Below are 144,179 nucleotides of genomic sequence, written 5' to 3'. Positions count from 1 at the left end.
GGGATGCAGGTGATCCGCAATAATGTTCACGTAGTCCACTGCTGTCATTGCGCCGTCAGTTACAACCACAGGTGCCACGGAAACTCTGGCGAGTGCCCACCGTAGCATAATACTGCTCCCAACGGCCTGTGTCCGTATCGCGGTGCATGTTTCGAGAGCAATTGGCCTGGATGATGGCATGTCTGCTGACGACCATCGACTTGATGAGACGCAATACATCCGACCTAGCGACATTTTCACTGATCTGTGTCCAGTCACGAATATCTCGTGCCCACTGCAGTCGCAATTGACTGTGTGTTTGGGTTAAGATGGGTATACGTAGGGGTCGTTTGCTGCAGAAACCCATGTTCAATGATGCGCACCAAACTGTGTGCTCTGAAACACGTGTTCTAGCACCAGCAGAACTGAACTCTGTCGTCAGGTCTGCCACAGTTCCCCGCGTGTCCTGCTTTACAAAGCGGGCAAGCCAAGACCTCTGTGATGTGGCGTGAACGTGTAACACCTCGTCACCTGCTCGTGGGGTCATGATCCTCCAATAATTTTTGATAGATGATCACGACTTGACCATTTCAGAAATTCTCGTTCCAAAACGCAGGGCCATAATAATGGTCCAAATGGCTCTGAGCACTATGGGACTTAACATCTCAGGTCATCCGTCCCCTAGAACTTAGAACTACTTAAATCTAACTAACCTAAGGACATCACATACATCCATGCCCGAGGCAGAATTAGAACCTGCGACAGTAGCGGTCGCGCGGTTCCAGACTGGAGCGCCTAGAACCGCTCAGCCACCGCGGCCGGCCATAATAATCTGCCCTATGTCCATATAGCTCCGTAACACAGGAACACTGTGTCTAACATAAGAAATTTTTGGAGTACTGATTTTGTAATTTTGAGTAATGAAGTAATTTTTTATGTAATACACACTGAAGAGCCAAAGAAACTAGTACACCCGCGAGCACGCAGAAGTGCCGCAACACGACATGGCACGGACTCGACTAATGTCTGAAGTAGTGCTGGAGGGAACTGACGCCATGAATTCTGCAAGGCTACCCATAAATCCGTAAGAGTACGAGGGGGCGTCCATCTCTTCTGAACAGCATGTTCCAAAGCATCCCAGTGATGCTCAATAATGTTCATATCTGGGGAGTTTATTGGCCAACCCAAGTGTTTAAACTCAGAAGAGCGTTCCTGGAGCCACTCTGTAGCAATTATGGACGTGCGAGGTGTTGCATTGTCCTGCTGGAATTGCTCAAGTCCGCCGGAATGCACAATGGACGTGAATGGATGCAGGTGATCAGACAGGATGCCTACGTGCGTGTCACATGACAGAGTCGTATGTAGACGTATCAGGGGTCACACATCACTCCAACTGCATAAACCCCACATCACTACAGAGCCTCCACCAGCTTTAACAGTCTCGTCCTGACATGCAGGGTCCATGAATTCATGAGGTTGTCTCCATACCCGTACACATCCATCCGCTAGATACAATTTCAAACGAGACTCGTCCGACCAGGCAACATCTTCCCAGTCAACAGTCCAATGTCGGTGTTGACGGGACCAGGCCATGCAAAATCTTTGTCTCGTGCAGTCATCAAGTGTATATGAGCGGATCTTCGGCTCTGAAAGCCCATATCGATGCTGTTTTGTTGAATGTTTCGTACGCTGACACTTGTTGATTGCCCAGCATTGAAATCTGCAGCAATTCGCGGAAGGGTTGCACTTCTGTCACGTCAAACGATTCTCTACAGTCGTCGTTGGTCCCGTTCTTGCAGAATCTTTTTCCTGCGATGTCAGAGATTTGATGTTTCACCAGATTCCTGATATTCATGGTACACTCGTGAAATGGTCTTACAGGAAAATTCCACTTCATCGCTACCTTGCAGATGCTGTTCGCTCGTGCGCCGACTGACACCACCTTCAAACTGACTTAAATCTTGATAAACTTCCATTGTAGCAGCAGTAACCGATCTAGCAACTGCGCCAGACACTTGTTGTCTTATACAGGCGTTGCTGACCGCCGCGCCATATTCTTCCTGTTTACATATCTCTGTATTTGAATATGCATGACTATACCAGTTTCTTTGGCACTTCGTTGTATTTTGTCACTACTCTGTAAATATTTTCTTATGAATAATTATGATTACGTAATTGAATTGCGATATCTAAAACGTATTACGGAATTATATGGAGTAAGCACGCTATTGCGAACTAAGGGTATACTTGAAGCAGGGAACATTGTCACTGGGCGCTGTGTCGTGAGGTGGTGTGCGGCAGAATCTGACAGAAGTGCTCTGGCGTAGCGGTTGCTGGCGGCATTTAGAGCGGCGCATAGTAATGTACCAAACCGGAAGAATTGTATGTTACGGCCAGGCATAACTGCTGTTAACTGGGCACAGCGCAAAAAGTATCAAGTGCGATTCATTTTATAAGTGCATCAAGGATAGCCGGCGTAGTAGTTTCATCTTCTGCATTATTATCAACTTAATGTTAACGCTGTGTTTCAAGTGCTTAAACCTGAACAATTACCAAGTAAGATCCTATCCTGTCATTATTAATTAAAACCTAGTGTTATTGTTGATGATAAAAAGACTAAAATTGCTAAGGTAATCGTATTTTGATAATTTGTTTCAAAAAGTGAAAGTTATTAAAAGTAAAAAAAATATTTGAGATGGATAGTTAAAGATAATGGACTTCGCTGCTCAGCGAAATCTTCACTTGAAAAACGGTCTTACTATTCAGTGATTATGAAAAAGTAATTTCACCGTGTTTTTAAATATCTTTATACATCAAAATGTTGAGTGATCAATATTTTCTGGTCTCATTTTCACAATACGTAAAAGTGTTATGCAAAAGCTAACCATTAGTTATGTAACGAAAGTTACACGCTAATGAAAATATTTTGCTTAACAGAAAATATTTACTTACGGACAATTTCAATAGTAGAAATATTAATAGTAACATTATGTTTGGCTGTGCGAAGTGAGTGTCAAACAATTACCACTCAAGGGCATATGCCCAACGCAAATCCCTTTACTTATTTCATCATTAGATTTACTTCATTATACTAACAGTGACTTTGAATTTGAGGTCGAACCAGTGATATTGTGCCCGTTCCCGCCTGATTACCTTGGGTTAATTATTACATTACTTCTTTTACAAGTTAATTAAAAACTATACAATATTATTCGCTCACACAGTGAGATGGCGGCCGTTTTCTATAACCATTACAATCTAAACTAAAAAATGTTTAACTTCATTATCTGACATTTTACTAACTACTTTGCAGTTTTTGTCATTTGTCAAAATTCTTTTGATCGTTACAGCGTGGAAGTAGTCGCACACTAACGATTCTACAATTTTTTGGATTTAATTTGTTCTTCGGAGCTGACAACAGGAACATTAGGAACACATGGAGCACATAGACCTATACTAAATTATTTCAACTACCCGAAAGTGCAGTCAGTTACACCTTACGTCTGAAAGTTTCTCCATTTCTGACTCGTGTCGTCGCTGGAATGTATTCCCGATTCGTCTTTGCTCCGCTTGTACAGGGTGATCAAAAACGGTTTTGAAAGCTAGTAATGGTGTTGCAGTGTAGTCTGTGCTGAGAAATAACTGTTAAGGAAAAAATTTGATATTTTGCGCAGATTCAAGCGACCTACCAGATACAGTTAGTTGTTCTCATAGCATAGATGATAGCGCACGAGACCGTTCAGCCCTTGGCTCGAGTTTCTTGCTACCGTCCCGTGTCCACTTATTCGATTTTACGAAATAAAACGAAATGCACGTTTGGTGACAGCGTCGCTGCCAGGCCGTTTGAATTTCCGCCTGTTTGGCTAACTTCAATGCTAATTAACCTGGAAACGGCGCAGTGTATCGAATCTTTTGTTGACAATTATTTCTCAGCACAACCTACCGTGCAACAGCCTTACAAGCTTTTCAGATTGTTTCTTATCACGCTGTAGACTTAACTCGTCACATGCCCGCTACGCTAGCAGGCGGTATTCAATGTCGCGGTGGGCAGTGGTCATAATCTTTTGGTTCGTCAGGTAAGGTAGGACTTCCAAAGAGCGTTCCGCGGAACACTGGTGTTCCTCAAGAGGTGAAAAATGTTCCACGATCAACTGTTAATAAAATGATGGTTTATTTTTTAAATTTGTTCTTATTCTTCAAAAATTTGTGATGATTTCTGCGTTATTAGTTATACTAAAACTACTACCACGAATCGTTTACAGCAGAATGGAAAAACTGGTAGAAGCCGACCTAGGGGATGATCAGTTTGGATTTCGGAGAAATGTGGGAACACGCGAATTAATAATGACCCTAAGACGTTTCATAGGAGATAGATTAAGGAAAAGCAAACCTACGTTTATAGCATCTGTGGACATAGAGAGAGCTTTTGGCAGTGTTGAGTGGAACAATCTCTTTCAGATTCTAAAGATAGTAGGAGTAAAATACAGGGAGCGAAGGGGCTATTTACAGTTTTACAGAAACCACATGCCAGTTACAAGAGTCGAGGGTCACGAAAGGAAAGTAGTGGTTGAGAAGGGAGTGAGACAGGGTTATAGCCTAACCCCGATGTTATTCAATCTGTATATTGAGCAAGCAGTAAAGGAAACAAAAGAAAAATTTGGAGTAGGAGTTAAAATCCAGGGAGAAGAAATAAACTGACGATTGCCGATGACGTCGTAATTCTGTCAGAGACAGCAAAGGACTTGGAAGAGCAATTGAACGGAATGGACAGTATCTTGAAAGGAGGGTATAAGATGAACAACAACAAAAGCAAAACGAGGATAATGGAGTATAGTCTAATAAAATCAGGTGATGCTGAGGGAATTAGATTAGGAAATGAGACACTTACAGTAGTAGACAAGTTTTGCTATTTGGGAAGCAAAATAACTGATAATGGTCGAAGTAAGGAGGATGTAAAATGTAGATTGACAATGGCAAGAAAAGCGTTTCTGAAGAAGAGAAATTTGTTAACATCGAGTATAGATTTAAGTGTCAGGTAGTCATTTCTGAAAGTGTTTGTATGGAGTGTAGCCATGTATGGAAGTGAAACATGGACGTTAAGCAGTTTAGACAGGATGAGAATAGAAGCATTTGAAATGTGGTCCACAGAAGGGTGTTGAAGATTAGATGGGTAGATCACGTAACTAATGAGGAGGTACTGAATAGAATTGAGGAGAAGAGAAATTTGTGGTACAACCTGACTAAAACAAGGATCGGTTGGTAGGACACATTCTGAGGCATCAAGGGATCACCAATTTAGTACTGGAGGAAAGCGTGAGGGGTAAAAATCGTAGAGGGAGACCAAGGGATGAATACAGTAAGCAGATTCAGAGGGATGTAGGGTGCAGCAGTTACTCGCAGATGAAGAGGCTTGCACAGGATAGAGTAGCATGGAGAGCTGCATCGAACCAGTCTTTGGACTGAAGACCACAACAACAGCAGTTATGATTTAAAACCGAAGCAGTCACTGAATAAAATAAGTTTTTTGACATTTTTTATATCTTTCTTAGTTTTATTAACCTTCAAAATCGGTAAAGTGACCATCAAAGTACCAAGATTCTCAAAGCGTTCCGTCGGAGAAAGATTTTGGGGACCGCAGGTGTAAACAATAGCCGCCCTGTGTGGAGCCGGTAGCCTGCTACAGAGAACATGCTTCTACCTGCTCCGTTGCAGCCCGACCTGCCACGGCTGCGGTAATTTGCACGTTGTGCAACTCCGCGCACTAGCAGTCTCATTGTGTATCTGGGTGACCTGACTGCGACTGGTCCTTGTTCCCCGTAACTCAGCCGCTAGAGAACCACCACCAGTGCTCGTGTTCATCTGACATGGTATCTAGACTTCCACTGTACCTTCAGAGAGAATATTTCTCAATTTCTATGCTTTCAGTGCGAGAAAACATGACATCCATAGTTTCTGGCTTCCCATTAGACACTTCGAGTTCTTAGTAAAAACAGAACATGTATCGTTCTTAACAGGTATTCTTGTACTCTTTATTTTTACAGGCTACAATGATGTGTATTTTATCAGGTATTCGATAATCCTGTTCGGGATAATATAAATCGTTCTTAACATTCATAGCATAGAAATGGCTTAGGGAAAGGCCTTGCCCTAAGTGAATCAAAATAATCGATGAAGTCGGTCCTTTACTTAGATACCCCTTATTTACGGAATCTGAAACGGGGTCGACGTGATTTAGTTATTTTTACAATTTGCATAAATAATGATAAATGTTTGAAGATAACACAACCAATTCTCATTAATGTCTCCTAAAATAAGGTCCGCTGATGTTAATGCTTTATCTCGTTTCTTCTTGATAGCACCAGCTCCGAAACCTTCTTCTGCGGCCTTCCTCTTACTAGTTAAATTTCTTCTGATAGTGTGTTGATAATACATCGTCTTCGTGACATAAAATTCTTGTAGAAGAAATCTTAATAGACATAAGTTTTTCCTCCTACTAAATAAAACCCCAATTCAAATTTGTAATAAAGACTACTGAGATACAAGTCTACACTTTTTTTCTTCACACAAAAGACGGAGCGTCTCCTTAAAACATGCTACCATAGAGGCGTCCGAAAAAAGAGAAGTAATTAATAAAAGAAAACTGTTAAAAAATGAACATTAAACATCTGAAATTGCTGAGATAACGTTCATTCTATGCCACAACAATGAGAAAGAGAAAGACAAACAATTACAAAATGTAGGGTCTTTCAGGTATCCCAGTTTAGATACACTATAGATCGAAGATTTTCGTTCACCGTAACATCTTTCTTTATTCCTGTGTGTACTTATGGGAGTAAGCCAAGGAAGATCTGCAGAATATTTTTCTAATTTATTACAACAAAATCTTCAATAATATGATTTTTCATCATAGTCATCCTAGCTTTTTAACGCACTTGGCCCATAGCTATACCCTCAGATTGCTTTTACTTCTTCATCGAAGGTCAATTGGCACCTTCTCAAACCATATTTAAGTGGACGAAATAAAATGAAATCTGACTGGACGGTTTTAGGACAGTATGAAGGATGCTGCTTCTTGAAATGCAGATTCTGAATGGTGCGAGTGTTTGTGCAAATAAAGTACGAAGTTTGACAATGGACCTTGGCCTTTGTTTCGTATTAAAGGCTTCAATTCCTTGCGAAGCATATCACTGCAACGTTTGCCGCCTGGAGTGGACGTCTTTTACAATCCATGGTCTAGGATTGGCTCTTTTGCGTCTTAAAGCATCACTTTTCTTGTTGAAGGTTATCTGTCGAACTTCTCTGTCAGTGGAGGTATGGCGAATTTCCATTCCATGTCCTGGCGTTTTTTCACTGGTTCAGAGTGATTAGCCCATGTTTCACCTGCAGTGGTGATTCATTTCAAAACCGTATCTCCTTCATTAGCTTGAAGGTCCAGTATCTGCTGTTCAATTCTCTTACGATTCAAGTTGTGCTTTTCATTGAGTTGTCTCAGGACACAACTTGTTCATCTTTATGAAAATTAAGCGTCTGGTTTACTACTTCAACAGCAGTCAGTCCTCGGTTTTTCAAAATCAAAGCTGGTCACAGACTTTCTCAATTTTAGCGTTGCTAGGGAATATGGCTGGACGACCTGCACTTTCCTCGTCCTCTTCAACTTCTTGGATGCTTCTCCTGTTCTCAGTCGGCCGGTTTGACGTACTAACCCCTTTAAAAAAAACTCACAGTTAATACTGGGTAGGATTATTTGTGACCGGGAGAATAAGGACTCTTCAGAAACTTTTCACTCTTTATTGCCTATTAGCTAATAACTTTGTCTTTTGTGGGACATAAAATTGAATATAGGAAACAAAACAAGTAAAGAAAAGCAAGACAGTACACTTTTTTTCAATCCTTAGGTCCCAGCACATTTTTCTTTCTAATCTTGCTACAGCTTTACACGGCCTGCTTTCCTTTTTGCGAAAGAATCTGTTATCTGATCAAAGTTTGTCAAAAGTTTAAATGAAAATATCGTTGTCTAATACTGAAAAGCTGTACTACCCAAAACTGGTGTGGTTTCTCGATTTCCTTACGTCTATTTTCTCACTGTCTCCTAGATAAAGTGAAATAGCCCTTTCTAATATTGCAGCTGTTGTAATACACGCCAAATAAGCGAGAGTGTTTTGGCATAAATGGTCATTTTTATGTATCCCATTTACATAGATAACTCAACAGAACATAATTCACGAAGTACCAACACCAGATGCTTGTTAGGCCTACTACAAGCAAAAAGTTTTATGTTGGGAAACAGTTTCACGTTTCATTCATACACTCCAGTTTCTCAGGCATCAGGTCAAATAGTTGTAGTACGAAATTTTGATATAAATTTGAAATTATCATGTTTTTCCACATAATTTGAGTGATATTTCCGTTTCTTCTCCTTCCTAGTTCTAACAAACAATCTTGTCTCACTAATTTTGTAGCTGTTCCTGTCATTGTCAAAACTTATTCTCCGTTTAACTTTACTAACCCTACCAGAACCACAGGTACTGCTATCCCGTGTTTATTCTCCGGATAGCCATTATTACGTGTTCGTACAACGTGTTTTCCGCGCTATTCCGCGAATGGAACTTAAAGCGACTGCTAACCGGGGACTGTATAACTCTAGTGTAGCGATCTAGTGTAGCTGTCAAAATTTCATTTTCTTGCATACACCGAGAAGATAATGTGTAACCTTTCTTACCTGTTATTCCACTCTCGTAATCTGAATCTATGGATTTCGCTAATAATTATAACAACGCTGATCGTTCGCACACCCAATAAACCATGCAAACAAACAGCGATTGACATTCACACGTTCGCGTTTATCCGGCTCCTGATCAGCTCGCATAGCCCCGTCTCCTTTTGTTTCCGATATAATTTTTTTTTTATTTTTTATTTTTAGATACGACGAAGATTCCCATAGCAGAGGCATCACGTACGCTATGCACGCATTCAAAAATCAACTTATGATTCGTTCGGAAATCAGTTTAAATTTGTTTTTAAAATTGTTAAAAAATCAGTTGAGATGGGTTTCAAAATCATATGAATGATCAATAGACCAACATGCGCTGGATGCTAGGAGCTTTGTGAAACAAGGTTTTTTTCTTCAAGAATATAAATCCCCCTCCCCCCTGAAATTGCCTCCTGGGGGTGATACCCCGTTTTGCTCCTTCCCCCTCCCCTCCTATATCCAGGTCTGATGGCAAGGTATGGCATTGGGCGTCTGCAAGAACTACAGGACAACATAATGCCAAATAGTCCCGACAAGCAATCTTAAACCAGTATTACACGACACGGGTGCAAGTTAGATGTAGACGGCCTGCCATAGTAACAGAACAGGTGAAGATGCAACTTTAGCGGACAGTTTGTCCGCTGGAGAGATATAGTAACCGTTCTATTGTGTCGTGGATCTGCCAATGTGTAGTACAAGCGGTGTATGGGCTTCCGTGTAGAATGCAGCATTTCGAGTGGGCTCTCTGCTTGTTGTTGTTTTTACTTGCGGTCAACAGAAGCGAAATACATGGGCTGTTGAGGACGCTTTTGGGTATTGCGCGAGATATTCGACACATTTTTTAGTGAGCAATAAAACACATGAAAATTCTCCCTTTTATATTGCCGCCGAGAAAAGTATACATATAATGGCAGTTTCTTATTGCAGCGAGGAAATGTGTCTATATGATCCTCTACATATGTTGCTCCATAATAGGGTACGTCTACAAAGTTTAATTCAGAGTTTATATGTTTTACGCAAATGTGCATATAATTTTACTTTCGATACATCTACGTAACACCTTAAATGGTGAAAGTATCTCATGTGTTGGATTTGATTGCATGTTTTGCATTATTTCAGCATGCCGCACGGATAGTGTTGAGAGAACAGCTACAAGAGTCATAATAGTAGTGCGATTATAACCAGTGAGGGCAGTAAAAGCCGTTTTGCGTATTTTGCGGTCGCACTATTGTGAAATAACTTCTCTCATTACTGTCTCATTTGCACTAGTCCCGTCATGTACGATCGACAACAGCTTTTCAAGACAAGGCAAATCAATCTGACGAAGGTTTAAAGTACCTGTGGATCTTCGGGCGTCTACTCCCTTATTAACAGGGAGGATGCCTCCCTGCATTCACCCTTTGTTACCAGCAAGAGTCGAATATAATTCATACTCCTGGTATTACGTCGTCGTTTTACCTTCCTCCTAGCGACTAAGGCTGACACTATCACGGTAAATGCTACATAGATAGATAGTTGCGTCCACCATGTCTACAGTGCTGTTAACGTAAACATAGATAATCATTGGGCTTGTACTAGCATTAAATAAAACGAACACTTTCTACAAAATTCTGTGTAATCATAACGTAATTTCATTCTATCTGCACAAGATAACGAGAACTGCTTAGTAATTACAAACCTAGACCTCTCAGAAGACTAAATTAGACAAAAGAGCAGCTTTGTAAAAATATTAACTTTCACACTCAACGACTTTAACAAACCTGCAGTGCTGCATATGTACCCTTTGGGCGCTGATGCAGACTTACATGTTTGGTATATCGTGTAGTAGGACTAAAGAAAAAGTTGGCAGTTCCCACCTTGAACGCTTGGGGTGCTGATGCAGACTTCTATACGGTAGCCGTGTCGTATAATACCGGCTCTAGTTTAGATATTGTCCCGCCGATGAGTGCATCTTTCCGCAAGAAGAGCGCTGTGTCCCAGCGCTAGGACCAATTAGAAATGGCTTGCTGACCATCGCATTAAAGTGCTGACTTGGCCTGGCAACGGTCCCGATCTCAACTCCATTGAGAACTTGTGGTCAGCAAAGAAAGGTAAGGAATCCCAGCAACAATAGGGAGCTGCTAGAGACCGTCATCAGTTCAGTTTCAGAGTGATCACACCAGACGATCGCTGACCTTTCCTAGACTCGATAACATGCAGAATCAAGGCAGTGATTAAAATAAAAGGATATTCCACAATACTGACGAGCATTGTAAAAATTTTGTACCAAATAATTTATTACTTTTTTAAATTGTTAGTTTGTAGGTTTTTGCCTGATTTTAATTGGATTGAATTAAAATTTTATATTTTAAATTTTTAACTAGCTTACATTAATACATTTTTTCTGACAATTTGTAATAAATGATAATGTATATTTCAACAAAACTCCCGAAGGCAATATTTAGTTAATCACAAGAATTAATGCCATTGCTGTAGTGATTACAGAAATGGCGTCAGATGCCAGTGGAAAACACTGTCCTCAGCTGTTGCCATCTCGCCTACCCGACGTAAGAGCGTAAAGCGATAGAGACTCTGATTATTAGAAGGTTGCTACTAAACACGATTACAGCTCATTTTGTCACTTACCCTTCTAAAGTAATCGCTTTTGAAAGATCTTAATTTGAAGTAAACTTCCTTCGTTGTGCCACAGATAGGTTACGACGGGATGGTGGTGGCGATGAGCAGAGTGTGGAAATTTCGGCGGCCGCGGAGTGCGACGTCCTCAGGAGACCGCAGGCGGGGGCTGCGGTGTCGCGGAATGGAACACAGACCGCAGCGTGACTCGCCTTTCGCCAGCTCCGTGCCCACGGACGCCGTCTTTTACGCAACCCACCGCCATACGTGCCCCGACGAGGTTTCCGTATTCTGGAATCCGCTTCCTGTAGTAACCTGCCGCGATTTTTCTCAGAGCCAAGATGATCGTTCTCACGTCTAGATATGATTAGCACTTTGAATCTATCTAGTTATAGAACTAAAGGAAAGTAAAGTCGTATGGCTGTAAAACTCCGAAGGTAGGTTCAGCTTCCTAATTGGAAACATTTTCCCCACCCTTCGCGCCCACAGGCACGTTTACGTTGCGAAGTGTGCGCTGTGTATATGTAAGTGTAATTGTCAAGTGTAGGTGACTGAAATGGGTGTGTATGTGGTGTAGTGGCCTGTTCGTGTTGGAGATCATAAGAGAAGTGAGAGGGTGAATCCCTTTGCCGGCCCATAACCTACCTCTCGCGAATAGCACCAAGGGGGGCCCCGAGCTTAAAGTCCCCATCAGACGGACAGGTCACCATCAAAAGTGCAACATGCCTTCACTTCATGAGACACTACGGAGAGGTCTGTAATTTAATCCATTACTGATGATGAAGAACTTTACCCCACCGTCTGGCCTCCCCTTGAAGATTAGATATTGGCAGTGGAAATTTCATCCGCCACCAAACTGATGAACTCATCTCGGATAGCAAAACTGCTATTGGAATAAATATACCACAGCAAATAACATCGAGACGTTGCAACACCCGGAAACCATGACAAGGATGTACTCAAAAGTGAAGGATTCACAGAAGTAATATTCAGTGTTAGGCCAAGCTTGGGCAGTAAAAGCCCAGAGGAGACGGTAAGGTGTGTACCACTAGATTTTGTCAGTGTCAAGGACAAAATATTGGCTCGAATAAGGCATAATCATGCTTCCACAGTATTACTGTATTATACCATACATGTTGCTCCACTGCAATTGACGTGCACCTATTTGCGTCGACAGCACGACTTTGTTTACTGTGGTCTGGGCGTGTCAATCATATCTTTCGGTCAGCTTCCATTGTAGGGAAAGCACAAACTTTTAGACTCCTGTGAGCACGTCAACACCATCACTTGCTTGCTCATTGGCAAAACATGGATTTCAAAGACTGCAACCGCTACCACGATGTCTTCAAGTAGCTAGTGTATACTCTTCTACCCTGCAGTGGCTGAAACATGAAGTCTTGACTCTTACATGTTGCTGCCAATTTGGACAGTAAACACTACATCTGATATATTTTCGAACCCTCACTATTGTGTCTTTAGGTAACTGCACGCACCGTTTTTCACCATGACAGCGATCTGTCATATATAGTGAGGAGTGTGCAAGCGCTTCTTTGAAGAACGACGATATGCCCTTGCCTTCGTGCATTTCGTACTGACATTTCGTTTGTGGACGTACAATGATCAGCCAGAAGATTATGACCATCTGGCGAGGAATGACTACTAGTCTGACACATGCACGGTGCTTGCAATATTAGCAAGAGTGCTGTCCGTGTGTGAAATGCGGAAGGCTGGAGATCTATCTGAGTTTGACCGAGAGCAGATTGAGATGGCCCGGAGGCTCGGCACGAGCATATCGGGAACTGCACTACTTGTCGGGTGTTCGTGAAGTGCTGTGGTGAGTGTCTTTAACACGTGGCGAAACAAAGGTGAAACCACGTCCAGGCGTCGTGGGTTCGGGGGGCCACCCCTCATTACAGATATCGGAGGTCGTAGGCTGGGCAGACCGGTAAAACAAGAAAGTTGGTGAACTGTGGCGGAACTAACTTCAGATTTTAATTCTGGGTAGAACGCAAGTGTGTCTGAATGCACATCGGCAACTACGACTAAAATGGGCGCGTGAGCATTGGCACTGGACATTGGAGATGTGTCAGAGCGTTGCTTGGTGTGATGAATCCCGATACCTTCTTCATTACGCCGACAGGAGGACGCGAATCCGTCGTCTTCCAACTCCTTGACTCCTGTACTGCTGGACGGAGGCAAGCTGGCGGCGGAATCATTATGCTCTGGAAAACATTCACATGGGCATCCATGAGTCCAATGGAGCTTGTGCATGGCTGCAAGGCATCACTGACGGCCAAGGAGTATCGTACACTGGTTGGAGACTACATACACCTCTTCATGACGGTCATGTTTCACGGTGGCGCCGGCCGCTGTGACCGAGCAGTTCTAGGCGCTTCAGTCCGGAACCGATCTGCTGCTACGGTCGCAGGTTCGAATCCTGCTTCGGTCATGGATGTGTGTGATCTCCTTAGGTTAGTTAGGTTTAAGTCGTCCTAAGTCTGATCACATCAGATGATAAGTCCCATAGTGCTTAGAGCCATTTGAACCATTTGAACCCGCTGGCAGTGGCATTTTTCAACAAGATAATGCTCCGTATCATAAGGCCTGAAGTGTGCTGGGGTGGTTAGAGGAACACAGTGGAGAGTTGAAATTGACGTGCTGGCCTCCAACTGGCCAGATCTGAATCCGATCGAACACATCTGGAATATGGTTGAACGTGGCGTCAGGACTCCTCGTCCCCCTCCCTAGAATTTACAGGAATTAGGTGACTTGTGTGTGCAGATGTAGGGCCAGCTCCCTCTAGCGACCTACCAAGGCCTCACTGCTTCCTTTCCGCGACGCGTCGCCGCAGTTATCCGTGCCAAATGTGGATATACTGACTAGTAGGTAGTTGGTCACAATATTCTGGCTGATCAGTGTATTTGGTAGATGTAATATCGGCAACTTGTTCGTCACTGTCCTCCAGTTACCACTACTGTTTCTTTGCAGACTAACATCCATATCCGAAAAACGTGAAATGAGAATCTCCAGTAACAAATCCAGTCTCATTTGATTATGTGCTACAACACAATTAATGCTGCAATTCTGACATTCTGGAAACGTTTTTCTAGCGAAAATATTTGAACTGAAACAGGTGTTCAAAAGAGCAAACCGTCATTCACATTCACATTTCTCGGTGTTGTCCTTAGATACGTGTCATCAGTACCTCACGTCTTCCACATTTTGTGCTCCAGACCCAGGCAGAAGTTGAATCGAGTTTGGAAGTTCGAGATTAACTCATCATCGGAATATTCTAACTGTCCTAGCAAGATGTGACACCATTACACGTCAAAATTTTACCCAGTGAATGGACTCCCCGAAATAGGTGATGAGAACAATTAAAGCTACAGGGAAGTGGTAGTGTGTGCTATAAAGCTGCATGAGAAGTAACAATGTATTGTATGTAAATAGTACTCAGTATTCCCAGATGTGGGAGAATATTTTCTTTGAAAAATATCTTTTCAATCAAGAAAAGAGTATACAGAATGAGATTTTCACTCTGCAGCGGAGTGTTCGCTGATATGAAACTTCCTGGCAGATTAAAACTGTGTGCCGGACCGAGACTCAAACTCGGGACCTTACCTTTCGCGGGCAAGTGTTCTACCAAGTGAGTCACCCAAGCACTTGGGTAGCTCAGTTGGTAGAGCACTTGCCCGCGAAAGGCAAGGTCCCGAGTTCGAGTCTCGGTCCGGCACGCAGTTTTAATCTGCCAGGAAGTTTCAAGAAAAGAGTAAACCGCTGGTTGCTGATGAGGAGAGGCTATCTACTATTACTAACAAAACAATAATTTTGCTCGAATTGGCAGTTTTCTTTTTAATATACGTGATTAAATTTAGCTAGCATAAGCGTGAACAGAGTTAAGTAGTACAGTGATAGCTTATCATTAACGTGATAAACAGATTAAGATTGATGGTACTAGAGGTATGTATAGGGCGCTCAACAGCGATTTCATCAGCGCCCGAACTATACTAACTGGACACGAGTGAGTGCTTTATTTTTAAGTATGTGCCAGAAGGGAAAAAAATGAAACGTAATTCTCAGCCACCCTGCTACATTCTCTCACACTCACACTCACAGTTCCACACAGAAGACCGACAGGGGTATGCCTCAAATCATTTTACGGTTAAAAAACACAGACTCTTACTACATAACAGCTAGAATGATGTAACAGAGACCCGCGCCTAGTTAATCAATGGGAAAGTAAAAGATGAAGTAATCACCCGGGAGAAACATTGAAATTTTCTACCTAAGACATTTTTTAGAAAGTCGGACTTCACACATATGCAAATGATGCTTCTTTTAGTTGCTAGCCTATTGTTAATACATACTTTAACTCGCTCCACATCCATGGAGGTTTTCCCTCTTGATGAGATCTTTGAAAAGCAACAAACAAGTAAGTCACATACGAGAGCTGGAGAAAGATATGGAAAAACGTCAAGACATGCATGTTTGAACATAAATGAAGACGCTAGCCAAGCCTGCAGGTTGCGCTGCTGTATCTAATCACGAATGATATCTGTGTAGTGTCCTCAGTAAGTTATAAGTGTCAGTAGTGGTCAGAATAGTGTCTGTGTAGTTGTGACTGCTTTACATCGGAGCTGAGTGCAGACGAATGTGGGTAAATTGTTGGAGCTTGTTTGGTGTGTGCGTCCATAAGATGGTGGAAGAAGTGTTTGGCGTTTCAAAAGTCACCGTGTAGAAGATTTATATCACTTATAAGGAAAGCGGAAAAACACATGTTACAACACGGACGAACGTGTGTGTTGAGTGATTGTGACGGACGGCTTGAAAAAAGATTGTGGACGAAAAATATGGGGACGACAGCTACAAACGTCACTGCAGAACTGAATAACAACACGAAAGAAGTTCCACAAGTAGACAACTGCAGGGTGATTGGGGATTGCAAAATCACTTGTCAGTGATGCAAATTCCGGCAAGAAGAAAACGTAGTGACGAAGCCATAAAACCTAGACTACGGAGCAATGGAAGAATGTCATTTTGTCCGATGAGTCTTATTTCCTAATGTTCCCAACAAGTTTACGTCCCAGGAGTGAAACAAGGTAGGCTTTCGGTGATGATTTGGGCAATCATATCGTGGTATTCCAAGGTCCTCGTGTTCACTCCGCAAGGTGTCATTACTGTCAACATTTGGTCGATCAGGTCCATCTTATGGTACAGTGCACGTTTCTCAATGGCTGTTCACACAGCTCGATCGTCCAGGTTTACGAAGCACAAGGATGAACTGTCGCATCTCCCCTTGCCACCACAGTCCCCAGATCTCAGTATTACTGAGCCTTTGTGGTTTACTTTGGAGAGAAGGGTGAATGATCGCTATCTAACTCCATTACCATTACCTGGACTTGCCACTGCTTTTCAGTCAGAATGGTATAAAATTCACGTGGAAATCATACAGGACCTGTATTTATCCATTCAGACACAACTGAAAGCTGTTCTGAATGACTACTTGTTTCGTTCACCGAATTAGATGCGGTAATGTGTTGTGTTTTTGGTGTTTCCTTAGTTTGTCCAACCCCTGAAAGTGAACCTGAGTAGACGTTATATTTAGTCATAGTAATCAGTCAATATTTCGGAGGCGTATTGTGAACGATCAGCAGGAATGTGTTGCCACATATACACGACATGTTTCTACTGGCGGTGCTCGCTTGTTCAGAGGTTTAAATTGTCTTTAAGTTGGCAGTCGCTCTACGTTGTTCATTTGGAATCTGCTGTTCTAGTGGTTACATTCGCAGCGTTATGGATTTTCTGACAGTCCTACGCAACACTGTAGCTGGGGGTGAATAACATCCTGCCACCCATTTCATAGCGTGTCCTGGAAAATGTACTGTATTATATGTGGTGTTCCCTAGTAGCCAGTGATACAAATTTCTCCCTGCAATAGTTTGAACAGACAGCGGCAGTACCTAACCCCTTCCACAAAATCACATGGAGAGAGAATTGGTGGCCCACGTTAACTAGAGAGAGCGACGCTTGATGAGGTACGAAAATAATGTCAGTCCTCGGTAATAGAGAAATATTTCTTCAAGAGCAAGTTGGTTAATATGGGAATAAACTTTTAAGTGAGGCGATGTTCGTGAAGGCACAGAAACAGACACATTCTCAGAGATCAAGATCAGCTTTAACGACAGCTCGCCTAAGCTGCTGACAATGTAAAAGGTTCCCTGAACAGAGGTTCCAGCCACCACAAGCAACCAGCTGGTCCCGTTGTCACTCGAAGAGCGAGCGACCGTGAGACAATAGCTCGCATGGCACAGACGAGTGAGTAGAATGTCGAGGATATTTGCAAACGCGTTCACTGATTTCACACTTTCTCGAGAATCAAAACTGTGGGCCGAACCGGGATTCGAATCGACATTCTTGCCGATCGCAAGCAAATGCTCCATCGACTGGGCTACCCAAGGACGAATGACGAACTGCCCTCACGGCCTTACTTCCTCCAGTGCCACTTCTGCCGCTTTCAAACTACACCGCTGGGCAGGTGGTCATTCACTGAAATTGGAGTGCACGTGGTGATATTTGATATGAATAAAACTAGACCGGAAACAATGCATTTCCAGACATATCAGATCTTAATCGTTCTATAAGCTTTCAGCAATCGACACTGGTAGATTACCTCGATTGTCCAAAATCATCCTACCAATCAGTACCCTGCGAATCTACATATTCACAGATGACGCGAGCATTATTTTATGGGTTTCTACGAAAGCGATAAGCAAGATGGTCAGAAACAATCTGAAAAGCTAGTAAGGGTGTTGCAGGGTAGAGTGTACTGAGAAATAGCTATACAGAAAAAAGATCTAAATAATACAAAAAAAACAACGAAAAAACTTGTAACACCACAATAGGTGTCGTTACATGACTAAAAAATGAGTGCAAAAACAACTATCCATACTACTTGACATAATATTGTAAAACTAAATCAATCATTATGCAACTAATTAATCTTTGCTCCGACAGCCGGCCGGTGTGACCGAGCGGTTCTAGGCGCTACAGTCTGGAACCGCGCTGCCGCTACGGTCGCAGGTTCGAATCCTGCCTCGGGCACGGATGTGTGTGATGTCCTTAGGTTAGTTAGGGGACTGATGACCTCAGAAGTTAAGTCCCATAGTGCTCAGAGCCATTTGAACCATTTGCTCCGACAACAGCATGCCTGTAAAAACAATATGGGTAGACACATTTTTTTTCAGTGTTATGAGCACGTCCTGTGTCCGGATTTTCTCACCCTTCCTGAAAGTGTGTGGTCAAGTGTGAATGAATTAAATGAAGTAGCAGGCGGACCAGAGAAGTGGTGGGTTTCCTAATGTTCTACCAACTTAAACGGTGTCGGTGGAAGGCAGAGAGCAGTAACCGGAGGGCTTGGCCAAAAGCAAAAACTTTTTTTCGTAGCAGAGGCTGGTCACGGGCCTCCCCCACCACCTCGGGCGGTTCGGATAGAGCGAGTACGGGGAGTTGTTGGCCAGACAGGTAAGCGACCAGACTTTCCTTCACAACGCCTGCGTCGAACGAAGGACATAAAGGTATTTGAATGTGTTAATAATTTTCAATCTCAACAATTGCTTCTCCTAGCTATTTTGAATTACCATTTAGATTCTGGTTACAATCTTTCACAAGCTGCAACATCGTCGCGAAAAAACAGTGACCCGTATATGTAATAAGTTTGCTTTAATTTAAGTCTATGGTCACAAACTTTTTGTTTACAGATTACCTGTTTCGGTCTTTAATAACCATCATCAGATCTGTTTCATAAAAACAAAGTCGTAACGTACTGCAGCCATAGTGGCATAGTCAACTGTTAAATGCGGAATCAGCACCAGCATCGTCACATACATATAAATGACATAATATGCACGAGTCATGTTGTGAGTAGTACTACGTTAGTACTTTGTTTTTATGAAACAGAGCTGATGATGGTCATTAAAGAGCGAAACCGGTAATCTGTAAACAAAAACTTTGTGACCATAGACTTAAATTAAAGGAAACTTATTCTGGTTACAATTTTGGTTCAGTTAATCAGTGGCGTAATACGATGATTTCCGTTAGTGGCGACCACGCGATCCCTAGATTCAAATCGTAGCCCAAGTTTTAACAACGTCGGCTTGCCATATTATTTTATTTGTGGTGGACTTTTAAAATTATCAGTAAAATTGTATCGACCGTACATTTGGCAAAGAATGAATCGATTTGATCGGAACCGTTTCACGCAAAAGTATGCAGTCACCCAAAATCCTGCTCGATGCCAACCACGAGGTACATACAACATTGTTTGTGTTTCGAAACTGTGCAGTGACCACGTGCTCTCCAGATCTCCCCACCCCACAGGACTCGCCAGATTAAAGCGAACGTGAGGCCATAGGTTCGTTTATATAAATGTATCAAGAATGTTTTGTCTGTCTATCAAATACAAAAGACTACTGTTATCATGCGAAATCTTAGTCAAAATAAATATTTCATCATTTTAAAGTATTTCCGTGCTCGTTTAATTTATCCCTTTCCAATACGTCTGAAAATAGTCACATTTGTTCATTGATGATTATGCTACTAAAGTACGTAGTTCTTGGCACAAGTGCAGCTAACGGGACGTAGTTTTCTCTGACTGCCCCATATTAACTCATTGCGTTATCCGTTGCGACCTTTATAAACTTAATCTGTGAAGAGTTTGTTTCCTAAAATTTAGATGGGCCTAAACCTCTTTTCAAACAATGGGAAAATTTATTCAGAGAATCTTACGTTACGTTACAAACTCTTTGTAGATAAGCACATCATCTACGTAAGTCTGTAAGTAATAAAGTCCGTTAATGCATTTTGACAAACATGCATCTTAAATTCTGCGACTGAAAAAAAGTTTGTCTTAAGAATATAAATGTAGTAAAAGGCTTAGGAACAACGAATCCATCTTCCCATCTCAATCGTGTCTCTTATAGTAATACCTACGAAGACTGCGAGCTGGTTTGTGTGTGGCGTGCAATTAGCATAATCTACAGTATATAATTATGCATCAGCGAACATTGTGGCTAGGGCATTGACCTCTAAACTCCTGAAAATCTTAATCGTAAATAGTGAGCATCGTTTTGTTAATGAAGATAGACACGTTTTACGTATATTGATCCAGTAATGATAACCATAATTTTTATGGGTTAACATAAAAGTGAAAATATCTCTTGGATCTTACCGTTTACAAGTTGAGAATGGGTAACGTTGTGAGAGGAACAAGAAATGTAGGCATTCATCTAGCACAGAAAGTAGTTTAACAAAATATTCTTGTTTGGAGTAGAAAGTGGGCAAATATTTCTAGTTTGGCTCAGCTTTACGCTGACGTAACTAAAACTAGATTCTGCTTTGTAGTCGAATTAATGACTTTTCCACTACAATTACAGATCAATTTATAAAACTGATGATATATAGAGTATAAATTCTAGAACAAATATGTATCAAATTTCTTAGGTGCATAATTTAAAAATAAAGCTTCGTATTACTTACATCTGACATTTATTATACTATTACGGTGGTAACGGTATAGAGAAGACTTAACGTTACACGTACATATACATAACTGTATTCACTATCGTTCATTTATTAAGTTTTCCATAGCAAAATACGCAATAAATTGTACGAAAACATGACCTGACCACCGAGGAACTGCCTTTCTGTTCGTCACCAGTAACTGTTGGTCCGTTAAAAAAGTATAAATACAAAGAAAGCGTTGGGAATTGGTAAGTAGGATGTACGGAATTAGACAGCCATCACTGTAAAATAAATTTTGCTGGAACCAATATACTGTTTTCAAAAATAGTGCCTAACAACGTATGCAGTATGCATTGTGACATGTGTGACTCCTGTTTTGTGCTTTTTTTTTAGTATTAATTCAGTTGCTGCTACCAGTCCCCTTGTGCAATGAACTGGCTATTGCGATCAACCTGGACTGTCGCGCTCCTTAGCACGCCGCTTCCGGTATTCGGGGAGAGCCGTTGGTCCCGGATCGAATCGGCTCTGCGAATTAACGACGAAGGCCATTATGCCTGCCAGCCTCGATTTGGTTTCCCACGTCCGACTGGGTGAAGACTAGCCCAGTACCTATAGTCTGCACAGTTATAAGATTCTCAAATATTATGAAAACGTTCGCACACTTTCACATGGCCGGCCGGAGTGGCCGTTCGGTTCTAGGCGCTACAGTCTGGAACCGAACGACCGCTACGCTCGCAGGTTCGAATCCTGCCTCGGGCATGGATGTGTGTGATGTCCGTAGGTTAGTTAGGTTTAATTAGTTATAAGTTCTAGGGGACAGATGATCTCAGATGTTAAGTCACATAGTGCTCAGAGCCATTTATTTTTAACTTTCACATGGGATAACACTAGACGCAGACAAACGTGGTACAAAATTTCCGTCCAGAGGGCTGAGAAATGTGGCTCGGGGAGCATGTATTTCTTTATTGCAAATTTAAAGACGTTTTACCAGATGTTCTAAAACAGGTCGTACAACTGACGGTTTCTGTTTGTCATCTATTTTGTTGTTTTCTTTTTGTTTTCTTTTTAATTGCAACATCTGAAAAAGAATAATACCTTTCTAAAACAACAGTAATTTAAGGCTGAAATATAAATAAAATTATGTTGTTTTAAGAAGAATATAAAAAGATTGTGATTTAGAGGGGAAATTTGTTAGTGTCATCACCGATTGTGACTGGCAGTGAATACCTCGGAATGGTTTCTTCGGGCTGTTGACCGCCAGTCACAGCAAAATAGTTTAGTTAGTAGCATTAATATTAGATAATCATCCGCGTATAACATTGGTTGCTTTCTTGGTTAGATCGCTAGCACCTTACCCCAAATTTACTGTAGTATTCGTTATCCTTAATTACTATTTGGCTGATATGTACACTTTTTCAATGCATTTTGGCACGTTATGTCTGATTCATAATTCTAAGCGTCTTATTTACTGTTACATCTCGTCTTTCTCCTGTTCCTCTTCCGCGTCACTGTCTTCGATGTCACTGTGGATATCGCTGTCCACCCCCTGGAGATTATTGCTACGATGCATATAGACATGTCTGTTTCGCCGTGTACAGGGGACACTTCATGTTTTGATTTTGTAATACCATTCATATATATATGTATGTTGTTGTTGTGGTCTTCAGTCCTGAGACTGGTTTGATGCAGGTCTCCATGCTACTCTATCCTGTGCAAGCTGCTGCATTTCCCAGTACGTACTGCAGCCTACATCCTTCTGAATCTGTTTAGTGTATTCATCTCTTGGTCTCCCTCTGCGAGTTTAGCTCTCCACGGTGCCCTCCAATATTAAACTGGTGATCCCTTGATGCCTCAGAACATGTCCTACCAACCGATCCCTTCTTCTAGTCAAGCTGTGCCACAAACTCCTCTTCTCCCCAATTCTATTCAATATCTCCTCATTAGTTATGTGATCTACTCATCTAATCTTCAGCAGTCTTCTGTACCACCACATTTCGAAAGCTTCTATTCTCTTCTTGTCCAAACTATTTATCGTCCATGTTTCACTTCCACACATGGCCACACTCCATACAAATACTTTCAGAAACGACTTCCTGACACGTCTATACTCGATGTTAACAAATTTCTCTTCTTCAGAAACGCTTTCCTTCCCATTGCCAGTCTACATTTTATATCCTCTCTACTACTACCATAATCAGTTATTTTGCTCCCCAAATAGCAAAACTCTTTTACGCCATTAAGTGTCTCATTTCCTAATCTAATCCCCTCAGCATCACCCGAGTTAACTCGACTATATTCCATTATCCTCGTTTTGCTTTTGTTGGATGTTCATCTTATATCCCCCTCTCAAGACACTGTCCATTCCGTTCAACTGCTCTTCCAAGTCCTTTGCTGTCTCTGACAGAACTACAATGTCATCGGCGAACCTCAATGTTTTTATTTCTTCTCCATGGGTTTTAATTCCTACTCCAAATTTTTCTTTTGTTTCCTTTACTGCTTGCTCAATAGACAGATTGAATAACATTGGGGAGAGGCTACAACCCTGTTTCATTCCCTTTCCAAGCACTGCTTCCCTTTCGTGGCCCTCGACTCTTATAACTGCCATCTGGTTTCTATACAAATTGTAAATAGCCTTTCGCTCCCTGTATTTTACCCCTGCCACCTTCAGAACTTGAAAGAGAGTATTCCAGTCAACATTGTCAAAAGCTTTCTCTAAATCTACAAATGCTAGAAACATAGGTTTGCCTTTTTCTTAATATAACTTCCAAGATAAGTTGTAGGGTCAGTATTGCCTCACGTGTTCCAGTATTTCTACGGAATCCAAACTGATCTTCCCCGAGGTCGGCTTCTACCAGTTTTTCCATTCGTCTCTAAAGAATTCGTGTTAGTATTTTGCAGCCGGGACTTATTAAGTGATAACTCGGTAATTTTCACATCTGTCAACTCCTGCTTTCTTTGGGATTGGAATTATTATATTCTTCTTGAAGTCTGAGGGTATTTCGCCCGTCTCATACATTTTGCTCACCAGATGGTAGAGTTTTGTCGGGACTGGCTCTCCCTAGACTGTCAGTAGTTCTAATGGAATGTTGTCTACTCCCGGGGTCTTGTTTCGACTCAGGTCTTTCAGCGCTCTGTCAAACTCTTCACGCAGTATCGTATCTCCCATTTCATTTTCATCTACATCCTCTTCCATTTCCAGAATATTGTCCTCAACTACATCACCCTTGTACAGACCCTCTATATACTCCTTCCAATTTTCTGTTTACCCTTCTTTGCTTAGAACTGGGTTTCCATCTCAGCTCTTGACATTCATGCAAGTTGTTCTCTTTTCTCCAAAGGTCTCTTTAATTTGCTGTAGGCAGTATCTATCTTACCCCTAGTGAGATAAGCCTCTACATCCTTACATTTGTCCTCTAGCCATGCATGCTTGGCCATTTTGCACTTCTTCTCGATATCGTTTTTGAGAAGTTTCTATTCCTTTTTGCCTGCTTCAGTTACTGCATTTTTATATTTTCTTGTTTCATCAATTAAATTCAATATTTCTTCTGCCACCCAAGGATTTCTACTAGCCCTCGTCTTTTTACCTACTTGATCCTCTGCTGCCTTCACTACTTCATCCCTCAAAGCTACCCATTCTTCTTCTACTGCATTTCTTTCCCCCATTCTTGTCAATTGTTCCCTTATGCTCTCCCTGAAAGTCTGTACAACCTCTGGTTTAGTCAGTTTATCCAGGTCCCATCTCCTTAAATTCCCACCTTTTTGCAGTTTCTTCAGTTGAAATCTACGGTTCATAACCAATAGATTGTGGTCAGAGTCCACATCTGCCCCTGGAAATGTCTTACAATTTAAAACTTGGTTCCTAAATCTCTGTCTTACCATTATGTAATCTATCTGAAACCTGTCAGTATCTCCAGGCTTCTTCCATGTATACATTGTTTGCATATTGCCCGCAGAAGAAGACTGTGTTCTGGAGAACCTTTTTCTCCGCATTTGCGTGGGAGAACGGGTGACGGCAGGAACGGCCACCGGCCACCTTCTTATCACAAACATTGCCAAATCCAGTAGTAAGATGGGTGAGGTGTCTATACCGTATGCAAAATACTTTATAAAGGTAGTGATCAATCTTTCCGAAGAAAAAGTAATGTTCGACAAACATGTATTTTTAATTCCCCCACTGAAAAACGTTGGGCTTAAAAATACAAATTCACGTACAAAGATAATCTAAATACAGGAAATATGCTGCTGTTTTGCAGGAGATTTGTTTGCTGTTCAAAAGCAATTTTCATGCCCGAAAAAAAGTAAATAACCAAGTGAAATAAACACAGGAATGTGCGAATGATGCACTTGCTGAAGGTAGCCATTTTATATAAAGTTCCTATGAACGGCCTGTGCCATAATCGTTGAGTTCCGTCATAGAGCAGAAAAATCTCTCGAGAAAGCATTCAAATATACAGAATTGATTTTGTGTTGTCAGCAGATATTGACACCATGACCGCGTGATCTCGGGTCGGCGTAGATTCGTCCGTAAAATATCCTATGTATTTTGAATCTCATTGTATTGTTAGTGCAGACAGATTCCCTTCGTAGGTGTTGTGGATTTGGAAAAGGCGTTTTGTAGATACTATAACAATTTTCATGTGATACCTGGAATAAAGTGGGCTCTCAGGTTTGACAGCAAAATGAACAGGCACCGCCTCACGGCAACGTCACGTCAACGTGCATCTGCACTAACCGTCATGTCTCGACACATCACGTCACATCACGACAGTTCGCTTAGACTACTGCAAAACGGCGAACGTGAGGTTATGAATCACCATCCATGATACAAAAAATCAAGAGTACAGTATCGGAATGGAGGAACTAACAACGACAAAGATTATTAATGGCTAAAACCATCTTCATAACACATGTTCTTGATCAGTTTTGTTTTTGAAGTGATGAGAAATGAAACAACATTTGAAAACATCGACATTTATTTGCCAGGGCAATAATATACATACAAACACCTCCATCAATAACTACAGTATAAAAGAATAAATGGAACCCGTTTACCTTACGCGTTGTTACGTAACTAATAACATCATAAACAACTGTATTTTTCTCGATCGCTAAAGCTGACCTTTTCACTTACAACTTTACTTAATGGAAACTGCTTCGTTAACTTTTGTACTTATTTATATACGATATGGATGCCAGCTCTGTACTATAAAAAAAATAAAAAAAATCGCTTTCAGAAAGCTGACCTCGCTTGTGTAAGAACACTGAATAGAAAAAAATACGCAAACTGTCATGAAATATTTGCAATTTTCCACGAAAAAAAGGATAATAATGAGATGAAGAGTGTGAAGACACAAAAGTATGAAATTCACTATTATAACGTGAGAATGGCGAAAATGGGTTATTTTACGTTGTTAGCATTTGAGATGGATTGTGAAATATTTCGAGGTGGAGTGAATTGACGTGACGTGGCGTGACGCCCAATGTGAACTAGCCTTAAACAAACAACGTCGTCGCGAGACATAAATGCTCATTCCAGAGATATTGATACTGTATAAGTTCCTTGCAGTTCATACACACAGCCAGCTGCTGTTGCTTGTTGGCGGCGCTAAGAAGGTGAGAATATCTTTGGCGGCAGTGTGTTATGGAGCCGTGATCAGCATGTGGCGTGTTCTGATTGTTGCGGTGGCGGCCGCTGCGGTGACGTCCGTCGTGACGGCAGACTACCCCCCGGCAATGGCCCTAGCGCCGCGCGACCACTTCATGAAGCGACGCGACGCGCTGCGCGGCGAGTTCCCCTACATGGCGCTGGTGGCCAACATGTGGGGAGAGTGCTCCGCTGTCATTTTGTCGACACACGCCGTTATGGGTCCATCTTCCTGCTTGCCGCAGGGGTATCCCATGAATGGTACGTAAGTGGCTCACTTTCTTACGTTTCTAAGTTGGATTTCTTGGATATTGCGCACAATTGTCAAACTAAGCGATCTGGTGAACGACAAGAATGTTTCCTCTCTGCCTTCCTGTAGCCGGCCGAAGTGGCCGAGCGGTTCTAGGCGCTGCAGTCTGGAACCGCGCGACCGTTACGGTCGCACGTTCGAATCCTGCCTCGGGCATGGATGTGTGTGATGTCTTTAGGTTAGTTAGGTCTAAGTAGTTCTATGTTCTAGGGGACTGATGACCTCAGAAGTTAAGTCCCATAGTGCTCAGAGCCATTTTTGACCCTTCCTGTAAAACGGACAAAATCTGAAACTGCTCGGGAATATTAGTTAAAATGCAGTTACATTGTCGGCAGTTCTTCCGTTGTGCTCCTCGCAAATCGTTTCCGTTGATCGTATCCAATCAGATGACATTGTACAGTAGTCAATGAGAGACGATGAATTTAATGACTTGTTTCGGCGAAAAGTAAGAATTGATTGCTTTTATTTTCGACATGAACAGTACAAGATTGGTGATTATTGATATGGCTGTTATGGATTGTAAGCTTGTTTACTTGTTTTCGTTTGTATTTCTTGTATTGTATGTTTCTCAGAATATGAAAGGACTCGTTGGGATATTGTCTCGTATTCCGATGTTATAATTTTGTTGTGAGTTGGCGAAGCAATAGCAGCCCTAGACGGTCGATGATATTGCACAATATTTTCTGATGCGTAATAATATTGATCATGTAGGAGTAAAACTGAGAGGTTTTACAGTAATATTGTAAAACAGTAATGTCGGACACATTGTGCCTTCTGTTGCCAGTATTCACAATATCATCGACATTCTGCCACGTGCTACTGAGAACAGGTAGGTTACGTTAGGTTCATTGCTGTTGGGGGGAAAAAGAGTTCAAAACAAGATGAAAGAGCACTATTATTAGAGTGTATAGAAAAGTATAGATCACTGCTGGCATTTCGGGATGTTAGGGATGAGCATAAAAACAGACGTTGATCAGAAAATACAGGGAACGGCCACGAACGAAGAGGGTTATTTAAAAAAAATTTATGCAAAGTCATGAATAGAAGTATATGTAGCTTTTTATGTCTGTGTATACGTTATTTATCCGAATACGATGACCCTTTAGTGCACGTGTTATTGTGCGACACGTCTCTATTACTGGAGGGTCCTATGCCACAGTGTATCAACAATTTGAATGTTTCCAGATATTCAGTCCTAAAGTTCAACCACAGAAAGAGAAATCCGTTCTGACATTGAGAGTAGTAAATGATGGATAGACTCCTACGTTCAGACAAAAGATATACAATACAGGCCTAAAAAATTATGGTCATTACTAGGAACACCTTAACTGTCTCATCGCAGATGTTATCTGTACAAGTCTTGTTTCATTCATCTAAGCAAAATGTGATCTGCTATTAAGGGACAATGCCATATGCAATTTACATAAAGTTTAGGGGAACATCATTCATCTTCTGACAACGTATCTACACTGGAACTTGCAGCTAACAGTTGGTACATTCCTGCAGAAATCACGGAGAACAGCAGGAATGAAGCACAGTACTGTCTTCTTTGGACGCTTAAGTATTCATCCTCTGGAATACTTGTTATGTTATTAAGTTCAGAGGACCGATCCGTAACTCGTTTAGAGAACCTTACTTTATCGTACTCTGCATCGTCATTGTGAGCTTACTTAAACTGTATTGTATTGCGATGCTCTTTGGTTATTCTGGTTCTTCTTACGTTCTTCTAAGCTACAGTTAGTCCATAAACATTTTCCCCATTTGTTATAACTGATGTTAAACAGTCAGAGCTGAAAAAATTGTCACTTTTCTTTCCCACCATATCGAAATTTTATTTCTTGGGTCTTCATGTTCTGATTGTCTTTCTTGTGTTTCATCTTCTTGGTTTTATTAGCCTCTTCAGAAGATAATATTTTTCTTTATGTAAATCTACAGCATACGTGTGTTTTCCACGTCTCGAAACCAAAATAGTATGGATAGAAGTTAAAGAACGTTTGACAACAGATGCACATTCAAAACCATGACATTCCATAAATTTTGTATGCTAAAGTGAACAAACTACATTCCTAAGGTTCACAACGTTCAAAACGGCAATAATAATCGATCAAAGACAAAACTCTATCGATGGTTGTGTGTATTCCACAACACAATTCTCGTTTTACTCCGTAGATGGTAGCACAGATCAAGTTGTGTAGGGAGTTCTCTTTCGCCTACGACCATAGACTCACATAGCTGTACACCACAAAAGACTATTTTACACACTTTTAACCAAGTTTACGTAGTATTAATGGTAAAACGTAACTACATTAATTTGTTTGACCTACAATGCCATGTATTCGTCAATGTAAAGACAGTCACCAACAACATCATTGTCTAACTTTTTATACCTGGGATTCACAGACATGTAGAACTTCACAAAATACATCATATTTACGCCAGTTCAAATGGTTCAAATGGCTCTGAGCACTATGGGACTTAACATCTGAGGTCATCAGTCCCCTAGAACTTAGACTACTTAAACCTAACTAATCTAAGGACATCACACACATCCATGCCCGAGGCAGGATTCGAACCTGCGACCATGACGGTCGCGCGGTTCCTGACTGAAGCGCCTAGAACCGCTCGGCCACAGCGGCTGGCATTTACGCCAGTGACTGTGATACTTTCTTTATTTCACGATTGCTATTTCAGCCTTAGGCCATTACAAAAAATAATGGCCTAAGGCCGAAATTGCAATCGTGAAATAGTGTTACAGTCACTGGCGTAAATATGATGTCTTTTATAGCATCGTCATTTGACTCGTGAACTTTCATCCACAAGATGGGCCGCCATCTTGTCTCTGGACTTGGTTCACTTTCATACCAGTAATAACTGTAGACCTCAGATATGTCAGGAATGACAATATGAAAAATGTCCCTCACAGTCAAACCAAATTGTTGATTTGTCACGCCACATAAATATTTGATACTCTACATCATTTGCCATCGGAAACTCAAAATGTCCCAATTCTTAGTTGATTCACTCTGACAAAGTACTCTATACTATATCTGAATACTGTAAAAAGAAACTGAATTTGTAAATTTCAAGTCTGAAAGAACTGCCAGTAGCAAGTTATCGTAGCGTAATAGATAAGCACTGACTTGGTGGAACCCTCTCGTTGTACAGTGTGACACACAGCAACGGCAATGTTTGAAATGAGTAGTGGCAGCCATGGGCAGGTGGCAGCAATGCGGGTTCGTGACAGCGAGTAAACAGTCCGCCATTTCAGTAATCACGGACCAGTGGAACGGACAACAGAGTGCGTTAGCCATAAGAATGTTTTATAAAAACAATGATAGTTTGGTAGCGGCGCAGAGCGAGTTATGACGGTTTTATAATTCAGGACGTTATGATGCCGTTCCGTCGAGACTTGCGATAAAATGTTGGATTAATAACTTTGAAGAGACTGGATCTACCCTCAAGAAGAGACCAACAGGGCGACCAAGAAGTGTGCGTTCTCTAGCGAACATAGATGTACGCAAGTCTGTCTTACGGAGACACGCCGTTCAATGGTTGGAATGCCCTAGGAGAGCGTTCGCAGAATTCTTCATATTGATTTAAGAATTATGCGAACAAACCGCAGATGGTGCAACAATTGGAGAGCAACGATGAATTTCTAAACAAGTTGTGGATGTCAAATGAGGCACATTTTCATCTCACAGGTTATTTGAATAAACAGAACTACCGTTGCTGGGCAAACACAAATCCTAATGACCAGCGCGCTTTACAAGTTAGTAAAGTGACAGTATGGTGTGGTGTTTCATCATATGGGATTATTGGATCGTATTTTTTCGCAAATGTACAGGAAAACACAGTAACTGTCAGTGCCGATTGTTACGTGGAGATGTGACGAACTTTAGTTACACCTGCATTGAACAACTTTCCAAACATAGAAGAAGCCTGGTTTCAATAGGACGGAGCGACATCACACACTGCATGGGGCAATCAAGGGCATATGTGCAAGAATTGTTTGGCAACAGTGTGATCTCACGATTCGTTAACATATTGTGGCCGCTGTAACATCATAGATGAAGGGTCGACCTGCGACAGCAATTACACAACTTGCGTACGGGCCGCTGGACGCCGCCGCGAGCGCTAAGAGTACATTGCGATCGCAAGGCGCGCGTGTTGCGTACGGGCCGCGAGGTGCCGCTACCACCGCAACCGTATATAAGTGCCGACGGAGTTCGGGCAGCGCTCATTTTGTTGACATCTCATTTTTGCCTATTCTCTTGTTTGCTTAGTTGCTTAGCTCTTATTCGTTTATGACACATTTTATTGTGCTCTCTTTCAGCCAGAAGCGCTCATTTTGGCATTTCACTTTTGCATATTTCTCATTTTGCTAATAATATGCTCCTTAGCTTTTTACAGTTGAATTGATTAACATAGTCTCATGTACTGTTTCTTCATTTCAGCCTGTTCATATTTTGATGTTCTTTAAATACTGTAATAACTATCGGAAGCATTTCTTCCCTTAAACTTGTGTAAAATATTCTCGATGTAGAATTTGTTCTGTGACGCAGGTGTAAGGTTTTGAATATAAATTACATACGAAACTGTGCTTTAAAAGGAATTTATTTTTTCAGTTTGTACTACATCAGACGACAATTTTGTGATATGAGGGAGAAATTTGAGGGGCGAACACATGGAAATAGTCTTAAGTGATCCCGTTTAAAAATAAAAATTTGTCTGACACTGAAAGACGTGATATTGTAGACACCGCCATAAGACCAAAGTTTCGACTCCTAGACAAAGAATCGTGGATAAGTTAAAACAGAGAATTCGGAATGCAATTCACAGTATCCCAGCCGAGATATTACAGCGGTCAGTGAGAAATCTCAATAGCAGATTTCACGAATGTATTCGTACAGGAGGACGCCATGTAAAGGACGTATTTTTTTTTTTTTTAAAGCGGCCAGTTGCTTATGTATGGGGAAGCAGATGTGTGGGGAGAACCACTTCCAATAATGTAACAAATGTTGAACTGTCAGCATACAAAAAGTTACCGCGATCTTTTTTTTTTTTCGTTCAACCTCAGTTCTCTCAAAGAGTTTTCGTGAGTGATATTTGACGCTCCCTGAACCTATTTTTCACCCTCCTTCCTTTTCTGCTTGCAGCAAAGTACAGCAGTTATTGTCATACCAGCAGCGTCATTATCATCCAATATCCCGAACCACAGTGTAGTACAATATTGCTAACAACGTTACTGAGCACTATGGGGGCCGACCAACGAATGTTGTTAGCATAGCTAAAGATCGAGGTTAGACTTAAATTTACAGTTTGGTTGTAAGTTGCTGAAGACAACGAATGTGACTTGAGGAATACTGGCTGCGGTGACGAACTGATCTGTAGCGTAGATCGTTTCGAAACCTGTTAGGTGTATTTTAGAAATTTCCCCATTGCCGAAGATGTGGCTACGCAGGAAGCGAAGAATACGTGATGAAATGATTTCTGATATCTGTCTCAATTGTACAATGAAATGAATTCGATGGCACAAAGTGGAAATTTGTGCCAGACGGGGATTCGAGCACGGATTACCAGCTTTACGCGAGCGATAACCTTAACCGTTCGGCTATCAGAGCACGTTTTCCGTCAGACACACAGCTTAAGTAGCGCTCCCTGTTCACCATACTCGTTGCTCGCCGCATAACGCTGGACTTCCACATGAGTTCAGGAGAGTACATCCACACTGAAACGATCTTACCATATGGTACATAATTTTCATTGCAGTGGACAGTTTTAGATGGTCACTTCTCTGGTGCCCTCAGTCAGTCATGAGGTTGCAAAGGCATAACACCAATAGAATGTGCCCACAGAAGTGGACTGTGTACATTTGCCGCCTCAGGATTGTCTGAAAACGCGAGAGAAGAGACTATTAACAGCTTTCCATTGTTGTAGACGCAATGCGCCACATGGTTAATGGCCGTCAAGCCCTATGTATTAATGTACAGGGTGTATCTCCTTAGGGTCGTCAGGCGCATTTTCGTTGGTGTTTCGACAGATATTTGCAATATTGTTTTTGCAACCAGTAGCTGGAATCACCCCACACAAATGATGCTCATCACATGTTGCATGCGATGCGCAGCTTCGACGGAAAGCGCAGGTTTGTTTCCCGTTTCAAACAAAATGCTTTTTCAATGATTTTACTCATGCCCAAAAATGTTCGCACTCAGAATAAATTGCGAAATCGTAAATATATTACAGCTTTCTGCTTCGAGTTTCATCTACCTCTCGGTTCAGTGTATAATTTGAGGGCGACAGCTTCCGCAGTGGGTGGTAAATTTAGGGACTTTGTAACGAGTACGTCGGCAGTTTAGCGTTACAATCTTCACAATTCAAGTGTCTTTACTTTGTACACGATGTGCTTTCGCTCTCTGCCTTTCGAATGGCGGGCTTTCATCAGTCTTCATCCACATGAATGCTGGCCTGGCGATCTGCTCCAGCAGACATGCCGAATGGACGTCGGAATTCTGTCCTGAACTGGATGCTATCTCCATAAGTGATTCCACAGCTTATCTAATATTGGAGGTTCTGATATTTAGCAAACTCCCCCCTCCCAAGCCATCCTGAGACTCTTCTGAAGGAGAGACTACTTGTCGCCTTCCACGGTGAATGGAGGAGGCCACATAACCAGTCCCCACATTCAGTCTGTCTCGAGAGACGCGGACACGTTACAAGCTGCCCATTCCCGTGGTTTGCCGCGTCGGGTACACACTGGAAGGTGCCTCGGCGGTAGACCTCATGGGTAAAACAAGACACTCTTCAGGTGCACACTGCAACGCGCTACTACTACTAAACCTCGAGGTAGCAGCGTGCAGACGGCTGACCATGGCCAACGGCGTCTTCAGCTGTTCGCCAACTACGGCTAGTTTCTCCCGCACAGCATGCGCATTCCCTATCCATCCTACCACAAAAATTCGAATGAAAATAGGTAAAAAAAAAGTACCATGAGTGAATGGGAAAAGTTTATTTCCGTAAAAGATACATAGCACATACCGTCGACATTTCCACTCTCGTACAGATATTTTCAGTAAAACACAAATACAGAAATAAAAGGGAATGAGAAATCAAACGAAATTCATAAGCTTTGTTCGGAGTGCCAGTATTCTTTAATGAAGTTATCCAGTTTACAGTTTCAGACTTGGCACTAAAACGCGCTCACATCAAAGTACGTGAACTGTTAGGGAACTCCAGAATCGGAATATTGTCTGCTTCGGCAGGCATACGAGGGAGGAGAGTTGACTAACATGGGGTTTTCAAAGGAAAGGTTTTCGGGTTTTAAAAGTGGCAGCGTGTTCGTTAAAAATGATGTCTGGAACGTCCCTTGACATCCAGAACGGTCAAGAACAATGTAAGCATCTGTGACCGATCTCATTTTCAGCGCCGAAGAACAGCTGATGTATTGAAGGAATTGACTGTAATTTCCCTGATTCCTACTAACGCATTTTGTCCGAAGATTTAAAAATTAAACGTGCGGTAGTGAAATGTACTATCTTGTGATTTACCGTTGATCAGAAACTGATCGATGTAAAACAGTGCCAGAATCGCAAGAAGTCATGGATTCATTACGACGTTTTCCCAAAAATAGTTACAGGTGACGCGATGTCACACTATTGATGTGACCCAGATATCAAGCAACAATCGCGACGGTAGATGATTGCTTCATTACCATGTCCAAGGAAAGTAAACTGTGATGTCATACCGTCAAAGGCAGGTGATACCGAGTGTAGAATCAATAAACACATATAATTAAGGAGGATAAGCGATTCAAAATAAAAATTAAGTAAAGAACTTTATTAGTTACCAAATACTAAAATTTGAATATTAATTTTATAACAAGTTTCTTGTGCTGTCGATTTTCGCAGCTGCTGTAACAGTACTTCAAAAGAAAAACGCCTTTTGCATGCTCCACATTAATTTTTTTATTTGTCTTGTGCACCCAAACGTTTCTCGCTTTAGATTCAAGAAATCTTCAGTGGGTATCAAATCAGCGTCTAATTCATTATCTATAATCCAAACAGCTTGCTCTCATTCAGACGCATAAAGTGGCAGTTAAGTTGCTATATTTTGAAAACAGTGACCAAACGCAAAACTGTAAACTTTCAACTAGTTTGCCACATGAAATCTACTGTAATTTTATGTATGTTCCCGAGAAGACTATAATATGACAGTAACATAATAATATTCAAGGATAGTGGTATTTTCCCCTAAGTTAAAGCGGTTTTGAGGGGGGTCATTAGTCCTCTGGCTGCTTTGATCTTGCTCGCTACGTCTGTGTCAACCTCTCCATATCAGAGTAACTGTTACGCTCTTAGACTTCGATTATTTGCTGGACATATTCCAGTCCCTGCTTTCCTCTTCAGTGTTTGCCCTCTTCATTTCGCTCAGTTACCATAGAATTTATTCCCTGATGTCGTAACACATTTTCTGTCATCCTGTCCCTTCTTCTTGTCAGTGATTTCCATATATTTCTTTTCTCGCCGATTCTGCCGAGAACCTCATAATCTTAGCAGTTCACCTAATTTTCAGCATCCTTGTGGAGCACCATATCTCAAACGCTTCAAATCTCTTCTTTACTGGTTATCCCGCAGTCCGACTCAGTTCCATACAATGCTGTGCTACAAACGTGCGTTCTTAGAAATTTCTTCCTAATGGATTTCGTAAGTTACAAATTATCACCGACACAGAGATTCAGCTCAAATATAGCGTTTCCGGGTAAGAGGTAGCGAAGGAATACAGCTGCAAAGTGAAACTGGAGGAGAAAATTTGCATCTTAATATCCTCGTGTTTCAGAGCTTGCTGTAAACAGACGCAGTTAGGTTAGCCACAAACACTAGTACCACTCTAGTAGCTCGACTTTTTTTCTCTGCGTAAAACTTTTTAAATAGAGCCTAGGGAGAACAGCCATACTAACCTTTTAACTGGACTTCGAAGAGCCAATACGCGCTATCGCGATCGGTGTGGTGAGCCACTAGAGCACATGAAGCACTAGTTAGGCCCTATGCTGGTAATTTTCCCAAGTGCTGATGCTTCAGAAGCTTAGGGGAGCCTTACATTTCGACGAGCAATGATTTCGATAGTATAATTACTCGCGAGTCGTGATAACTCAGTGGATAATTTAACGACGGTAGCACGAGTACACGATCATTACATAAATCACGAGATCGATGCCTGCTGGCGCTCTGGTTGCGCCAAACGTTCTACTGCCAATATTTTATTACTTTACGACATACATATCTCTCTCGCTCTCCTAAATATGTAACGCTTTTTGTTGTGTCATTTCCTTACCCAGTGGCCCGAGCAAGTCTGCCGGATTTATTCCTGTATCCAGTTTCACTGATCGAAGCACTCTTTATTGCCTACTTCAGTTCTACTAATGTGATTCAATCGGTGTGACTTTTTTGTATCTCCTTTTGAAGACCACGATACATCTTTTATATTCGAGCCCAAGGACAACTCTTAAATGAGTGGTGTTGTAGAGCTTCTCTCCTGTCCTACAGTATTACGAATAGCTTTAATCATGTCAACTGTGATTTAAAGGAAAGTCTGGGCTTAATTTCAACCTGCTAGTGGGATACAGAATCTGTAGCTTACTATCACCGACCGGACATATCAGGCAAGTTGCCACTCTCAGCAGAACTTTGTCAAGGGCAGGGACCTGCTGTTCCACCAGACAGCGGCTTTTTTTCTTACATTAAGGGTACATTCTCCAGCTACAAGATACGCTTTTTTGTCAGAAGTACATTCAGAAAGGTCATGCTTCTACGGCCCTAATTAGTGCGAAAATTTTAGTTGATATTACAGTTCATGAACAAATTAAAAATTCGATTACATAAAAACAAAATCATCTATGCAGACCATACAGTTTATGCGAGCGAAGCAGCGGGCGCTAAGCTAGTAGGTGATACATGTTTCTGACTGACCACAAAGATTTACTATCGCGGAGAGCGCGCCATCTGCCATCAGCAATGGAGGGTGACTCTTTGGCAATACTAGCCACCCGTGCTGGAGAAATATCAGGAAAATCGTTAAGGAAACTTCGGAAAAATTCCCAAGGCACAAGTTAACAGGCAATACGAAAGCCTCAACAATTTCGTAATTTTCCAGGAGTCGCCTGCAAATGGACGCCGCCCTGGTCAGCTGATCGAGGTGTTGGGGTCTAGATAATATCATGTGCACTCTGCATCATCTATGGTATACTTGTTTCGATTTCCTTACGATACAAATGTTTTATTTTTAAGCTCGTGTTGTATGTTGTGGTATCATTTGCAGCTCTAGAGCTTCGTTTACAATACTGATAATCGACTCAGTTTTCTTCAGATAACCGTTTCTTTCGTTAACCTGTGATTGAGTATTCTGGGATAAACGAATTATTGTTTCTTCACTGATGTGGTGGGTTCTCGAAATCGGGACTGGCTGTATTATTGAGTTTACAGAACAGGACATTTGATATGATAGTATAGCCGCCATTTTTTCATCCTCTGGCTCTGACTCTGACGTATGTCACTCGCCATGGCCGGCGAATAGTACCGCTGTTTTCATTTTATCGTTAGAGAGAAAGCAAATCGCAGAAAGAGTATTCTGCATTGAAATACAGTGTCACCCAGAGAAGAATGTCGTCAGACCACAATTAGGGAAGCTGTCGGTAGAAATGCGGATTACTTTTAAAAGAATTAAAGTACTGGTTTTTTGTATTGCATATGAAGTGAGACATCTTTAAGATCATGAATTATTTCAACCAAGAGATGATCTTCATGAACAAAATCAATAAAGGTATTGTAAATTAGCACAGAGGAAAGGCAAGGTAATAATCGTTGTACAGAGTTAAGTCACAAGCTGCTTGGCATGTTCAATATGTGTTAGAAAGTTACAATTACACAAACATGAGAAAAAATTCGTGCGACATTTTTTTGTTTAGAGCATACAGGGTAACAATTATCGAACTGTACAAAAAAAGACGTAAATTAATTATAAACTACAGAGTGCACACACTTCATTTAACATGTAAACGTCACTAAAGATATTCGGAATTAGGTTGAAATGTTCGATATGCAGGCCATCGTTGGCGATGATGTGGCGTAGACGAATAGAAAATTCTGCATGACCCGCTGAAGTTCCGGAACATCGATGCTGTCGATGACTTCCTGAATGGCTATTTTCAGCTTAGCAATAGTTTTGGCATTTTGCTGTACACCTCTTAAATACAGCCCCACATAAGGAGTCACAAGTGTTCTGATCCGGAGAATATGGCGGCCAATCGGGCGAATCCCAGTGGCCTCTGGGTACCCCAGAGCCAGAATGCGGTGCCCAGAGCGCTCCTCCACGACATCAAACACTCTCCTGCTTTGATGGGGTCCACCTTCGCCTTGCATGAACCACATATCGTTGAAATCAGGGTTACTTTGGCTAATTGGAATTTAATCATCTTCCAGAACCCTCAAATGTTCAAATGTGTGTGAAATCTTATGGGGCTTAGCTGCTAAGGTCATCACCCTAAGCTTACACACTACTTAACCTAAATTATCCTAAGGACAGACACACACACCCATGCCCGAGGGAGGACTCGAACCTCCGCCGGGACCAGCCGCACAGTCCATGACTGCAGCGCCCTACACCGCTCCGCCAATCCCGCGCGGCTCCAGAACCCTCACATACCGTTCGTTAGTCACCGGGCCATCAAGGAATATCGCACCGATTATTCCGTGACTGGACTTTGCACACCAGTCACCCGTTGATGGTGAACAAACTTCTCGACCGCAAAATGCGGATTCTCAGTCCCCCAAATGCGCCTTATTGACGAACCCATCCAAACGAAAATGGGTTTCGTCGCTAAACCAAACCATACAATTCCCATCACGTCCCGCGACCAACCGTGCTGTTTGAACGTCCTAACGCAAACCGTACAAAAGTTAACACGATTTTATTTCACATAGTTTAATAACTGTCAAGTTGTATACTCATAACATTGTCGTAGGTCGGCGGTAAATAAAAGCGTTGGGATGCTCTGAGGCGGGTGACCAAGAAGAATGTCCGTCGCGTGTTTCTTCGCTTGCAGGCAAGCACAATTTGGTAAATGTTTCCTCGCTCTCCGCAGTCACAATATGACGACCCCACCCTCCCTATTGGGTGCATCTGTTGATTAAAGGGTGGATAATAAGTTCGAAGTGTACTCGTACGCAAAATCGTCGTTGTATGATTCGTTTCGCGAAGAGGAGTCCTTAGGGGCTACAGAGGAAGCACTACATGGGAAATTTTTGTACATTTGAAACATACGCTTCAGAAATAGTAAAGAAACTGGTTCTCTACTTCTGAAAAAAAAACCTTTTAAATAATAAAACACGACCTATACAAGGAATCTGACTACCCCTGTTAGTCATGGACGAAAAAGAAAAAAAAAAATTGGCATAGTCTTTGTCAGAACGTGCAGAATCTTATGTGGGGCCAATAAGACGTCAGCTTTAATCTAAATATGGTACGCTAATGTTTACGTAATAAAAAATAGTTAGGTAATTTAGTACAGTTATTATATAGATGCGATAAATCACTTTAACGGAGCCAAATGAACAAAGTCAATATAATTCCAGTAAAGCTGCAAAAGTAAAAAAAAAAAAAAAATTATTATAGGGACCTACATAGACATCGCGAATCTGCTAGATGCCCACGAAATACGTAATTTTGTTTTGAAGTTGACAGCCAATGAGAAAATAGGTGCAAAAATACTATTGGTGAGTTTTCAAGCAGTAATGGCGGACAGAATCAGCTGGTAATATACGTAATTTTATGGTAGCTAGTTTTACTCCACAAAAAATAAAATATGTACTCCCTCCAAAAGAAGTTACACACAAACATTAACATAAAATTATGATGAGCAGCAAAATGTCTGAGGAGAATTTTGAAAGAAAATTATTAATTGAACTTTAATTTGGCGGGTTTTTAACACTGTCAACAAGACGAAATAATCGAAAGAATATTTATTGGACCTAAACAAAATTGAACCTTGATATTGTGACAGTATTTTTAAAATAGATAATTTAACTGCAATTGTCTTTACTTTTGAAATGAGAGAGAGCGTAATAATTTTCTGTTAATGTCTTAACTGTTGCTGCAGGCAGTGCGATGACGTCAGCAGTGGTCCAAGCGGACGATGTGTGAAGTTAATCCTGGTTCGTGGTGTGAAGATAATGATGGATCCTCCTGTTTCATTAATATTCCAGTTACGGCTGTGGTCCACGTCTCCGTTGTAGTCGAATCAGCTGGCAACACTGGTGCGATAATAATAGTTCCAGTGTGTGCGTTGTCGTTACGCGCGCGACGTTTCATTACTAAAAGTTTATTAATCACGCGGTGCGGGTAGGTCGGAATTATACAATGTCTTCAGTATTTACGATATATGCCAATACTTCGCACAGTTCTTTCACCATGTTGCCACAGTCACATGTGTTTATAACGTCCCAGCGGAAGCTCGAGTCCTCCCTCGGCATGGGTATGTGTATCTGTTCCTAGGATAATGTAGGTTAAGTAGTGTGTAAGCTTAGGGTGATGACCTTAGCAGTTAAGTCCCATAAGATTTCACACACACTTGAACTTTATCACTATATCAGTCCGTTAAACATCAGTTCAATTTACGTCGTCGTCCTTAAGACAGCTTGGATGATATAATAAATGTTTCTTGATCAAATCACAGCACTGTTCTTTTACTTAACATTTTGGTTTGTTCCACTTTAACGTAATTCTAACAGTTAGTGTCTCCACACGACAATGGTGGCTGGTTCACGGCTAATTGTCACAAGTTCACACAGTATGTAAAATCGTCACCGAAACACTCGATATACTTTTCAGGTTTTACTGTTCACTTAATAATGTACGACCTCCTATTAACTCAGCTGACGCACTGTAATTAATTGTTCGTCCACGTATCATCGTCTTTCAAGCCAAACTACCCGCGAACCGGCCACGATACCACAATTCGCACGCTCTCTATCGATAGTCGTTCGCTCTCTCTCTGATACAGTACTTCTCCTAGCCTAACCAAAGATTTACAAAGCATATAAAACCAGAACATTCATATTCGTACAATATAACATATAAAACAGTAGCAAAATGAATGAAGAAACAATGTGACATATTTACAAATAAAGAATAGTTGAAATAATTGATACGTACTGACAAGGTAATGCACAAAAGAAGAAAAATATTATAGAATTTCGGGGAAAGCAATGTCTTTACAAAATCAATAAAAATATTGAAAAGAAATAAATGTAATTGTTGAAAGAAAGTACGGCCCAAACGGAATAAGAATGTTCTGATGAAAAGAGTATGGCCAAAAAAGTTTCGCAATAAGGGAACGAATAAACAATTAAGGTTGTTACTAGTCGAAGACATGTTGCAAACAATCTTACGCAAAATAGCTACACCAGCGCTCGATCCATTGCTAGTTCGCACTCAAAACAATGAGGCCGATTAAATATTGTAACTTCTGAATCTGGCAAAGGTGGAATTCCAGAGAAACATGACAAACGCCTCTCTCATCTTGTGACCAGACTAAGGAAAACTGCATATGGCAGCACTAGCAGTCGGGGAAACGAGGAGAACAGCGAAGTCGTTGTCGCAATGCGGAAACAGTGATTTATCTCACGCCAACTGGGCACGAGCATTGGTTTTCAGGCCAAGGGTAGAGCCATCTCCAAAGTGGCTAATTTTGTAAACTGTTCTTATGCCGCCGTCGTTAACATACACCGTGCATGGAAATCTGGTGCTGTCCAAAATCGGCGCGGAGGCAACTGTGGTGCGCCACAGGCCAAAGATGACAAGAGTTAACGACAACTGCAGGTATGTGTACGGACAGAGAGACACCCAGTTGTTGAGCAACTGACTGTCCAGATGAACCAAGGGCCTACAAAGTTTCTCCCCAACGACCATCCAGCGAACGTTGCTGCTTGTGGACCTAAGCAGCATGCGCCTCGTTCATACACCTATGCTGACTGCTGCTCATCAGCGATGAAGGCTGGGATTTTGGGATTTGGGAGCCAATATCGCACCTGGACGGGTGCTGAGTGACGACAGCTGGCCTTCTCAGATGGGCCACTTTTTATGCTCCTTCGAATAGGTGGTCGTTGGGCGTGTCAGCCGTGAAACGTCTGAAAGTGAATACCCTGCAGTACTTACGGTCTGCGGAATGTTTTCGTGGCATTCCTTGGATGATCTCGTCATTGTAGAAGGCACAATGGACCAACACAAGTATGCATCTATCCTTGGGGACCCTATCCATCACTACATGCAGTTTGTTTTTCCTCGGCGCGGTGCCATCTACCAGCAGGACAATGGAACATGCCAGTCAGCTCTGTGTACGTGCGTGGTTTGAAGAGCACCAGGATGCGTTTACCGTACTCCCCTGGCCACCCAACTCCTGGATTTAAATTCAGTCAAGAATCTGCGGGATCACATAATAGAACCGTTAACGCACGGACCCTCAACCGAGAAATCTAGCGCAGATGGTCACGGCGATGGAGTCGGCATTGATCCACATCACTGTCGGTACCTTCCAAAACATCATTCGCTTCCTGCACGTCTCGCTGGACACACAGCAAAAAGATAGTGTCTCAGGCTTTTGACAGTTGGTCACATTAGTATGACTGGGCAGTGTACAACGCCATTACTTTGACAGTTTCTATTCCACTAGATTTGTACAAAATAGAGCAAATGAAGCAGCCAGTGGTAGTCACACGGCAGGTTAACGAGGCTCCGCCTGTAGTTGTCGCCAGTGCCACCGCAACCGGCAACGGCGCCACTCAGCGCTGTGTAAGCATCGTCTCCCAGCGGCACCTCTGCCTCCACTGCACCAATGCGAGTGCACCGCGGATCGATGCCAGGCTGTGCTCATCGGACGACGGCGCACACCTGCTCTAGCCTGATGAATAATAAACAGCCATCATGAACTAAGTGTGTCTTGCTGCAGCCACCTTCACCTCCGACGGATGCCTGTAGTCCACATCGGCCAATCGTAATCACAAAACCCTGGTGGGATGGGAGACCACCTACGCAATGTTGCAAAACATAAGAATGGCTCCTCAATCTTCCATAACAGCCGTATCATGAAGAGAACACTTCAGATTTATTAATATTCCCCAAAAGTCAAGAAATTATTCATACGTATCACCCTGAGGATACAATAGTCATGGGATACTTTCTAATATCGTGGAGGGCTTTCTTTTTCACGACATACTGCATAAATTCGACGTGGCATGGACTTAACAAGTCGTTGGAAGACCCTGGCAGAAATATTAAGTCATGTTGCATTTATAGCCGTCCACAATCGCGTAAGTGTTGCTGGTGCAGGATTCTGGGCACGAATAAACCTCTCGATTACGTCCCGTAAATGTTCGATAGGAATCATGTAGGTCGATGTGGGTGGCCAAACCATTCTCTCGAATCGTCCAGATAATTATCTTCAAACCAATCGCGAACAGTTGTCGACTAGTGACATGGTAGATTGTCATGCATTAAAAATTCACCTTTGCTGCAGTGCATGAAGTTTGAGTGGGTGCAAATTTTCTCAAAGTAGCCAGACATACCACTTCCAGTCAGTGACCTGTCTATTCCGTATAAACACACATCAAAACATTATAGAGCCATAACTAGCACCGAGCGAGGTAGCGCATTGGTTAGCACACTGGACTCGCATTCGGGAGGACGACGGTTCAATCCCGCGTCCGGCCATCCTGATTTAGGTTTTCCGTGATTTCTCTAAATCACTCCAGGTAAATGCCGGATGGTTCCATTGAAAGGACACGGCCGACTTCCTGTCCCGTCCTTCGCTAATCTGATGAGACCGATAACCTTGCTGTTTGGTCTCTTACCCCAAGCAACCCCCAACCCAACCCATCACCAGCTTGCACAGTGTCTTGATGACAACTTGGGTGTATGGCTTCGTGGGGTCTGCGCCGCACTCGAAACCTACCATCAGCTCTTACCAACGGAAATCGTGACTCATCTGACCAGGCCGAGGTTTTCCACACGTCTAGGGAATAACCGGTATGGTACGAGCCCAGGAGAGGCGCTGCAGGCAATGTCGTGCTGTTATCTAAAGCACTCCCATCGGTCACCTGCTGCCATAGTTCATTAACGCCAAAGTTCGCCGCTCTGTTCTAACGTCATACGTCTCACATTGATTTCTGCGGTTATTTCAGGCAGTGTTGCTTGTCTGTTAGCACTGACAACTCTACGTAAGCACCGCTGTTCTCGGTCTTTAAGTGAAGGCCGTCGGCTACAGCGCTGTCCTACCATGCCTGACATTTGGTAATGCTTGACATTTGGTATTCTTGGCACACTCCTGACGCTGTGGATTTCGGAATATTGAATTACCTAAAGATTTCCGAAGTGGAATGTCGCATGTCTTACGGCAAGAAAGGAACAATGAATTGATTGGTGTTAATAACGATCATCCTCCTTCACCTCCTCTGCATTACTGCAGATGACGTGTCACTGAGCACATTTGTTCTGTGCGCGCAGTACACGTGAGGCGTCTAGTTGTTTCCACTGCACTGTGTGGAGTACAAAGGTTCTGTTATAGTTCACTAACCTGCTGTCTTCAAGTTGATGTCCCCAGCGCAGAAAACAGCACGCAGGTCGTAGGTTCTGTATCTTGAGGCTGAAACTGACTTTTAGCGAGGTTCTGTTCTGAAATAATGTATCACTTCTCAGGGATGCCACTCGCGTATTTTAATATAGCCACACGAGAAGACTACATGATCTTAATACAACACCTTCTGATACAGCAAAGTACATGATCAAACACAATGTTTACGAAAATGTATCTTCACACTATCTGTGGCACCTGTCTGTGCCTCATGACTACCGGAGTGAATCTTTTAATACTGAATACTGGCAAACACATCCTGCCACAGACAACATGACTGTACATCTCGACTGCCTAATCCAAACTGACGAGCAGGAACTTAAATAAAATTGGAAACACATCCGACGACAGACAACATGTCTGTTTTTCTTGACTGCCTAATCCAGAGTGACGAACAGCCCGAAACACTTCGCGCGCCATACCAGAAAAGGCGTGACCCGAACACTTCCGAAGTGCTTCGTCTGCAATTTCGTCAGTCTTTTGTTTTTGATTTAAAGTGTTTTTAATAATTCTAAAATGACTGATTGATAGTCAGCTGTTGAGAGATATTTATATTGAAAAATGAAGTCATTCCAATGAGTAGTTTAACTAATAATAATAACTATACTTTAACGTTTTGGCACCCTTGCTCCGAACAAGTAGCCAATCACAAAGCAGCAGCATTACGCAGGCGGTCTTTCTCATGGGAATGGTACCGAATCTAACATTTGTCACAGGTACCCCACACCACATTTCGTCATCTAAATACTTCTTTCATCTCCACTGCTCTGGGAACAGCTTCTTGGAGCCTAATATGATGGCTGACTAAGCAAGAAATATTACAGTCTCTAGCTCCAACTACCATTCAGCCTTCAAAGATTAATTCCCGTCGTGCGGCCACAATCACATAGGAAACTTTTCCACATGAATCATAAGGGTACAAACGACTGCTCTTCCAGTGGACTGTCTTTTTAAATCTTGTGTACGCGATACTACCGCCATCTGTATTTATTTCTATCGCAATCCCTGGAGTTTTGTCATCTCAGTGTGAGGCGTAGCGCCGTATAACGATCCTGCCTTGGAGGCGGTTAGCCGGCCGGAGTGGCCGAGGGGTTCTAGGCGCTACAGTCTGGAACCGCGCGACCGCTACGGTTCCAGGTTCGAATCCTGCCTCGAGCATGGATGTGTGTGATGTCCTTAGGTTAGTCAGGTTTAAGTAGTTCTAAGTTCTAGGGGACTGATGACCTCAGAAGTTAAGTCCCATAGTGCTCAGAGCCACTTTTTTGGAGGCGGTTAAGTGGGAGATGTGTCTCAGAGCTGGATAGTGACAGATGGTGACGCGAGACTGGACGCGCACGTAGCCGATAGAGGACAATATTGGATAGGGGGACTGTGATTTTAGTTTCGATTGTGCCCACTAGAGTGCACTAAAGTAATAGAATGTTTTTCATAAATTGTTCGAGTATTCTCATAAAGTGTTATTATGCCTTTTTGTGTATGTAAAATGTTATAAATGTGTTTTAGCAGTATGAATGATGCGTGAGTGTAGTTTAAGGTTAATATGAAGATAATTGTTTAACGAGTTATGTAGTGGGATTTAGTGTGGGAACATTTCGAAGAAGTATGGATGTGGACAAACGGGATTTTTGTAGAATAGATTTGTAAAGTAAGTTTATGGTAAAGGGAAAGTTAATTCAGGTATAAATAACAATAGTAAATAATTTTATGCATAAGGAAAACTTCAGCATATTAGATAATTACGTTGGTAAAAAGTGCAGTCGTTAGGTTTACTATTTTGCCATCGGTTATTGATGAAAAGCACTGACTGACGCGGGAGAGTGTTGTTTTGCTATTGGCGGTTGAGTAAACTGAACAATGGTAAAGCAATATTCTTCGCGCGCTTTTCTCTGCTGGCAGAGAAGACTTACAGTGTTCTAGAGAGGAGTCGAAGCCTAGCCATGAAAGAGATCGGATGTGTGCAGTAGTAGTGTTTCCGATGGAAATGATAAGTTGCCGGATCTAGCAGTGTTTCATACATCAAAAGTGTTGGAAAGTGGCGGCATAATTATTCCTATGTGTGTGTAGAAATTTCGGAATTTTTAACTGAATTTTGTGACGAGATAAGACATATATCCCGCGTGGCTTATTGAGCAGATCGGTGGCTAAAAACTGTGACTGCATTTGGTACCGACAGACTTAATATTTGGCGAGCATTATCAATCAAAAACAATTAGTATTTTTGTAGCTATTACGTTTTCGGGAAATGCAACACCATAAACTTGCTAACGTGAGTGAAACGGATTGTGAGTGACTGTGTTAAGACTAGCACAGACTTGGCAGTGATACTTGTTCACCTAAGTTTCAGAATATATTAATTGAGGACAAAATAACCAACCTTTCATTTAATATGAAAATTTTCTCCCGAAACGTAGATTAGTGACTTTAATTTCAGCCTGGTTCACGTTGAAGTACAGTAGGTTTCACTCGGCTTCCCTACTGATGATCTGCTGAGACAATGTTCACAGGTAGGTGCAGGTCCGTCGTAAAGGGACGGAAAGAACTGCGCCGCCGCAAGTGTGCCAAATTTCATTGTACCAGTAGCTCGTATTGATTAATCGATTAGACCTTAGATAATGACACATGTCCTTCCAGCTGCTTAGCTACTTTGTCTTCCAGTAGGAGTACAACGCACATGGCGCCAACATTATACCTGAAATTGTATCTATTATTGCCTAAAACTGGTTATTACTAAGTTTAAAAAATGAGCTTATGAAATAACTTCAAATTTCATCCAGCAGTTTATTTCCCAAGCTTAAATGGAAGCTGTTCTAAAGGCACTGTAGTTTTATGAAACAACGTTCCTTCATTAAATATGACGTAATTCCTATTAATAAACTGTCTACGTAGATATATAACGAAAAAGTTTACAGAGTGAAGCAACTTAGTCTTACTATAATACTCTACTCATATCGTCGTCAACGGACCGTTAAATCTCAATATTCCTTCCTTCCCCGTCACATTTATTGCTCTTATTTTCATCCTTGAATAAATTTAACAGTATCTCATCAATTTCTAAGTACGATCCGTATTAGCACAAATGTAAATGGTTTGATGAAATTATTCTTCCAGGTCGTGTCGAAGCTGGAAGCGGCAAGTTCAAGACTGCGCAGGATTTCGGTGACGAACCATCACAAGGGAGGATAATCGACAGGTTCATAAAACGGAAACGTGAGAAACGAGACAGTGACAGTCTCATGATTATGAAGCTCCTGGAACCCTTCTATTTTACTCCGTTTGTCCAAGCCATACACGTTGCTACAAAAACAAGGTAATAACATATCGCTGTAATATCTGTATCACTTACAAAAACAGTTGTTTTCCTCTCTTCATCCTCTAGCATTGTTGTCTGCTACAGTCATATTGTGGGAAACAATCACCTCCCATGAGTAATGATTACTATTATTTTTTTTAGTTCGTAGGATCCGTACTTGCTCCAAAAAAACCTGTTTGCAAAACTAAGCTTCTTTTTTCTTCGTTTTTGAAACAACCTCCGTGTTGATTTCGTTTGATCCTCTTTGGACATTCGTGAGATATTTTCATTGTATTCAGTTACCTTGTTAAGTCCAGGATGTCGTACTGTGAACGTTTATGTGTGTATTGTACTTCATTCGTTTGACGTTTACAATAGTGTTTTTTTCTTTAACGTGTGCTAACTGTCTTTAGTGTTATCTACTGAGAATACTACTACAGGCAGTATAAACGATTTGAAAATAAAACGCGCTAGGAAAATGTAAATTGGGTATAGTGAAATATGCCAACAAATGTCCATAACAGGGCATCCTATACTGCGTAGGATAAACAGATTTCCGTCATGGCGCAGATGGAAAAACAGGACCACACAAACTTGCCACCTGGAATGTGTCACAAATAAAAGAAAGGGAAACACGCGTGGCAAATACACAGACTATCAACTTGTAGAGACGGACATTCTATATTAACAAAATAGTAATAATAAAGTTCGTGACTAAAGATCAATAATTAAAATTGTAGGATGTGATGTCGCGCAGATATGCAAAACACCGTTTTTTCTCAGTACCCAGACTTGTTTCAGCACCACTGTGCCATCATCAGTGGCTTTCCGTTTTATTTATTCTGTAATGTGAACATTTTTATTAAATGATTATAAGACAATGTGGATGTTTGGTTCAAACAATAATGGCTCTGAGCACTATGGGACTCAACTGCTGAGGTCATTAGTCCCCTAGAACTTAGAACTAGTTAAACCTAACTAACCTAAGGACATCACAAACATCCATGCCCGAGGCAGGATTCGAACCTGCGACCGTAGCGGTCTTGCGGTTCCAGACTGCAGCGCCTTTAACCGCACGGCCACTTCGGCCGGCTTCAAACAATAGTTCGTTTCTTTTTGTTAATACCTTTACACTTTGCGTGCATGATTTTTCCGAATCACTTGTGTATTATTTACTACAGGTAGCTTGTCGTCTGCAACTAAACGATGTTGATGAGAAATTTTGCTGGGAATTAACCTATGATCTAGAATGTAATTTAGTTTGTCGCGATATTTCGCGTCTATATTCGTTTTTGCTTACGTTTTCGTGTGACGAGCCTTTTTATTCTCCGCATCATGGTGAAGTGCCGTGATGCACACGTAAATATAACACATATTTTTCACAAATAAGGTCGTAAAACACTTTTCACTTCACCAAAACACAGTGTGATTGGGGTTTGTTGTGTGACCCAGCCCAATCAGTATTCATTTGTTCACCAGAGAGTTCGGAGCCAAATTTGAATTTTGTTTACATTTTCTTTGTGTGTGTGTGTGTGTGTGTGTGTGTGTGTGTGTGTGTGTGTGCTTTCTGTACGCTTCTTAGCTGTGTGTTGTCTTGCTGTGTGTTGTCTTTTACTTGGTGTTACTTTTGTGTGGAAATGGTGAGTTTTTGCAGATTGTAATGTATCCATTTTTCGTGTGTGTGCGTGTGTGTGTGTGTGTGTGTGTGTGTGTGTGTGTGTGTGTAGGTGGGTGGGTGGTATGCTCATTTTTGTACTGTTTACATATTTTTTGATTTAACTTGTCTACCATATGGGTATCATAACCCCTTCTTCCGCTATTTGTTTTATTGTGTTTAGTCTTGTGTGTAGTTCTGTTTGGGCCGGCCGGAGTGGCCGTGCGGTTCTAGGCGCTACAGTCTGGAACCGCGTGACCGCTACGGTCGCAGGTTCGAATCCTGCCACGGGCATGGATGTGTGTGATGTCCTTAGGTTAGTTAGGTTTAAGTAGTTCTAAGTTCTAGGGGACTGATGACCACAGCAGTTAAGTCCCATAGTGCTCAGAGCCATTTGTAGTTCTGTTTGGTCGTGGGTGTTCTGTTTAATCTATGGAGCATCAATGTGAAGTTTGCTTCCTTATGTGTCAAGGAGTGGTTCGATAGGTTGTGAATGGTGGTGCTTGTGGTTGTCGGTTTCCAGAATATCGTGAAGTTGTGTGTGTTGTTTGTTGTATGTATGGTGAGATTAGAAAATGTAGTGTGTTGTTAGTTTCTGTTTCTAAAGTGAAGTTAACTTTTCGGTGTAAGTTGTTTATTTCATTGTGCAGCTGTTCTATGTGTGTATGTGGTTCATCAATCAGGCATATTATGTCATCGACATATGGTACCGCCCCGCAGGATTAGCCAAGCGGTCTAAGGCGCTGCAGTCGTGGACTGTACGGCTGGTCCCGGCGGAGGTTCGAGTCCTCCCTCGGGCATGGGTGTGTGTGTTTGTCCTCAGGATAATTTAAGTTAAGTGGTGTGTAAGCTTAGGGACTGATGACCTTAGCAGTTAAGTCTCATAAGATTTCACACACATTTGAACGTAATGGTACCAGTATACAACTTTTTAGTTTTTTGGTTTTATTATGTGTCTGAAGATCATGTTCTCCAGGTTGTTCATAAGTATGTTAGCTAGGAGGCCACTGATTGGTGATCCAATTGGCCGTCCTTCATGTTGAGAATAAAATTCTTTGTTGAACACACTATAATTTTGTGATGTTAAGACCTTGAGTATGGTTGTTATTTCATTGATGTGTGTGTCTGGTGTGTTTCATTGTTGTTTTAATCTTTGTGTGATGATGTTTCATTTACTGGAATAAAAATCTACATTGATGTGACGTCGCATAATATGAGGGTTGCTGTGTCTGGTATGCGTATGTTCTTGATTCTGTTGATTAACTCCTTTGAGTTTTCCAGGTTCCCATTGTTATCAAAACTACAATTTTTTTAGAGTGTCTGTCTGTCTGTTGGGCTAGATGGTAGGATGGAGCATTTTGGAAGATAAAGGACCTTAACGGGATATTATCCTTGTGAACCTTTAGTAGGGAATTTAAGGTGGGTGCTTTTGTATTTTTCTGTGTCATTCTATCTACTTGGCCTTTCGAGAATGTATTTTTGATGTTTTTCAGTGTCTGTTGGATGTTTTTCTGGTACCTTGCTATCGAGTCACTGATCAGTTTTGTGATGTTGTTGTCTTTGAGAAAATCTAGTGTTTTTTTCTATGTATTCTTTTTCATCCATAATTATCATAATATTCCCTTTGTCTGCTCTTGTTACTATGGCACTGTTCTGTTTTAATTTTTGTTTTAGCTTGTTGGCTGTGATTTCCTCTGATGTTTTATGATTAAAAATAATTTTGGAATATATGAACTCACATGCCATACTTTCCAGTCACTGAACATAGGACAAACACGCAGAAACTTCAAAACCAGATATTCACAACATCTCAGAGCTTCAAAAAGCAACAGCTCCCATAGCACATTTGCTGACCACCTTGTAGCCCACAATTAACACCCAACTACAATAGAAACTGACTTCAGAATACTAAAACCCAGCCACAGCCTATACAGCAAACTGACGATTGAGGAAAACTCCCACATACGGAAGGCAAAAGCAGAAGGAAAACAGGTCTTAAATTAATACACTACACTCTGCAAGGGCACGCCATTTAACACATTAAAGGAACTTTACAAAAAATAAAACACAAACACACACACACGCACACACACACACGCACACACACACACATACACACACACACACACACACACACACACACACACACACACACACACACACACAAAGAGAAAAAGGTAAACAAAATTCAAATTTTGTGCCGAACTCTCTGGTGAACAAATAAACACTGACTGGGTTGGTACACACAACAAACCACAATCACAATGTGTTCTGGTGAAGCGAAAAGTGTTTTACTACCTTCTTTGTGAAAAATACATATATTTACGTGTGCATCACGACACTTCACCATGATGCGGAAAATAAAAGAGCTCGCCACACGAAAACGTAAGCAAACACGAATATAGGCGTGAAATATCGCGACAAACTAAATTTCATTCTAGATGGTACGTTAACTCCCAGCAAAATTTCTCATCAACATCGTTTGGTTGCAGATGACAAGCTACCTGTAGTAAATAATACACAAGTGATCCGGATAATCATGCACACCAAGTGTAAAGGTGTTGACAAAACGAACTATTGTTTGAACTAAACATGCACATAATTTTTTATCGTTTAATAAAAATGTTCACATTACAGAATAAATAAAACGGAAACCCACTGATGATGGCACAGTGGCGCTGAAATATGGTTCAAAATGGCTCTGAGCACTATGGGACTTAACATCTATGGTCATCAGTCCCCTAGAACTTAGAACTACTTAAACCTAACTAACCTAAGGGCAGCACACAACACCCAGTCATCACGAGGCAGGCTGAAATATGTTTGAGTACTGAGAGAAACCGGTGTTTTGCATATCTGGTGTATCTCACATCCTACAATTTTAACTGCTAACACGGTCAAAATAAGGAGCCGCAAATCCAAATGATGAATATCAATAATTAACTTCTTTATTCCCAGGTTATAAACATCATTACATTTTGTAATAATTTTGTAAGAACAAAACTGTATGACCTACCATATTGGAAAGAAGAGAGGAAAGAAAATTGTGGGTGTAGTATAGACAGAATAGCCGGCCGGTGTGGCCGTGCTGTTCTAGGCGCGTCAGTTTGGAACCGCGTGATCGCTAAGGTCGCAGGTTCGAATCCTGCCTCGGGCATGGATGTGTGTTATGTACTTAGGTTAGTTAGGTTTAAGTAGTTCTAAGTTCTAGGGGACTGATGACCTCAGAAGTCCCATAGTGCTCAGAGCCATATAGACAGAATATGCAGATCTTATAGGAGATAGTTACAGAAGCGAAAACCAAGTTTGCCTTATTAAAAGGGAGATTTTCTGGCGAACATAAATGAATTATCTAAAACAGAAATTGATACCAGATTGATTAAAGAATGATATATTATACAATGTGTAACCGTGGTTCAGTGGAACAATCTAACCCTCTAAGGGGAACCTCTTGACTGTCCAAGTAGCCACGCTGTCTGAGGCACCTTGCCACAGTTCGTGCGGCTCCCCCCGTCGGAGGTTCGAGTCCCTCCCTCGGGCCTGGCTGTGTCCTTAGCCTAAGTTAGTTTAAGTTATAGTAAGTAGTGTGTAAACTTAGAGACCGATGACCTCAGCAGTTTGGTCCCATGGGAACTTACCACAAAATTTCCAATTTCCTGTCCGAGCCAAAGTTTTGATATGAGACACTGTGGTTCTGTCGCTATGAAATTTGGGGCTGGTAGCAGAAGTTGCCATTAAAACGGTACAAATCATCAAAAACAAGGCCCTAGGAATTCTCACAAATGCAATTCGTTTCATTCTAAACTAAATTATTGGACTGTTTAGGATTACGTTTCATTTTGTCCACAACTAAAAACAGAATCGTTTCATTTTACGTGAATGTAGAATCAGTCCGCCAAGCATTCGTCTCATAACGTAAGAATAAATTACAGCCCCCTAAGTTAATCATCGACCGAAACTAATGGTTTTGCTCGTAGTGGGACCATCTACCACAACTAAAAATCTGCATACCAGTAGAAGCCTGTCGACTCAAACCTATTAATAAAAGAAGGCTGGAACGACATTAACGTACCTCAAAATTATACAGGGCGAAAGCGAATATAGGCTGTGGTACCAACGATCGACGCTGTAATTCCCGCCAGCGAGATGCTGTCCAACAAGGAAGTAGCTGAAACTTCCTTTCAGATTAAAACTGTGTGCCCGACCGAGACTCGAACTTTGCCTTTCTCGGTCAGCCACACAGTGTTTATCTGCCAGGAAGTTTAATTTCAATGTACACTCCGCTGCACAGTGAAAATTTAAGCCTGAAAACATTTCCCTGTCTGATCAAAATGGCTCTGAGCACTATGGGACTTATCATCTGAGGTCACTAGTCCCCTAGAACTTAGAACTACTTAAACCTAACTAACCTAAAGACATCACACACATCCATGCCCGCGGCAGGATTCGAACCTGCGAGCGTAGCGGTCGCGCGGTTCCAGACTGCAGCCCCTAGAACCGCTCGGCCACCAGCGGCCGGCTCCCTGTTTGTGGCTAAGCCATGTCTCAGCAATATCCTTTCTTGCAGGAGTGCTAGTCTTGTAAGGTTAACAAGCAAGGTGGCGCAATGGTTAGCGCACTGGACTCGCTTTCTGGGGGATGACGGTTCATCCCGCGTCCAGCCATCCTGATTTAGGTTTTCCACAATGCCCCTAAATCGCTTGCGCAAATTTCGGGATGGTTCCTTTGAAAGGGCACGGCCGACTTCTTGCCCATCCTTCCCTAATCCGATGGGACCAATGACCTCGCTGTTTGGTCCCCTCCCCGAAATCAACCAATCAGCTTGCAAGTTTCGCAGGAGATCTTCTGTGAAGTCTGGAAGTTAGACGACGAGGTAGTGCTAAAGTTGGGAGGACAGCTCGAGAGTCGTGCTTGGGTGGATCAGTTAGTAGAGCACTTGCCCGTGAAAGGCAAAGGTCCCGAGTTCGAGTCTCGGTCCGGTACACAGTTTTAATCTGTCACGAAGTTTCGTGTCAGTACACGCTCCGCTGCAAAGTGAAAATTTCATTCAATCAAGTAGCTGATTGGGATGCTGGTGGTGGCAGAAACTTTGACTCCAAGAGTTTCAATGGGAAATGTAGAGGCAGTGACACATCGTCAATGTTCATTTGACAGAGCACTGAAGTCCTACGCATAGGCTTAACCCCTGCGCAATCCTTTATAATACCGTAAGGAAAAGTAGCACTGCTGGTGGTGATCTGCTCATCGCATGATAATTTTAGTCTCGGTAGCCCCTTTAGTGCTGTCGGAGGAACACTGAGAACCACTCAGTCCACAGATATCCGTATTATTACAGCAGAACACAACACAAAAGAACACAGTATTACAGCGCAAAAGCACCAGTCGCAATAATCTACAAGATAAGGATTCGCAAGTAATGCTTGTAAAAGATGACATGGATGAGTGTGGCTTTTTTGCGAATATATACAAGACGATAAAAAACGAGACTGATGTAAATATTTGATACTGCCGCTACCTCGTTTTAACCGGACTTCATTTCGTCGCTTGTCAAATCTCAGGTTGTTAGCAATTGGATTGCTTTATTAAGCAGACTGCTTTATTCGATAACTGTATTGAATATTACAATTATCCAGCATTTGTTATTGTGTATCGAAGGATTCACAAACCGTAATACAAATCCGAAGTTATTATTATTCTTAGTATTTTTATTATAGAGTTCGTCTGTATTGTAGGCCGGGAAGAGCTTGATGTGAAGCTCCGTCCAACGAAACAAAAAAACACCTCCCACAGTAAGTGGGAACAGCGACACCTCTCTTTCACACATTCTCTGACAACTTTCGGCCCCCCCATACTTATGAAATGGCCATAAAGATATGAATCACTTGGAACCTCTATTGTTCTTTCTCGTCGGCATCGACAAATCGAGTAAACGATTGCGACATTAACATCAAACAAATGACTCGTAGTTTTATTTATACAGATAAGCTGCTACCAATTGTTTGAGGGATTATGAGGTCGATGTTTCTCTCTCAAATAATATGATTCACGATCTTTGTCTTGGAAAAACTAATACTGCAGAAGATACGAAATTAGTTCCAAAATTAGTTAAAAAATTAATCAGTAAATCGTTAGAATTTAATTTTCATGTTGTCAGTTGTCTTGTTGGACGTAACATCTTACACAAGTACAGATAAATTCATTATGCTTCACCTCTCTCTTTGCCAACGTGACATGACCTGATAGTCATTCGAAAATTTAAGACAGCTTTTACTTGCAGATTCACAACAATTTGTAATAGCTTTAAAATGAGAACATGATATGAAAAACTTGAACTGATTTACTAACCAAAAACTTATTTTTATTATTAAAACTGCAGTAACGAAGAATTTTACGAGTAGCAAGCTTTTCTAAATGTCCTTAGAAGGCTGCTTTAATCAGAAGAAGCTACATGGCATTATCTGTTGTACAGAATGTTCGTCCTACCGTTTTCTTCCAGTAATACCAGTACTTATCTACTGTTCTACAGAGTAAACAGAATGCTTAAAAAAGGATCTTAGCAGTATGGTAATTCCTAGCGCGCATCACAACAAGAAACAAATTAGTAGGGCCACGAACCTCTTAGTGCTTTTCAACACCTTCTTAGGAAGAACTCTGTTTGTTGTACCTCCATAGTTAGTCCTCCTCCTCTTTTATGGCGTACGTAATACAAAATATGAGAACAGTGAAAATTTCGTATTACAATAGCGCTTTCATGCTTACGGTAAGGATACACACATGACTTCCGTTGATAGCCTTGTCGAAGTCAGAAAAGCAGTCACTAAGACCTTGCCACGACACCAGAGCATGATGTCTCTCCCACTCGTGGTGAAGCTCTGACCTGATTCAGTGATGGACTTAATCTTCCGTCCACTGTGACGAGCGTTTCTATGACTGCTAAATTTTCGTGACAGGCGCATCTGCGTCACAGTTACTTCACACAGTTTCATCTGCACCCATCAAGTCGGTGCACATCGTGTGGTTGGTGTTTCAATCTCTACTAATATCACCTTTTTTTGTTTCTATACGCTGATGACGTGTGGCAAGAATGCTTGAAACAGACCCAAATTATGCGAAATGCGTATGGGGCAGCTAACATAATTCTTAAATCATGTTAGAATGGCCACTCGTTGATGTAGCGTCTTCAATTGAAGAGAGCTGAAAGATTCAGAAATGCTCAAACGGTAAACTTCTGAGGTCATCAGTCCCCTAGAACTTAGAACTACTTAAATCTAACTAACCTAAGGACACACATCCATGCTCGAGGCGGGATTCGAACCAGCGACCGTAGCGGTCCCGCGGTTCCAGACTGTAGCGCCTAGAACTTCTCGGCCACCCCGGCTGGCCAAACGGTAAGTAAACACATCCTAGATTAATCGTGCAATTCACCTTCCAGTAACCGAAATTACAACGGGCAACAGGCTGTGACAGAAGTCATTACTCTCGATTTGTTAGAGGATCCGATAGTAGAATCATATGAGAGGGAGAAATAATGCAAAATTCTCTTAACGGCTCATGCATCTAAGTTTCTGGCAACAATAACTTGCACAAGAATGGAAGAGAAAATTAAGGATCTATTAGACGACGACCAGATTGTCTTTAGGAAAGGTACAGGCATCAGAGAGGTAATTCTAATGTGTTGCTTGATAATGGAGACATTACTTAGAGAAAAATCAAGACACTTCAATAGCATTGATAACGTAATACTGTGTAAGGTGTGTGAAATTATTAGAAATGGAGGTATAAGCTTTAGGGAAAGACTGGTAATTTACTATGTGTACCACAAGCAAGAGGGAACAATAAGAGGGGAAGACGAAGAAGGAAAAGGTGGGACGACGACATTACAAACATCACTGAAAGTGAGGACTTGTTGGTCTTCATATGATGAAAAATTATCTGAGAATGTACATCTCTGGCATTGAATGGAAATCAATCCTGAATTGTGGGAGAAACGAAAAAGATAGAAAGTACTAAGAGAGAAGGAAATAGCATCTAACAAATAATTGAGGAGACTGGCTATAATTGCATGAAGAGGATGGCGCAGGAGAGGATCTTTACATCTGCATCTGTACAACACGAGGCACAGGTACAGGGTAGTTTGTGTACCACTATCTCTTCCCTGTTTCCTGCTACAATCGTGAATGGTGCACTGGAAGAATGATTGTTGGTAAGCCTTCGAGAGAACTCGAATTTATTTGGTCATGGATTAACCGTCGTTTCTCGAAATACACTTAGGAGGAAGCAATATACTTGCCTCTCCTAGGAACGTTCGCTCTTTGAATGTTAACAGCGAACCACATTGTGACGCACAGCGCCTCCCTCATGGCGTTTACCAGTGGACTTGAGTGAGCATCTCCGTGACAATTTCGGGCTTGCTAAATGAACATGAGACGAAATGCGCCGTTTTTCTTTGGATCGTATCTATTTAATCTAGCAATCCTACCTGTTAAGGATCCAGACAGACGAGCAAAACTTAGGTATAGGTTGAACTATGTTTTGAGTGTTACGTTCTTCGTGGGTGAACTATACTTTCGGAGAATTCTTTCAAAGAGTCTGTCAGGCATCTGCCTTTTCTACAGTTAGTGTCCGTACGAATACTCTCATATATTTAACAGATTTGCGTGCTTCTCCTGACTTTTCAGTAAACGTGTCACCATAAAACAATAGGTCTTTATGTGATGTATCTGTTTATAGTGTTGGGCAACTGCCACTTCCTGCAGCAACTGTCGATCCTTTACAGTTCTTCCTGCATTTCGTCACACTTTCCTAGCGTTACGACTTCGTATACAACAGTATAGCCTCATTCCACTTACGTTTTCTACTAGGCCATACACACAATATATATATATATATATATATATATATATATATATATATATATATATATAAATTTAGTGGACAGTAATGGTCCTATAACACTTTCACCGAACACGCACGCACCAAGTTCATTTTTCGTCTGTGATTTCTCTCCGTTAAGAATGTCATGGTGAGTGCTATTTTAACGGAACTCCTCTATACACAGACAAAGCTGGTCCTGTAATCCGTAAGCATACATTTTGTCCATTATGTAACAGTGCATAAATGAATAGAGCGCCTTCTGGAAGTTGAGGAACACAGTATCAGCCCGTACACCGGAGTCTATACCTCGTGGGTAGTAAGGTAGCAAGGGGAGAACCGGAACAACAGAGTCTGCACTTTTCGATGTTATACCACAGCTGATAGAGTTGTATTGGCCGATTCAATACTACTCCCGGGCAAGAGGAGGGGAGGGAAAGAAGGGGCCCACTGGCCCCATTTCTCTCGGCCAATACAGATCATTTGAGATCTGTGCTGTGTACTGAAAGGATCAGCAAGTCCGTAGTAGAAGGAAATGTTTCCTGTGATTATTTATAACCAATATATATATATTCTTCAGTAATAACTTCTCAATCCCTATTTCTATAGAGCAAATGCCAGAGTCCAATCATCATAGTGAGACGATCGTAATTAATTTGGTCAACTAACACGCAGTTCTACCTGCTTGATGTGTAAATGCGCCCATTCTTGTAGAAAAGACACATGAAATGCACATTATAAATAATGAGCTGCCTGACGTTGAAAAATGGTTCAAATGGCTCTGAGCACTATGGGACTTATCATTGGTAATCTCTGCCGCGCACTGTACAATGGCTAGTTTTTGTTTTCGTTTGGATGTAGGATATCCGCAGGGGCATTGTTCAGTGCAATGTCATACCATCCCCCCCCCCCCAAAAAAAAGGAACATATGTTGTAAAAAAATGGCTCTGAGCACTATGGGACTTAACTTCTAAGGTCATCAGTCCCCTAGAACTTAGAACTACTTAAAACTATCTAACCTAAGGACACACCCATGCCCGAGGCAGGAGTCGAACCTGCGACCGTAGCGGTCGCGCAGTTCCAGACTGAAGCGCCTAGAACCGCTCGGCCACCCCGGCCGGCCCTGACGTTGAGATCACAAATTGCAACTCCTCCTTTTGAGCAATTGTATTTACACTCTGTAATGACAGGATTCGGTTCTTCTGTAAATAATAGAACTGACATAACAAAATAATACGAAGTAAGATACTTTGGCACTATAAGTTAATGCGTCATAACAAATTCTGCAAAATAGCGGTACCCTTTACCATATGACACTTTGAAGATGTCATTCTAAAAAGAAAGTTAGTCCACCCACTCCTCCGGGTAAATTGTGTGAATGACTCTCTTTAACATGGTCATTAACTTAAAATTCCCTAGGCGGTACTGCCCGCCCGCGGTTGGCGCCGTTTGTATACTTCTGCTGCGATCTGCGTGCACGTCGGAAACCTGGCTTCTCTGCCAGTGTTAAGCCTGTGTTGCTGTGCCAAAGATGACCTGTCAGACTACCACATCAGGATAAGGTGGTGTACTTTGCTTGTCTTACTAACCACCATTAAGGGATGCCACTATTCCAGATCCAGTCATCCAGGTCCGGAATACTATTTGATTTTGTAGATAACTTGCTGTGATCTTTGCCAATATCAACTTAATACTTTTCCAACAAGAATCTAACGGAGACTCTGCGTATGCCCTGAGACATGCTTGTCACTAAGAGACTTTATACAAATGGTTTCCGACATTCGTGAACAGCTACGTACCATGTCTGACTCCATACCACACAACCGACTAAAAAGAGTTTAGCTTAAAGTTGGTGGAGCCCCTGACCATTCTGATGTCGCCGTGTGGAATTAAGATATTTACACTTATTACTGTTGAAGCCCGAGACGCCCTTCCTCACCAGCACGTGCAGTTAACTCATTTAGAGAATAACTTGCGGCGGATTCATATAATTGTCACCGAGTTAGTTCAACGAAATGACGAGTTAGAGAACTTCGTTGGCACAAATTCACAATTGTCTATAAGATGGCAGTAGCGAATTGCGCCATTGGAATAATATTGGTACATTGGTAATCTCCGTTATGTATTGTACAATAGCTAATTTTTGTTTTTGTTTGGATGTAGGATATCCGCAGGGCCATTTCATCCCCCCACCCCCACCCCAAAAAAAGCACATATGTTGTAGATTGGTTGTCATAATATACTAGTGCGATCATAAATCTCTGAACCAACTGTGTATCGGTATAAGCAGGGGAATTTGGGACATCAACGAGCCAATCACCAGATAAGGTTCTAATATATTTGTGGTGGTAAATGTTTTGGAAATTTTGTGGTAAGTTCCTGTGAGACCAAACTGCTGAGGTCATCGCTCCCTAAGCTTACTCACTATCTGGTCATACTGGACTCTTACACACTACTTAATCTAACTTAAACTAACTTACGCTAAGAACACACACACATACCCATGCCCGAGGGAGGACTCGAAGCTCCGACAGGGGCAGCCGCGCGAATTATAATTAAAGTTCGTTAAAGTGTGGTTATGAAATAAATGGCGCTGTATATATAATCAGAAGCTGCGGAGGCTATGTAGCACAAAGCTAAATAGATAAAGATTTCCAAGTTTTCAATGAATTATGAAAGAAAAACATTAAACATCAAAGTTCACGTTACTCTGACAGTGACCGTCAAATCTTCCGCTAGTAAGCTGTACAATGTCAGACTTTGAGGGACAGAAAATAATAGGTGGATGATGTACTTCATGCTGCTATAATCACATTATTTCATCAGTTTGTTTGTATTTAGAAGATGAAACACGTAGATTTCGCTTTTAAATAAGACATCTTATTGAGAGATCACCTATTAATGTCTGGATCATATATATCATGCGCTATGAGCGGCAGCACGTCGTATAATAATTTTTCACACACTGGCATACAAAGCCATCCCCTAGGGCGACTCGCATGGTGCATATGTAAATATGATTTTGAACAACTGTGGCAGCACATTATTTAACAAATTTCATCAATATCCCACCGGTTTCCACGGAGTGATTTTTTTCGCACTAGCGCACAGGAGTGCAACTGCCGGAAGAGAGTTACTTACAGTCGTCTGCGCGGTTCGGATGTCACCGGCATGTGTTCCTCTCTCGACCGAGGGTAGGCGGCTGCGGGTCCAGCTCACGCTGCTCCTCACAGGCGGAACAGTGGATGACGAACGAACATAGCGAGTGGGCCGTCCGCAAGGGATAAGCACGCCTCTCGTGCGGCGTTTTGGCGGCAGCACGGCGTCGCGTTGGTGTCGCTGAGGTAGAATCGTAATCATGCTTTCCACTATACATGAAAATAATAATGCAGTGTCAGCTATCCACATGTGGTTATGTGGTAGACATCTGGAAGAAGTACGTTCAAAAAATGGCTCTAAGGACTGTGGGACTTAACATTTGAGGTCATCAGTCCCGTAAACCTAACTAACCTAAGGACATCACACACATCCGTGCCCGAGGCAGGATTCCAACCTGCAACCGTAGCAGTCGCTTGGTGAAGAAGTATGCTTGGTACATACCCTGGCTGGAGGAGCACTCACATCTCTAGCTGCCGTTGTGTAGGCTGGCTAGGCCTACTCCCTAGCGCTAGATTAAGAGCAGGTATCTTCCTTCCTACACCCAGTGGCTATTGAAAAAGACTAGCCGGGACACTCCATAGCGTTGGATCAATAGTAGCTACCTTCCAAAACGTATGCTTCTCAGCAAAAAGAAAAAAAATATTTTGGTATATTTTTTCTGGCTTCATTCTTGTTCAAAATACTCACATTCCAGCTGTCGTGTTTCGGGGAATTCTGCTTACCCTTTGAGAACTGACAGTAGGCAGCATTAGCCTGGTATAGGGTGTTCATAATTAAAGTGCAGCATTGCGGGTTGTAATTATCGTATGACAGCGAAACTTGGTAGATATGCTAATCCATTAAAGTGGAACCGATTTACACTGGCAAAAATTTGGCCACCAGGTGCACATCTGACACTGTACACTGTTTATATGACGATACGATATCCATGCTGTCACATGACAAGCCATAACATGAGTGAACAGTGTGGCTGTCGAGGAGAGAGACAATTCGCTGTTTGTTAAACTGCTTTAAGTAAGCGGCAGAAACTACAGCACAGCATTCAAGGATTGTTGCCGACTGAAAGGTCTGTAGGAAAGACCCGATGTCATTAAATGATTAAAAAGAATGATATTCGAAAACAGGGGTAATCTTGGTGTGACGCCAGGAAGAGGGAGGCGTCCTATCCAGTTGGACGTTACTGACGAGGCTGCTGTTACAAAAACTGATCATACAGTACGTGCCCGGCGTACTACTATTGCTCGTGCAATGTCACGAGAATCGTTCATTCCATGGTCAAAAGTAGAGAAAGTTCTGCGGCCTATATTATACTGGTACGTATACAAAATCCAGACGGTGTAGCAACCGAAACATCGTGATCCGCAGCATTATTCTGAATTTATTCTTCAGTTTCTAATACGGATCGAAGCTGATGACATATGCTCGGGCAATATTTTATGAAATGACGGGGCACGTTTTACACTACAGAACTGCCGAATACTGTTAAACCACGTGTTGTGTGCGAGGAGTCATTGCACTCGCCGTATGTGAGTGTGTGGTGTGGATTCACAAGCAGCTTTATCCTAGGTCCGTTATTCTTTTAAGAGTATCCGTCTGCACGTTATAGACACCTCCTTGTCCAGCATGAAATTCCTCTTTGAAAAAGTCCAGCTGTGTGGAAACCGCTGTTTTCATGCAAGATGGTTAATAATAAAATCAACATTATGCCTTTCTCACTTTTTTGACTTGTCTGTTCACGTGCCGATCATAATTCATTACATATGGTTACATTTCTATGTCCTCCTGGTGGCCGCATTAGTATGTCTACCACGTTTAAATGCCATACGATAATTACAGCCCGCATTGGACCTCCGTGAGTACCTGCACATTAATTCCAGCCTCCTGGAACAACCTGCGTTTGGCTTTATACAATAAATCGCGGACTGCGGCGGAGGTGGCCCCGTGTTTACCGACTCTTTGGTAAGCAGTAATGATTTGTTTCTCTATGTACTTGCTTACTGCGTTCATGCTTCGTCTCATTCCATTACCAGACATACCAAATATACGTCCTCGAGCACATTATAGTTCCGAATTTATGGAGGCAGTGCAAAACGTGCAACAATCGTTTCATCTGATGTACTTACAGTGAGTATTTGTGTAACGAGAAATTAGGGACGATTATAGCCATTGCCCAATATTTTACTGGTAATCGTGTTAAAGAAGATTTCACTAACATTTTTTATACCATGGCGTCATCAAAAGTGTCTTATGGTAATATTTACCGCCATTTTTGCGGGATATGTTACGTCATTAATTCATAATGCCAAAGTGTCTAACCACTTATTATTTTGTTATATATCATTGTTCTTATTTACAGAATCCGATCCCTTCGCTACAGCATTTAAATGCAATCACTCAAAAGGGAGAGTTGGAATCAATTTGTTATCTTAACAAGAGATAGCTAATTATTCACAGTGTGCATTGCACGCATCTTTTCTATAAGAGTGGAGGCATTTACACATAAAGTAGATACCACTGTATGCCAGTTGACCAAATTAATTCTCTCACTATGGTGAGTAGACTCATGCAATTATTCAAAGAGAGTAAGGATAGAGCAATTACTGTTAGCCGAACGACAGCAGGTCCGATAAATCTGGAAGACTGTCTCTGGGCTGCTGCGTTTCAGCTACTATCGGGTGAGAGACCTGTTGTACAGCTGAATAAAAGTTTAATCGAATATATCCATAACAGTATTATTAATCGATGGAAAAGTACTTACTTTGTCATCTTCTGATTTTGGTCCGACCTCTGCTGATGTGCTTAATGACCATCCTTTCACTACGGAGCACGGACTTACAGGGATTTCTGTTGGACGAGAGCAGTAGGAGGGGGCGGGGACCCTGGCGACTGAGTGAAATCATGTTGACGTCGACGTTTCGCGACTAATCCGCCGTACTCTCCCCTTACCTTGCCGCCTCCTCCTCCTCCTCTTCCTACTTCGCCTCCCCTTACCAACCCCATTCCCTCACCATGGGTGACCTTAAATAAGACACGCACAACTGCATCAACTGTAATAAGACAGCTTCATTGCTTCACGGGTGATGCGTTGAATAACGTTATGAAAACGACACTTTTTTCACTTGCTGCTTATTTTTACAGACCCACCACCTGATTGCTTACGGTGGGTCATTTACTACCTACTGGCCACTGTGATCGATGTATGGGACCCGGGTGGATCTGAGTAGCAGTTCCACCAGGCGCCCACATCCGATCACACCGTTGCTCGTGTTCCGCCACGTGGAAGCAGGCTTATTGTTCATTTCAGTCTCTTCGTTTTTTTTATTGTTTTGTTTCTGCAGATTCGTACTTTTACAAACTACATAATACATGAATTGAAAATTGAAATATAAAACTTTTTGAATTTAAGAAGAAACAAAAAGACGGATATGTAAGACCTAGAGATGTTAGTCCCGCCGCCTAAATGCGTGAGGGTGGTCCTCACACCACATTCCTTGAAGTAATTGTTGTGTCTATATACGTATTTACAGGTTTACAGTGCCCGTTGCCGTAGGCAATTTGCGGCAATACGCCGGCATTTTAAGGCTAACTTACACTAAAATATCCCTGGTTATTTACCTAGCTTATATGTACAGGTTTATATTGCCAGTTGCCTTTGACAATTTGCGACAATGCGCCGGCACTTCACTACCTACCTTACCCTAATGTGCACTACTAAGTGCCCATGATTGGAATTGGATATTATTACTAAACGTATTATATTATTACCAAATATACATGCAGTTAAGTAGCAGTCTAGTTACTAAATGTGCTGTCGTCTGCACTGTCTACCATATTGCTTTCTGTGCCGTCTTCAGTGTCGTTATCCACCCTACGGAATCGTTGTAGACGTTGTCTGCTTGTAATGTGTCCCTGATGTGAAACTTCTTGGCAGATTAAAACTGTGTGCACCGACCGAGACTCGAACTCGGGACCTTTGCCTTTCGCGGGCAAGTGCTGTACCATCTGAGCTACCGAAGCACGACTCACGCCCGGCCCTCACAGCCTTACTTCTGCCAGTATCTCGTCTGCTACCTTCCAAACTTTACAGAAGCTCTTCAGCGAACCTTTTGGAAGGTAGGAGACGAGATACTGGCAGAAGTAAGGCTGTGAGGACCGGGTGTGAGTCGTGCTTCGGTAGCTCAGATGGTACAGCACTTGCCCGCGAAAGGCAAAGGTCCCGAGTTCGAGTCTCGGTCGGTGCACACACTTTTAATCTGCCAGGAAGTTTCATATCAGCGCACACTCAGCTGCAGAGTGAAAATCTCATTCTGTCCCTGATGTGTCTGTAATTCTCTCAGAATAGGACTATATGTTCGGGAGAGCCCATCTCCCCACACGTAGAAGTCTGCATCAAACTCACGCGGTTCAGGTACGTGGGATAAGGTCCGTGTCCTGTTAAGACGTGAACTATGCCGCCGCTAGGATCGGCATATTTCATTCTTAACCGTTCCGATACGTCCGAAAGAATGTGTGGACTCTCCGTTCCTTATCACTTGTTCCCCACTCATTCTGTCTGGTTTCCATTCGCCAAAGTTTAAGCTGGCGCTTTTGATTAAGGGTGCACCTATTATTTAGCTAACTCGGTCTAACCTACCCATCTTTAACCAGTACTGTGCAGCCTTATATGTATGGTGATATCAGTCGGTTAGTTTCCGAGCACCACGCTTAGCGCTTCGACCGACGTGGTGCACAAATTTCCCACAGTCTGACACTTCTCTGCCCTCGCCTTACCGCCGTTCTGTTACTGCGAGGATTGGCCGTTGCGCCCATGTACTTGCTGCAAAACTGAGTGCTGATTCGACGAGTGCACAGTGGTAGGTTCTGATTACTGGAAAGGGTGGTCTACATCGTAATGAATTTAGCCTTGCCAGTTTGTGTAGCATTTCTTCTGCTTTGTCTGTCGTTACTCTGATGCGGTCGTGGAAGCTCCTTCTCGTCTACGTGTACTCCTAGATAGTGTCGCAGTCATCCTCTTTCTGTTTGTGTTCCCGGCTTTTATTGAAGGATCCCGTTTCAAGAGACCCTTCAAGAGAGTATATGTTATTTTGTGGCCTGCTATCTGGAGTTTTTGTGCACCATTGTATGCCACGCGTCTTCTCTTCTAGCTGGGCTCTACTGTTAGCAGGAACTACTACCAGCAGGTCGTCTGCATAAGCGACAACTCCATTTGTCCTATCGTCCCCATCCAAGAGTTCTAGGAGGGGTTCAGTAGTGATATCCCAGAAGATGGGTCCACAGATCGATACTTGTGGGCATCCTTCTGTAATCCTCCTAATAGCTTTGCGATTGCCCATGCGCCATTCCACTACTCTGTCCCTGCACTAGTCCAAGAGACTATTATACAGAAAATGGGGCACCTCCAATCGTTGTAATCTCGCAAATAGTACTGACCACAGGTTGTCAAAAGCACCTGCGATGTCTATCACTATCGCTACTGCGTATTTGTTTGGTGTATTTGTAATAATTTCGAGACCTCGATTAATTGCATCGTCAATGGATTCTCCTTGTCGAAAACCAAATTGGTGGTGATTAAGGCTATGGAGAGCTCTGTGGGCCTGCAGTCGGCTGCATGTAGCTTCTCTTGAACTTCAGCCATTTTGTTGATGACAGATTTGGGATCTGACGGATCCCTCTCTGTGGATTTTTGTACGATCACTGCGTTTGAGGTTAACCAGATTGTAGGCACCCTGCCTAGTCTTAAGGCGTCAAAAGTACTTCTGTTAAACATGGGGTGATACGTGGCGATAATATTATGAGTGCCTCTGAATGGATGCCATCTTATCCCAAAGCTTTTTTGTCTTTAATTCTCTTATTTCATGAGAAAATGGACAGGTGACAGCAACTGTATTATATGGAGCATTTAGATAACTTCCCAGCGTTGTTTGTTGTGATGTGTCTGTGTTCATGACATCTTCGGGTTGTAGTTTATTCAGCAAGAATTGCACTGAATTCTTCCATCCTCTTGTCATTTTCCCGTCGTAGTCAACGAGATAGCTGCTCGTCATCTTCAGGTGCTTACTGATGTGTTGCTGCAGTGGCTGAACAGTATATCCGCTGGCTCGCTAGAAAAGCGCAGGCGCCAAGGGATGGGGCTATAACGTCATCATAGATGAATCATGGAGCACGGCAACACCCAGTGCCCCCTGACGGAGAAACTGGCCAGGGTCTTCGCATGGGCAACGTGGGAAAAGCGCGGACGTAAATCGTGGTCCAGCGCGCGTTGCCGGCAGAGTATTGGCCCCAAGTGTGCGGATTCCAGTTCCCCATCTGTTGTTGTTGTTGTGGTCTTCAGTCTTGAGACTGGTTTGATGCAGCTCTCCATGCTACTCTATCCTGTGCAAGCTTCTTCATCTCCCAGTACCTACTGCAACCTACATCCTTCTGAATCTGCTTAGTGTATTCATCTCTTGGTCTCCCCCTACGATTTTTACCCTCCACGCTGCCCTCCAATACTAAATTGGTGATCCCTTGATGTCTCAGAACATGTCCTACCAACCGATCCCTTCCTCTGGTCAAGTTGTGCCACAAACTTCTCTTCTCCCCAATCCTATTCAATACTTCCTCATTAGTTATGTGATCTACCCATCTAATCTTCAGCATTCTTCTGTAGCACCACATTTCGAAAGCTTCTATTCTCTTCTTGTCCAAACTATTTACCGTCCATGTTTCACTTCCATACATGGCTACACTCCATACAAATACTTTCAGAAATGACTTCCTGACACTTAAATCTATACTCGATGTTAACAAATTTCTCTTCATCAGAAACGCTCTCCTTGCCATTGCCAGTCTACATTTTATATCCTCTCTACTTCGACCATCATCAGTTATTTTGCTCCCCAAATAGCAAAACTCCTTTACTATTTTAAGTGTCTCATTTCCTAATCTAATACCCTCAACATCACCCGACTTAATTCGACTACATTCCATTATACTCGTTTTGCTTTTGTTGATGTTCATCTTATATCCTCCCTTCAAGACACTGTCCCCATCTGTATAGACTCTATTTCTGACTTTGCTGGACGACGGTTCAATCCCGCGTCCGCCCATCCTGATTTAGGTTTTCCGTGATTTCCCTAAATCACTCCAGGCAAATGCCGGGATGGTTCCTCTGAAAGGGCACGGCCGACTTCCTTCCCCATCATTCCCTAATCCGATGAGACCGATGACCACGCTGTCTGGTCTCCTTCCCCAAACGAACCAACCAACCATCTGACTTTGCTGTTCTCATTGTTTCCTTGCTACCATACTATGTGTCGAGAACAAACAGTGGTAGCTGTGTTCCACACGATCTTTGTTTGCGAAAACCATGTGAATGCTACAGAGATTATTTTCGATGTCCTAAAGCGTGTTCCAAATTCTACAACAGGTAATAATATGGCAATATTAGTCTGTTTGACAACCATTCTTGAAAATAAGAATGACATACGGTACCTGGCACACTATATGTAATACTGTACAGGCACCCCAACATGGCCAATGGCCTTTCCTCTAATGAGCGATTTCAACTGATTTTCTATCCTGTTGTCATTAAGATATTGTCGTTTTGACGTTCGTATGAACAGTTTAAAGTAGGAGCCTCAATACAATCTTCCCCAGTGTGCCAATTTTTGAAAGTAATTGCATTATTTTTGTCCACTCTCCATCATCCTCCATTTCGGTGCCATTATGATCACTGAGTCCAGAGACTCAGTGATGAGCTTGCTGATTCAACACGAAACTAAAACTTCTTAAAACTTTCTGTCAACCGCTAGAAGCCATTTTACTTTAGAATTCTTTCAAGTCTCACGCACGGCTCTCCTTAGGCCTTCAGTTTCTGTTCGGTAATGATGCCTTGGCTAAGTCTAAATCTGCAGTTAAGATCTATTTGATTTCGGAGCAGAATTCCAACGCGGGTCTTGAACCAGGATATGCGCTTCTCTTTCACAACTTTGCTGTTAAAGACGTCTTGTAAACACTTTCGAACTTTGACCGCTTAAGCTCAGCGTTTCCAACCACAGAGCGTAATTTTTAATGTTACATAATCGGGTGATCTGAATTCTGTTTTTCGTTTCATTTACTAAGCAGAAATATCATCTTAAGTTTATTTACATAGATGTTGACATCCATTATCTTTGGTGATATAACGACCTTATGATCGCTGATTGCATGCTCTGCAGTAACTGTGTCGGACAGTTTGGGCTTGTGTTGAACTAGGAAATGTAAGATGTAAACTTGCTGAGTCGGTTTTCAAACTACTAAAGATCATTTTGAGATGAGACATTTAAAACAACATCATACTAAACGTACTATCTTCCACAATCACTTGAGTATCGCAGTCTGCTGTTGGAAAGAATGAGACCAAGAGATGAAAACGGTAAGCAGAGTCAGAAGGATGTAAATCGCAGTAGTTATTAAAAAATGACGAGGCTTGCGCAGGATTGAATAGCAGGGAGAGTTGCATTTTATCCGTGATGTCACATATCAGTACCACCCCACTGGCTCACGAAGTCAGCCACGAAGTTGCAAGCTTCCTTCAGACACGGACAGCAGTCGCGCGTCATCTTGTGGACACAATGGTGTACGTGCACTGAGCCACACGTCCAGCAGCTCCGTACCACGCAGTAATATAGGACAGCCCATGGCAGCCACTCACACGACTTGTGCTTGGAGCCTCTTCGCTATGACATGCTCGTTCGTGATTGCTTTGGAGAGCCTCATCCTAGTTGCTATTGTCTGTGCTGGACTTTATTTCTTGCTGTAATATTTGTAATGAGACTTTGTACTCGTCGAGGAAGTGCAAGTTAAATAAAGTAAAGGAAAGCGTAATGTGTTGACGTGTATTCCGTCCTATCCTCTGCTATGCCAGCGTTGCCTGGATCTCCGCACCCACCCGCTTTTACAAGGCCCTCCAAATCCTCGAACGCCATGCGCTCCACCTTGCCTTCCACATCTGCCTGCCTTCCTTCTCCCACACGGCTCCTGTATGAACTCATCCCCTTCCCCCACATCCTGCTGTTCCTCCAACATCTCTGGATCCTTTACATTGTCCGCAGGCTTGATCCCCCCCCCCCCCCCAATCCCGTGGTTTCCTCTTTCCTCTCTACCCCCCGCCCATTGCCACGCCTCTATCGCTGTATCCCTCCCTCTCTACACCTCCACACCCTCCATATCCTTCAGCAGGGCAATTTCCAGCGCCTCCCACTCCTTGATGATGAACTTCGCCATGACATATACCCTTCCTTCCAACTATAACCTGATCTTGTTCCCCCCCCCCTTCCCTACCCAGGGCCCCCTTTTCCTCTTCCCTCCTTCTCCCAGAGCGTAGTTTCCTCCTTCCCCCCCCCTCCCCCAAGACCCTGCACCCCATTCTTGCCTCTTTCCCTCCCATGTCCCTCCCTACCTGGCCCCCTTCGGCGCGCCCCGCGCCCCTCTCCCCTCTCTCTTCCCCTCCCTCCCTTCTTCCGTTCTCCATCTCGTTGTGCCTGGCAGATCCTCCATTTTGCTCAGTCAGTGTGCCACGTCAGTGTTGTGTTTAGTGCTGTTTTCCTGTACATAGAGAGGTGTGATTTTAATTGTGTGCTGGCCTTGTACTTAGTGTTACTGTCAGTGTTTGTTATGTGCTACGCCATCTGTCGATACTTTTATGCTATGGTCATACTTCACCTTGTGTTCTTTTATTTGTCCCAGTGTGTGGTTTTTTGTGTGCATTACTTTTTACGGTTTTTATCTCCATTTTACAGTCGCCCCCTGTTTTGTCTATTGTCTTCCATGATGTCCCCCTTTTTTATATCTATGTTCACCATGTTTTCTCCCTTATTTTTAAATGTCTTCTATTGTTTGTTCTATGTCTTTCGGCTGAAGGGCAGCGCATATGCTGCTGCCAGCCCGCCCTGATGGGGAATTGAAATACAATAAAGGAAAAAAAAGCTTTCTTGTTCATTACTCATTTCTGCTCCTGTCCAGCTTTCCTACGATGACAGTTTCCACACCACTCTTACCCAACCTTTCATTAGCATTGTGTACAAAGTCATACACAACAAAACCTCTCGTTGGACTGAAGACCATAAAAACAACAACAAAAACAACATTATCCTCACTAGATTTTGATGACGAGGAAAACACCTCTACCACCTGTGTCTAGCCTCTCATTGCGATATACATTCCAACCATAATTTAGAATTTCATTGCTGTCAACATCTGGTTCTGGCAGATTATTCTCTCTACCACTGTGTATTATTACAGTTTATGAGCGAGACTAGTTCTGGAATCTTTCCATGGAAAACTCTGCAGTTAACAATTACTATATTCACATGTCTCCAAACTCCCATGAAGAAAATTATTTTGGGCTGCTGTTCTTTCCTCTTTGAAAACCGAGCATTTGTCAGGCTGGTAAAGGGATTTATCTAACTTTAAAAGCCACACCTATACGGAACATGTGCTCTGCTGCAGTTGTAACCATTTTCCTCATGTAACGCCTCCTTGATGTATTGGGAGGTGTCCTACAATTATCCACCCGTTAGTAAAGATCAGGTAATCCACATTCAAGATTTTCACTGAATCGTTTACGGTTCAAGCCTTCCATTCGGCTCCAGACCACAGGACTTCAGTCGGTTTTGTGGACAATGTTGGAGAACGCTAACTGTATTCTCAATCTGCATGCGACACTACCAGTCTTCATCAAAGACGACAGCCACCTGAAGGAACACTGCATAGCCTCTGAAACCAGATGGCAGGCATCATTCGTGTCTACATGAGCCACCTACACACCTCAGACGAGACCTCTGGCATGCAAACATTGGACAAGGGCTACCTTCCTGACTTGCCCAATATTCCTCTGAGGCTTCATCACATGCCTAACGTTGTAACTCCCAATGACCTTTCGGGAAGATCGCAAAATCCGAAGCATACTGTGCTGGTTAAGATGTATGCTCATCAGAAACAAAATTGGTCACCCCAGTGTGCACGCACAGATGACGCAGCGATCGAGTAACATGGTCAATCACGTGTGCACTGCCTCTATACGAGCATACGGCCGTAGCGATAACTGAGACATTTATGTTTCATGGAGTCATTGTTCGTAGAAGAGAGTAAATGTAAGGAAGTGACAGAGTGGCAAAAGGGGACATTCAGGTTCAGCTGTTTACATGGTCAATGGGAATGTGAAGTTGCTGGATTGGTTGATGTTTCGTGGCGGACTGTTCAACGACTCCGCAAGCAGTGGTGTAACAAACGTGGCTACGAAACACAACGTCAGATTTGTGGTCAGAAAAAAGATCCTGACAGAGGGACCGGAGACGCGTTTCAAGGCTTGTGAATCAAAATCGCATCCAAACCCGACAGGAAATGCTGCAGCCAGTGAATGAAGGTCCATTCCCATCTGTTTTGGAGAGAACATTGCGAAGGAAAGTCATTTTGAATCGGTCACCCTTGTTTACACAGGCATAATAAGACAACAGCAAGATTCACGGAAAAATATGTGACTGTACGATACGATGCGATATTGCAGTGCCTGTGTTCTTCCAAATTACGACGCAATGCCCCTGTATAAAATATATGACTGGTTTTCTGAACGCTCTCTCAGCCTGCCGGCGTGGCCGAGCGGTTCTAGGCGCTACAGTCTGGAACCGCGCGACAGCTACGGTCGTAGGTTCGAATCCTGCCTCGCGCATGGAGGTGTGTGATGTCCTTAGGTTAGTTAGGTTTAAGTAGTTCTAAGTTCTAGGCGACTGATGACCTCAGAACTTAAGTCCCATAGTGCTCAGAGCCATTTGAAGCATTTTTGAACACTCTCTCACCTTATTGCATCTTGATTTGCCAGCAAAATTAACTTACTTGTACCCCGTAGAAAATCGGTGGGATATGTTGGAACAGATGGTAAAACGCCGACATCAGCATTCCTACAATATTTTGGTGGGAGTACGCGATCAAATACTCAGCGAGTGTCTTCACCTGGATGCGATGTACCTGCACAGCCTTGTGGACTATCTCCCTAACACAATACAGGCGATTATGAAGTTCAAGAACTGAATTACACGGTATTAAATGATGATTGTAATGATTTCTGTAGGGGTGATTAATTTTTTGTCTAATGACCTTACTTTCAGCAGTTGAAAATATTTATGACTTGTTTTTTAGGCTTATGGGTACAGTTGTGAAGTTAGTATCCACTTTTCCCTTCCACCCAGAGATTCGCAATCTCGCCACTGTCCGTCGTATAGAGCCAGGTAAATGCGGACCAGCTAGGACGAGCAAATCAGAACTCATTGCCACATCAACAATCCCAGGCGATGCTTTAGGCGCTAGAGGTTCCACAGTTTTCGTTTCAGGTGTCTCAAGAACACCGTAGCCAGGGCAGCATCCAGAAACCTGTCAACTGTGGCCATCACAGCTTTCAACTGTCTCCTGTCAGTTGCCAGTTCTCCTTGTTGCCGTACACAAAGGTGGCGGCCGTATCCATCACGAAACGACATTCGTCTACACAAGGAATACAGAGCTAACCTAGCAGTCGCTAGATGCAGTCAGTACTGCAGCTACACAGCACCTTGTTATTAATACACTTGTCAGCTCACACAAGTAATTGCTCGAAACATATTCGAACACTTCGAAAAATGATAGTAAACCGTACCTAAGAAAAAAATAGAGAGTAATGTTCATTTCTTCGAAGAAGCATGTGAGAAAAACATTAAAGTAATCGCTGTGTGAAAACAGAAGCTGCTGCTGCTACTGGCAGTCTGGATCTGTACTTTGGTACTTTGGTAGCACCAAACCAGTCACAAGGCTGACATCATAACATATACAAAGAAAGGAATCGTCCAATTATTGTTTCTCGTACACTTTTCCCGAAACTAGACATTTTTGGTCGCTTAAAATGTGGGTCAATAATCCCTTAAACGTGATACTTCTATCTTGATTTCTGAGATCAACGAAGAATTATACAAGCTACATCGGAACTGTATGCCTCTATCGTGACTAAATGGTTGTAAAATTAAGAAAAATTAGTGCTGTTCACCGAAGTACTGGTACTCTTAGAGGTTCAGTACCTGGGAGATTAAGATTACACTATGGTACGTCACAGACTGATTTAACAGAATGACATGGAAGTTCCTGGAAAGTGCTTTGTAGTGGATAACCCTTCAGTAGCAATTCTTGTGACGATGACGTCATCCTGTCATCGTCACTACGGCTGCTGCCCCACATAGCGTCACAGATGATAGCTTCCGGGAAATCAGTTCTGTTGGAGCGAGAGCAGTAACCCAGTTAAGTCAGCAACTGCGCGCCGCCGTTAAACCGTCGCCTCTGCGAACAATAGAGCACCGGGAGCGTGCTCGACATGCTGCAGGCAACTCCCCGGTTCTACCGGAATGAGGAAAGCCACACTTCATGCAGGAGTTGCTGACCTATCCGTCGTCAAGAGCAGGAGTTTCAATTCTTTTCACTTCGGGTTGTTTCTTTCGATCCCTTGCCTTGACATTTTTGTTCTGCTGTCCGAGAGTACAAGCTCGCTGTTCGTGAGATAAATGTAGGATATCGACGTTTACTTTCACGATTTCCGACGTTAGCGGTTTTGGCTCATTTTTGGCATCGCAGCTGCGTCGAGGCCATCAGTGACAGACAAATTCTGCAAGAATGCAGTGTCATGCACGATCAGCCCTGTTTGCTTCATCACACAATCGTAGTAAAAGTCAGTTTATGGTCTTTACGGAAACCATTAGCTACACCGTTCAACCAGGCTCCCTACGGTGATACGCTGGTAGCAAAGGGGTCAGGCGTTCCAGCCGCACCTTGGTCAAGTATGCGGATATATATACTAAGATGGTATCTGTTCTTTCGGACATGTCCGAAAGAACAGATACCATCTTAGTATATATATAGTTAAGGCTCACCGGCCACTTGACCATCTTCTTCTTCTGTGCGAATGCACAAACAGTGCCCGAACTCTTACGGGAATCGGCAATGCACCGCGAGTAATAAGTATAATGGGCGGGGGCACTACGAATGTAGTGCGGGACAATACGTTGAGAATGTGGGTTTCGCGGGAGGCGTGCCAGAGATAAATCCCTGCAGTCGCTGTATCCTCTGTGTCCTCGGTGGCTCAGATGGATAGAGCGTCTGCCCCGTAAGCAGGAGATCCCGGGTTTGAGTCCCGGTCGAGGCACACATTTTCATCTGTCCCCGTTGACGTATGTCAGTGCCTGTAAGCAGCTGAGGGTGTTCATTTCATTGTAAGTATGCGGATTATGATATACGGACACTTGGCGCATGTGATGCTTTGCGCTATCTTTTCGCGGCAGTTGTGCACAGCGCTGAATTCTCTTCATTGGACTCCCATTGTCATCTTTACATCTAGACTATTTGATCAAAAGTGTGAATACCGCTATGCAATTCGGAACTGAACTCTAGATGTCACGAGAAGCGAACTCGCCAGTATAAAGAGAGGCAGGGAGTGTTGTGTTGTCAGCAAAGAAGCAGTAACAGCCGAATGAATCGGTCAGGAGAGCTCTGTAACTTCCAGTGTCGGCTAGTAATTGGTTGTCACCTGAGTAACAGTTGTACCACTGACATTTCAACCCTTCTAAATTTGCCGAAGTCGACTGTTGGTGATGTGATTGTGAAACGGGAACGCGATGGAACGACAGATAAACCAAGACGAGGTAGGCCTCATACACTGAAGGACAGGGACCGTTGAACATTGCAAAGAGTGGTTCTAAAAATCGAATGAAATCAGAGGGAGGAATCTGTCGTGAGTTCCAGTTCAGAGAAGACAATGACTGTGCGTAGGGAATTAAAAAGTGTGTGGTACAACGGTCAAGAAGCGCCACATAAGCCACACGGTTGCAGGCAATGCAAAGCAGTGCCTGAGGTGGTATAAAGGGCAACATTACTGGACAGTGGGGGACTGGAAACGAGTGATTTAGAGTAATGAATCATGTTATACTATCAGGCATTCCGTTGAAAGGGTTTGCATTTGGCGAATGCTTGTAGAACGTTACCTGCCATCATGTGTTGTGCCAACAGTGAAGTATGGAGAAACTTCTGTTACGGTTATAGTGTAGAGTCACCTTATTACGCTCAAAAAATACTAAATACGATATGAATACATTTTACAGTACTGTCTACTGTGTACAGTAGAGGAACAGTTGGGAAACGACGACTGTTTGTATCAGCATGGCGATGCACCCATTCATAAAGAAGCACGTGAGACGTAATTGTTTGTGGGCACAGGACTGGCGTACCCAGCGTACCCAGAACCTCTACCTCAACCCAGTGGAACACTTGTGGGGTGAGTTAGAACGTCGACTTTACTCTACACGGTAGCACCCAACATCACTACCTTCTCTGATTGCGTCTTTTCAGGAAAAATGGGCTGCCACTTCTCCACAGCCATTGACAGTTCGCTTAAAATATGCCAACAAGAGGTGAATCCGTCATAAAGGCGAATGGTGGACAAATCCTATATTAATGTCCACTAATAGGAGTTCGGATTCTTCCTATCAAATAGTGTACGGGGCTCTCCTGAAGGCGTCGATAGTATATGATCCAGTCACATTAATGTGACCATCTGTCAAAAGCCTGAACAAGTACATCTTGCAGCACGGACGCGCTGGAAGAGAGTCAGTGAGGTTATGGAAGGTACCGACAGGGATGTGGATTCTGGAAGGTACCGACAGGGATGTGGATTCTGGAAGGTACCGACATGGATGTGGATTCTGGAAGATACCGACAGCGATGTGGGGTCGTGCCGACTCCAGTGCCCCAGTCTAGTGCTAGATGGACTAGGTTTCTCGACTGAGGATCCATGTCGCTTAAAGCTCGATGGTGGAAGCCCCACTCATTCGCGTTGCGTTAAAACCCCGGGATTTCAGTGGCCAGAGGAGTACGGTAAGCTCATCCTGGTGCTCTTCAAAGTACTCACAAGTCTGAGAGATATGTGACACGTTGCATTGCCTGCTAGTAGATGCTACCTTCACAAGGGAAAAACGAATTACGAGTACGAGATGAAATGGTACCCAAGGGACTTGAGATGATCCATTGAGCCCTCCATAATCACCGAGATCGGCTAGGGAACGCCACGAAAACATTCCGCAGACCATTGGTACTGCAGTGTGTTTGCTTTCAGACGTTTCATGCCGTACACACCAGCGGCCATCTGTCTAATTGAGCATAAAAAGTAGCTCAGCTGAAAAGACCACCTGTTGCCACTCAGTGGACGTCCAGTTGCGCTATTGGCGTGCAGATTCCAGCTTTCGTCGGCGATGATCAGCAGTCAGCATGGACGCATGAACCAGACAACTGCTGTGGAGGCCCGTACACAACAGTCGCTGAACGGTTGTTGAGGAGACATTGTTGGTAGCTTTTGGCTCACCTGACTGGTTGGTTGCTCAACAATTACACGTCTTTTCGCCCGTACACATCTCGACAGTCGTTTACTCGTGACATCCACGGCTCTCCGTAGACAACAGTTACTTGCCTCGGCGCCGGTCCTTGATAGTGCCATATTTCCATGCACGGTATACTTTAACCACAGCGGCACGAGAACAGTTTACAAACTTAGCCGTTTCGAAAATACTTCCACCCTTGGCCCGAAAGCCAATGATCATGCCCTTTCGGACGCCAGAAAAATCGCTCAGTTTCCGCATTACGGTAAAGGCTGCACTGTATTCTGCGTGTCCCAGACAAACTATATATGCCCTCTAATTCCAGTGCTGCCAGCTGCTGTCTGTGAGTGACTATTGCACGTTGACGTCGAGCATAGGCAGTGATCACATTAAAGTGAGTGAACAGTGTATAATTGCATGATATTGGTGAGCAGCAACATCGCGCAACCATAAAATACAGTTTCTGCGGGTCACAATACTGCCGTTCTCGAATTCCGACGTATACTAGTAGACGTTTCCCCTCCTTACTCCAGACATACGACATCGTCTCAATCACAAGCAACATTCTAAGGCACTTTTTGGAATCAGAAACTCGCTGTGTAGTCTGCCCTTACATATGGAATGTAGATAACGTTACTTCCATCTATTTTGTACGGTACGCCAAAATCCTAATCATTCTCATATTCGAGCATGTAGTACATTTAGTTACAATTTGACGTATGTTTCATGCTGCGTTAATAAGGTTGTAGTTTTAATGGCTATTCTGTCCAACCTGCTACACTAGTCGGTACTGTCACTGAGACCAAGTGTGGCACTGCAGAAGTAAATATATTTTTGTTGTTTCTGAATGACGTGTTTTATGAGGTGCGTGACAGTGGGGTATAGTATTCTTGCCACGGGGGAGCATTCAGCCTCCCTTCAACAATTACTATATCATTCCTATTTTCATGTCCAGGACCTTTCCACCCTGTGATTCCAAAGGTTAGAAGATATGGGTCTCTAGAGTCTTTATTTCCTGGAATCTTTTATCAGGCCCACTATGGACATGTTGGGTCGATCAGACCACCACAGAAAGAGATGAGACTGTTCACTGAACATCACAAAATTTCTCATCGTCCCAGTTGACTCTTGCTCCACACTATGCAACTCTCTGTTGTCAGTGGTATGCTTTTTTCTCTTTTTAGAGTTCCGTAACTCAGTCGGTAAAAACGGAACCGTTATAGGCTCCCTTTGTCCGTCTGTCTGTCTGCCCGGCTGTTAAGAAACCTTTTGCTGAGAAACGGATGGACGTATCACGTTGAAATTTTTCACATACTAAGGTCTATGACCCTTGGCGATGTAAAGCGTTTTGGCTTGTGAATCAATGCAGTAAAAAGATACTGCCATGTATCTCATTTTTTTTATCTTCGCAAGTTCACTCATCAATAATTTTAGGATACTTACCGCTGACATAGAATCATGAAATTTGGCAAGAAGAATGTTCCAAACCACAAGTAAAGGAAGAAATCCGAAACCTGTTAATCTGTAATTACATCATACGAAAACAATATTTTTAATTTGTTATCTATCGATGAAATGGGAGTTGTGATACTGCGTGAAGAGTTTGATAGAGCACTGAAAGATCTGAGTCGAAACAAGGCCCCGGGAGTAGACAACATTCCATTAGAACTACCGACAGCCTTGGGAGAACCAGTCCTGACAAAACTCTACCATCTGGTGAGAAAGATGTATGAGACAGGCGAAATACCCTCAGACTTCAAGAAGAATATAATAATTCAAATCCCAAAGAAAGCACGTGTTGACAGATGTGAAAATTACATAACTACCAGTCTGATAAGTCACGGCTGCAAAATACTAACGCGAATTCTTTACAGACGAATGGAGAAACTGGTAGATGCCGACCTCGGGGAAGATCAGTTTGGATTCCGTAGAAATATGGGAATACGTGGGGCAATACTGACCCTACGACTTATCTTAGAAGCTACATTAAGAAAAAAGAACCTACGTTTCTAGCATTTGTAGACTTAGAGAAAGCTTTTGACAATGTTGACTGGAATCCTCTTTTTCAAATTCTAAAGATGGTAGGGGTAAAATACAGGGAGCGAAAGGCTATATACAATTTGTACAGAGACCAGATGGCAGTTATAAGGGTCGAGGGACATGAAAGGGAAGCAGTGGTTGGGAAGGGAGTGAGACAGGATTGTAGCCTCTCCCCGATGTTGTTCAATCTGTATATTCAGCAAGCAGTAAAGGAAACAAAAGAAAAATTCGGAGTAGATATTAAAATCCATGGAGAAGAAATAAAAACTTTGTGGTTCGCCGATGACATTGTAATTCTGTCAGAGAGAGCAAAGTACTTGGAAGAGCAGCTGAACGGAATGGACAGTGTCTTGAAAGGAGGATATAAGATGAACATCAACAAAAGCAAAACGAGGATAATGGAATGTAGTCGAATTAAGGCAGGTGATGCTGAGGGAATTAGATTAGAAAATGAGACACTTAAAGTAGTAAAGGAGATTTGCTATTTGGGGAGCAAAATAACTGATGATGGTCGAAGTAGAGAGGACATAAAATGTAGACTGGCAATGGCAAGGAAAGTGTTTCTGAAGAAGAGAAATTTGTTAACATCGAGTATAGATTTAAGTGTCAGGAAGTCGCATCTGAAAGTATTTGTATGGAGCGTAGCCATGTATGGAAGTGAAACATGGTCGATAACTAGTTTGAACAAGAAGAGAATAGAAGCTTTTGAAATGTGGTGCTACAGAGGAATGCTGAAGATTAGATGGGTAGATTATAAAACTAATGAGGAGGTACTGAATAGGATTGGGGAGAAGAGACGTTTGTGGCACAACTTGACTAAAAGAAGGGATCGGTTGGTAGGGCATGTTCTGAAGCATCAAGGGATCACCAATTTAGTATTGGAGGGCAGCGTGGAGGGTAAAGATCGTAAAGGGAGACCAAGAGATGAATACACTAAGCAGATTCAGAGGGATGTAGGCTGCAGTACGTACTGGGAGATGAAGAAGCTTGCACAGGATAGAGTAGCGTGGAGAGCTGCATCTAACCAGTCTCAGGACTGAAGACCACAACAACAATCTGACTGTCAGACTGTTCGTCCATAGCCGGCCACTGTGGCCGAGCGGTTCTAGGCGCTACAGTCTGGAACCGCGCTGCTGCTACGAGTGCAGGTTCGAATCCTGCCTCGGGCATGAATGTGTGTGATGTCCTTTGGTTACTTAGGTTTAAGTAGTGCTAAGTCTAGGGGACTGATGACCTCAGCAGGTAAGTCCCATCGTGCTCAGAGCCATTTCGACCATTTTTTTTACTTATGATGATGGCAGACATACAAAAACTTGTCAACCATAGAGCAAGAGCGGCATTAATTATATATTTACTGATGAACAGAAAAGACTATTCCCCTAATTCTATGAGACTGGGGTTTCACAGAGAATTTGTGGTAACAAATTAATCTGTAGCAAAGTCTCATTTTTACGGCTGCAACATATCGAAGAGAGCAGAAGGGGTCCAATACATAACATTGACCAACAAGATGTATGGAATACTGTGCATGAAATAAAAACAAAAAATAGAAATAAACATTTATTCCACAACATCTTCCCAAGCCTCAAACAGTGAAAATAGGATTCGAACCTGCGACTTTAGCGGTTGCGCGGTTCCAGGCTGTAGCGCCTAAAACCGCTGGGGCACTTCGGCCGGCTATCATAAGTAAGAATTAATCTGCAGAACAGGTCCAGTCTGTCAATACAACCAATATTTCGGTGAGAGGGGGGTAGGGGGGAAGAGGATGGGAGACAATACGTAACTTCAGCCATTCTTCATTTGAGAGAAATTCTATGCAATTTTATTTGATAACGTTTTTGGAGTTTGGAATAGCAGTGTTTTTTTTCCCTCTGGGACAACATTAAATAGTGAATAATAAAAGAATTTTATTGTCATTTAACTATTGCAGCAATAGACAGTCGAATTACGAATGTTTAAAAGGTATACCGCATGTATACAAAAATTACTTTACACAAATTAAAAAAACAATATGTTACAACAGATTTTCCATAATGTAAAATATTCAAGCTAAAACGATTTGTGTAGTACATCTTAAATTGAAATCATTAGGGAAATTATGGTACACTCACCGAGCCGTTATCACTGTGATATTTATACTCATACATTCAAGTGAGTAGGAAGGATTTACCGATAACCAACTGTACTACTTGTGCTTAAAATAAATCAAATAAAGCTTCTACCCATTCTAGAGGCAGTTTGTTAAACATCTTCATGCTCACTACATTGCTGTTCTATGATTTAGATAATCTGCGGGAAGGTATGTGAAGATGCCTACTATTTCTAGTTCTGGCATTACTGAAGATTGGGATACCACGCATCTGCTTTCACAAATGGCCCTATAGATGACATTTTAAATTTTTACAACACTGTAATACCCATTTACAATGATCAATGCGTCAAATGATAAGTATTTTAATTAAAAGATGGGGATCATTATGTGGATGGGTGAATATAAATGGATCAGTTTGTACAGTAAAAAGTAATAACAGGTTCTTAAGATATGTAATTACATGAAGCTGATGGATGGGTGGTGTCCCATTCTTCAGTTAAACCCCAGTTCCATGAGAGTGTAAATCCTGCCTAATCTGGTATTCTGGTAAGTTAGTCTTTGTATACAGTAGAACAATGTAAATGTGCAAGTTTATAACAATCAATTTTGATGAACAATGGCTTATAGTGGGCAAGTTTTTCAGAGTTTGCAATAATTCTAATGTGTGGTTCCCATGTCAATTTATAATACCTAATAACTTAACACTACCTAGCCTTCTACTGGCAAATCTCTTAAACTAAGTAGTACGTAGAAGGTTCAGTGAAGTTTGCACTACTTTCTGTACGGTAATGTTTTCTTAAGTATTAAAGTGTAGATGACTGCCAAATGAAGTATCAGTCATACGAAAATAAAATTTGACATAGATACAAGTCTCAGAGTACCTACTTCGATTCATTGTCAGTCTTTCCAATTACGGTACCTCGTTTTCAATTAAATTATGCAAGGCGACTTACACGGTGAAAATAGTGCTGTCAGAGTTATGGAATTATAAATTCGCATTTTCAAAACGCGAGTGACGGAAATTACGAAAACGTTTGTTCACCTTCGGAGCTACAGTTTACGAGATTTGAACAATTTAATTCTGAAATGAGAAGTTTTAATGTTTGTTTACATATTTACTTAAAAAACAATGCATAATTTACCAGGAAAGTGTTGAATGTCTTTATATACGTGACATTGCTGATTATAGAAATTCGCAGTTGCAAAACGCGTGAGTGACGGGAATTACGAAAAAGTACACTCCTGGAAATTGAAATAAGAACACCGTGAATTCATTGTCCCAGGAAGGGGAAACTTTATTGACACATTCCTGGAGTCAGATACATCACATGATCACACTGACAGAACCACAGGCACATAGACACAGGCAACAGAGCATGCACAATGTCGGCACTAGTACAGTGTATATCCACCTTTCGCAGCAATGCAGGCTGCTATTCTCCCATGGAGACGATCGTAGAGATGCTGGATGTAGTCCTGTGGAACGGCTTGCCATGCCATTTCCACCTGGCACCTCAGTTGGACCAGCGTTCGTGCTGGACGTGCAGACCGCGTGAGACGACGCTTCATCCAGTCCCAAACATGCTCAATGGGGGACAGATCTGGAGATCTTGCTGGCCAGGGTAGTTGACTTACACCTTCTAGAGCACGTTGGGTGGCACGGGATACATGCGGACGTGCATTGTCCTGTTGGAACAGCAAGTTGCCTTGCCGGTCTAGGAATGGTAGAACGATGGGTTCGATGACGGTTTGGATGTACCGTGCACTATTCAGTGTCCCCTCGACGATCACCAGTGGTGTACGGCCAGTGTAGGAGATCGCTCCCCACACCATGATGCCGGGTGTTGGCCCTGTGTGCCTCGGTCGTATGCAGTCCTGATTGTGGCGCTCACCTGCACGGCGCCAAACACGCATACGACCATCATTGGCACCAAGGCAGAAGCGATTCTCATCGCTGAAGACGACACGTCTCCATTCGTCCCTCCATTCACGCCTGTCGCGACACCACTGGAGGCGGGCTGCACGATGTTGGGGCGTGAGCGGAAGACGGCCTAACGGTGTGCGGGACCGTAGCCCAGCTTCATGGAGACGGTTGCGAATGGTCCTCGCCGATACCCCAGGAGCAACAGTGTCCATAATTTGCTGGGAAGTGGCGGTGCGGTCCCCTACGGCACTGCGTAGGATCCTACGGTCTTGGCGTGCATCCGTGCGTCGCTGCGGTCCGGTCCCGATCGACGGGGACGTGCACCTTCCGCCGACCACTGGCGACAACATCGATGTACTGTGGAGACCTCACGCCCCACGTGTTGAGCAATTCGGCGGTACGTCCACCCGGCCTCCCGCATGCCCACTATACGCCCTCGCTCAAAGTCCGTCAACTGCACATACGGTTCACGTCCACGCTGTCGCGGCATGCTACCAGTGTTAAAGACAGCGATGGAGCTCCGTATGCCACGGCAAACTGGCTGACACTGACGGCGGCGGTGCACAAATGCTGCGCAGCTAGCGCCATTCGACGGCCAAACCGCGGTTCCTGGTGTGTCCGCTGTGCCGTGCGTGTGATCATTGCTTGTACAGCCCTCTCGCAGTGTCCGGAGCAAGTATGGTGGGTCTGACACACCGGTGTCAATGTGTTCTTTTTTCCATTTCCAGGAGTGTATTTTCTCTTTTGGAGATATAGTTTACGAAATTTGAACAATTTAACTCTCCAGTGAGAAGTATTAGCGTTTGTTTACAGATTTATGTGTAAAAGACTATGAGTAGTCTACCACGAAAATGTTTGATGTTTTCACATACGTGGCGCAGAGCCTAACAAGCCGCTCCGCATTTCAGACCCCTAGTCATGACGTCACGAGTCGCGCTGTGAGGCCTTGTTCCTAGGTGGCGTTGGTTCTGCCCTTGGGTCCCCTGCCCTCGATCTTCCCTTCCATGAATATTTTCTCTAGATTTTCACCATCTCCCATTTCTCACAATATCGCCAAATAACTAGCAAATTTTTTGGCTGACACGAGAAGAAAGGCACTTGGTGATACTGATTTGCTCATAATGGACGCACTTGTTTCCTTCCAGTACATTTTATGCGCAGCATCTTGCCCCAGCAATAAAGCTCAAATGCATCAATGCGCTGTTCTCTCTGGCCTTAAGAGTCCATGTTTCGCAACCATAAACGAATCGGAAAACAAGAGTTCTTCAATAAGCCGGACCTTTTTGGTGTTCTTTATTATTCTGTTCTGCCAGATCTTGGTGACGTTCTTCATAGCCACTCGTCCCAGATTGATCCGTCTTCTTATCTCTTCTTCACAGTTTCCTGTGTCGCAGATAGTTGATCCAAGATATCGAAAGAATGCGCGTATTCCAGTTCCTTTGTGACCTGTGAGTTAAACATGTGCTCCTCGATCTATTATGAGTTTGGACATGCTGACTAATTCCTTTACTTTTGTTAGTACCTTAGCAAGTTCACCTTCGCTGCAGACTGAAAGCAAGGTGTCATCAGCAAATCGAATGTTGTTAATAGAAACTTCCTGGCAGGTTAAAACTGTGTGCCGGACCGAGGCTCGAACTCGGGACCTTTGCCTTTCGCGGGCAAGTGCTCTACCATCTGAGCTACCTAAGTACGATTCACGACCCGTCCTCACAGCTTCAATTCTGCTAGTACCTCTTCTCCTACCTTCCAAACTTCACAGAAGTTCTTCTGGCAGGAAGTTTCATATCAGCGCACACACCGCTGCAGAGTGAAAATCTCGTTCTGTTGTTACTAGTTCTACCACAAAATGAGAAGCCTTTAGTGCAACCATCACACGCATTCCTGATGACATTTTCTGCATATATGTTGTACAGTTGGCGGGATAGAACATAACACTGTCTGACAACTTTTGATACATGGAAGACATCAGACGTGCCTGCACTTAATATTCACAGCTGTGTGGTGATTATTATGCTGTCAAGACTGGTGCGAAACCGAACTCTGCAAACATCTGCCCAGACAACACAGGGAAGACTTTTCTGTTGTGAAGGAAGCAGATGAAAACAGGAGCACAGAGCTCTCGCGATTTCTCGATTATCTGTCGAGAAATCTAACGAGTGTATCTTGAGGTTTTTTAGGTCCTGCTTACCAAGCTTTACGTCATAACTGTTTCTCTACTGCTTTTATCTTTCCGCAAGCCAGATCGATCCTCATCTAACTTCTCCTGTATTTTCTTTTGCATTTTTATGTATTATTCTTGTCAACGACTTGGATTCATGAGACGTTAACATGACTCTGCGATGATTGTGGCAGCTGTTTGCCCTTGGTGTGTTCGGGATTGAGTGAATCACAAAGTTCAGAGTGTTGGATGGAATGTCTCCAGTCTCACAAATTCTACACACCAACCTGAATACTAAAAATTTTCGGAGGTGAAAAAGGCATATTTTGCCATCAGCTGTACAAAAGTATATTTATCCTCTACCTGTTTCAGTTATAACAACCATCTCGACATGGGAAAAACAGTATACTGTATGCATGCACTGAAGTACTGCGTTTTTCTCGAAGATGGTTGTTATAACTGAAACCGGTAGGGAATAAATATACAATAGTACAGCTGAAGGCGAAAATATGTTGTTTTTTTCCTCAAAGTACTTGAATAGTAGTTAGATCAACCGAATATAGGATAATACCAACAGCAGCAGAAAATGGTATAAAGGGAGTGGGACCCGTAATAAATAAGATGATACTGTTGTTCTCCTACGAATCGACAACAAACCAACACCCCCAACAATACTTCAGGTATACATCCCGACATCGCAAGCAGAAGATGAAGAGATAAAGTATGTGAGGATATTGAAAGGGTAATTCAGTACGTAAAGGAAGATGAAAATCTAATAGTGATTGGGGATTGGAATGTGGTTATATCGGAGGGAGCGGAAGAAATTCTTACAGGAGAAAATGGGCTTGGTAATAGCAACAAGAGAAGAGAAAAACTAATTGAATTATGCACAAAATATCAGCTAGTAATAGCTAATAGCCTGTTAGTCACAAGAGGAGGAGATACACGTGGGAAAGACCGGGAGATACGAGAAGATTCCAGTTAATTACATCAGCGTCAGCCAAAGCTTCCAGAATCGGATAGTGGATTGTAAGGCGTACCCAGAAGCAGACAGAGCCCAGATAACAACTTAGTAATGATGAAAAGTAGACTGATGTTTAAGAGAGTAGTTAGTAAGAATCAGTGCGCAAAGAAATTGGACACGGAAATACTGAGGACTGAAGAGATACGTTTTAAGATCTCTGAGGCTATAGTTGCTGTGATAATGAATAGCTCACTAGGAAGTTCTGTTGAAGAGGAATGGATATCTCTAAAAAGGGCATTAGTAGAAGTTAGAAAGGAAAACCTAGCTGCAAGAAAGGTAGCTGCGGAGTACCAATGAATAACAGAAGAAATACTTCAGTGATCGACGAAACGACTGAAAAAATGTGCACGGAAATTGAGGAATACAGAAATACAAATCACTTAGGAACAAAATAAATACGAAACTAAGACGACATCATTGCATGAAAAATGTGAAGAAATCGAAAAAAGGTTGTCGGAAGGACTATTCAGCACATAGAAATGTGAAAACAACCTTCGGTGAAATAAGTCAAGGGCGGTATCATTAATAGTATAATCGAAATGCCACTATTAAATTCAGAAGAGAGTGAGTAGGTGGAAGGAATACTTTTAAGGCCTCTATGAGAGGCATGACTTGTCTGATGACGTGACAGAAGAAGAAACAGGATTCGACACAGAAGAGATGCGGGATCCAGTATCATAATTTAAAAGAGCTTTGGGAGAGTTAAGAGCAAATAAGGCAGAAGGGATAGATAACATTGCATCAGAATTTCTAAAATCATAGGCGGAAGTGACAACACAACGACTATTCATGTTGGTGGGTAAAATGTATGAGACTGGCAATATACCAGCAGACTTTGGAAAAACATCGTCCACACAATTCCAAGAGCCGATAAGGGTGAGAATCATTGCAAAATCAAGTTAATAACTCGTGCATCCCAGTTGCTGACATGTATAATACACAAGAGAGTGGAAAAAAATTGAGGATCTGTTAGATAACGATCACGATGGCTTTAGAAATGGTGAAGGACCTACAAAACTTAGTTTATAATGGAAGCGAGACTGAAGAAAGCTCAAGACACGTTCATACGATTTGTCGAACCGAAAAAGGCGTTCGACAATGTAAAATGGTGCAAGACGCTCTAAATTCTGAGAAAAATGGGGGTAAGCTACAGACTGCAATTCCAAGAACGAAGTGCTCGGATTAAAGACGGTGTACGACATAGACTAATCTTTCGCTGATGCACATACATCGCAAAAGGAATGACGGAAATAAAAGAAAAGTTCTAGAGTGGGATTAAAATTCAGGCTGGAAGGATATCAATGATGAGTCGCTGATGACATTACAGGATCTGCTGAGTGGAATAAAAGTCTAATGAGTACACAAAATGAATTGCGAGTAAATCGAAGGAAGACAAATAAAAGTACTGCGAAGTGGCAGAAACGAGAACATCGAGACACGTAACATTAGAATTGGCTATCACGAAGTAGAGGTTAAGGAATTCTGCTATGTAGGCGGCAGAGCAACCAATGACGGACGGCGCAAGGGGGAGATCAGAAGCAGACAAGCACTGGCCAAAAGGGCATTCCTTGCCAAGAGAAATCTACTAGTATCAAACATAGGCCCTAATTTCAGGAAGAAATGTCTGAGAACGTACGTCTGGAACTCAGCATTGTATGTTAAAGAAACATGGACTGTGGGAAAACCGGGACACAATAGAATCGAAGCATTTCACATGTGGTACTGCAGACGAATGCTGAAAATTAGGTGGATTGATAAGGTGAGGAATGAGAAGGTTCTTCGCAGAATCGGCGAGGAAAACAATATATGGAAAACATTGACAAGAAGAAGGTACAGGATAATAGGACATCTGTTAAGACATCGGGGAATAACTTTCATGGTACTAGAGGGAGCTGTACGGGTTACAAACTGTAGACGAAGGCAGGGATTGGAATACATCCAGCAAATAATTGAGGACGTAGGTTGCAATTACTACTGTGAGATGAGAAGGTTGACTCATGAGATGACTTCGTGGTGGGTCGGGTCGAACCTGTCAGAAGACTGATGACTGAGAATATAAAAAAATTAATGCTGAGTCAGTCCTCCCAGCGATCATTTTTTCCGATATTTACACATCTTTCCTTCTTCCATTTCGCCTTGGCTTCCTTTCATTTCCTATTTATTTCATTCCTAAGTGATTTACATTACTGTACGTGTGTATTTCCTTGAAAATTTTGTACTCTTTTTGCTTAGTCAATCAGTCGATGTATTTCTTCAGTTAACCAGGGTTTCTTCGCAGTTACCGTCCTTGTACCCACGTTTGTCTGTCCGACATCTGCGATTGTTCACTTTAGAGATGTCCACACCTCTTCAACTGAACTGCATACTGTTCGTCAGCGTAGTAATGTTTGGCGGCGGAGGAGTGGCATAGAGGTAGGTGCCGGCTTCGTCGTACGTAGCGTCGTTTGATGACGTCTGCAGATACGGGTCCTTATCCTCGATTTGTCCCTCAGGCCACCGCCCACAACCCTTCGAAGTTTGTCCAACATTTCTGGGACACCCTGTGTATAGCTGAACTGAGGACGTCTTCGTCAATCTTCGATGGCTCACCTGAGGATGACTGGCAAGTGTCCAGTTGAAATATCGTGGAGCACAGTTGACAAGCTGCTGTAAGCCCGAAATTTCTTCGAATACTCAATTCGCCGAGAAAATTTTAAAATTCACATACGTGTTCATGTTCATGGTAAGTTAAATGGTTGGTTTCAAGTCATACTTAGGAAAACGCCCTCAAAACATCACAGAACTCCCTCTGGCCTGAACTATGTCATCAACACACTGCAGGTCAAACGCATCATTGGGCCGTTGTCGCATTCATCGCCCTGCAGCGTCGTTCGGTCTTTTGGAGACCTTCAGATTTATATGCTACTATCACCAACGGCCTTTTGCTAGGTACCCGACGCCAAATGTCCATCGCATGCAATTCCCTTCGCAATTTTGGATCAGAAACTGTTCAATATAGGCCTGAATTCATTGACAACAGTAATTCCTAATGGGTTTGAAACGTTCTTATTGACAAAGCGTGACACTCGTCTCCGTTAGTTGCTCATTCAGAAACTGTTCAATATTGCTCTGAATTCATTGACAACAGTAATTCCTAATGGGTCTGAAACGTTCTTATTGACAAAGCGTGACACTCGTCTCCGTTAGTTGCTCGTTAGCATCTTTTTACAATCACTTTTCTTACGCCATGTTACATGGCTACGAGTGGTTCACCACCCTTGTGGGAATGGTGAACAGTCTGTGGCGGTACGCCAACAAATCGGATAACTTCATTCACGGTTTGTTCATCGGTACGCCCAAACACGACAGTCCGTTTGTCATTTTATCACGTCGCCCCGTCGGGCCATATCACTGCGCTGATTCAATACATCATTACAACACATCATGTCACTGTAATGACTTAATTCATTGGTGATATGACGCCCTACAACCAGTTGTGCACCGTGCAAGGCTTTCCAAACTGACCAGTTAGGTCTTTTAAATGAGTCACTGATATTCTGTCTGGTGAATACATATTTAAATAAATTGGTTTTAAGTTTTGACCAGTACTATCTCCTGTAAGAACATCGGACTGCAACTTACAGATTAGGGATACAGTCAGTCGGGGCAGCTTGGTGCGCCTCTTAACATTTTATGAAAATACTGAACGTAAAACAAGTTTCTCATTACAATAACCATTGTAACATTTTACATACAGAGTTTCTGAGTGCTTGGAAAAATGTTAAATGTATACCAAGTACGCAAATTTCAATTTTAATGCTGGTATAAAGTTACACAATCTTTCAGACCTTTAGACCAGGCTTAAAAAAGCAAAGAATTTTTCCTATGTCTAACGCTGTGGGTAAATTTAAACCGTGCCGGAAGCGAATCGGGTGTCAATAAAAAGTAGAAACAAGCAGTGTTAATTGAATGCTGCAGGTTTACTTTGAAACATCAAGATATTTATATCGACCTGGTAGTGTTCAATTTTAATCACTGTCGCCAGAAGCTATCTCGCAATTAATTGCAGTCAGCGCAATTAAAGGACAGTTACAAGCCCAAGAGCTATAGGGAAGTTGGAAATACAACTGAAATACTAACTAGAAATCAAGGAGGTAATAATTCTGTTATTTTTAGTACAAAATAATGCAGGTACATGAAATAGGAGACATTGGAAACAAAAGTGGTATGTGGTACAAAAAACTCTGACTGGTAAAAAGTTACCCTGGTTGACCGTATTTTTGTCATTAGTACGCCTTCACAGTATTTCATTATTTTTTTTCATTTTTAGTCTAACGTCTTTCGGAGCTAAACTTGATTTTCTCCAGGCGCCAAATTGCGAGCTTGCCCTCTCAACCACACAGCTACGGCACCGTTCCACAACTCCGCTTTGATTTTAATTTTAAAACACTCTCAGGCTACACCCATAGATTCCCATGACAGAAATCTGACACTTTACATTCAACGTACAAACCGATCACATTAGCATATGTTAACGTAGAATTCTCGAAAAAAAATTTTTTTTGACGCAGACGAACGCACGTTGAGCGGTTAGAAAGACTGATGTCGCCTGTGTGCTATTCAATTGATTGCGAGATTCCACGGTGACCAGAGGAATTGTCTTTGTATTCCTGTTAATTTTCTTTGTTCTACGTCGCGAAGAGTGAATGAAACCAGAGACGAGAATATTGATATTAAGTTACTAGCTGAAGAAGTAGAAAAAAGTCCATAATTTTGGAGTATAGTGTCGGATTGGATAACAATAAAATTTTCAAATGACGATTTTTGAAAATATTGGTTTTGCTCTTCTGTGATGGAAGTGACTCTAGGAAAAATACAACTAAGAAAAACTTTATCGTTAGCAAGTTCACTTTCGTTCATATCGTACAGTGTGCATGGTAAGTCTACCTTCATTACAAAATAGTTGGTTAATTTAGCTTAGACGTTATACGGTGATGAAGCAGGTCGTCCATCATCGATAAAATGTATACTTGTGAGGTTTCCTTCTAAGATGTCTTCATGTTTAAGTCTACCTTTCATTCCAACATAGATATGAAGTACTGTGATAGCTTTTACAATTTGTTCGACACAATACACTCAGACATCTCATGGGTGATGTAGTATTCTTCAGTTATTACACGCTGCGGAACAGTTACACTAAACATACCTATGTGCTACAGCAGCCGTCAGCTAAAAAACCTTATTTCTAAGTCAACTGCTTTTCACCGTACGGTCCGATTAAAGTTTCCATCAGCCCAAATGCTTCATTACCCACGATCACGTACGTAAGTACTATGTCATGGTTCTCTATTAAAGGTCTTTGTTTCGGTATATCCTAAGATTTTCCAGTAAGTTTTTCATATAGAACACTATCTGCAGTGCCCGCTGTTGCCCGATATGTTTAATATCTGCCACACAAACTAACTGGCCCTGTTGCGCCATGTGTTATATTTTGCGAGTAGTACCTTATTGTGATTTTGGAGAAATCGTCTTCTATTTTTTCAAGTCAGTTTTTATTGTTTCACGTAGGGCTGTGTTTGAGCACGATTTCGAACTATTAGAACAGTTTACGTCAGAGTTCAGGAAATATAGAGTACAGTTCGATCTTTTGGTGCACCCAGGATCTAGTGACTTTTGTTGCTACTACATCCATGGGTATGAGACTGTGGACTTTTTATACAAATGACTGTGAAACAGACTAAAATAGTGACATACGATTGTACTATCTCAAAGACGGGTATTGCCGCTGCAGAGTATTCTCGCAATAGGAATTATAGTCAGTTTACCACGATATATTTCGTTTCTTAGGCATTTAATTTTCCGGTAATTTGATTCCTTGTTTTACCTGAATGTAGAAATTTGAAGCAAATCGGCCAAGAGCTTAGAAGCAAATATCAACTGCTTTTCAAGATGTTTGGAAAGAATACATATATTCTTACTATAAATCTTGAAAAGCAGTTAATTATACTTCAAAATTATAGCCTATGTATATATATATATATATATATATATATATATATATATATATATATATATATATATAAACGATAATAAAGTAATGAGACTGATGTGAAAAAAATGTTGTTATCGTTTTAGTCAAGTTTAGTGTTGTCTCCTGCAAAGTAGTTCCCTTCTGATTGCACACACCTTTTCCAGCGCTTCTGCCATTAATGGTAACATTTCTGGAACTCATCTTCTGTAATATCCTCCAAGACCCTCGTCAAAGCTTTTTGGACATCTTGTGTTGTTTGAAAATAGTGTCCCTTCACCGCTGTTTTGACTCATGGATATAGAGAAAGTCGCACGGAGCGATATCTGGTGAATAAGATGGCTGTGGTAGTACTGAAATTTCTTTTGAGGTTAAAAATTGCTGTACTGACAGAGCACTATGGGATGGCGCATTATCGTGATGCAGAACCCAATTATCAGCAATGTTGACACGGACACGAAGAACTCTTTCACGAAGTCTTTCTAAAATTTCTTTGTAGTAATATTGGTTAACTGTTTGTCCAGGAGGCACCCACTCTTTATGAACAATTCCCTTGGAATCAAAGAAGCACACAAGCATGTATTTCACTTTTGTCTTTGACATGCGAGCTTTTTTTGTTCTGGGTGATCCCTTTGAGCACAGCTGCGAACTTTGGCATTTTGTCTCTGGATCGTACAGAAAAAACGAACTTTCATCACCAGTGATAACACGGCTCAACAATTCTGGATTGATTTCCGTTTGCTCTAACAGATCGGCTGCCACATTTTTCCATGTTTCTCGCTGTTGTGGTGTGGGATTTTTGGGAACTATTTTTGCACAAATCTGTCTCATACCAAGATCTTCAGTCATTATTAGACAAACCGTTTCTCGATTGATGTTCGGTTCTTCTACAATCATTTTCTCGGTTAATCTTCGATCAGATCGTACTAGTTCACGCATCCTGGCGAAGTTGATATCTGTCCGTGAGGTTGATGGTTGTCCGCCGGCCGGGGTGACCGAGCGGTTCTAGACGCTACGGTCTGGAACAGCGGAACCGCTACGGATGCAGGTTCGAATCCTGCCTCGGGCATAGATGTGTGTGATGTCCTTAGGTTAGTTAGGTTTAAGTAATTCTAAGTTCTAGGGAACTGATGACCTCAGAAGTTAAGTCCCATAGTGCTCAGAGCCATTTCAACCATTTTTTTATGGTCGTCCACTGCGGTCTTCATCTTCAACATTCGACCTGCCTTCAGTAAACATTTTATGCCAACGAAAAACTTGAGCTCTTGACATAACCTCCTCTCCAAAAGCCTTCCGAAGCGCACCGTAAGTTGTCGCGTTTTCACTCAATTTAACGCAAAAAGAAATGGCATACCGTTGCGCAATATTACGCGGTTCCGTTTCCGTGACGAGAGACACAAACACGTGTTAACTTATCACAGCACAACTCGCGACTGAGCAGTTGCATCGATGTGCCGCTTGGACTAGAAGCAGCTTATAGACCAAGGAAGCCTGCAGGGTTGCCACTCTTCCAAAGAAAATAAGTCTCATTCCTTTATTGCCGCACCTCGTATATATATATATATATATATATATATATATATATATATATATATATATTCGTTCAAGGGTGGCTTGAATTGTATGCCTCAGTAGCTAGGCGGATAGCATGATAGATTGCTATCCAAAGGCGCCTGGGTTCGATTCCTGGCCGGGTCGACGATTTTCTCCTCTCGGGAACTGGGTGTTTTTGATGTTGTCCTTACGTTCGTATCATCGTATCTGACATTCCATTGTTGAAATGGCGCTTTCTGTAGACCAATAATTTTTTTAAGAAAAAGGAAAGAAATAAATCTTGTACCGCTAATTTCATCCGAGTGTATGTATACATCGCACGGACGCAGAGATCCTCCAGTGGTGGCACTGGTGGTGGGCTACGGCATGGGCAGCGACGAGCGGCAGCGGCGGCAGCAGACGGCGGTGGAGCTGCAGCTGGGCCGCTGCCCCCGGCCCCGCGCAGGCGCGCTCTGCGTCACGGGGGCCACGGCGGACTGCCGGCCGGACCACGGCGCCGCCGTCGTCGTCAACCGCAGGCTGTTCGCCGTCGCCGGCAAGGAGTCGCTGTGCAGCGGCGCCGTCATCCTCACATACCCGCACAGGTACACGGGCGCTTGTGGAAACAGCAGAGCCGAAAGGGGTACGCGTGGTCCAGCTGAACTTTAAACCAGGAATCACGTACGTCGTTAACAGATAATCAGTCAAGCGCAGTTAGGAGCATTTTTTGAATTAGTGATCCGTCTTTAGACATAATACACTGCTGCTCAAAACTGAAGAAGGAAAGGAACTTTCGCATGACGTCTCACCGCCAAGTAACTCGTAAGTTCGCGGCGTTGTTCCATAAGTTTAATAAACACAACAGAGGTTTCTGTCATCAATAATATATACAATTTCGCTATTTACATCAGTTTCCGAAGGCTGGGATAACTTTCGTCTCTGCGAGTGTAGAAATCACGTGGTTTTGATGCGAAAATCTCGATGAGGCATGTTCGGAGCGCATTCTCATCCAGAAAGGAAGTTCCTTGAAAACTATTCGATAGAGAGCCGAAAAGGTGAAAATCCTACGGCGCAATATCAGGTGAAAACGTGGGTGAGGAATGATTCCCCAAACCAACTCCTGTACAGTGTTTTTTGTCAGTATAGCAGAATGCGGGTGGGCGTTATTGTGGAGTAGCGTCTCTTCACCCAATGTTCCTGGTGGTTTTTCCTGGATTGCGTCTGCAAGACGTGTCATTTGTCGACAGTAAATGGCAGCAGTGATGGTTACATCGCGGAGAAGCAATTCGTACCACACCACATTGTAGCTGTTCCACAAGATACATAACATTTTCTTTTCCGGATGCGCACATGTTTGAGTACGGGGAAGTGCTGCATCGTTTAGGCTCAACCGTTACTTTCTTTTTCCTTATATTAGCATAAACACGCCACTCCTGATCACCAGTAACGATACAGAATTGGAATGATCGGGATTGTTCACGAGCAAATTGAAGACGAGCAAGCAGAGCGGCACATACGGCCACCCGCTGATTTTTACCGGTTTGTCTGAGAGCATGCTGTACTCATACTCCAGGTTTTTTTAACCTTCTCCACGTCCCTATTGCAAGTAAATGGTGGAATGATCACAGTTCATCACACTTACAAGTTCTCGAGTGCACTAGCTTGGATCATTGTGGATTAATGCGTTTAAACGATGTTCATCAAACCCCGAATGTTTTCCTGGACGTGGAGAGTCACTATTTTCAAAACGACCCTCCTCAAAACAAGAAAACCATTTTTTCACCGTGCTCTGTCCAATAGCATTGACGGCGCAAATGTTTCTGGCTGCCTTTGCTGCTGTCAACCCTCCATTGAACTAAAACAGGAAATGTAATGTTCAGATTTCTCCGCTTGGCATCTCATTTTCTAACGTCCGCAGCACCATTCACTACCTCCAGTGATAAAATGCCAACACGTAAACTCAGTTATCATAGTCAATTAAAGATACCAACATGAAAAGAAAGGCCACGAACTTACTCACCAACCGAATAACTAAAATATTGAATGAGATGAGCAGAAATGACACTTCTATTCAATGACAATAATTACACCAGCGTCACCGCGATTTATGATAGTCCTCTGGACTTTATAAAGGGGCGGACGCGGTTGTTAGGAGGGTGCGCGATCACCACGGACGGCAGTACGTCACCTGAAACTTGCTCTCACGCTGGGTACAAAGTGGCTAAGGCGTTCCATTCCTCTACCAGCGTGTTTGACAACTGCTGGATGGTAATTGATGTATGTCGATGTCCTGGAGTAAGGCTCCCCAACGCATCACGCATGTGCGCGATGAGACTTAAGTCGGGGAAATAGCAGGCCAATTCATCAGCCGAAAATACTCTCGTTCCAAGAGCTGCTCCACCTGTGGCCGCGCATTGTCGTCCATTAAAATTGTCTAGGGGCCCGCGAGAAGGACTCGCACTGTGAGGCTTCCGCACAAACTTAACTATTAAAAAGTTTTAAACATGTCTGCATGGTCAGCGACCGTTTACAAAGTAAAATTGAAACAATAACAGCCCTCGGTCACAAACCAGTTGCAACCGTGGGCTGTTATTGCTTTAATTTTAAACTTAAGGTTATTTATAGACAGTTCATCCATTCTGTAAGCCGAGAATATCGGCGATTATTTCCAACTGTCATGATTGTAGGCTAACGGAAAGTAACCTACAGCTTTTAATCGGTGAATTTGCGAGTATTAAAGTACGTGACATAAATCGCCATATATTTTGATTTCATTTATTTAGAACCTTCAGCGTTTTACACCGACAAGGGACCATAGACCTCTCTCGCTCTCTCTCTCTCTCTCTCTCTCTCTCTCTCTCTCTCTCTTTCCAAGTATTAATCCCCACTGTAGGGTCTGCTGGTGAATCGAATGTGGCATGTTAATTTAAAGGGGTAGCCAGATGCGTTTCCTGTCGCCACCCCATACCCCCCAGGAAGGAACTAGTGTACCCCAACTGTGTCTAGTGTAATCGATGTAATAGTGCGAACGTGTTCAGATGTCTATGAGCAGTGTAACTGAGGTGTAACTTGGGACCAGCCCAATATTCACCTACTGGGATGTGGAAAACCGCCTAAGAACCACATCCAGGTTGCCTGGCGCACCGGCCCTCGTCGGTAATCCGCCGGGCGGGTTCGATCCGGGGCCGGCGCGCCTACCAGAGTCCAGGAAGCAGCGCGTTAGCGCTCTCGCCCACCCTGGCGGGTTACCATAGACCTTACTATATGACATAAATTTCAAGTTGATACGTCTTCCTGAGAAAAGGCATTTTTTACAGACAGACACAGGCGAAGAACAAAGTGGTCCCATAACAGTTGTTTTCACCGATTGAAGTATGGAATCCTGAAAATGAAGTCAGTGCCGTATGCACTCCTGATGAGACCGCACGTAAGAAAGGAGTACAGCGTCACACTAACGCTCACCGGTGAGTGTACCGTGTTCAAAGGTTTAGAGGTCAATACTACCATACAACATCGTTCTTCCCCACACCTGAACAGCTGGGCCACGAAAACGATCATTTTCGATAATCTTCCTGGGTAAATTACATTTTCCCACCTCTCACTAAGAGACTACGTTCAGCATTAAAAATTCATATGTTGACCTGTATATTATGCTCCTGCAGTGTTCAGAATATAGTCAAATTTATGAAGAACTTGGCAGTATGAACACATTTCTCAATATGACGCTTAACTCCCTTTCTGGCCTGAATGCGTGTACTCATTCGGTTCGGAAGAGTGTCGTAAAACCGTATTTTGGTCTCCTGAGGCAAGCTGGCCCACAAATGTTGCAGCTGGTCGTTGATATGATACTGGCACTGGCACGGAGGTGATGTCGAAGCTGACCCCACACATGTTCTATCGGAGACAGATATGGCGATCTTTTAAGGTGCAGCAGGGCGCCAACATCACGCACGCACTTCACAGAGACACGCCTTGCGTGGAGTACTGCTGTCGAAAACTGGCGCCACGATACAGTCACATGAGAGGTAACACATGAGGACGCAGCATGTCCGTGACGTATCTTTGTGCCGTCAGAGTTCACTCAGTCAGTACCAGTAGTTAGCAGATCTCACACTCGATGGCTGCTCACACCATGACGTCAGTAGTAGCACCGCTGTGCGTCTCCAAAACATTGCAATAATGGAACCACTGTCCAGATCGCCGTCATATTCACCGAAGATGGTTATCCAGGGTCGTGCAGGACAGCTGTTCATAGCTGAGCACAGTGCGACGCCATTCACGCCACCCGGTCACGCCACTCTTCCAAACGCAGCAGTTTATGTTACGGTGTTAGCGGCTGCCTTCGCATGTTACGGTGTTAACCGCTGCTTTCGCATGGAACGGTAATTCCCTAAACGGGTTGGTGGTAGTTTCCAACCAATAGTGATTACACACAATGCTGCCGGGTGTCCATTATTTGTTTCCGGATGGCACTCGCAGGTGTGCGTGGTGCACAATACCGAGAGCCTTCTTTGTGGTGGTCAGACGTGCTAAGGCCGAAGTTTGAGAACGAGTGTATGTACGTTCCCACTCAGTCCAGCGTCTGGCCGCAGTCAAACCCCAATACTCCGCAAATCTGGGTATTACACGATTCGACCAGCCAGCCTAGTGAGGCCCATTTCAAACTCTGTCTTCCAGGCCTGGTAACAACAGCAGACACAAACGAAACTAATGTACTGTGGTGACAGTTCTACTCTCTACACAGAATTGCCTCTCTAATCGGTTACATACTCGCTGAAGGTGTGAGGGTATAAGACGTTACAATGACATCCGACGCTGTCTTCTCGGGGCTTCACTGTTATTTTGTCAGGCAGAGTAGATACGGAGAGTGGGCAAAAATGTGGGAACACCGTGAGAAATGCATGCCTGAACATAAATGCTGATGCTAGTCAAGTCTGCAAGTTGCGCTTTTGTATTTGACCACGATCGGTTCGGGCCGGCTGTAGTGGCCGAGCGGTTCTAGGCGCTACAGTCTGAAACCGCGCGACCGCTACGGTTGCAGGTACGAATCGTGCCTCGGCCATGGATGTGTGTGATGTCCTTAGGTTGGTTAGGTTTAAGTAGTTCTAAGTCCTAGGGGACTAATGACCTCAGAAGTGAAGTCCCGTGGTGCTCAGAGCCATTTGAACCATTTGAACGAACGGTACCTGTGCAATGTTTTCAATACGTTGTACACATTCGTGGTCGGAATAGTGTTCTCTGTAGTTGTGACTGCATTATGTAGAAGCTCAGTTCATTCGAACGTTACTGCAAACTGTTACTACTCGTATGGTGGGTGCTTCCGTAATCAGGGTAGCCGAAGTGATGGTGTTTCAAGAGGCAGCGTGTCAAAGATTTATACTGCGTTTAGGGAAAGCGGGAAATCATTGACCGCTAAGTCATAATGCGGACAAAAATGTGTGTCGAGTGATCGTGACGAACTGTCATTGATGAGAATTGCGACGAAGAATAAGAGGACGACAGCGGCAAAAGTCACTGCAGAACTGAATATCACACGAAGCCTGCCACCACCAAAACAACACGAAGGGAACACAATAAGATGGGAGTTGCACGGGGAACTGGAATTCCAAGAACACTCACCAGTGATGTAAGCGCGCGTAACACTGAATAAATGATGCCGAAGCACTAAAAACCTGGACTGTGGAGCAATGGAAGAAAGTCGGAGGAATTAAGTTTCACACTGTTTCCAACTTCTGGCCGAGTTTTACGTCCCAAGAGTGAAACGTGGCGAGTGTTCGGTGATGATTGGGCAGTCATATCGTGGTATTCCAATGGGCCCATGATTACTCTGCAAAATCACATTGCCAAGGATTGTGTAACAATTTTGGCTGATCAGGTCCATCTCATGGTACAGTGTTCTTTGCCCAATGGCGGTGTTGTATTCAAAGGAGACAGGGCTACTGTTCACACAGCTTGCATCGACCAGGACTGGTTCTCTAAGCACAAGGATGAATTGTCGTATCTCATCTGGCCACCACTTTCAGCAGATCTCAATGTTATTGAGACTTTGAGTGTAAGTCATCGCTATCCATCTCTATCATCGTTACCTCAACTTGCCTCTATTTTGCAGAGTGTGAGTCATCGCTATCCATCTCTATCATCGTTACCTCAACTTGCCTCTATTTTGCAAGAAGAATGGCAAAAGATTTCGTAGAAAACCATACAGGACCTGTATTTATCCATGCCGAGACGACTGAAAGCTGGTTTGAACGTCAACTGTTTTTGTACAGCGTGTTAAGCATAGTAATGCGCTGTTTTTTTGTGTGTGTTTCCTTATTTTTGACCAGTCCGCGAAAGTTAGAAGCACCCTTGGAAGGACGTCAGAAAAAGTCGTTGGGCCATTTAGCATCTCACACTGGAGTGTCAGTAAAATCTGCTACCAGAGCTATGCGCAAACGCACTCAACAAATATGCAAACTAACTGAGCAGTTCAGATACTGTTGTTGCTTGACGATAGTACTGAAACCGGCTGTTGCAGTCTGCATATCTCCTCGAGCTACATGAAATTGCAGAACAATCGACGTTATTCTCGTCAGTTACATCAAAAGCCTTTGCATTATGGGAAAACAGGACGGTTCCGACAAGAAAATTTCGAATTATTAAAGAAATAACACCTATAGGAAGATGATGCACCTTCATCGCTGCATATGACACTTTAACAACGCAACAAATAATTGTGATTTGCAAACGTGGATGTCCATCGGTATAGTCTTCAGTTCTAAATAATTAAAATGTGGTGATTAAATATACACTCCTGGAAATTGAAATAAGAACACCGTGAATTCATTGTCCCAGGAAGGGGAAACTTTATTGACACATTCCTGGGGTCAGATACATCACATGATCACACTGACAGAACCACAAGCACATAGACACAGGCAACAGAGCATGCACAATGTCGGCACTAGTACAGTGTATATCCACCTTTCGCAGCAATGCAGGCTGCTATACTCCCATGGAGACGATCGTAGAGATGCTGGATGTAGTCCTGTGGAACGGCTTGCCATGCCATTTCCACCTGGCGCCTCAGTTGGACCAGCGTTCGTGCTGGACGTGCAGACCGCGTGAGACGACGCTTCATCCAGTCCCAAACATGCTCAATGGGGGACAGATCCGGAGATCTTGCTGGCCAGGGTAGTTGACTTACACCTTCTAGAGCACGTTGGGTGGCACGGGATACATGCGGACGTGCATTGTCCTGTTGGAACAGCAAGTTGCCTTGCCGGTCTAGGAATGGTAGAACGATGGGTTCGATGACGGTTTGGATGTACCGTGCACTATTCAGTGTCCCCTCGACGATCACCAGTGGTGTACGGCCAGTGTAGGAGATCGCTCCCCACACCATGATGCCGGGTGTTGGCCCTGTGTGCCTCGGTCGTATGCAGTCCTGATTGTGGTGCTCACCTGCACGGCGCCAAACACGCATACGACCATCATTGGCACCAAGGCAGAAGCGACTCTCATCGCGGAAGACGACACGTCTCCATTCGTCCCTCCATTCACGACTGTCGCGACACCACTGGAGGCGGGCTGCACGATGTTGGGGCGTGAGCGGAAGACGGCCTAACGGTGTGCGGGACCGTAGCCCAGCTTCATGGAGACGGTTGCGAATGGTCCTCGCCGATACCCCAGGAGCAACAGTGTCCCTAATTTGCTGGGAAGTGGCGGTGCGGTCCCCTACGGCACTGCGTAGGATCCTACGGTCTTGGAGTGCATCCGTGCGTCGTTGCGGTCCGGTCCCAGGTCGACGGGCACGTGCACCTTCCGCCGACCACTGGCGACAACATCGATGTACTGTGGAGACCTCACGCCCCACGTGTTGAGCAATTCGGCGGTACGTCCACCCGGCCTCCCGCATGTCCACTATACGCCCTCGCTCAAAGTCCGTCAACTGCACATACGGTTCACGTCCACGCTGTCGCGGCATGCTACCAGTGTTAAAGACTGCGATGGAGCTCCGTATGCCACGGCAAACTGGCTGACACTGACGGCGGCGGTGCACAAATGCTGCGCAGCTAGCGCCATTCGACGGCCAACACCGCGGTTCCTGGTGTGTCCGCTGTGCCGTGCGTGTGATCATTGCTTGTACAGCCCTCTCGCAGTGTCCGGAGCAAATATGGTGGGTCTGACACACCGGTGTCAATGTGTTCTTTTTTCCATTTCCAGGAGTGTATTTTAAAACGTATATACAACTGGAAACTTTGTTACTACGGTCTAATGAAGTACAACGCGTCCCTACGTACAGAATTGACATTCAGAACAAATCAAAGTTGCTGTGTCACCTCAGAAAAATAAATGAAGCTTATACTGTAACGTCATGTCTGCATCAGGATGATTGGTTTCTGGGTAATAATTCAAGTAGACAATAATGGGGAAAGAAATTGCTCATGTATTATTTAAAGCAAGAATGTTGTTCTCTTCCTTAAATGATGTGTGGAATTCATTTTTTATTTACGCCAGTTGCCACTCGAACCCCGACAGCTGGAAACTAAACCAGATAGTAGTTACGTAAACACGCTGCCACATTACAAATGAAAATACACAATACTACATATTGTACTTAACCGGCCTCTCGGTCTTGCGTGCCTTCACACATGATAGTATGTGTGAACGAGTTCTCTTATCGAACTCACGGTGCACTAAATCAAAAAAGGCTACAGGATATCTTGCAGCCTGTAATGTAAATAAGGTAACAAGTCTACCACTAGAATCTAAGGGTAGGGGAAACACTGATAACTATAATGTCCTGTTCAACAGTAGTCTAGAATTTTGCATCCAACAATGAACATCGAAGATGTTTGGAATGGCTAAACCTTCCAAATATACTGTTCTTCGATTCTTTCACTAACAGTCGGTTTGTTTCTCAAGTAACGAGCCGATAACAATCAAAAGAAATACAGTTCCTACATCAAATCGCTAAGCAGGTCAACGGCTTCAGTCCAGTCACTCGTTGATAAGTCTGGTGCGTCAGCAGGAGATGGCAAAGGAAAGCTGAAGTTCTATATTTCTAGCTTAAGATATCATTCACGCAGGAGGATCGTACAAACGTACAATCGTTTGAGCCTAGCACAGATTCCCCCATAGTAATTAGCATCCCTGGCGTAAAGAAGCAACTGCTAGTAGTTATCGCGAATCTCTTGCCCACTTCAAAGTCCCAAGAGACTGGAAAACAGCGCACGTGACTCCTATGTAAAAGAAGGGTAAAAGACCATTCTTTTACCCTGCTAAATTACAGGTCAATATCCTTAACATCGGTTTGATACAGAATTCTCAGTTCGGACATAATAAATTCCTTCAGACAGAAAAGCTTCTGTACACAGATCAGGACGTTTTTAGATAGTATTGCTAGTGCGAATTTTAGGTTGCCTTTTGTCGCACAATTACCTGCCGATCATGAATGAAGGGCAAAAGGCAGATTCAATATTCCTAAATTTACGGAAAGTAATTCACACGCTTCCCTGCTGTAGATCGTTAACGAAAGTCCTAACCTAGGTTGGTTCTCATACATGTGAGTGGCTCCAGTATATCATAAGTAATAGAACCCAGTATGCTGTCCTCGACGGCAAGTGTTCATCAGAGAAAAGGATATTGTGAGGGATGCTCCAGTGAAGTGTCATAGCAGTGATATTATATCCTGTATGCATAAATGATCTGCAGACAGAGTGGGTAGCAATCTGCGGCTGTTTGTCGATGACGCTTGATGTACCGAAAAAGGCCTTCGTTGAGTGACTGTAGGAGGATTCAAGATGACGGAGACAAAATTTGTTGTTGGTGTGATGAATGGCAGATTATTGTAAGTGTAAAAAATGTAAGTTAATGCAGATGAGTAGATAAAACAATACAGTAATGTTCGAATATAGCATTAGCAGTGTGCTACTTGAGACTGTCACGTCGAATAAATATCTAGACGTGTAGTTGCAAAGCGACATGAAATGGAACGAGCACGTAAGATAGGTGTTACTGAAGGCATATGGTCCACTTCAGATTATTCAAAGAAATTTAGGAAAGTGTGGTTCATCTGTCAGTCAGCAGTTCCAGTACAGGACTCGTGGCTGCCGAACCGCGGTCACGAAGTGGAGCCGAGGCAGTTTCAGATAAGTTTTTACAGTCTGACGATAATTTGTGGATTTGTAGTTCTAGCTTGACGATGTCCACTATGGACAAACGGTAGTTACTTTTATTCTGAAGAAGGTTGGGTTATCACGACTGAAACCTAGATAAAGCTAGGTAAAATTTTGCAACTGAGGCTGTTGGTTTTTAAAATTAAAATCCAGGGATGGTTCCCTGCAGCTGATATCAGATAGTTTACGTGTCCAATTGAACTGTCGATCCGTCGCCAATGACTCAGTTTTCTATGAGTCGTTTAACTAACTTTCATGGTTCTTTCCTCCGTCCTACCCTGCCATTTCGTAAATCCAGTATTAACGCTTAGTCATTTAGCCATTTCTATCATTTGCGATCACCAGTAACCTCATTGTACGAAATATTAGATACCTCATTAAGATTAAACAGCTCCGGAGCACTGGCGATCATGTAACCCCTTTACGAACGTCGTATGTCATGACATTGAAGTGGTGTGTATGTGCCCGTCGTTTGTATGTAACCAGCCCAGTAAATGGGTCGTCGTAGAGCCGTCACAGAACGGCAGAAAGGAGGTATCGCTTTTGGAGGTATCCACGAACACTGCCCGAATGAAGCTGCCACCTGCAGGCGCATGAGCGTGGGTTTTCCCACGTGTTTCGAGGAATGATGTATCTCTCTTATCCACGTAAATTGACGTAAGAATAGTGATCGTAAGAAGATGCTAACCGATATGTGTCATACCTTGTCAGTGGTAAAAGGATTTAAAACCCGGCACGAACTGCTGCTGACAATAAATGCAGATCCAGCAAACAGTGAAAGGAACTGAAAGTAATAGACGTTTAGAATGGGGTAGCAAAAAGACATTGCTCGCAGCGTCATATTAAGTTGCACGTCTTCAGCCAAATGACGCAAAACTGGACAGATTTGGACAGGAGCAGTGTAGTGGGGTTCTCCGAATCGAGAATATGCCCTTGATCAAATTACGCAAGTCGACGGCGCAAAGTGGCGTTTAACACGCGGAGCGTAGTTTGGCCGGATCAGGTTCTGTGGTACTGTATTTTGAGGGAATTTTTCGTACCATGACTTGCGTTCGCTTCCTCATATTAGGGGCAACGTGAACTGGAGTGTTTGTCAGCATTGTCGGTGACCAAGTGTTGCATCTTCTTCTACATACTCATGACGAGTAGGCTGTAGATACTCCCGTCTACCAAGATGGCAACAGCCATTTTCACAGGGCTGCACGTCTACGGTCGACGAACAGAAAGGTACCTTAACGCACCTCACTGTCCCGTTAAATGACTGTGTGCTAATCTCTTGGACTATTTGGTACAGTGACTAAAACGTAACAGTTGACATTCTCACTTGTTATTTATGTTATTTATCTATTTTTGCTCAACGGGATGTATTCATCAATGAGTAGCTTCACCTGAATATGGCCTGCATGAAAAAATTTAAAAAAAAGTATTTATTCCGCCGAATAGAAGTCATTATTCAAACTAGAGGCGATGTTATCCGATATTAGCTAAATATCTCCTGCAATTGACAACTTTTCGTCCGGTAACTCCACACGATATAAGCATTAAAGCATGGCTTTCAGTAACTCCGAACATAAGGGCAGAGTAGTGGAAGTCGTTCCACGTTTACGTTGGAACATCTGAGTCAGCTGCCTCTTTTACGTCACCAACACTCGACATGCTTTGATCATATATTGGACTTAGGAAATTCGACTGTGTGTATTTGAAACTCTGAAAGCAGTAATCAGCTTGTGGTGCTGCAGTTCTTCTTAAGTCCGTGCTTGCTAAGAAAATGGGACGAAGAATTCCTGTCTTGCTTAAGCCGAAGTTCCTCGTCCTACATTCTGAAAGCAGTATAGGGAGTGGCCACCATTCAAGGAAATACACCATTCGGTCTTCAGCGACCTAAACGGGGTATCCCAAAAAAGACGGACAACGTTAGTATGTTTTGCGGGAAGGCACTCTGATCGGTTTTCAAGCAGGAACCTACATCCGAAAACGCACGGTTTGGCCGCTGGAGAGCGTCGAAGTGTGAGGTGAGTTTGCGCTCCACATTACGTCAGTAAACCCAATATAAGTAGCAAATCGTGCTGTCTACATTACAGATGGGCTTCGAACTGCGAACCCCCATACGTCAATGCAGAACATACACCGGCGGTGCTGACCCTTACGCACATGAACCAGTTTGTGCGTTTGACTTTGAAGTGTTTCAATCGTTCCGTGGACTCGAACAATAAGGTCCTCCGCTGACATTACAGGTGTGCCATACACCGTAGTCGTCATCCTACCCCAAAGAAAATAATCGAGAGGTTTCAGATCTGGCGACAGTGATGGACATGGAACTGACCTACCTCTACCAGTACATAGACTGAGATATGTGACGTTAGGTAACTCCGCACATCGACACAAAGTATTGCAGCCACATGTCCATCCGAATATTTAGTGGCACTGCATCCATTCTAAGAAACTTATCAGGAACTGCATTGAGGAAATATTATTCAAATTGTTAGGAATAAATAGCCAGCATATCAATAAGATTCAATTTGCCACTGACAGATACGTTAATAGATGCAAGGTACTGCATTCCTTTCAGCATTACGCATGCGTTACACATGTTAAGAACACAGTCCTCAAATACATGTTGGATGACAATTATTGCATGAACTGGGCTACCATGATTTATACCGCGACTTTGCTGAAGAGATACTGCCCGTTTCATGAACAAAACTGGTGACGTGAATTCGATACAGACAAGCTTGAAACAAAAACGGAGACTAGCTGGAACAGCGTGATTAGAATGCTGCAGTCTGTTGTTAGGCAGTACGATAAAATCAAGGAAATGCTATCGGAGAAAGGCGTATCTGAAAAACTTATTGCTTACGAGAACAGCACTGAAAAGGACCCGCGGTATTTTAGACCCATTCAAAGGTGCAATAGGAACGCGGGAATGCGAGAAGTTCCCGACAATTCAGTTTTCTTACAGGTGGACAAACTGAAAACTCATTGTAATACAGGGCCCGATGATACAGAGATATGTTAGATTACTGCAAAAGCTCTGTGTCTCCTGCAAACGAAAATTGAGATTAACTGCATAGCGCTGGTTCACGAGTCACCGGTATTTTGGTAGTACAGTAAAACGGTCATATTTCTGTCAATTAAATATAGATACTACGAGCGCTGAAATATCGTTGTCTCCGTCTCACAGATGAAAAAGTCGAAATGTTGACGTTGGACAGAATAATAACCATTCTGTGGTACCCCTGCCGGTTATTGGAAATGTATGTTTCTGACAGATGAGACGTTATATACTGTACGTCAATGCGTGATGAAATATCAATTTCTGACGAGCTAGAACAGAATTATAACTTTGTTTTTGTTATATGTAAATATTTATTTGGGGTCGTTGGGAGAATGTCACGCCTGCTCAGCACCAAAAAGAATGAAATCTGTTTCCGGAGTGAGTAGATTTTGGACCATACCATACTAAACCTACCGATGAAGTTCACTTTCATTAAAGCCGAAGGGGTAATGGTGAACACGAAGATTCGCTTGAAAGGTGAAAGCGTAGGCGTCGTTTCTTCCCCAATTTATCTAATTTAGCACGAAGAATGTTTTATGTCAAACGTGAGTAGCGAAAGAAATACCAGTGTGGCTTGGAACGTTATCACGTACGGACGAAGTAATGTTGAGCGGAACCCAGTCGATTCATTGGAATGACGCCAACAAGAAATAACTAACAGACAATTTTGTCCTTGTTAGATTTCGAATTTCTTTGGTGGTAGAGTTCATATGTGTACATTTGAACCAATAAAGCAGAAGGTGTTACAAATAACAGTAGTGAAATTTTTTATTATGAGATCGACAAGAGTTGGTGGTAACATAGTTTTCCTGCGAAACTCCAAACTGTTTCCTAATTGAAACTTCCTGGGAGATTAAAAATATGTGCCGGATCGAGACTCGAACTCGGGATCTTTGTCTTTCGCGGGCAAGTGCTCTGCCACCTGAGCTACCCATGCACGACGCACGACCTGTCCTCACAGAAGATGAGGTACTGGCGGAACTAAAACTGTAAGGAAGGGTCGTGAGTCGTGCTTGGGTAGCTCAGGTGGCAGAGCACTTGCCCGCGAACGGCAAGGGTCTCGAGTTCGAGTGTCCGTCCGGCATACAGTTTTAATCTGCCAGCGTCAGTTTCATATCAGCGCACACTCCACCGCAGTGTGAAAATTTCGTTCTGTTTCCTAATTGTCGTTATTGCACAAAGCAAGCTATTTTCTCTAATGGATAACACTGATGTCGCCATTAGAAACTGCCACCCAGGAATATAAGTCCACAAGCGTAACTAAAGTGATGTGAGTGTAGTCCCATCAGTTGGTGTGAGCATGTCAGGAGCGCCCAAAACCAGCAGACACTGAGGGCTGCTACTGAAACGGTCGAAATAGCAGCGCGGCGGGCGAGCCGGACCTTGCGGCCTCTGCCCACTCCATGCACCTCGTTCGATCACAGCCCGTCCGCTTCGAATTTTCGCTCTCGAACAAGCTATGCCCGAGCGAGTATCAGCAGGTAATACGCCCTCTTTGCAGACCTGTAGACTGGGTCCTCTTAGAACATCGCAAGCCTGTCTGTCTCCAACCATAGTGTTGGAGCCGAGAGAGGACGATCCGCATCAATTTCCGGCCCCTGCCGAGGACGAACAGTAGATTATGATAGTTTTCAGAAGCACCAAGCACGAAGTGCTAAATCTTCACTGTACAGCGGACACACCTCAGGCAGAAAATACCGACGTGCAAGTTTCTTGCTTCGCTGAAGCGTCTCTCGATGGCCGCTAACGTGTAATGATGTGGGGTACGACCGCTAAGGAAACGTTCTGCATACAGTCTTGTAACCGCTCTCCCATTGCAGTCCGCTTTGCCGTATGGGAATGTGAAGGAATGTAGCAGATGCACAAGAATGTTGTTAGGTTTATGTCGTCCATCCGCAATACGCAGATGACCAAACTGTTGCATACCTTCCGTATTCAGACACCAAAACGAATAAGAACAAACCGTCACAACCGTTCGCTCTCAGACTTCGACGCTCTCCAGCGCCCATGCCGTGCGTTTCCTGGTGTGGTTTCCTTCATGAAAAACGATTAGTTTCTCTTCCCTTACAACATACTAAGCGTTGTCGGTGTTTTTGGAACACCCTGTATATTGAGTAACAAGATACGTGGCGTCAGGGTAAAGATGCGACTATTGAATAAGAGAAAAATTCTCTTGAATGTGATTCTTTAAGCTTTCTACGTCAGGTGCTTCCACAGTTTGACTGTAGTCCAAACAGCGAGCACCCAAATCTGCGCCCTGAGTCTGACGAAAAGAGATAGGGGAGGCTTCAAAATATCGTGTAAATATTACAGTACAACTTCGCTACAATCCCAAAAACTTATTAATCATTCATTCGATGAAACAAACGTGTCACACAAATCCCCCGTGTCCCTATTGAATGGTTCACAGATGATTTCGTTCATAATAAACTAGAGGAAATGTGTACTGGATTTACGAGGAGTGAAACTCTGTCCTCATTACGAAAGAGTCCTTCTCTCCAGGCGGTGAGAAAAACCGATATAAAAAGCTGAGTAAGAGAGGAAACCAATTATTTTCCCAAAACTAGAGGAAGGTATGGTGTTTCCTGTAAGGATTATGTTGCCAGGATACAATACATTTACAGTTCGGACGCCATTCGTTAGCCATCTATCAATCGAAAAGACGATATGACTACCTGTTACAGAAACGCCCGAAGAGCTACGCCTCTTAAACCCTTAAAGTTCATCGAAAATTTCCAATCTTGAACGTAGGAGATACTGTGACACTATATGTTATCATAGTGCACAATATCAGTTATAAGTTATTGGTAATAATGTCGTTCAGATAAACTGTTGTAATACAGCGCGAAAGAAAATATCGAGTACCAAACGGAACGGAGCTTCTAACAAAACGGCAGTATTTGTGTTTTGTGTATCATGGTCTTTCGGGTATTCCAAAATGATACTGAAAATCGTTGGGGCATTTTGGAGCATACCCGGCGGAACGAAGTGCAATGTCGAGACACCTCGCCGAAATGGACTCCACAGCTTAGAAATATAGAGACCAAAGCAGACGTTGATCACCAGTCATCGTTATCTTTCACTAGCCGTTGCAGTAGCAAGAGGAGGTACACTGGTAATATATCGGTAAAAATCCGACAGTTTCATTTAAATTAAAAGAATGAGATTCAAGCGCAAACAAAAAAAGTCAAACTACATAACTTTACTGCAACCTCGAAAACAAACAAGATGAAGAAGGAAGCACCGCTACTCCAGGTAATACTAAAAGAAGAGCCTCCAGCATTTAAGCGCGCCTGCCACCAGATTACCATTGTTCCCAAATGCCACTCCAAAGCGCGTCCGCTACTGACACGCTATAGACGATTTATCGTGACAGTACATGAGGTGTTGGTAGTAAACAGACGGCAAGATGTTGCTGGAGCACTTGTCTGAGATGGCGTCCATTAAGATTCTTTCTGATTGAGTAGATACGTCATCAGTAAAAGATATCGTCTACATCGACATCTACAAATGTATATGCTACAAGTCACTGTACAATACATATCGGGGGATACATCGTACCTCTATCCTCAGTTTTCTTTCCTATTCTATACGGGTACTGAACGAGAGAAAAATATGGCTCTGTACGCGCCTCATATTGTCCCATATACCCAAGATCGCTAGGTGACTTGCAGAATCGTAACAGCATATTGCTCGCGTAGTTTTCGTCGAGTACAGGTTCTCTAAACGTACTCAACAGCATTTCGCGAGCACTATATCGTCTTTCTTCCGAGGCATCACATTTAAGTCCCATGATCATTTCTGTTACACTTTCGTATGAGCTAAGCCGACTTCATTCCAGCCGTCCGTCTCTCAATTCGTTCGATCTCTGCTGTCACTCCCAGTTGATCAGTCCACACGCGGTAATACGTGTTGGTCTGAATTTGGAAGGAAGTTGCGAAACACACAGGTTCCTTGACAACGAGATAGTTACAAGTAGGTATTTTGGTATTCCCCATGGCTAAGCGGTCAGGCTGTTGCGCTGCCACAGCAATGATTCGAATTCGATGTATGATATCACCAAGGAATTTTCCTTGTGTGAGAGGGGTGGAACGGAATCTTATTACGCAGTAGATGGAGACAGAGAGAGAGAGAGAGAGAGAGAGAGAGAGAGGCTACGAGTGCCTGAACGTTAATTAGTGGCTCAGCTCTTGAAAATCATTATCAACGGTCGAGACAATGGCGTGCCGATCAAAGCCCCTCGGATACTACTGTAATGCAGCACCTTTTAACCACTGACAGACAACTCTTGTAAATCACTCAACTTACAAGTTCGTAGTTTCCATCATTGCCAACAAACCACAGACTATCTCATCTGACTATCCAGTGCTGCTAACAGTTAGTGTGAGTTTCAGCTTCTACAGAAAGAGTACAATTACGAATAAAACAGTTTATTTTCGAAATTACTTTCTCGCAGTAGAATGGTGTCACGTTCGGGAGGAAGTCTTGTATCTTGATAACATTTTACCACCACTAACAAGGGTACCGTGCGAACTTCCCCTCATGGATTTTGTTCATACTGGCATGGTGTGTAGGGCGCGACTAGGAAGTCGCAACTCACAATCGCTTTCGAGAAAATAGTTTAGGCCCTTTTATCGTATTCACGGTGGCCGTAACTGAGCGAGTAGACGCTTTGGCTCATCTTATTTATGTTGTAGTATCGATATTTGTGTCAAAGGTAATGTGTAACCTACGTAGCACTGAATGGATCAGGGTGGTTTCTGATCGTATAACTTAGAAAATAATTGTTGCGAATTACGGCATAGGTAATGAACGAACTTTCGCGTATGCAATGTTTTTTCGGAGTATCTACATCTACATACATACTCCGCAAGCCAACGTACAGTGCGTGGCGGAGGGTACCCTGTACCATTACTTGTCATTTCTGCTCCTGTTCCACTCGCAAATAGAGAGAGGGAAGAACGACTATCTGTACGCCTCCGTGTGAGCCCTAATTTCTCGTATCTTATCTTCTTGGTCGTTAAACGCGATGTACGTTGGTGGTAGCAGAATCGTTCGGCAGTCAGTCTCAAATGACGGTCCTCTAAATTTTCTCAACAGTGTTTCTCGAAAAGAAGGTCGCCTTCCCTCTAAGGATTCCCATTTGAGTTCCCGAAGCATCTCCCTAACGCTTACGTGTTATTCGAACCCACCGGCAAGAAATCTAGCAGCCCGCGTCTGAATTGCGTCAATATCTTCCTCCAGTCTGAACTGGTACGGATCCCAAACACTCCAGCAGTACTCAAAAATAGGGCGCACCAGCGTCCTATATGCGATATCCTTTATAAGTGAACCATTCTTTTCTAAAATTCTCCCAATAAACAGAAGTTGACAATTTGTCTTCCCTACCACGGTTCTCACGTGCTCGTTACATGTCATATCGCTTTGCAGTGTTACGTACAGATATTTAAACGACTTGACTATGTCCAGCAAGACACTAGTATTACTTTATCCGAACATTACAGGTTTGATCTTCTCACACATACGCATCAAATTACATTTTTCCACATTTTCGGCTAGCTGCCATTCATCAAACCAACTGGAAATTTTCTCTAAGTCGCCTTGTATCTTCCTACAGTCACTCAGCTTCAACAACTTACCGCACACCACGGCATTATCAGCAAACAACCGCAGACTGCTGCCCACCCTGACCGCCAAATCATTTATATATGAACAGAACAACGGCGGTCCTACCACACTTCCCTGGGGCACTCCTGACGACACCCGCGTCTCTGATGAACACTCGCCGTCGAGAACAACATTCTGGGTTCTGTTATTTAAGAAGCCTTCGAGCCGCTCGCGGGGCCGCGCGTCAAAAGCTTTCCGAAAATCTAGAAATATGGAACCTGCCTGATGCTTCATCCATAATTCTCAGTATATCATCTGAGCAAAGGGCAACCTGAGTTTCGCACTAGCTATGGTTTCTAAAACCATGCTGAATAGTGGACAAAGCTTCTAAGCCTCAAGAAAGTTTATTATATTTGAACTAAGAATATGTTCAAGGATTCTGCAGCAAACAGAAGTTAGGGATATTGGTCTGTAATTTCAAGGGTTCTTTCTTTTACCTTTCTTATATACTGCAGTCACCTGCACCTTTTTCCAGTCGCTTGCGACTTTATGCTGGGCGAGAGATTCACGATAAATGCAAGGAAGATAAGGGGCCACTGCCGTAGAGTACTCTTTGTAAACTGGAACTGGGATTTCATCCAGGCCTGGTGATTCATTTGCTTTCAAATACTTTAGTTGCTTCTCTACGCCAGATATGTTTATTACTATGTCGTCCATAAGGGGGTCCGACCTTCTGTCAAATGACGGTATGGTTCTACGGTTCTTCTGTGCGAATGATTTCTTTAAAGTGAAATTTAAAACTTCGGCTTTCGTTTTGCTATTTTCTACTGCCACACCAGACTGGTTAACAAGAGACTGAATGGAAGCCTTAGACACGCTTTTACATACGACCAGAATTTTCTCGAGTTCTCTGTCAGATCTTTTGCTAAGGTGTGACTGTAGTCGTAGTTGCATGCTTCACGCATAGATCTTTCCACAGACGCACAAATCTCGCCATTTTTGCGTACCCTTTTGAACGTAGTGCAACAGTCTCTGCTTCCTCAGCATTCGCCGAATTTCCTTATTACATCATGGAGGGTCTTTTCCCCACTTATTTGGCACGTAACGCTACAGACCACGATTTATAATGTGTTGCAAAATAAGTTACATTCATAAGCTGTTCTCGGTCGTAACACAGTTTCGCGGCCTGCCAAGCATATGGGAGCATGTCACCAGAAATTGGTGCAGGTAACTGATGGTGTAATGCTGATTGAGTCTTCTGCAGACGCTACCTCTCTATCCTGTTTGATGATATACGCGTAGTTTTGTAGTCGTTTTACAAGGTTCTTCTCCGATTTGTGAAAATAAACGTTACAGAGCTGCATCAGAGGGGTACATTTTGGAGGATTTTCTTTAATATTACTCGGTGGCAGACTATCTCCATCTTCAAAAGTTTACATGAGAATGGAAAAACAAAAACATTACCGCTAACGAGATTCGTTCCAGAGACCTAGTGCTTATGAAACTAAGCGCTTACTTACTCGGCTGCGGACGCCATGAATGTGTTCGGCCATACAAAGTGTATAGGCACGCCTAAAATTTTCAAACTCTATTTTCTTGAAAACTAGTGAGAGATGCGTCTTCTTGCTTACGTATGTTGGAGTACTAGTCGTTTCCTACACACACTGTCAATAGGAACAGAATCGGCGCGAGAGAGTTAGTATTGTCCCTTTGCAAGGCAGCCGTAGGTTCAACTTTTATTTGGTACTTTACCAAGTCTTCGAAATTCTTCATCATGCTTGCAAACACAAAAGGGATTTCGTCGACTAGATTCCATCTTCGCTACAAGATCATTACTTTCTGATCAGTGCTGCCATCAAAATCTCTCAAGGCGCACTCTCGTAGCCCGTAGTATAGGTCAGATTGTGACAAATTGCTAGTGAGTCGCCGAAACCAAAGAATGTGAATACATGTTAGTTGTGGGGCATACTGCTGAGTAGCGTTGCTGTCTTGGTTAGGTGGAAACCCTAAGTTCTGTTGTGATTTTATGAAACAGTATCGAGGGCTTCATTTGTCGCAGCGAAGGGAGTGTGGGTAGATTTGCAAGTCAACGTGAAATTGCGCTAAAAATGACAGTGCAGATCCTGCAAACGAGCAGGCACGATACTTAGACATGTGAGTAGATATGTGGTACACACTCCAGTCATATTGTGACCACCTAGCTAAAGCCTAAATAACCACGTTTTGCAGCGCAGACGTGCAGGAAGAGTGTCAGTGTGCTCCTGGAAGGTACCGAAGGGACGAGGAGCCATACCGACTCTGATGGCGTGCCCAGCTGTGCTACATTTCACTGTTGAGGGTCGATGTTCGATTGAGGTGATCCCACAGATTCTCGAGTGGGCTTGGTTCGGGGAGTTTAGTGGCCAGAGGAGTACGGTAAACCAATGTTAGTGCTCTTTGAACCACTCACATACGCTGTGAGCTGCGTGGCGAGTTTCATCGTACCAAGGTTTTTTTTTTTTTCTTTATTGTATTTCAATTCCCCATCGGGGCGGACTGGCAGCAGCATATGCGCTGCTCTTCTGCCGAAAGACATACAACAAACAAATAGAAGACATTTAAAAATAACAAAGGAGAGAATATGGTGAACATAGATTTAAAAAAGGGGAACATCATGGAAGGCAATAGACTAAAAAAGGGTGACTGTAAAATGGAGATAAAAAACTGTTTAAAAGTAGCGCACACAAAAGCCACACGCTGCGACAATTAAAAGAACACAAGGCACAGTATGACTGGGGCATAAAAAGTATCGACGGATGGTGTAGCACATAACAAACACTGACGGCGAACCTCAAGGCAGTACACAATTAAAATCACACCTCTCGACGCACAGGAGAAACAGCACTAAACACAGCACTGACGTGGCACACTGACGATGATCAAAACGGAGGGTGTGCCAGGCGCAAGGAGATCGTACCAAGGATAGATGTATACTTATGTTGATCCATTGTGCCTTTGACAATGACGAGATCACGCAGTAAATACCACGAAAACATTCCCCAGACTACACTGCTGGAAATTAAAATTTCTACACCACAAAGATGACGTGCTACAGGCGCGAAATTTAACCGACAGGAAGAAGATGCTGTGATATGCAAATGATTAGATTTTTAGAGCATTCACACATGGTTGACGCCGGTGGCGACACCTACAACGTGCTGACATAAGGTAACTTTCCAACCGATTTCTCATACACAAACAGCAGTTGACCGGCGTTGCCTGGTGAAACGTTGTTGTGATGAATCGTGTAAGGAGGTGAAATGCGTACCATCACGTTTCCGACTTTCATAAAGGTCGGATTGTAGCCTATCGCGAATGCGGTTTATCGTATTGCGACATTGCTGCTCGCGTTGGTCGAGATCCAATGACTGTTGGCAGAATATGGAATTGGTGGCTTCAGGAGGGTAATACGGAACGCCGTGCTGGATCCCAACGACCTCGTATCACTAGCAGTCGAGATGACAGGCACCTTGTCCGCATCGCAGCCACGTCTCGATCCCTGAGTCAACAGATGGGGACGTTTGCAAGACAACAACCATCTGCACGAACAGTTTGACGACGTTTGCAGCAGCATGGACTATCATCTCGGAGACCATGACTGCGGTTACCCTTGACGCTGCATCACAGACAGGAGCGCCTGCGATGGTGTACTCAACGACGAACCTGGGTGCGCGAATGGCAAAACGTCATCTTTTCGGATGAATCCAGGTTCTGTTTACAGCATCATGATTGTCGTATCCGTGTTTAGCCACATCACGGTGAACACACATTGGAAGCGTTATTCTTCATCGCCATACTGGCTTTATCACCCGGCGTGATGGTATGGGGTGCCATTGGTTACACGTCTCGGTCACCTCTTGTTCGCATTGACGGCACTTATAACAGTGGACGTTACATTTCAGATGTGTTACGACCCATCGCTCTACCCTTCATTTGATCCCTGCGAAATCCTACATTTCAGCAGGATAATGCACGACCGCATGTTGTAGGCCCTGTACGGGCCTTTCTGGATACAGAAAATGTTCGACTGCTGCCCTGGCCAGCATTTTCTTCAGATCTCTCACCAATTGAAAACGTCTGGTCAATGGTGGCCGAGCAACTGGCTAGTCACAATACGCCAGTCACTACTGTTGATGAACTGTGGTATCGTGTTGATGCTGCATGGGTAGCTGTCCCTGTACACGCCATCCAAGCTCTGTTTGACTCAATGCCCAGGCGTATCAAGGCTGTTATTACGGCCAGAGGTGGTTGTTCTGGGTACTGATTTCTCAGGATCTATGCACCCAAATTGCGTGAAAATGTAATGACATGTCAGTTCTAGTATAATATATTTGTCCTATGAATACCTGTTTATCATCTGGATTTCTTCTTGGTGTAGCGGTTGTAATGGCCAGTAGCGTATAACGTTCCTTGTTCCTACCTGGTCCCTTCCGTTTATTATTGAAGGGCCATACAGGTCAAAAGCCATCTGTCTGATGGAGCAGAAAACGTGGTTATAAGAAAAGGCCTCGTGTCGACGCTCAGTGCACGTCCAACTGCGGTACTGGCGTGCAGATTGCAGCCTTCATCGCTGACGAACAGCAGTCAGTACGGGTGCATGAACCAGGCGCCTGCTGCGGACACCCATACGCAGCAACTTTCGTTGAGGAGACATATTTGGTAGTCTTCCGGATTATCTGTGCGGTCAGTTAAAAAAAATGGTTCAAATGGCTCTGAGCACTATGGGACTTAACATCTATGGTCATCAGTCCCCTAGAACTTAGAACTACTTAAACCTAACTAACCTAAGGACAGCACACAACACCCAGCCATCACGAGGCAGAGAAAATCCCTGACCCCGCCGGGAATCGAACCCGGGAACCCGGGCGTGGGAAGCGAGAACGCTACCGCACGACCACGAGATGCGGGCAGGTCAGTTAACCAGTCGCACATATATTCGACCGTACACATCTCCGCAACCCTTGTTCACCCCTGGAATCTATGGCTCGTAGTGCACTATTGTTGCCTCGGTGCTCGTTTTGGATAGCGCCGTTTTGCCCTATACGGTGTACTTCAACCACAGCGGCATTCGAACAATTTACAGAGTTAGCCGTTGCGGAAATGCTGACGCCCTTTCTCAGAAAGCCAGTGATCGTGGACATCAGATAAATCACTTCCTTTCCACATTACAATATCGACTGCACTGTTTTTCGTGTCCCTCCGACACGCTTTATATCCCTTCCACAGCTAGGGTTGCCACCTGTAGTTTGTGGGTGTTTATTGCACGTTGACGTCGAACGTAGATGGTGGTCACATTAATGTGACTGTGGAAGGTTGTAAGACGTATGGCTTCCTTCCTTCGATTTATAGTAAATTTATCTGCCCCTTGTCATGGTTGACGGTGGGCAAGACACTTTAGTTGCATCTACTTAAAGTCTCATTACGTTTTATTTAATAGGGAGAAATGTATCTTATAAAAAGCAACAGTTGTCAGTAAAGAGGCCAATAGTTCCGCTGTGAATACGTGAGAAATGCACAGCCCACCCACTGAATGCAGTAGGTGTGTCGTGGACGCTCAAAACTTTGAGCCGGCTTGCGCATGTCAAGCGGCCACCGATGGTAGCTCACGAAACCTACCGGTCTTGGTCACTAAGTTGGCGTTAGCGGCCTATGGCACGATTCACCTTTCGAGATGGCCGAGGGCAACTGCTTCAAGTCCTTGCTGGGACACCACAATTTATGGCAGAAAAGTACAAGTCTGGGAATATGATTTGGCCTCGTGAAATTCAGAAGTGTTAAACTACGCCATGATACGCCCACCGCTAGCTGATGTCACTGTCAGACCTGTTACTTTATTTAGTATCCTAGTGTACAATGTAACTCATACTAATCCATCTCTTTTGGTAACAAACTAGTGGGTTACAGTACCGACTGGTTGGTCTCTCTATAATCTGTAAGGACAACGTCCTCTGTATTTCTCTATATATGGTCATTTTTGATACTGGCATTACATGTGGTCTCAACTTAAAACGCTGATGTGGCTTGACTTTACAGTCGTAAGGTTCTCCTTTCATTAACCTTGCTCTTTCACAAAATACTTTATATTTTAACAGCACATTCTCTAGCTGTCATTTCCCATCTGTATCAATAAAATCAATATTCTTTACTTTATTCTTTACTTCATTTACTACCACTAACCAACTTCACTCTAATTCGGAATCCCTTTTCTCTGTGGAACAGCTCCCTTTTTGTTGACTTTCCACTGAAAACACTTTAACACTGTTTTTAGGTAGTAATTATCCAGAACTTCCCCTTTGGGTTCAAATGGCTCTGAGCACTATGGGACTTAACATCTTAGGTCATCAGTCTCCTACAACTTAGAACTAGTTAAACCTAACTAACCTAAGGACATCACACACATCCATGCCCGAGGCAGGATTCGAACCTGCGACCGTAGCAGTCGCGCGGTTCCGGACTGCGCGCCTAGAACCGCGAGACCACCGCGGCCGGCTCCCCTTTGGGACTAATCATATTACTAAATGTAATTTCTCTCTGAATAACATTTACCATTAGGTTCACACTACCCTTTCCTAAGTCCATAATTGCTACGTGGTCCACCAACTAATCTGTCCCTGTTATTCAACCAACACAAGGATTTGGGACCACCATAGTACTAACCTCCAATAAAAATCCTGAATATTTACCTCTCACAACACTTAATTCTTCATTTTTTTTTTTTTTTTTTTTTTTTTTTTACTGTAACTCCTTGTAATGGCAATACTGGTACCTCACTGCTGCCTCTTATTTGGTCATAAAGCGCCTCTGCTACAGCACGTAACTCGGTACCATAACAGCAGCTGCTTTAATTCCACTAATTTCCACATCTACAATCGGTTGGTATTCCTCTCTACTATCTGTCCATCTTCTTCAAAAATAACTTTTCTAATACCCCCAGAACCGCGCGACCGCTACAGTCGCAGGTTCGAATCCTGCCTCGGGCATGGATGTGTGTGATGTCCTTAGGTTAGTTAGGTTTAGGTAGTTCTAAGTTCTAGGGGACTGATGACCTCAGAGGTTAAGTCCCACAGTGCTCAGAGCCATTTGAACCATTAATACCCCCAGAACTTTCCTGTATCAACCTCTTCATAGTCAATGGTCATTCACTTATCTGAACTTACTTTCGGACTTCACACAACTTTTCCAGTTTTCCTTTCCTGGTCTCCCCTTTCGTAATTTCTTTCTGACCTGTCATTATGTCTCATTTTGTTCTTGATATCGCCTGTTACTGTAATTGTTATTACCTCCTCGGTTCCAATCTCCTCTGCCACATTTGTAGCACCCATTCACATGCCCCTCCTCTCTTCCATTCTGATTTCTGTTATGTTCCTTCTACTCATTATGGTTCCCGTTTTGTTCCCTCCAATTACCACTTTCGCTCGATCTCCAATTTACTCCTCCCCAGCCATTACTGGATTTTCCTCCCCCCGAGTTCGTCTCGCAAAAACTTTAAAAATAATCTTTATAGCTATCATACTGGCATTCTGCGGATCGTAGCGTGGAATGTCAGACCCCTTAATCGGGTAGGTAGGTTAGAAAACTTAAAAAGGAAAATGGATACGTTAAAGTTAGATATAGTGGGAATTAGTGACGTTCGGTGGCAGGAGGAACAAGACATTTGATCAGGTGAATACAGGGTTATAAATACAAAATCAAATATGGGTAATGCAGGAGTAGGTTTAATAATGAATAAAAAATAGCAGTGCGGGTAAGCTACTAAAAACAGCATAGTAAACGCATTATTGTGGCCAAGATAGACACGAAGCCCACACCTACTACAGTAGTACAAGTTTATATGCCAACTAGCTCTGCAGATGATGAAGAAATTGATGAAATGTATTATGAGATAAAAGAAATTATTCAGGTAGTGAAGGGAAACGAAAATTTAATAGTGATGGGTGACTGGAATTCGAGAGTAGGAAAAGGGAGAGAAGGAAACATAGTAGGTGAATATGGATTGGGATAAAGAAATGAAAGAGGAAGCCGCCTGGTAGAATTTTGCACAGAGCTTAACTTAGTCATAGCTAACACTTGGTTCAAGAATCATAAAAGAATGTTCTACACATGGAAGAATCCTGGAAATACTAGAAGGTATCAGATAGATTATATAATGGTAAGACAGAGATTTAGGAACCAGGTATTAAATTGTAAGACATTTCCAGTGGCAGATGTGGACTCTGACCACAATCTATTGGTTATGAACTGTACATTAAAACTGAAGAAACTGCAAAAAGGTGGGAATTTAAGGAGATGGGAACTGGACAAACTGATTAAACCAGAGGTTGTACAGAGTTTCAGGAAGAGCATAAGGGAACAATTGTCACAAATGGGGGAAAGAAATACAGTAGAAGAAGAATGGGTAGCTCTGAGGGACGAAGTAGTGAAGGCAGCAGAGGATCAAGTAGGTAAAAAGACGAGGGCTAGTAGAAATCCTTGGGTAACAGAAGAAATATTGAATTTAATTGATGAAAGGAGAAAATATAAAAACGCAGTAAATGAAGCAGGCAAAAAGGGATACAAACGTCTCAAAAATGAGATCGACAGGAAGTGCAAAATGGCTAAGCACGGATGGTTAGAGGACAATTGTAAGGATGTAGAGGCTTATCTCACTAGGGGTAATATAGGTACTGCCTACAGGAAAATTAAAGAGACCTTTGGAGAAAAGAGAACCACTTGTATGAATATAAAGAGCTCAGATGGAAACCCAGTTCTAAGCAAATAAGGGAAAGCAGAAAGGTAGGAGTGTATAGAGGGTCTATACAAGGGCGACGTACTTGAGGACAATATTCTGGAAATAGAAGAGAATGTAGATGAAGACGAAATGGGAGATACAATACTGCATGAAGAGTTTGACAGAGCACTGGAAGACCTGAGTCGAAACAAGGCACACAGCATTCCATTAGAACTACTGACGGCCTTAGGAGAGCCAGACTTCAAGAAGAATATAGTAATTCCAATCCCAAAGAAAGCAGGTGTTGACAGATGTGAAAATTACCGAACAATCAGTTAAATAAGCCACATCTGCAAAATACTAACGCGAATTCTTTACAGACGAATGGAAAAACTAGTAGAAGCCGACATTGGGGAAGATCAGTTTGGATTCCGTAGAAATATTGGAACACGTGAGGCAATACTGACCTTACGACTTATCTTAGAAGAAAGATTAAGGAAAGGCAAACGTACATTTCTGGCATTTGTAGACTTAGAGAAAGCTTTTGAAAATGTTGACTGGAATACTCTCTTTCAAATTCTAAAGGTGGCAGGGGTAAAATACAGGGAGCGAAAGGCTATTTACAATAAGTACAGAAACCAGATGGCAGTTATAAGAGTCGAGGGACATGAAAGGGAAGCAGCGGTTAGGAAGGGAGTGAGACAGGGTTGTAGCCTCTCCCCGATGTTATTCAATCTGTATATCGAGCAACCAGTAAAGGAAACAAAAGAAAAATTCGGAGTAGGTATTAAAATCCATATAGAAGAAATAAAAACTTTGAGGTTCGCCGATGGCATTGTAATTCTGTCAGAGACAGCAAAGGACTTGGAAGGGCAGTTGAACGGAATGGACAGTGTCTTGAAAGGAGGATATAAGATGAACATCAACAAAAGAAAAACGAGGATAATGGAATGTAGTCGAATTAAGTCGGGTGATGCTGAGGGAATTAGATTAGGAAATGAGACACTTAAAGCAGTAAAGGAGTTTTGCTATTTGGGGAGCAAAAAACCTGACGATGGTCGAAGTAGAGAGGATATAAAATGTAGACTGTCAATGGCAAGGAAAGCGTTTCTGAAGAAGAGAAATTTGTTAACATCGAGTATTGGTTTAAGTGTCAGGAAGTCATTTCTGAAAGTATTTGTATGGAGTGTAGCCATGTATGGAAGTGAAACATGGACGATAAATAGTTTAGACAAGAGGAGAATAGAAGCTTTTGAAATAGGTGCTACAGAAGAATGCTGAAGATTAGGTGGGTAGATCACATAACTAATGAGGAGGTACTGAATAGAACTGGGGAGAAGAGGAGTTTGTGGCACAACTTGACAGGAAGAAGGGACTGGTCGGTGGGGCTTTTTCTGAGGCATCAAGGGATCACAAATTTAGCATTGGAGGGCAGCGTGAAGGGTAAAAATCGTAGAGGGAGACCAAGAGATGAATACACTAAGCAGATTCAGAAGGATGTAGGTTGCAGTAAGTACTAGGAGATGAAGAAGCTTGCACAGAATAGAATAGCATGGAGAGCTGCATCAAACCAGTCTCAGGACTGAAGACCACAACAACTACAACAACAGCTATCATACCCCCTGCCTAAGAAGTTTCTCCTCTCGAAGATGCTGTTTCTAACATTGCATTAAGTACTGATAGACCAGTACTTATCTAATTGTTAGTCCAGAATTTCTAGGACAAACTAGCGAGCAAGATGTGCTCTGATTGGCCCGTGAATGACGAAATTCCAGGGTGCGGATTTGTTAAACGTGGCACTGACACGCTATTGGCAGTAGAGAATAAGGTTTTTCGTGGTTGGCGCAAACTGACGAGTCGGGAGCTGGTAGAAGAAAAAGGGACTCTCTTGGTTTGTTAGTGCGTGTGGAGAGATCGCTGGTTCGAGACGTCTTGGAGCTTGGTGTTGTCTGAATTCGGACGAGCGAGATTCTGATCCTGCACTACGACCACGGTCCTCCGACTTACTACCACAGCGGACTGGTGAAAGCATACAGCAGCACGGCCCGATAGATGGGGGGGTTAATGTTTAGATAGGCAGCGTAGCGTGTCACAGCGCCGCTAAACGCGACTCATACCTTAGTACCGTTTGATATGGTATTCAATCGACCACTGGAGTTTCTAAATGAAATGGAAATGAGCGTTTGACGTCATTTGCTGGGAGGCCCCTTGCGGGGCAGGTCCGGGCGCCTTGTTGCAAGTCTTCTACATCTACATCTACATTTACATCTACATTTATACTCCGCAAGCCAGCCAACGGTATGTGGTGGAGGGCACTTTACGTGCCACTGTCATTACCTTTCTTTCCTGTTCCAGTCGCGTATGGTTCGCGGAAAGAACGACTACCTGAAAGCCTCCGTGTGCGCTCGAATCTCTCTAATTTTACATTCGTGATCTCTTCGGGAGGTATAAGCAGGGGGAAGCAATATTTTCGATACCTCATCCAGAAACGCACCCTCTCGAAACCTGGACAGCAAGCTACACCGCGATGCAGAGCGCCTCTCTTGCAGTCTGCCACTTGAGTTTGCTAAACATCTCCGTAACGCTATCACGCTTACCAAATAACCCTGTGACGAAACGCGCCGCTCTTCTTTGGATCTTCTCTTATCTCCTCTGTCAACCCGACCTGGTACGGATCGCCCACTGGTGAGCAATTCTCGAGTATGGGTCGAATGAGTGTTTTGTAAGCCACCTCCTTTGTTGATGGACTACATTTTCTAAGGACTCTCCCAATGAATCTCAACCTGGCACCCACCTTAGCAATAATTAATTTTATATGATCATTCCACTTCAAATCGTTCCGCACGCATACTCCCAGATACTTTACAGAAGTTGTAATGTGTCAGGCAAATCCAACAACTTCCATGAAAACCCTGACGTGATAAGCAAATCCAGTAGTATGTCACATAGCTCCGAATAAATCATGATATTAAATTAGCCAAAGTAATACGAGTAACGAGTGAGCAAATGGAATACGACAGACTAACACAAGAATGCCTAAACGCATGTCATACCTTCCCACCGTGAGACAGACGCAGATCCGAGGGGAGAAACGTGAACAGAAGCCGAGACCAGAACCGTGTTAAGCTAGAAGGCCCTACGATAAGGGACGAACACCCATGTGTCCAGCTAACCCATGTTAAAAGATAGAGCCCTCCAGAAGAACAGTATAGATCTTACGATAACACTAAAAGGGCCACACCAGCTGCAAGTTTTAGCGTGAGACTTTTTTGCGTCTCTGTTACGTTGCAAACTTTAAGAACATTGCCCCACCACGAAAAGTATAACGTTTCTCATTGGATAGACAGAATTTTTGTAGGCGGAGCTTAAGGTTAACATTGAGGCCGTAATTGGTCAGATGAAAACACAGCCTGGTAGTTTTTTTTTAAACCAACTTCGGTAAATTGTAGGAAGGAGAAGTTAGGAGAGAGTTGCTTCCGAGACGGCGAGCTGTATGGAGCTGCGCCGGCCGCCGCCCCCTGACGAACACCGACAAGGTAATGAACGCACGCGATGCCGCATTTTTGAGTGCATAAGGCTTCACTCAGAACTGTATAAGGCTTCACTCAGAACTGCAGAAGTCTCATCTGTTACACCCCCTTTTTGCGTAATACTAGTGTCGATCGTCAACTAAAGCTCATGGTATTCACATTTGCTACGTAAGTTAAAATCTGAAACGCGATGATTTTTATGTTATATAATTATTGAGAAGCCACATCAGCCACTGTAATTTACGACAAGTTAGATAAGTAATTAAAGATAATTGAGGGTCACTGTAGACCATTTTGATAGTTTTCGCTTTTGTGAAACTTAATTTAAACCTAGATTATAGATGTGATATGGCATAGGTCATCCTTCGATCCATTGTAGAACTTGGAAACCCACTCAGGGAATATTCGTTCACATTTTTGTTGAACGCAGTTGGTTTTTATCATCCTGTGTTAAAATATTTCCTTTTATCAATAGTGCAATTTATAAACAATGTTTTTTTAGTAGAATAAAATTTCCAATGGTAAACTTAACTGCTTTTTCGACGTTATTTTACCAGATAACTAAAAATAGGAAAGCCTTGAACCCCTTCCACTAAATTTAGTTAGTATTAAGATTCTTTTACAAGGAGTGCAGTGGAGCTGATGCTGAAATCATTAAGTATTTGGTTATGTCTTCGCTAGTCTCACTGGACTCTTCTGAACTCTACATGTCATGTGTGGTCTGACGTCTCCTTACCAGCAGCAGGTCCCAGGTTCAAACTAGTCAATTCCCTAAAAAACACGCTCAGAGCGTCGTTGCGCGAAAGTGGTAGGGAGACACGACTTAGAACAGACAGACACCACGCAGAATGTTAGAAAGTAACTGCTACTAGTGTTTGTTCCGCTATCATATAATCATACAATAAAGGATCCTTCTTTCTATGTATTCTCAATACACTACATTTGTCTATGTTAAGGGTCAGTTGCCACTCCCTGCACCAAGCGCCTATCCGCTGCAGATCTTCCTGCATTTCGCTGCAATTTTCTAATGCTGCAACTTCTCTGTATACTACAGCATCATCCGCGAAAAGCCGCATGGAACTTTGGACACTATTACATTCGACGCCACATTGGGCGACCTGCACGCCGAATGGGGATGAAATGATAATGGAGACAGCACAACACCCAGTCCGTGAGCGGAGAAAAGCCCCGACCCAGCCGGGAATTGCACCCGGGCCCGTAGGACGGCAATCCGTCACGCTGACCACTCAGCTACCGGGGCGGAAGAGTTTCTAAATGAATCACCGGGTTGTAGCGGATTAATAATTAATGTGCAGCTATGATACGGCAACCATCCCTTTGCTTGCCTATATTGTTACTTGTCATCAGCAATTAACTTTGAGTTTCGTAGAATGCTGATGCCAATACTTTGTAATTATTTAATACAACAATTAATCGGTTCATATTTCATTTGCATGTTACTTGAAGGATCACGTGGTTCCGTTCGGTTCACTGATACCGAAGGATATTGCAACAGGACAGTGTAATAAATGCTGTAGGTTATATTCATTTTTCCTATATCTTTTGTAATTTTTTTTTTTTTTTAGATGTAGATGCAACCTAAATTGTAAAGGATTGTCCCATTTCTATCATTTCATCATTGGGGTAACCCTAATATTCATTTGGTTGCGAACAGCCCTGCGTATGTCGGTGTACTCTTACTTATTTATCGCTGTGTACTCTGACTTGCAACTGGCTGTAGAATTTGCCTGTCAGCTGATGTAACGGCGTTGTACCGATGAGTCCGCTGGCTTTCTGTGCAGGAGGTGGATTGCGAGGAAACTGAGGGAAATAAATTATATCGCCCATATGAAGCCGCATGAAGGTGACCGCGGCGCCGACATCCGGTCCAGGTCATCCGCAGACTCTTGGCACGGCGACTTCTGCGCGCGCTGGCCGTCCGCGGGGCTGTTTGCGCTCGCCTGCGCTCTCTGCTAGCCTGGGAACACGACTGCAGGCCGCCCCTGCATCAGCGCTCCACACACGCTTACTTTGGTTCTTTGTAGTGCTATACTATAGCTGGTCCTTGTAGCCGCCCTAAACGATCTGTAACGTGCAGTGTTTTTGTCACCCATTAAAATATATGTATGTAAACGTTAAATTATTTACTATATTGCTAGTGCAAGGGAAGTTCATCTAAAACGTCGCTATCCATGTAGACGGTATACAGACCAACACATGTTCGCTACAGTATGCCTGTTCCCTAAACATATTTAATAAATGGGAGAATGGCCGGCCGGGGTGGTTCAAGTGGTTCAAATGGCTCTGAGCACTATGGGACTTAACATTTGTGGTCATCAGTCCCCTAGAACTTAGAACTACTTAAATCTAACTAACCTAAGGACATCACATACATCCATGCCCGAGGCAGGATTCGAACCTGCGACCGCAGCAGTCGCGCGGCTCCGGACTGACCCCAGCCGGGGTGGCCGAGCGGTTCTAGGCGCTTCAGTCTGGAACCGCACGACCGCTACGGTCGCAGGTTCGAATCCTGCCTCGGGCATGGATGTGTGATGTCCTTAGGTTAGTTAGGTTTAAGTAGTTCTAAGTTCTAGGGGACTGATGACCTCAGATGTTGAGTCACGTAGTGCTCAGAGCCATTTGAACCATTTGAAATGGGAGAATGAAAATGGAAAAAATTGCTAAGTGGACTTTTTTTCATAAAACTTGTTTTCAGTGCCATTGTGTTCTCGGCACTCTGTTTCATGTCCCTAGAGATACGGTACAAACCATTCAACATTTGCAGACCATCTTAAACAGAAATAGCACTAAAAAAAGATACGAATATCATAAGAATCAGTAAAGACACATCTCCCATTTTTAAGATACCCTTTATTTGCAGATAAGAGCGAATTTTACTTTATTTCCAGTTTTGCTATTTGACATACACGAAGTGACTATATCAGCACTTCAATATTTACGGTAGGTTCCCACTCTGGGTAGCACAGACAGATGGCCCACTGGCACTTTAAGAGGCATGGGATGAGGTGTCGATGCAGAAATCGCCCATGGCGTCAACAAATAGAGACATTGGGAAAGTACGTTCAAGCAATTTTTATTTATAAATATTTACTAACAAAAGTTGCCTTTTGCCATTCAGACATTCCGAGGAGTCTTTGGGTCATAAAAACTCCTGTAGTAAATTGACAGTGCTAGCAAACGTTCATATTAATAAAGGAATAACTTTGGCATAACCGAACAAGTATGACCTTATACGCACCATACCCATTGTACGCTCAAGTTACAGATTGGTCGCCGTAGTCGGCAGTAGTTGATAGAATGCCTTTCGATCTAGTTATATGGGAGACCATGCTGTCTTACCGTTAAATAGCTTCTAATCAGTTTGAACAAGTTCATTTAGCGGTATTTCTTAAATAAACGCACAATATGGCATCCCACGTAAAAAGTAATTGCCCAAAACACTTCTTCCCGCTTCATTGCGTAAAACATAGATAGTAGTACTGCACTATCAGAATGCGATGGCGCTGCTACGGCTCTGCAGGGGGACATAAAAATACAAGTGTATCTCCAAATAACAGGTAGGAAGAATTCCTAGGCGATGGCTCACTAATTCAGTTGAAGGACGGACTGGCTTAATCATCACAAAACGCAGGTGGGGAAGCGTGGCCAGTTACACTGTGCGCCACTTATACCACCACCTACGGACTCACCGTCTAAACTGAGACATTTCTAGAGGTTTAGTACGAAAGGGAGGTTTCTTGCATTTGGCAACCCTTGCGGGAAGATGAATTTATCGCAAATTTGGATAGATTAGTGGATGCTTCTTGCAAATCGTTGCAGTTTGGACAATTTGCAGTGGATGCGTCTTGCACTTGGCATCTTGTGAGTGATATACGGCTGTAGAGAAATAACTTGCGACGGTAAAAAGGTATTTATTGCAAATTTATCGGCAAAATAGGAAGTGCAATTTCTGTGATACACGAGACGAGAAAAGAAACGGATAGTAAACATTAACTGTTAGAGGTGGTTGCAACGTGTAACATTAAAACTGTGTGAGTCCAGTAATGCAGGAAATGTGCCACGTAAAGTGATAAGTTTGGCATAGCAAAAAGTACAATTCACGTCTCTGGAGTACGAACACATCTCGAGTGAAGAATAGCGAACGACCTTCCAGAATAGGTCGTAACAGAAGGAAGATAGCAACGTGCAACGTGGCAAAGCAAGCTGCGTAACCGTAGGAAACAACGCGACGCGACGGCATCCCGTGGATAGTACTTCAGCACAGCACAGTAGCAGAGGAGTGCACTGGAGGCGCTCTTGCTAATGTCCAAAGTTCGACTCTCGGCGAGGCAGCGGAACACTACTGCGCCCAGTAAAATATACAATTTTCAAAGTTAAAATGATATAATAGTGTTATATACAGTAAAAGTTACTTAGGAGCGGTTAGAGAACTAACAATAAAATGAGCGAACCAAATATTAGCGAGACTATGGTTCAAGAAATCTCTGGTGCATGGTGTACTTCCGCTTTCAAAATAGAAAGACGATCCTGTAGTCATGTTGAATGATATTGTAGGTAACAAGGGACAGGAAATCCCATTAAATACCTATAATAACAAAGAAAATTCTGTTGAGTGAGACACTCAGACATTGGTTAAGGAAAGTATGAAGACCGAAAATGAACCTAACAAAATTATGTAATGGTTCACAATTCAATAAGCAAGTCATCTTTTCAGCTTTGGTCAGTAAACTAAAGGAAAGTGCTAGGGAAACTAAACAACTAAATCAAAAATTGGAAACGACTAACACAAAATACCGGAAACTGCTAGCGAAACTAACAAGAAACTAGAGGAAAATAACAAAAATCTAGAAGCAACTAATCACAGAACAGAGGAAAGTTCTAGAGACAGAACAGTTGATAAAAATTATGAAAGAAATCGTGAAGGACACAACTGACAGTTTGGATAAATGTATTAGGAAAATTAACCAAAATGTCAAAGTGTAAACAAAAATGAGAATATAATCAAGGAACAGCGGGCAGGGACTCAAACTTCGGAAAAGTCACCACTGAGGGAGTAGTCGCAGAAAATCACTGTAAATTTATTACAGAATTAAAATACAATTTTAAAACTTTAGATCACATTTTTGGTAAGGAGGTTCAAATGTGTGATGCATCGATCTCCAATATAAATAAAGAAGTAGATGAAACAGGGACATGTTTATCTACTAGAGTATATTCACTACAAACAAATACCAAAGAGATACAAATGTAGCTAGTATTCAGAAGGTGGTCAGTGATTGCGCTAACAGAGGCACTGAAATGGTTGAAAAGAAATAAGATTAAAAATTAAAAGATATTATTGCTGTAAATAACAGTGGAAGGAATACAAATGGAGACCAGTATTTAAAATTTTGTACTTTACATAATTTCCTGGCAACAAAGAAAATTGATTCTAAATTTTTTGTGGAACAGTTCGTCTCTGTTACCTGAAAAATGGGACCAGACGAGGAAAAAAAAAGGATGTGTTACAAGAATAACGGTAGGAGATAAGCGTTTATGGGGAATGAAAGCTGGCGAATCATTTCAAACGTATGAAGAATTTATTAAAAAATTCTTTGACAGGTACTGGTCTAACAGTACTTAATGCAATGTTAGAAACAACATCTTCAAGAGGAGAAACTTCTTAGACAGTGGGTATGATAGCTATAAAGATTATTTTCAAAGATTTTGCGAGACGAACTTGGGGGGAGGAAAATCCAATAATGGCTGGGGAGGAGTAAATTGGAGATCGAGCGAAAGTGGTAATTGGAGGGAGCAAAACGGGAACCATAATGAGTAGAAGGAACATAACAGAAATCAGAATGGAAGAGAGGAGGGGCATGTGAATGGGTGCTACAAATGTGGCAGAGGAGATTGGAACCGAGGAGGTAATAATAATCACAGTAAAAGGCGATATCAAGAACAAAATGAGACATAATGACAGGTTAGAAAGAAATTACGAAAAGGGAGACCAGGAAAGGAAAACTGGAAAAGATTTTGTGTGAAGTCCGAAAGTAAGTTCAGATAAGTGAATGACCATTGACTATGAAGAGGTTGATACAGGAAAGTTCTGGGGGTAATAATGGTTCAAATGGCTCTGAGCACTATGGGACTTAACTTCTGAGGCCACCAGTTCCCTAGAACTTAGAACTACCTAAACCTAACTAACCTAAGGACATCACACACATCCATGCCCGAGGCAGGATTCGAACCTGCGACTGTAGCGGTCGCGCGGTTCTGGGGGTATTAGAAAAGTTATTTTTGAAGAAGATGGAACAGATAGTAGAGAGGAATACCAACCGATTGTAGATGTGGAAATTAGTGGAATTAAAGCAGCTGCTGTTATGGTACCGAGTTACGTGCTGTAGCAGAGGCGCTTTATGACCAAATAAGAGGCAGCAGTGAGGTACCAGTATTGCCATTACAAGGAGTTACAGTAAAAAAAAAAAATGAAGAATTAAGTGTTATGAGAGGTAAATGTTCAGGATTTTTATTGGAGGTTAGTACTATGGTGGTCCCAAATCTTTGTGTTGGTTGAATAACAGGGACAGATTAGTTGGTGGACCACGTAGCAATTATGGACTTAGGAAAGGGTAGTGTGAACCTAATGGTAAATGTTATTCAGAGAGAAATTACATTTAGTAATATGGTTAGTCCCAAAGGGGAAGTTCTGGATAATTACTACCTAAAAATAGTGTTAAAGTGTTTTCAGTGGGAAGTCAACAAAAAGGGAGCTGTTCCACAGAGAAAAGGGATTCCGAATTAGAGTAAAGTTGGTTAGGGGTAGTAAATGAAGTAAAGAATAAAGTGAAGAATATTGATTTTATTGATACAGATGGGAAATGACAGCTAGAGAATGTGCTGTTAAAATATAAAGTATTTTGTGATAGAGCAAGGTTAATGAAAGGAGAACCTTACGACTGTAAAGTCAAGCCACATCAACGTTTTAAGTTGAGACCACATGTAACACCAGTATCAAAAATGACCACAGATAGAGAAATACAGAGGGTGTTGTCCTTACAGATTATAGAGAGATCAACCAGTCGGCACTGTAACCCACTAGTTTGTTACCAAAAGAGATGAATCAGTATGAGCTACATTGTACACTAGGATACTAAATAAAGTAACAGAGTCTGAGAACGATAGACCAGCAACTTTAGAGGAATTACAGGAGAACTTTGAGGGTGCTAGTAAGTTATGTAGTCTGGACCTAACTGCTGGCTACTTGCAGATAAAATTGGCTGAAAATTATAGGATGTTTACCACTTTCATAAATAACGGCAGATGCACACAGTTAAAGGTACTGTCATTCGGACTAAATATTTCGGTAGCCTCATTTATAAGGGCCTTAGAATCCGTACTTGGAGAGGAGCTGTTATCTAAGATCACTCTGTATGTGGACGGTATTATAATTGCAGGCAGCAATTGGCAGGAACACAGTTGAATATTGGAGGAAGTACTAAAGGCCTTTCAGAGAGGGAAAGTCACAGTTGATGTAGCCAAATCCGAATTTGGAAAAAGCGGAAATACAGTTTTTGGGGTATGACCCAATCCTGCTAAACTAGAAGCCATCACGTGGTTCCCACCACTGAGGAACAAGAAACAAATCAAGTCTTTCCCCAGCCTCTGTAATTTTTATCGCAACATTGTGAGTGAACAGCTACTAAAGCAACAGCTACACTGAATTTAATAAGGAGAATGTCCCATGGTCGTGAACAGAACAGTGTCAGAAGGAATTTTATAATAGTAAGGATGCTGTCTCTAAAGGTGGAATACTGTTTGGTTCCACCCAAGGTTAAGTAAGAAGTTTCTTGTATTTGGTGACAATTCCAACACTGGGATTGGAGCACATCTATTCCAAGTAACTGAGACTGAGCGGGACAGAATAGAGAACAATTAGTTTTCCTAGCACAATGTTAATGAAGTGTGAATGTAGCTACACAGTTACTGAAAAAGAGACATTAGCAATTGTGTGGGCCTCGAAAAAGTTATGATTCTAATTGGTACGGAGGAAAGTAAACATATACACAGACAAGTAGGCGCTGTTGTTTATTAGGAGTTGTAGAATGACACATGTTGGACTTATGGGAAGGGCCATAGTTCTTCAGGAATTCCTGTTTGATATACGTTATATTCCTGGTAAGTACAACGTAGTGGTAGATGCATTGTCATGACTGCATTCCAGCAAAATATGTTTGTTTTACATTAAAGGGGTTGACCACAAAAGCGAGGTTCTAAAGATATTGGGAAGCATCAAAAAGAAACAAGAAAAAGATCCAGTTCTGGCTATGGTAAAGTAAAGGTCTAAAGAAAACCAAGAACTCAAAATAAGGGAATATTATTTGGTAAATGTGGATATTGTACTGTATAACTATTTTAGTGTGGGAAGATTGGATGTTGTGTTTACCTGAACATAACATAGAGGAGTTCATATGGTATATACACATGAGCTATGGTCATTTTGGAACCAAAAAGTGTGCAGTAAAGTTGAAAGAAACTTGCATTTTAACAATATTACAAAAATGTGAAAAATATGAGAAAACGAAAACACCTACAACCTCCAGAAAAGGGAAAATGCATTATATCAAAACAGGTAGGTGTGCTAGCTGCAGCCAATGTTTCCGGGCCTCTTCCAACCAAAATAGGAGGTTTTAATTATGTGTTGGTAGTAACGTACGAATTTCCTAACTTTTTAAAGTTGTGCCCTACGAGGCAATATACCAGAAAAGTAACAGCTAGTAAATTAGGGCAATGTTATGTGCATGCAGTATGCAGGCAGAGGCAAATATTTTATGATTATTGGTCCCAGCCAGTTTTTATCAAAACCTTGGAGGAACATCCTGAAAATCCTGGATCTGTATATATAATCTCAAAGTTCCATCTGTCCTTTAACCCTGTGTCAAGCGTTATAAATGAGCTAGGAAGACTATGTAGAGCTTTTTGCCATTACCACCATACTACTTGGGGAATGTATGTTAAAGAGTTTGAGGAGGTGCTTACTCGGTTTCCACATTCAACAACAGAAATATCACCCTATGTATTGTTGGTCGGCAAGTGACCTGAAACTACGATTGAACATGCAGTAAAATTCCCAAAAAGAATTGGCTAGAGTTTGGAAGAAAAACGTAAATCAGCTTTGTAAAAGGTAACAGCAAAGTCAGAATCTCATAAGGCGAGACATAACAAGAATATAAGACCCAAGGAATACAATGTAGGTGCTCTGGTACTGATAACGGCTCATAAGAAATCATCTAAAATAGATACTGAAATAAAGAAATTTTACGAAATTTTTAAAGGACCATATGTCGTTAGCAGGGAGGCACGACCTGGTACAGAGGAAGTAGTACATCCAGAGTCTCATGTATAAAGGCCATATGCAATGTAGTCTATGTGAAGAGATTCTGTGGTAATTAAAGGGAAACCTCAAAATTCTGACGTGCCTGAATGTCAGTTACTAGAGAGATATCCTATCTTGTAAGGTAATAAAGAGTATACAATGTGAAAGACAAACATAACCATGAAATCCATTGAAAAACAGTAATTCTATTATACTGCAGAGAGATACAGTATTTAGAAGTATTTTGAAATAATGTACATCCAGTTCAAGTGTTTGTAAACAAAATAAAGGGGTTGAATGGAACTTGAGAGGACATGGTTTGCCAGCGTATTGTGATGTAAGGAAGGCCATTAAAGGGATCACATAGGCAGGGAGAAGCTAATGACGTGCAGAGAACAGTTCAGGGCTTAAATAGCTGAGCCAGGTGATCATGTGACATGGTCAGTGTGACTTAAGCAGAGGCACGTCACGACCTTGACATTGGTAAACACAGCGACACTATGAATTACAGATAAACCAATAATATGAACCTAAATAATTTAATTAATAATTTAATGTCTGAGTGGCAAAAGGCAACTTTTGTTAGTAAATATTTATTGATAAGAACTACTTGCAATTACTTGAAACGCACCAGAATAAATGTACCTAACCTACGTATCACTTTGCTGGCGTCATGTGCGATTTCTGCATCGACACCTCATCCCACTACCTCTGAAAGTAGCAGATGGCCAACCACCCCTGCTAGCCAGCGTGGGAACCTACCGCTTGCTCTTTACTCCGTAAATACTGCAGTGGTGATACATTCACTTAATGTATATGAAATAGCAAAACTGAAAACAACGTAAAATGCGCTCTTATAACAATGATTAACACTTGATGTTAAACTATTTAGGTTGATATTGTTGATTTATCTGAAATTCATAGTGTCGCTATGTTTACCAATGTCAAGGTCGTGACGTCCCTCTGCTTACGTCACACTGACCATGTCACATAATCACCTGGCTCAGCTATCTCAGCCCCAAACTGTTCTCCGCACATGTCATTAGCTTCTCGCTGCCTATGTGATCCTTTTAATGGCCTTCCTTACATCGCAATACGCCAGCAGACCACGTCCTCTCTAGCTCCATTCAACCCATTTATTTTGTTTACAAACACTTGAACTGGACATACATTATTTCAAAATACTTTGAACTATGGTCTCTCTCTGCAGTATAATAGAATTACTGTTTTCAATGGATTTCATGGTTATGTTTGTCTTTCACAGTGTATACTCTTTATTACCTTACAAGATAGAATATATCTCTAGTAACTGACATTCAGGCACGTCAGAGTTTTGAGGTTTCCCTTTAATTACCACAGAATCTCTTCACATAGACTACATTGCATATGGTCTTTATACATGAGACTCTGGATGTACTACTTCCACTGTACCAGGTTGTGGCTCCCTGCTAACGACATATGGTCCTTTAAAAATTTCGTGAAATTTCTTTATTTCAGTAAGTTGACAGTGCTAGGAAACGATCATATTAATAAATAAATGAATGACTTCGGTGTAAGTGAAGACGTATGGTCTTACGCGAACTATGCTGATTGTACGCTCAAGTTACAAATTGTGTGCCATAGTCGGCAGTAATTGATAGGATGCCTTTCGATCTAGTCATGTGGTAGGCCATGTTCTCGTACCGTTAATAGTTAGCTTATACACCGTGTGAACAAGTTCATTTTAGGGTGTTTCTTAGATAAACCTGCCATAATGGCATTCCATGTAAAAATTATTTGTACAAAAATCTTCTTCCTACTTCATTACGTAAAACATAGACAGCAGTACTGCACTTCCAGAATCCGATGGCATTGCTACGGCTCTGCAGAGGGACGTAAAACAAGAGCATCTCCGCGTAACAGGTAGGAAGAATTCCTACATGGCGGCTCACTAAGTCAGTTAAAGGACAGACTGGGATAATCTGGGATAATTATCGCAAAACGCAGGTGGAAATACGTGGCCAGTTATACTGTATGCCCCTTATATCACCATTTACAGACTTACCGACTAAATTGAGACATATCTAGAGCTTCTGTATGAGTGAGGGGTTCTTGCAATTTCCAAGAAAATTTCCATATACACGCAAAATATACAGTTGCGCAGTGACCAAATAAATGTTGGGAACCAGACACCATAAAATAATTGAAGAAATCACATGAAAATTAGAAGCGCTTTTTCCATTCTTTACCCTCTCTCACTTCTTATGTCCATTCATCTTTGCTTCTTCTTCTCCCATCTACTCACAATAAAAAAATTAAAACTCCATCACTATTCCTTCATTACTCTTACATAGTGCATAAATACACAGAAACATAATTAAACAGAATAATACACACATAACGAACCACAGGAAAGAAAAAATTTAGATAAAAAAAAGCTACTGGCAATGTTACCATCACTATAAAACACAACACACACTTAGAAGTATACAACAAAATAGTGAACAATGGTTTACGAAATTTTCCTGTGGTAAACCTAAAAAAATGCATAATTCCGCGAAGCAGAGTAAAATTAAACCACAATTATCAGTACTTAACGAAGAAAGAAGCATTTACTGATGTGGGCGAAAACCCAAGCAGAAATTACTGGAAGTAAAAACCAACAATTTGTTAACTGTTTATCGATCGAGAAACAAATTAAATTGTAAGTATATTTAGTTACAGGCAACTGATGATGCCTTACTTCAATAAAGCGGAGCGCGTCTGGTGAGGAAAACACGTATTTTCTTGTACTTGTAACGACAAAATACACAAACCTTGAGGAACAACAAATGTAATACAGGATGTAACGGATATAAGTGCAGATATTTGTATTGGTGACCGAGAACGGTGTAGTGAATACTTCAATATTTACGTCATTTGCAGGCTAATAATTGTAGCTTTCACAGGTCGTTTGTTTTTAGGTTGGTTAGTACCTCCAATTTCACGTGGCAAGAGCACCATTTATGTTTATTTTCCCATGGGCAGTAGGTGAGGTGTTGAAGTATGGACGCTAAACGGTTAGTTCATGCTGACAGGCATTGGTCACTTGGTGGTTCAGTTACGACTGTACAGAAAACATCAGGTAGTAAATTAGGTGACATGCTTGTGGGAAGACTCTTTGATGTAGAGAAAAAACAATCACCACACAGATGTGTATAAATATTAAGGTACCATACATAAAAGTGCCTGCACTTATACCCCTTACATCCGGTATAACAGGGAAAAGGTGTCTGAAGATGAACCTGTCGGTTCGAAACAGATAACGGCGCTATCAGCACAAGTAGATAGTATTATTAAGTGTGCCTGATTGCTGTTATTTTCTTTGCTAGAATCAATTTGTAAAAGTTTTGTTGTTGGCACTTACAACCAGTTATTTTCCTAATATTGCGCTTACAATGTTTTTAGTCATTATTTGCTAATTTGTCTCTTTTTCTCTGATGTAGTGACCAGCATAATTCTATGGTATCAGAACGCCTTCTCACTATTTTTTGATATAAGTCAGTTATGTACAGAGAGAGGTACATTGTTTTTGCACTCTCCTAACAAATGTGTGATCTGGCACTTACAACGCATTCCATTTTCACTCATCAACTGGATTAATGGCAGCTACGCTAATATATGTGCATGAAAACAAAAACTTGCTGGTGTTTAATACTTCAGCTCCAGGAAGAAGAGTAAACAAGGAAATATTACTTATTGTGTATAAGCAGTATAGTAAGAACACATTGTTAAATTTGTAGGTCATTTGGAGGTGTACAGCAAGCGAAGTTTAGTACACAGAACTAACACCTCTGGCAGCAACAATGGCAATCTGTCTGCGATCCAAGCCGAAATGAGCTCAGGTGACCACTGCAACAAGGCCATTGGAGAACCCTGTATCAGTTTAGATCAGGACACCACCAACGACATACAGTCTTGCATTATCTTGTTGAAAGTTAACGTCATGGGGGACCTTGGAGACAGGGCTCAAACATCAGCCTTGTTAGAAATATAAGAGCTAAAATCATATTTTCCGGCTTCGCGAACCAGAGGTGACTGTAGTACATAATCAATTGTATTCCATACCATTACGCTGGGTCCTGGGCCCGTACGACGATCGCCAATGCAGTCTGGCAACATGTGTTCTCCTCAGAGAGTCCACACACTGTTACGTTCTTCTTGATGCTGTACGCAGCACCGAGACTCGTCTCAGAAGTTGTGGTGGTGCCACTTCTTTCCATTGGGTACAGCACTGGCGTCTTACCTCTCTCTGTTGCCGCATAAAGAGAAACCGCTAAAATGGTCGCCATGGTGACAGCCAGTGCAGCTCCAGACGTCGCACCTGCATGTGAATACATGTCTTGCACCGAACAAGCCACTTTCCTCACTCTTGATATATTACGTGACCGTACGACCTTGCACGGCCGAGTGAGCGAAATGTTTGTTTCCCCCAGGTGCTAGTCGCCACTGAGATATTGCGTGACGTTGAGAATGCCCTTACTGAATCAAAAGATTCCATATAAGGATGACAGTCGTGCGATCCCAACCAACGCTTGAACCGTTATCCTGGATCGATAAACTACAGTTTCTATAGGCTGCGATACTACCACTGTCGGATTCCCACTAGCGCGGTTAGTGGTTTTTCCTTCTCGCAGGATGCATAACCCTGTGTTCTCACAAACACTGAACATCAAATACGATTTCTGAATCATAAGTTCGTTACATAATCTTGCATTATGTATAGAATTTATATGGCGTTACTTGCATGTTCCAAGTGTTTATAACGAAAGTGCAGCTACTCGTGGTGGTCCACTGAGAGTGTAATTATCGCATGGAAGCGGAACTTGGTAGATATTCTAATGCGTTAATGTGGAACAGATTTACGCTGGAAAAATTTGCTCCAATTCTGGTCAAAAGGTGCAAATCTTGCTCTGTGAATGCAATAAAGACATATAGAAATGTTTCCACGTCTAATGGATTAGGGCAGAACAGGTCAAACGAGTGATAAACGCATAATGTTGATTTTATTACTAACGGCCGCTTACACAATTTGTTCACTATGAGCACCAGGGTCGTAGACGAGATTATGCACAGCGCCAGATTGACAACTGGAGGCCAAAATCGGAACTTTTTTCCATCGTAAATCCGTTCCACATTAATGCATTAGCTTATCTACCACATTTAACTGCCATACGATAATCACAGTCCACTCTGTACCTCCGGGCATAGCTGCATTTTGAACGTAACCACCCGCTTCTTTGTGTTTTACTGTAATAAAAACACCTTGCATATCGAAGCATGTACCATAGTTCTCGCAGATTCAACGTTGGTTCGACGCCGTCTTCACGGTGTCGAGTTTTAATGACCAGCAGTGGTCACACAGTACACTGCTGAGGCAAAACATTATGACCATTTCTAATCACTATGAGGGACACTCACCTGGGATTCCATGGGGCCTGCAGTAGTAATCGAAGGAACCATGACTGCTGTAGATTGCGTCAACGTTATTGTGGACCACGTTAATCCCTTCTGCTTCTCCGAAGGCGGTGGCTTCTTCCAACAGGATAACTTTCCGTGTCACAAGGACATAATCGTGCTACATTGCTTTGAGGAGCATGATAGTGAACTCACTTTGGTGTCTTGGCCAAAGAATTCGCCTGATCTGAATCCTATGGAGAACTGCTGGGATATTGTCGCGCATCGGCAAAGCATGCACAAACGACCAGCCTTTACTTTACGGGAATTACGTGACCTGTGGTTATTCATCTGGTACCACACACCTGTTAGAACCTATGAAGGACTTATCGAATCCATCCCATATATAATCGTTGCTTTATTGCGTTCCATAGGCAATTAAGCAGATTATCATGTTTTGGGCATGAATGTTCATAAAGAATCTGTATCACGCCATTTACTTGTGGTATACTTGATCTATTTTTTTTTAACGTGTGGAAGGCTAATGGGACTTGATTGACATTCAAAGACCCCACAATGCCACATAGTAGTCATTTACATCCCATCTACCGGTAGATTGCTTAATTATAGACCTCATTTCTCTCTCTCTCTCTGCCGGCCGCGGTGGTCTAGCGATTCTAGGCGCTCTGTCCGGAACCGCGCGACTGCTACGGTCGCAGGTTCGAATCCTGCCTCGGGCATGGATGTGTGCGATGTCCTTAGGTTAGTTAGGTTTAAATAGTTCTAAGTTCTAGGGGACTGATGACCACAGATGTTAAGTCCCATAGTGCTCAGAGCCATTCGAACCATTTCTCTCTCTCTCTCTCTCTCTCTCTCTCTCTCTCTCTCTCTCTCTCTCTCCCCCTCCCTACATTATATTTTGTGTTGCTATTATTTACCAGTGAAAGCAGAAATATTATTATTTGGAACGAAAATTAGTAAAGACATATAACACAATTATGAGCAACTGTATTAGATACAGCTAACTAGTAGCATGTAGTGCCGCTATGCGCGCTGATCACGGCGGCGATACATAGTATCATGGTATGGGACTTAACATCTGAAGTCATCAGTCCCCTAGAACTTAGAAATACTTAAACCTAACACACCTAAGGACATCACACACATCCATGCAGGATTCGAACCAGCGACCGTAGCGGTCGCGCGGTTCCAGACTGAAGCGCTTAGAACCGCTCGACCACACAGGCCGGCTGCCTAGCTTCACTTTCTCAAAGTGTAAACTAACAGCACCTCATTGGACTCTTAAAACTCGGAAAACGTGTCTTAGTAGATGTCGCTCATTATTTTTAACGACCTGTGAATCTCTGCTATTTGACAAACATTAATTAGTGCGAGTTGTTCGTTTCCGTTGCCTGAAGTTCTTGGAGAAAACTACACCAGCGTTAAATACAAACTACGATCTGAGGAATACTTACGAAAGATAGTTTGAAAGGCAACGAGCTAGTGCAACGTGTTCCTTAAGTACCAGATTTTATGGATTGTATAAGCTCGGTTAGCGATTTCATTCAAAATTATGATATGGATGCCTTACCACATGGCCAGTTTGTGACTCACGGAAAGGCGATATAAGTTAATGAACGCTTGATGACAAATTGAAGAGACTGAAGCTATAACTATAAACGGAATCTAATACGATACACACTTCCCAGTCACTGGTGATTATGTTCAGCCACTGAAATGGACCAACGTTAAGTGCTTGCTGTACAGTATTTCAAAACCGCATTTGCTGGATATGTTCACGCCATGAAATGGATTGACATTAAATGCTTTCCGTACAGTACTTCAACCACGCCATAAAAGTAATATTTCACATGGAATAAATACCTCATTAAAGGTAAGATAAACTGCGTGTAAGTCTTCTGATGTTTAGGATTCTTATACTGAAATGGATTTCGGATCACACGTGCTATAAAACAAGTGCTAAGTCGAACAAAGACCCACATCTAACACACGAAATTGCAAACCCAATAATCTGTGAATCTGATTTGCAAAGAAACTAAACGCAACGCGTCCAGCGATTTGCATCTCATCATACTCGTATTAGATCGAAGTATGTTACTCAAAAGATTCCGTCTTGCGAATCAGACAAAGATCTTAACAGCTGTTTGACATAGCTTGCTGCGAACAGGGACAAGCGAAAGGTCAGGTAGCCTGCCCTACTGAACGAAGACCAGCCAAGAAGAAGAGTAGAGTGCTTTGTGGATATGAAGAGTAGAGTGCTTTGTGAGCCGCGAACCGCGTGTCCAGAACAAGCGAAACTAACAACGAGTATTTATGTTATCTGACACGTTTCCAAATACCTTAGCATCTCAGAAGAGCTCACAATATTCTCTCACTAGTAACCATGCACTGCCCCCACGTTTTACAGTAGAAACACTAATAGACAGAATAACCAAATAAGTGACACAGTCAGTGCTTATTCCAGATTCAGGAGGAATAAAAATGCACGCATAATTAAGTGGCCACGTTCCGTCATATTACAAAAATTAATGCTTGACGCAGTAACATCGTCACTGAACTCAGGAAGCTCCCATATATCCTGGAATGTTTAGTTGAGGTACAAGCTAATCAGATAGCACGAATACAGCTGAGACGATAACATCCACATGCCGAAAAGGCACTCACTGCTCAGCAGGTGATGGAGTTATCGTCTTGTAGAGGACGTTTCACTTATCACGAAACAGGGGCTCTAATGCGACTGACCGCCTGTCATTCGTGAACGATACAGCAACCCACTGCGTAATGTTATGCGTGCATTAGTTAGTCTACAGCATAACGCAGGCAACCTTCACATTCATCATGACAATGGACCAGTCAACCGGTCCCGAATTTTGTCCCAATGGATTAAGTAACAGTCCACAACGTGAGACCACTTGATGTCACCACAGTTGGACACATGTGTGATGCCGTGGAACGAAATGTATGCCCTTTGGTTCTAGCTCCACGAAATCACCGCGGTTTGTGGCCGATGAGCAAGCGGTCACGGATCAGGATGGTATCACAACGCCTTCAGTGTCTCGTGTAGTTCACGATACTATGTATCGCCGCCAAGTTTCTTAACATGCCCAGCTTCAAAAAATGGTTCAAATGGCTCTGAGCACTATGGGACTTAATACCAAATGATTTTTTCTCCGCCGGCCAGAGTGGCCGAGTGATTCTAGGCGCTACAGTCTGGAACCGCGCGACCGCTACGGTCGCAGGTTCGAATCCTGCCTCGGGCATTGATGTGTGTGATGTCCTTAGGTTAGTTGGGTTTAAGTAGTTCTAAGTTCTAGGGGACTGATGACCTCAGACGTTAAGTCTCATAGTGCTCAGAGCCATTTGATTTTTTTCTCCCCCTGTTGTTGCGCTTTTGCGTAAGTTTGTTGTCTCTATGATCATTCAATTCAGATTTTGTTAACCTTAAACTGTTTCTTCTAATTTGGGTCATATGTCAGATCATAAATAATTGTTTCAAACTTGCACGAATATGCGAGTTCTACAGAATGAATTTTTACTCTGCAGTGGGGTGTGAGTTGACATGAAACTTCTTAGCAGGTTAAAACGATGTGTCGGTCAGGGACTCGAACCAGTAGCCTTTGTTTTTCGCGGGAA

At 42.7% G+C, this 144,179-nt stretch overlaps 1 protein-coding gene and 1 non-coding gene across 2 annotated transcripts; both read left to right on the top strand.

The window, feature by feature from the left end:
• The first annotated feature begins 26,640 nt into the window (after positions 1-26,640).
• LOC124716478 lies at positions 26,641-127,810 on the top strand. The gene is made up of 3 exons (XM_047243177.1): positions 26,641-26,765; positions 47,597-47,795; positions 127,537-127,810. Exons 1-3 carry the CDS (start codon positions 26,660-26,662, stop codon positions 127,709-127,711), a joined length of 480 nt encoding a protein of 159 aa, XP_047099133.1. The 5' UTR covers positions 26,641-26,659; the 3' UTR covers positions 127,712-127,810.
• Trnat-cgu lies at positions 75,564-75,637 on the top strand. Its single transcript has one exon. It is a non-coding gene; the product is annotated as a tRNA-Thr (tRNA).
• Positions 127,811-144,179: the final 16,369 nt, after the last annotated feature.

Source organism: Schistocerca piceifrons, chromosome 1 (genome assembly GCF_021461385.2).
Source record: "Schistocerca piceifrons isolate TAMUIC-IGC-003096 chromosome 1, iqSchPice1.1, whole genome shotgun sequence".
Taxonomy (NCBI): Eukaryota; Metazoa; Arthropoda; class Insecta; order Orthoptera; family Acrididae; genus Schistocerca; species Schistocerca piceifrons.
Note: the sequence above shows the minus strand (reverse complement) of the source record. Positions and strands in the feature narration are given on the sequence as shown.

Coding starts and splice junctions, on each gene's coding strand:
- LOC124716478 (XM_047243177.1), top strand. CDS start 26,660: ATGGCGCTGGTGGCCAACATGTGGGGAGAGTGCTCCGCTGTCATTTTG. Junction 26,766..47,596: donor GCAGGGGTATCCCATGAATG/GTACGTAAGTGG, acceptor TTATTCTTCCAG/GTCGTGTCGAAGCTGGAAGC. Junction 47,796..127,536: donor CACGTTGCTACAAAAACAAG/GTAATAACATAT, acceptor CTTTCTGTGCAG/GAGGTGGATTGCGAGGAAAC.